General features: G+C 37.0%; 3 protein-coding genes and 1 non-coding gene across 15 annotated transcripts; all 4 read left to right on the forward strand.

Moving 5' to 3' along the window:
* The first annotated feature begins 19723 nt into the window (after positions 1–19723).
* Positions 19724–40258, forward strand: LOC110628088. Of its 10 annotated transcripts, none has more exons than XM_021774557.2 (5): positions 19724–19881; positions 20412–21441; positions 24751–24895; positions 31839–31913; positions 39976–40258. In XM_021774557.2, the coding sequence occupies exons 2-5, from the start codon at positions 20539–20541 to the stop codon at positions 40146–40148; spliced, it is 1296 nt and encodes a 431-aa protein (XP_021630249.1). In that variant the 5' UTR covers positions 19724–19881; positions 20412–20538; the 3' UTR covers positions 40149–40258. The 10 variants fall into 10 exon arrangements, with proteins under 10 accessions (XP_021630249.1, XP_021630252.1, XP_021630256.1 ...); XM_021774560.2 differs by lacking the exon at positions 39976–40258 and adding an exon at positions 38210–38746; XM_021774559.2 differs by having other exon boundaries at positions 19730–19864.
* A 6749-nt stretch (positions 40259–47007) lies between these two features.
* LOC110628462 lies at positions 47008–77185 on the forward strand. The gene is made up of 12 exons (XR_006348041.1): positions 47008–47484; positions 47961–48277; positions 48396–48488; positions 48588–48678; positions 52136–52226; positions 64793–64890; positions 65193–65262; positions 66849–66952; positions 75884–76000; positions 76196–76272; positions 76367–76411; positions 76551–77185. It is a non-coding gene; the product is annotated as a protein PSK SIMULATOR 1 (transcript).
* Positions 77186–82715: 5530 nt separating this feature from the next.
* LOC110627291 (CBS domain-containing protein CBSCBSPB3) lies at positions 82716–113030 on the forward strand. 3 transcript variants are annotated; one of them, XR_002489866.2, is made up of 15 exons: positions 82716–83070; positions 83283–83451; positions 83537–83669; positions 84040–84210; positions 88665–88743; positions 88888–89001; positions 89142–89208; positions 90794–90899; positions 90974–91032; positions 97588–97694; positions 97779–97909; positions 111429–111505; positions 111577–111666; positions 111747–112220; positions 112332–112471. XR_002489866.2 is itself a non-coding variant. In XM_021773553.2 (14 exons), the coding sequence occupies exons 1-14, from the start codon at positions 82922–82924 to the stop codon at positions 112336–112338; spliced, it is 1479 nt and encodes a 492-aa protein (XP_021629245.1). In that variant the 5' UTR covers positions 82716–82921; the 3' UTR covers positions 112339–112491. The 3 variants fall into 3 exon arrangements, 2 of the variants coding, with proteins under 2 accessions (XP_021629245.1, XP_021629244.1); XM_021773553.2 differs by lacking the exon at positions 111747–112220 and having other exon boundaries at positions 111577–111686; positions 112332–112491; XM_021773552.2 differs by lacking the exon at positions 111747–112220 and having other exon boundaries at positions 82717–83070; positions 112332–113030.
* Positions 113031–114351: 1321 nt separating this feature from the next.
* On the forward strand, positions 114352–116241 carry LOC110628045 (cytochrome b561 and DOMON domain-containing protein At5g35735). The gene is made up of 3 exons (XM_021774491.2): positions 114352–115354; positions 115452–115706; positions 115844–116241. Exons 1-3 carry the CDS (start codon positions 114743–114745, stop codon positions 116102–116104), a joined length of 1128 nt encoding a protein of 375 aa, XP_021630183.1. The 5' UTR covers positions 114352–114742; the 3' UTR covers positions 116105–116241.
* Positions 116242–144179: the final 27938 nt, after the last annotated feature.

Consider the following 144179-nt stretch of genomic DNA (forward strand, 5'->3'; position numbering starts at 1 on the left):
ATATGGCTCGGAGGATGGAGGCTAGTGCAATCATCGAAGGGAAAGTTAAGCAGTCAGTGGCACAGCCTTCTGGTTCCAAGACCCCAGGTGGGGGGAGGTTAGACCCTTCTTCTCTGAGTTCAGGTAGTAAGAGGTGGAGCGGCACCACCAAGAAGCCAAAGAAGAACAAGTTCTTGAACAAGATCAAGTCTGGTCTGGGATTAGGGAGTGGCTCGAGCTCAGGTGCAAATAATGCAGCATGTAGGAAATGTGGGAGGCCGCACAAGGGTGTATGTCTGGTTGGGACGACGGCCTGCTTCAGATGTGGGCAGGAGGGACACATGGCTCGGGAGTGTCCTAGAGCAGCTTTTGGGGCACAGTCTCAGCAGACAGCTTCTGGTAGTGTGGCTCAGCCAGTAGCTCTAGCCGCGACTCAGGCTAATGGCAGAGGTAGAGGGAGAGGGGCTGCCTCTTCGTCAGCGGGTTTCAAGGGTGAAGGTCCATCAGCCCCAGCACGGATCTTCACCATGACACATCAGGAGGCAAATGCATCGAACACCGTGGTGGCAGGTAATCTCATCATTGGTTGCTCGGATGTTTATGCCTTAATGGACCCTGGTGCATCTCATTCTTTCATTGCTCCGAGGGCCGTCGAGAGGTTGGGATTGATGGTCTCTGGGTTAGAGTGTCCCCTATGGGTCAGTGGACCCAAGTGCGACCCATCAGTGGCAGAGTCAGTCTGCCAGTATAGTCCAGTTTTTGTAGAGGGAAGATGCCTTTTTGCCGACCTTGTGGTTCTAGATTTGACAGATTTTGACGTCATTCTAGGGATGGATTGGCTATCTACCCATGGTGCTACCTTGGATTGCAGAGACAAGGTAGTCAGGTTCAGATGTCAGGATGGGTCAGAGGTTGTCTTCAGTGGAGACAGGGGGAGTGCACCTAGAGGTTTGATATCAGCCCTACAGGCTCGTAGGCTACTCAGGAGGGGTTGTCAGGGTTTTCTAGCTCATGTGAGAGAGCTGGATAGTCATGTCAGAGAGCTCGCCTCAGTGCCCGTGGTCAGTGAGTTCTTAGATGTTTTCCCAGACGAGCTGCCAGGTTTACCGCCTGCTAGGGAGATAGAGTTCGAAATTGAGTTGATGCCTGGAACTAGACCGATCTCTATCCCTCCCTACAGGATGGCAACAGCAGAATTGAAGGAGCTTAAGGAGCAGTTGCAAGAGTTGGTAGATAGAGGTTTCATCCGACCGAGTACCTCACCTTGGGGTGCTCCAGTGCTATTTGTGAAAAAGAAGGATGGGTCCCTCAGACTTTGTATCGACTACAGGCAGTTAAACAAGGTCACTACCAAGAATAAGTACCCGTTGCCAAGGATCGACGATCTATTTGACCAGCTAGCCGGAGCAGGTTGTTTCTCCAAGATAGATCTGAGATCGGGGTACCATCAGCTGAGGATAAGGGAATAGGATGTGCCGAAGACAGCATTCAGGACCAGATATTGGCACTATGAGTTCCTTGTGATGCCGTTCGGGTTAACCAATGCCCCTGCAACATTCATAGATCTCATGAACAGAGTATTTAGCCAGTACCTGGATCACTTTGTTATTGTCTTCATAGATGATATCTTAGTGTATTCCAGGAATGCAGAGGAGCATGCCCATCATCTGAGGTTAGTTCTGCAAATCTTGAGGGAACACAGCTTGTATGCCAAGTTCTCTAAGTGTGAGTTCTGGTTGAGGAGCATTTCATTCTTGGGGCACGTTGTGTCAGAAAATGGAATCAAGGTAGACCCCAAGAAAGTGGAAGCTGTAGCTAACTGGCCTAGACCCACTACGGTGATCGAGATTAAAAGCTTCTTGGGTTTGGCAGGTTACTATAGGAGGTTCGTCCAGGACTTCTCTAAGATTGCAGCTCCTATGACCAGACTGACTAAAAAGAACCAAAGGTTTGTGTGGACCGACCAGTGTGAAGAAAGCTTTAAGGAGCTCAAGAAGTGGTTGACTTCAGCACCAGTGTTAGCTCTGCCAACTAGTAATGAAGACTTCACGGTTTTCTGTGATGCGTCCCGTGTGGGACTGGGTTGTGTGCTAATGCAGAATGAAAGGGTGATTGCTTATGCTTCTAGGCAGCTGAAGAAGCACGAGTTGAATTACCCTACACACGATCTAGAGATGGCAGCTGTAATCTTTGCACTCAAGATGTGGAGGCATTACCTTTATGGGGTAAAATGTGAGATCTTCACAGATCATAAAAGCCTGCAGTACATCCTGAGTCAGAGAGAGCTTAATTTGAGGCAGAGAAGATGGGTAGAACCGCTCAGTGACTATGATTGCAAGATCCAGTACCATCCGGGTAAGGCGAATGTTGTAGCAGACGCCTTAAGCCGAAAATCACTTGGCAGTTTGTCCCATGTTTCAGCAGAAAGAAGACCAGTAGTGAGGGAGTTCTTCGAGCTCATCAATGAAGGTTTACAGTTGGAGTTGTCTGGTATAGGTGCTTTGGTAGCCCAGATGAGAGTAACACCTGTGTTTCTGGAGTAGGTGGCTCAGAAACAGCATGAGGACCCAGAGTTAGTGAAGATTGCCAGGACTGTTCAGTCAGGCAAGAATGAAGAGTTCAGGTTTGACAGTAAGGAGATCCTCTGCTATGGGAATAGATTATGTGTACCAGATGACATGGGTCTGAAGGGAGACATTATGAGAGAGGCTCATAATGCCAGATACAGTGTTCACCTTGGAGCCACCAAAATGTATCAAGATCTGAAGAGAGTTTATTGGTGGCCAGCTATGAAGAGAGAAGTGGCACAGTTTGTGTCAGCCTGCGAAATATGTCAGAGGGTGAAGCTGGAACATCAGAAGCCGGCTAGAATGCTTAACCCACTACCTATTCCAGAGTGGAAATAGGAGAATATTGCTATGGACTTCATGGTGGGGCTACCGGCGGCGTCCAACAGATTGGACTCCATATGGGTGATTGTGGACAGACTGACCAAATCTGCTCACTTCATCCCTGTCAGGAGTGGCTATTCTGTGGACAAGTTAGCGCAGGTGTATGTAGATGAGGTTGTCAGGCTGTATGGGGTTCCTGTTTCAATAGTGTCTAATAGAGGATCCCAGTTCACCTCCAGGTTTTGGCGGAGTCTACAGAACGCCATGGGTACCAGGTTGGATTTTAGCACTGCTTTCCATCCTCAAACGGATGGACAATCAGAGAGGACCATCCAGACAATAGAGGATATGCTCAGAATGTGTGTGCTGGATTTTGGCGGTTCTTGGAGGCAGCATCTACCTCTGGTGGAGTTTGCCTACAATAACAGCCATCATGCTAGCATAGGGATGGCTCCATCTGAAGCTTTGTATGGAAGGAAGTGCAGATCACCGGTTTGCTGGGAAGAAGTTGGAGAAAGGGCCTTGGCAGGGCCTGAATTAGTAGAGATCACCAGCAGAGTGGTGCCCATAATCAGAGAAAGGATCAAGACTGCTGTGAGCAGGCAAAAGAGTTATGCAGATGTCCGTAGAAGGCAAGTAGAGTTTCAGGAGGGGGATTTGGTATTGCTCAAGGTGTCTCCGATGAAAGGGGTGATTCGGTTCGAGAAGAAAGGTAAGCTAGCTCCACGGTACATCGGACCCTTTGAAATCTTGCAAAGGATCGGGAATGTATCGTATAAGCTGGATTTACCTGCTTCAATGGAAAGAATCCATCCGGTTTTCCATGTTTCCATGTTAAGAAAGTTTGTGTCAGATCCGAGCAAGGTTCTTAGTGAGCCTGATGTGGAGGTCCAAGAAGATCTGACCTATGTTGAGCAGCCAGTGCGGATCATAGACACCCAGATCAGAAAGTTGAGAAACAAGGAAATCCCGATGGTGAAAGTCCTTTGAAATCACCACAACATTGAAGAGTGTACCTGGGAGACACGGGAGTCCATGCTCCAGCAATATCCTCATCTCTTCTAAGGTGAGTGTTAGATGTCTTTGTTATGTGTTATGTATGTATGTAGTGTGCTTTGTGTGTATGTTCATGTTTTATGCCATGCCATGTTGTTTGGTGAACATTCGAAGACGAATGTTCTTAAAGGGGGAAGAATGTAATACCCGGCTAGACTCCGGTATCGAAATTCCTACCATCCGATGGAATCTCGGATGTCAGAAACCTCTAGAAGGGTAAAACCATGTTTTCATAAGATATTTTAATGTGTTTTATGGTTTTAAATAAGAAAGGAAATGAGTTTTGTATGAAAATAACCTTGGAGGAAGATTCAGGTTCGGCCGCCGAACCTCAAGTTCGGCCGCCGAACGTGCATGCATTTCGGGAGTGCTTTAGGCCCCCGAAGGCATAAGTGAGGGAAGTCCAGGTTCGGCCGCCAAACCTTATGTTCGTCAGCCGAACATGGCATGCATGCGGAGGCACATTAGGCCCCCGAAAGTGGCCTGGCCAGCCACCTATAAAGGGGTCCCCATGTCCGAACGGGTGAGCTTTTCTCCCCATTTTCGGCCAAGGTGAGTTCTCCGTCGTCCCTCATCAATTTTGAGCTTCTTCCTTCGAATCTTCATGATTTTCTTATGAGTTTTCACTTGGTTTGAAGATATTTGAGCAAAAGTGCAAGTTTTGGGAGCTTGGAGACCAAGAGTTGATTTCTCCCCATCTCCAAGCTAGGATCGTCTTTCCTCTCGATCTTCAAGAGGTAAGCTTAGATCCAACCTTCCTTGTATGTTTTAAACAAGTTTATGAAGATCTATGAGGTAGAAATGCATGTTTAGGTTGTTGTTGAGTTTATGGGTTTATGTTATGTTTATGAACAATGTGGGTTGTTTGATGTGTTTTGGTTAGGGTTTAAGTTAGTTTGAGACCCCTATGTGCTTGTTGGCTTGAGTTTGCATGTTGTAGACTAGGTAAATGCATGATTGAATGAGTTGGAAGGCGTTTGTGCATGTTGAGGCTGAGTTTCTGCCCTTTGGGAGAACTCAGATTCGGCAGCCGAAGGAACTTTCGGCCGCCGAACCTGCCTGTGGAGGCCAACTTTTGGCTGCCGAACCCTGCCCCCGAAAGTGGACTTTCGGCTCTGGAAGGGAGTTTCGGCCGCCGAAGGTGCCGCCGAACATGCATGATTTTCGGCTCTGGAGGGACTTTCGGCCGCCGAACCTGCCGCCGAAAGTGCCCTGTTCAGCCTTCCTTTGCATGTTCTATGTGATTGTTTTAAGGTGTTTTAGGGGGTTTTTGGGGAGTATTTTAGAGTCATGTTCATGGATGTTTGGTCCCTCATTTGAGTCCACCTGTGTAGGTTCGGACCCGAGGAACCGAGGACCTCAGCAGTGAGATAGCTGCTTCAGAGTCATTAGAGCTTCAGCCAGAGGTGAGTGGAATACCTTATTACATTTCAAAGCAAAGAAATAAATTTTGAGCATGATACATGCATCACGTATGCCATGAGATATAGTAGGTTGTTTGCATTAGAATTCACGAATATGTTGCATTGCATAACTTGATAATGATGTGGATGGATGTAGAATGATCCTTTAGTCCTCGTATGTTATGATATGATGATGATACGGTACGGAAAGACCAGTGAGGCCCATTCTACGCCCCTGGCACCATGATAAGAGAAAGACTAGTGAGGCCCATTCTACGCCCCTGGCACTATGGAATGTTATGCTATGTTATGCTGTGTAAGAGAAAGACCAGTGAGGCCCATTCTACGCCCTTGGCACAGTTGGACTATGTAGAGGACTATTGGTGACAAGTCCATCCTTGATGTGATTTGTTTGTGATGTGTTGCATTTCATGAAAGCATGAAAATTAAATTGAATGTTTTATTATTCTGGTCACTCGGCTTTATAGCTCACCCCTCTCGCTTAACCCCCAGGTTTGCAGGTGCAAGGTAGACCAGGAGGTCAGTAGGAGTAGAGTCATGTTTTATGTAATAGCTAGATGTGGACATGATTATGATGAAATGTAAAAGTATAGTATAGAAATGTAATGTATTGATGATTATGGGAGTTTAGAGTTGTGCTTGACCATAGTATGTTGTTAATCCCTTTTTAGTACATGATCTTAAATGTTTAATGATGATTATGTAAACTAAGCTTAACGTATGTTATGATACCCCATTGGAGTATTTGATGAGGACTCCAGTGAGAGGTTTTATGTTATGATTTGTGCATGCACAGGTTAAGCTTGGTGAATGAATGAATGAACGAATGAACGAACGTATGAATAAATGAGAAAGTTTTAATTTTTATGTAATTGTTGATCATGTATGGGATTAAACAAGTACACAGGATGTATGTTTAGCTTGCTACGGGTCCCGGCGGCCTTAAGCCGATCTGGATCCTAGCGCCGATATCGGTCCGGTTTCCGGGTCGTTACAAAGACCTAGGGTTGAGAGTAGGGGTGAGCATTCGGTCGGTTCGGTTCAAAACCGAACCGAACCGAATAAACCGAAAACCAAAATTTTAGTGTTTATGAAAACCGAACCAAACCGATTTTGGTCAGAAACCGAATCGAACCGAACCGGTCTCATTCGGTTCGGTTTGTTCGGTTTTGATTTTTAACAATTTTTTTATTTTTTACACTTTATTTTTAGTATTTTAAAATTTAATTAAAATTTTTTAATCTTAATATGATTTAATTTCTCTATATTATTAAAAAAACATATTATTATCACTGATCGGTTCGGTTCGGTTTTTTTGGTTTTTTCTGATCAAAATCGAACCGAATCGAAATAACCAAAATTTCTAAAATTAAAAACCGAACCGAAATATATAAAAAACCGAACCAAATTTTCAAATCGGTTCGGTTCGGTCGTTTTTTTCGGTTTGAACCGAATACTGCTCACCCCTTGTTGAGAGCCTGAAAGATGACGGGGAGCAAAAAAGCTCAGACTATGGTTCAGGGCAAAAAGCCCGGAAGACGCATAGGAGTAAAAATGCTCGAAAGTAGACTTAGGGCTAAGAGCCTAGAAGAAACCTAAGGGAAAAATGCTCAGAAAAAGACTCAAGTCTTAAAGCCTAGAAGACGTTCAAAAGAAAAATGATTGGAAGAAGACGCAAGGCTTAAACCTTAGAAGGCAGTCAAAAGGCAAAATGCTCGGACTAAGGTCTAGGGCTAAAGAGCTCGAAAGTTGACCAGAAGCCAAAAGAGCTTGGATGGCGAATCAAGGCTAAGAGGTCGGAACATGACAAAAGCAAAAATATTCGGAAAAAGAATAAGGACTAAAGAGCCCGAAAGCTTACCAGTAGCTAAATGAGCTCGGACGAAGAGTTAGGGTTAAAAGAGGTCGATAAAGAGCTTAAATGCTTGTAAATAAAGAATTAGGCTAAAGAGCCTGGAAAACCATAAGGAGCCTAAGAGCTTGAACGAAATATCAAGACTAAAAGAGCCCGGTAAAGAGCTCAAATGCTCATAAAAAAGAATCAGGACTGAAGAGCTTGGAAAACCATAAGGAGCATGAGAGCTCAAATGAAAGATTAGAACTAAAAAAGTCTGATAAAGAGCTTAAAAGCTCGTAAAAAAATCAGGGTTGAAGAGCCAAGGAGCTTGATGGAAAAATTAGGGCTACAGAGGCCGGAATAATACAGAGAGCCAAAGAGCTCAGACAAAGAATCAAGGCTAAAGAGCCTAGAATATGCAGAGAGTCAAAATTCAGGCGTAAAAATAATTAGGGCTAAAAAGCCCAGTAAAGAGTTGAAATGCTCATAACAATAATAAGGGCTAAAGAGTCCAATAAAGATATGAAATGCTTATGAAAAGTGATCAAGGCTAAAAAGCCTGATAAAGAGCTAAAATGCTCTTAAAATAATAAAGGCTGAAGAGCCCGAAAAAAAGTGGAAACACTCATAAACAACATTCAAGGCTTAAGAACCATGAAGATGATAAAAGAGCTAAAATAGCTCAAAAAAACAATTCAAGTCTTGAAAACCTAGAAGGTCCTTTCTGAAAGAAGTACAAATCAATAACACGAAAAGAAAAAGTGAAGTATATCACGACCCTTCGAAATTTTTATCAAAGATTCTATACAAAAACTTATGATAGCTTTTGTTATAATCTTTATCAAATAGTTTGTTTGTTACTCTTTTCGTTTATATGAATCCTAGGTATCGTTATTCCAACATCCTATCAGGGCTAAAATTATAAATGACCTGCTGACTTAATGAGACATTAAGATCTCATATAAACGACGGGGCTGATTATGCCCAATAAGAAAATAAAGTGCAACAGAAAGACAAAAAATGAATATTAACATTGAATAGAAACCAGGAAACAAAAGCAATTTCATTAATAGAAAGATATGTGTTACAAAAAGCTAAATACTGACAAGGGCAAGGCAAGAACATGTCTGCTATGTATTTACAAATAAGAAAATACTCTTAAACTTTCTCAGAAGAAGCAAGTTCACTAGCCAGGTCGGGCTTAACCCTGAAGATGATAGGAGTAGCACGAATAGCCTCGACAGTCGGTTATGCAAAAATAACATGTCTTAGGAGAGAAACTTGGGCATCTATAGCCTCTGGAGTAGTAGGATTGACAAGCATTTGACCGGCTGGATCACTATCCTTCCCTAAGGCACCACGGGAAGAGGTGGTAGGGGCTTTGGAAGTAGAGGTCTTTGAGACAGGGGTCTTGGAAGGCTTTTTAATTGGCAAGTCGTCAAGGCCATACTGCACGCCCTCACCATCAAAATTACACTCAGCCAGTTGAAGAGAACTAAGAAGCTTGCTCAGCTCGTCGTGACTGGCCTTTAGCCCCAAATTATAGCCATTAGCATAAAAGCGCATAGCAAAATTGAGAATTTTGTACTTATGCTCATCAGACTGCAGGTATTTTCAATACATGGTCCTAACGACACCCTCAATTTTCTTGCGCATATCCACTATGGCTACCTCATATTCCTTATAACGAGCAGAGAGCTCAATTACCTCTAGTTTATACTAATTCTTCATAACTTCACTGGTGCGAGCATCCTCTCGAGACTTTTTCAAGTGATGATAAGATTGCTTCAAGTATTAAGACACCTTCAAAAGTTCATCCTTGAGTTGGAAAGTTCGCGAGAGAAAGCCCTTAACCTTTACCTCTGCATTAGCTTGGACCAGGGACAACCGAGCTGCCGCTTCAGATCGTTCTTTAATTAATTGACTCTCCAATTGGGCAACTCGATCACTTTGAAGATGGATCTGCTCAAGTAACTCATTCAATCTCCTCACCTCAGCCTCATGTTTCCCTTTTAAGGTGATAACACGAGCAACCTTTTCTTGCTTAACTCTCTCAATTTCAGAATGAGCAACCCCTGGGAACCCTTCATCTTCTCTTCCAACACAACAAGGGCACTGAGAACCTGTGAACACAAACAGACAATTAGCATGATGAAGAAATCAAAAGTTAGTAGAACAAATAAAGAAGATAGCAGAAGTCAGTAAAACAAATAAATAAAGAAGATACTAGAAGGACTCGTCTTTTAGAGTCAGCAAAAAGCTCTTCAACAGGAAGCTCTTCAACAGGCTTCGAGCTGCTAGACTCTGACTGTGCATTAAACTTAGCAAAGTGACAAAAGGTCCCCGAGAACTGAGCATCACTGATATCAGGAGAGGACCCAAAAACATGGTTATGGAGAAGTTCCGCAATAGAAGTAGGGGTCAACTCCTAGTTCAGAGTATAAGTAATCCCCGATTCATGGGGAATCAGGGCCTGAGCTCTGTGCTGATGTCGATAAACAGACTCCCCTAATCTCCTCTTACCGTGTCAGGGGTGCTTCTGGTGCGACCGCCTAAGGAGACTCCCCTACTCGGAGACTTAGGCAGCTGAGATTCTTTAACTAGCCTCTTTTTCTTCTTTTGAGGCTGGGGAGGGTCAGACCTTTAAGAAGCAGTCTGAGAATTCTTCCTCACCAGGCCACCTAAAGCCTTATCCTCCCCTTTTGAGGAGTGGTCAGATGAGAGGACATGGATAGTAGGGGTATCGAGAGGGCCGCAAGAGTTATCTCCTTTGTGAGACGTTTTGTAACAGCCCGGACGTGATCCCCGGCACTGTTACCGCTCACGGCCCAGGGCTATCCCTCGCATGGCCCTCTCGCCACCTCGGGCTTTCCACTGGCGTCGTGAGCAGCTCTTAACATCCCTTCACCCTCACAGGTTCCAGGCAGGATTTGTCCCTCGGGGGAGCCATTACGGCCCGCCCTAGCCCGAGTGGATTTGGCCCAATTCCTTCCTCTGGGAATTAGGTCGCCTCCCCCACTGCTCGAACCCTTGACCTCCCACTTTAAGGGAATAGTCTGGTGAGAGTGAGTACCAATTGTTCCATTGGCACAATTGGTACTCACTCTCACCAGACTATTCCCTTAAAGTGGGAGGTCAAGGGTTCGAGCAGTGGGGGAGGCGACCTAATTCCCAGAGGAAGGAATTGGGCCAAATCCACTCGGGCTAGGGCGGGCCGTAATGGCTCCCCCGAGGGACAAATCCTGCCTGGAACCTGTGAGGGTGAAGGGATGTTAAGAGCTGCTCACGACGCCAGTGGAAAGCCCGAGGTGGCAAGAGGCCAGGCGAGGGATAGCCCTGGGCCGTGAGCGGTAACAGTGCCGGGGATCACGTCCGGGCTGTTACATAAAAAAGGCGCCTTTTTTATGTAACAGCCCGGACGTGATCCCCGGCACTGTTACCGCTCACGGCCCAGGGCTATCCCTCGCCTGGCCTCTTGCCACCTCGGGCTTTCCACTGGCGTCGTGAGCAGCTCTTAACATCCCTTCACCCTCACGGGTTCCAGGCAGGATTTGTCCCCTTGGGTTCTCGTCAAACGCATCCTTCCCCAAGTGGATTTGGCCCAAATTTCCCTTGGGAAATTAGGTCGCCTCCCCCACTGCTCGAACCCTTGACCTCCCACTTTAAGGGAATAGTCTGGTGAGAGTGAGTACCAGTTGTTCCAAACGTGAACCCCGGCACTGTTACCGCTCACAGCCCGTGACCTTCCTCTGGGCCCAGCCACTGTGAGCAGCTCTTAACATCCCTTCACCCTCACGGGTTCCGGGCAGGATTTGTCCCTCGGGGGAGCCATTACGGCCCGCCCTAGCCCGAGTGGATTTGGCCCAATTCCTTCCTCTGGGAATTAGGTCGCCTCCCCCACTGCTCGAACCCTTGACCTCCCACTTTAAGGGAATAGTCTGGTGAGAGTGAGTACCAATTGTGCCATTGGAACAATTGGTACTCACTCTCACCAGACTATTCCCTTAAAGTGGGAGGTCAAGGGTTCGAGCAGTGGGGGAGGCGACCTAATTCCCAGAGGAAGGAATTGGGCCAAATCCACTCGGGCTAGGGCGGGCCGTAATGGCTCCCCCGAGGGACAAATCCTGCCCGGAACCCGTGAGGGTGAAGGGATGTTAAGAGCTGCTCACAGTGGCTGGGCCCAGAGGAAGGTCACGGGCTGTGAGCGGTAACAGTGCCGGGGTTCACGTCCGGGCTGTTACACGTTTGTTGCATAGCCCCCACTTCAACTATTTTCCCAGTGCCTATTTTCTCCACAATCTACACCACATACTCCTTAGTGGTTGTATTTGAGTGAGGTCCATGATTTTCACAGGTCATGCATTCTCCTCTTGATGAGCATCAAGACCAAAGGCATCGTGAACAACCTCCATAGTCTTTTGGGTAGTGAACTGCTCAATAGCCTGCTTGATGAAATCCTTGGACAATGTGAAATTTCAGGGAATTGTGGTCTCACCAATTGGAATCTCAGAAGCTACAAACCATAAAAATGAAAGTTTTAGTCAAGGAAGGAAAAAGTAAAAAAAAAAAAAAAAAGAAAAAGAAATCAGTTAATGTGTACCAACGGCGTAACAATCACCCCTGAGAGGAAGTTGTAGACATTTAAAAATGTTGTACTTATAAAGGAAAGAGGTCATATGAGCAAAATACAATTGCTCCCACTTAGACAAGTAGGGGAAAATATTACACTCAGAATCAATATCCTCCCAAGTTATGTTAAAGCTCCAACTTCATTCTCCTCTTAAACAAACAACAACAAAGCTTTTAACCTAGTGACGGATAGAATCCTTATGGCTTGTGAAAATAGACAAACCCATGCGACCACTAAAGTTCCAAAACCCATTATTTGACTTGAGGATCCTAAAGAGAGACCTAAAGAAGTTCACAGATGGTCTGAATCCCTATCTCCAGCACACCGCCTCAAAGGCATGCATGAATAAAATAGAGTTAGAGTCAACATCCGGGGAGACACTTGGTAGAATTGGAAGACCTCAACAAAGAAGCAACAAAGAGGAAAAGATAGATGATAGAGCATAATTTAGTCCATATTTTCATGATCTTATTGATGTTTATTTGCACCTATTCTACCTAATTTTGTGGTTTTAATCATGTTTTGCAAGTATTAGGTGTGAAGAAACAATTTGGAGAAAATGCTCTTAAAAGTGCCAAAAGAAGCCAAAATTAGAGAAGCAACCTTCGGAGGCAACTTTCGAAAGCCAAAACTCAGTCACCTTCGGCAGCAACTTCGGCCACCGAACCATGCAGACAGAGACGAAAGTCCACTACCTTCGGCCGCCGAATCTCCACTTTTGGCCGCCGAACCTTCAGAACATAGACGAAAATCCAGCCTCCGAAACTCAACTTAGGCAGCCGAAAATGCGCTCTATTGCACTCCTTCCTCATTCAAGAAGCCATATCCCAAGTTACCATATTTGAGGAGCCAAATAAGGGAAGTATCTTGAGATCCAAATCTTCAAGATTCACATTTAATTATTGGATTTCAAGATCAAGCTTATTAAGGAAGCCAAATCCCAAGATCACATGTTTCCCACTTCACTCAAGTTTCCAAAGAAGGCTCCACCTTCCTCATTAGTGCATGGGCAATCTCTTGGACTTAATGTACAGCATCTTGAGGATCTTGGACAGCTATGAAAAGACCAAAGTGCCCTCACTTGCCTTCTATCACATGTGACTCGTTTTTGCCTTCACTCATGCACAAACAAGGCACATGCAACACCAAGGACACTTTGGACAGCCTCTAAAAGTCTCCTGGACTTCCATGAAACCCTAGGCATCCTCTCAAGACATATTTAAAGGCTTCAAGAAGACAAGAAGACAGATTTTGAATCTCTCAACCTCTCCAAGGTTCGGCCGCCGCTCCTCCACCTTGTGCCACCACCGGTTCTTCATCTTTTGTTCTTTTCTTTTATTTTCTGTTTTGGTTCAGCCATGAGTGGCTGAAACCCTTCTTTCTAGTTGAAGTTTGGTTGAAACTAAGGTTGTTTAAAGGGTTGTGAGATCTGAACAGAAACTTTTGTCTTTGATTTTATTCAATATTCATGCAATTGTGCTTTGATTCCAAGATTGCTTTGTTGTTTTGATCAAATTGGCCACTTGATTCTTGATTGCAAAGTTAATTGATTGTTGATTAGGATATTTGTTAGTCCGTAATTGCTGGAAATATTCTGATCTAAAAACACTTGGTGTAAAAACCCAAGAAATTGCATGATCTAACATCATCTCATGCGTTTGAGTAGTTAGGGTTTGGATCTTTCTTGTTCTTCATGCAATTGGCGATTGTTTTGATGCCTATGGCCCAAGGACGTTCCTTGGCAATTTGTTGATTAGTAATTGGTTAGAGGATGTTCCCTAATCAGTTTGTTTATAAGGAAAGACATGGTGGTGAGAAGCGTCTTCCACCCCCATAACCAACCTATTGAATCAATCAAGATAACCATGTTTCAATGATCAACCCAAACAACCAAAGTGGATCCATATCTTCAACTAGACTTTTCTCTTATTGATTTCCCTCTTATTTTAGATTACTTGCTGTTTTATTTGCTTTCATTAGTTGTTAATCAAATCATCTCAAAACCCCCCTTTTTACTTTCCTTGCATTATACTTTTGTTCTATTTGCAATTGCTTACTTTTCATTGTGTTTTCAATTAGTTCTATTGGTCTTGATTGAGATAAATAAACAGGTAATCAATTCTCTGTGGATACGATCCTTCACCACTGTCTACAGTTGTAAATTGTAGGTAACTAAGAAGGTTATTTTTGACCAGTTTCGACAACCGCTCCTGTCAATAGACCTTAGTCGAACTACTTTAAGTAGAAGACTAATGTAGAAAGGTAATCTTTATTATCTATTACAATAGAGATTACAACATATTTATACATAAGAGACTGTATCTAGAAAGGAAAAGAAATCAAGCCTATGATCATGCAATCCCTGAGATTAAGAAACTAACACATCTATCAATATTTACTTTCTATATTAACATATTTACTTTCTATAACCTATAACACTCCCTCTCAAGTTGGAGCATAGATGCTAATCATTCCCAACTTGTTACATATATAATCAACTCGAGTCCTATTTAGAGCCTTAGTGAAGATATCTCCTAGTCATTCTCCAGTTTGAATATGTCCTATTGAGATTATCTTTTGTTGGACCTTCTCACGAACAAAGTGAGAGGCAATCTGTATGTGTTTACTCCTCTCATGAAATACTGGATTAGAGGCAATGTGGATAGCTGCTTGATTATCATACCACAACTTAGCAGGCAACGAATTTGTGAATGCAACCTCTTCCAACAATTGACGCACCCACAATACTTCAAATACGACTTATGCCATGACTCGATATTCAGATTCAGCACTAGAACAAGAGACCACATTTTGCTTCTTACTTTTCTATGAGACTAGGTTACCTCCCACAAAAATACAATATCCAGTAGTTAACCTCCTATCGATCTTTGAGCCTGCCCAATCAATATCAGAAAAGCATTCAATATTTGAGTGCCCATGGTTACCATAGAAGAGGCCTCGTCCTGGGGCCCGTTTCAAGTAGCAAAGAATATGTCCTAGAGCATCCCACTGAGCAACAGTAGGAAAGGACATAAACTAACTTACCACACTCACTGAATATGCAATATCAAGATGAGTCACCATCAAATAATTTAACTTGCCAACTAATCTTCTATATATTCAGGATCTATAAATGGCTCACTGTCTTCTATAGTAAGTTGAAGGTTAGGGGGTCATTGGAGCACTACAAGGCTTAGCACCCAATTTTTCTATTTCTGCCAATAAATCAAGAACATATTTTCTTTAAGAAATTCTTTTAGGGATGTGATGCCAGCAGCGTCACTTCCTGTGATAACGATATCATCCACATATACTACGAGCAGAATTACTCTACTATTAGAATTTCTATAAAACACTGAGTAATCATACTTACTCATTTTCATTCCAAACTGTTGGACAACCTCACTAAACTTGCCAAACTATGCTCGAGGACTCTGTTTCAAGCATAGAGGGATTTTTGAAGTCTATAAACCTTGCCTAACCCCCCTTGAGCAACAAAACCAGGTGGTTGCTTAATATAAACCTCCTCCTGAAGATCACCATGGAGAAAATCATTTTTAACATCTAGTTAATGGAAAGGCCAATCATGTGTAGCTGCTAAGGAAATAAATAGTCGAACAGATGCGAGCTTGGCAACTGAAGAGAATGTATCATAATAGTCAACTCCATAAGTTTGAGCATAACCTTTAGCCACTAAATGGGCATTGAGGTGAGCAATAGATCCATTAGGGTTTACTTTTAGTGCAAACACCCATTTACACCCAATAGCCCATTTTTCTGGAGGCAAAGAAATCAACTTCCAAGTACCATTAGCGTCTAGGGCTATCATTTTCTCTTCCATTGCAGCACGCCAACTAGGATGGGATAAAGCCTCAATAACAATTTTGGGGACTGAAATAGAATCTAAAGCAATGGTAAAATAACGAGAAGAAGAGGATATTTGACCATAAGAGACAAAAGACGAAATAGGATGAGTGCAAGTATGTTTACCTTTACGAATAACAATGGGCAAATCCAAATCAGATGGTGAAGGATCAGTGGGAGCCAGATCTATCAATGAAGAAGCGGGTAGCAAAGCGAAGTCAGAGTCCTCTAAGCGTCTAGAATAAACATGAAAGATGGGAGGGTGACTTGTCACATGAGCAGAAAGTGTAGGAATATTCTAAGGAGACAAAGAGCAAACAATGCATAACAAGAGGTCATCTTCCTCCCCCTGAGTGTCATAAACAGATGATGGCAGAAAAAATGGAGTGGACTCAAAAAATGTTACATCAGCAGACACAAGATACCGATTAAGATCAGGAGAAAAACAACGATACCCTTTTTGACGTCAAGAGTAGATAAGAAAGACACATTTGAGTGATTTGGGATTCAATTTAGTAACTTTTGGATGAATATCACGAACAAAACAAGTACAACCAAAGATACGTGGCTCAATAGGAAACAAAGATTTAGTGCGAAACAACATGTTATAAGGGATATCACCATGAATAACGGAGGAGGGCATGCAATTGATCAAAAAACAAGCAGTGATACAGCATCAGCCCAAAAGCATTTAGGTACTTTCATTCGGAATAAGAGGGTTCTGGCTACTTTAAGAAGATGTCGATTTTTTCTTTCGACAACTCCATTCTGTGAAGGAGTGTTAAAACAAGAAGACTGATGAAGAATCCTTTTTGTAACAAATAAGATTGGAATTCCCCAGAAAGATACTCTTTAGTATTATCATTTTGCAATATTCGAATGGAAATATTGAATTGAGTTTGGATTTCAACATTAAAGGCATAAAAGATAGAGAATAATTTTGAACGACTCTTCATTAAAAATAATCAAGTAGTGCGAGAGAAATCATCAATAAAAGTAACAAAGTACTTAAAGCCAAACTTAGACACAATAGGACAAGGACCTCAAACATCGGAATGTACTAACTCAAAGGGGGACGAAGCCCATTTATTGACTAGAGTCACTGTAGGTAAATGGTAATGTTTGGCAAATTGACAAGAATCACAATCTAAAACAGATAAAGAGTGAAACTATGGACATAACTTCTTCAAAGCTGAGAGAGAAGGATGCCCCAAACGACAATGAACATCAAAAGATATTAAATGCGTGAAACGTGCAAGAGATTTAGGTAGTTGATGATCCAAGACATAAAGACCCTATGACTCACGCCCTCTACCAATAATCTGCTTCATTGAAAGATTCTGAAAAACACAATGATCAGGAAAGAATGAGACAAAATAATTTAGTGCACGAGTGAGGTTACTAATGGAGAGAAAATTAAAGGCAAACTTAGGAAGACATGACACAGAGGATACAGAAAGGGAAGGGGTTAAGTTGACATGTCCAGAATCCATGATAGAAAATTTAGTGCCATCAGTAAGAGTAACATAAGAAGACGATGCATGAGACTTAAGATTAGACAAAATGGTAGAATTACCTAATATATGATCGGTAGCACTAGAATCAATAACCCATTTGGAGGATGAAGACACAAGACATATAGTAGAGTTACCTGACTCGGTAATTGCAATGATAGAGAAGTTAGAGGATCTTAGAGATACCTGGTATTGGGTGAATTGGGTATACTCATCTGCAGATATCAAAATTTCCTTATCAGAAGAAGTCTCAACTGCCATATGCACCATTTGTGAGCGCTGATTCTTATTCTAAAATTTCTGGCATGTCTTCTTTGTATGTCCAGGTTTACGACAGTAATAACAAATTATTAATCAGAGTCAGAAGTAGGAACTGCTTCCTCAGGACGCTGAGATCCTCTACCACCATTAAAACCTCCCTTGTGTCCACCTCTGTTATGCTGTCTGCTACTATTATTGCGACTAACAAGAGCACTAGGGGTGTGTGAAGGACTTGGAGACTCCATACGCAATACCCTAGTGAACACATCATGTAACGATGATATTTCAGAATCAGAAAGGATCTGAAATTTAGCTGTCTGAAACTCTGGAGGAAGACTTACAAGAAAGCTCATAAAAGAATAGAAGCCCTAAATCTCCAAAAAAAAATATTTAAAACTCGACAAGAGAGAAAAAAAATCTCTACAGGAATGGCTCTGATACCATGTAGAAAGGTAATCTTTATTATCTATTACAATAGAGATTACTACATATTTATACATGAGAGACTGTATCTAGAAAGGAAAGAAAATCAAGCCTATGATCATGCACCTCCTAAGATTAAGCAACTGACACATCTATCAATATTTACTTTATATATTAACATATTTACTTCCTATAACCTATAACAATTAGTTTTTTTGTTGTATTGAGCATCGACTAGCCTAGAAGGAGAAGGAGAAGACAATAGAGCAATCCTCTAAAAGGAGTATGGAGGCCTGATCTAATAGGACTCTGTGCGAAACAACTCTTCAGGAATAGCTCTTCGAAGGTTATTTGGAGTGACGTTAGACTACAACCCCTCTACGGGGTAAAATTCTAAGGGAGTCATGAAAAAGGAAAACGTACTTGAATGAGGAAAATTCTCAAAGAAAGAGCTGAAGAAGGAGGGAGTTCGAAGCAGGAAGAAAAGGATTCAAAAATGCCAAAATGGTTTAAAGCGTCCAAAGGAAGGATATTATAGGCTAGAGAATTCAAAATTCAAAATTCCAAAAAAGGATATCAGGTAACGATTCTTTGAAAACCCCTCAATAATTATTGTCTTCATTTAATAACGCCTGTTTGAGATCCGATAATGATGAGGGCGTGTTTCTCAGAAGAAAACGCGTTGAAAACTGTCCACAACAGCTCGATAAAAATAAATTCGCTCCTCCAACCATCATAAATAACCTTCAAAAAAGTGAAAGGGCATTTGATAACATAATAATAACATGGCCTGTTGAGATCGTGACTCGTGTACACAGGATTAAAAAGGGTTCTATGAACCTTTACATTGGTATGGCCATGTAGTAGAGAGTATGACCTATGGGGTATAAGCACCCTTGACCTTACCAAGGCCCAAACACAGACAAGTTGACCTCTTCAGAGCCAAATCTCTTCACAGCTCGCGCAACTGACTTTAGTAACTGAGAGAATCCCATCTCGATATGAACTAGGTGAGCCGAGCACAATTTAATAAGACTAGGGAAGAGAGTTGGCCTCCCACGTATCAATCATCACCTCGGTACATCTCTAGAGTTATGATTGCATGTGCGGTAGGCTTACTGATATGATGTACACAATGGATAGGGTATGGGCTAACCGACTCAGCATTTATTAGTCGACTGTCCACTATTAATGAGTATATCTGTCACCACACATCATTATCCAATTTGATGGGATGTTAGACAGAATACACCCAAACGATTCGAGTATAAATATCCCTGAACTAACTATATTCAAGGACAGATTTTTCAACTTCACCCAGACGTTACTTTCTCAGATCCTTCTTCAATCCTTAATCTACAAGAACCAATATCCAGCCCCACCCATACAGTTCTATTAACTTCTCAATAAAATTAAACATTTGATCTACACATACACATCTAATTGATTCTGCCGGATCTTAAATTATCATAGAAGAAAAAACACTCTTAAATATACATTATCGGGCAAAAATATCTACATCCCTCTAAAAAAAATCATAGAAGCAAAAAAGGCATCCTTTACTCGAGAACAGAGGAGCCGAAGTTAATAGTATTTATCCTTTTGTCTCACTCGTCTTTCTCCCCATATAAATAAATGACCATGAGTAAAATAATATAAGATAAAGCTTTTATATATAATTTTTGTCTTAAGAAAATAATACGTGCAGCATAGGGTCGTTATTAAAGGTAAAAACTAGGTTGAAAAACTAAGACACATTGTGCATAATTTAAAAAGGTTCTCATTCGACTGTTGAGCCCAGACTTCTGGGCTTTTGGCCCTTTTCCCATTGGCTGCTTGCATTGCTGACTCGAGGGAAGTCTACTTCAAGTCTTCAACAGTCCACGGTAACTGCTTTAGCAAAACCTCTGTTTTTATAGCACTTACCCATCTCAAGCTCTGTAATTATTGCTCGCGACACTCGTTTCAAGCCGTAGCCGAGAGAGGTTGTGTTTCTTTTCCAGTGAGTGCTTAAACGACCTTTCTTTTTTCCTTATATATATAGATTCTTACTCTCTTCGATGTTTTAATTTTTAAATTTCTCAACTTATGGCGTTCCTTTTTCTCGCTTGGATATTTTTAATTTAAAGAAAAAAAAATATTACTAGGTGTTATTTGGTTATTTTAATTTTCGAATTATCTTGTATTCTTTGATTTTCCCATTTTTGGGGATGTATAATTTTTGTTTTATATTCTAAAATGTTCGATTTCTTTTGGTAGTATTCTTCTTGTATATGCAATTCGGGTAATAACGATCGTTCTTGCTGTTTGGCTACTGGTAATTATATATATGTATCTGATGTTGTTCTTTCCTCATCATACCGTAACTGATGCTTTTAAAGATTTCCTAATTCTGTAAAGGTGAGTTCCTAGCATTTAATATTGCTATATGTTAGGTGATTCTTTTCTTTTCCTTTTTTTTCAGTCACCCAATAGTATATTTTTGCATTTTTTTCAAGTTTTCATATTTCTTGATTAGAAATTTTTGTGCAGTTTCAATGATAGAGTGATGTTAAAAGTGAAACCTTCAGGAAGAGGTAAAGGAAGTTTTCTGTTATGCACTTGGAAACTTCAGATCTGCTAAGTGAAGCTGTTGAATTCATAACTTCAACATGCTGTGATGGGTAAGGAAGACTTATCACAATCCATCAATTGTGAAGTTGGTGGTGCAAGTCACTCACTTTCTAAGAGTCAAGACTCGGGGGATTATACACGTTATAGTCTAGACAAAGAGACAGGTGCAGCAACTTGTCGGGTGTGCCAATGTACGGAATCTGACAAAAGTGGAGATGCTGTTTTGGGATTTTTGGGCATCATTATTCCATTGAAAGAGTCTTGTGAAAGTGGTGGAGCAATAAAGCTGCAAAGCAAAGAAGTGTCCATACACTCTGAAAACAATGAGTTCCATAGCAAACACGCGGGAAGAGAATTTGGATACGTGGAGTTTGTTAGCCCACAGGGAGAGGTTTTCATTTGTCGTACAGATCTGGAAATGGGTTCGTGTCACCAGCAAGACTCATTAATTGAACTTGGTTGCTCTTGCAAAAATGATCTTGCTCTTGTACACTATGCTTGCGCGCTAAAATGGTTTGTTAATCATGGATCCACTATTTGTGAAATCTGTGGATGTGTAGCAAAAAATATCAGAATGGTGGATTTTAAAAAGGTTTTGGTTTCATTGAAGGAATATGAAGCATTAAGGGAAAGGACTGCCACTGGTGATCCCAATCCTGCTCGAGTGCAGACAAGTTTAGGTGTGGATCCTGATGCTGTTGCTGCTATTAGGAGGCAACAGCTAAGTGAGATTTCAATGTGGTTTAGCCCACACAATAATAGTGATCACAATAATTCTAGTTTAGTTTCACAGGTTGTTTCTGAACAACCTTTGAATACTGTTATCGAAGATACTGTCCCTCCTGAGAATCTTGCAACCAAATGGGCTGTGGAAGGTACTGGGATTTTGCTTGCTACTGGGCTGCTTACTGTTACTTTAGCATGGCTCATTGCTCCCCGCGTAGGAAAGGTATGCTGGTGTCACTACTGCTGCTTTTATTGTTGATGTACATCTTCAATTGTTGATAAAAAATTCTTAAGTTCCATTTTCAGTTCAATCTGCATTTGCTTTGATCAAGAAAATTGCGTAAAGGGCCTAGTGCCGATTTTTCCATCAACATGAGAAGCAATAAAAGTGATAATAATTGCAACACAAGGCCCCTTAACTTTTATAAAAGCAACTTGCATGCATTGGGTTGCTTGTAAGTAACAGCTATGTTACTAGCAATTTTCTTCTTTATAGTCTATTGTTGTAGACTTTTTTCTAATATTTGACTTATTTTAGGATTAGATGGCTAAGTATTTGATTTATTTTTGGATTAGATTGTTTTATCCTTTTTTTTAAGATTAGATTGCTTTATTTTTTATCTCTTTGTTTTCTTATTCCTTAGGACTTCTATTTCGGTAGAAAACACAATTCCCTATATATATATGTATATAATACTGGAAGATCAAAAATAAAATAAATAGAATTTTGTTGTCTATTGAGATTGAGAGTTCTCTCACAAATCAAAACGCTGAGGCTATAAGATTCCTTCCAACGAATCTTCATCCTTTCATCACCATAGGTTCTTATTGAAAGGGAAAGAATACTAACAAAGGAAAATCTTCCATTATAGGGGGGATTATTATATTCTTAGACATTTGACAAGATCCTTTTTTCGGGAATATAACAAAATTGGTAAAGCAAGACATCATGAGAGATCAAAATAATCTAAAATCCTATATCAAACTCTCTGAAGAACGTTACCAACAATAATGTCAGGAATAGAAAGAGATTCAAGGATTTCTTAAGGCCATAGCTAAGCAATTAACTTTGGCTCAAAAGGTTGCACAGAGGTACAACCAAGAGCCTAAAATGGGAACAAGTAGTAGCAGCCAATCAAATTTTCCAAAGAAAATTGAAGATTGGGTTGATGCTAGACCTGTAACTAACTACAGTAGTACGCTCTATACTAAGCTGGACTTTCCTACTTATGGTAGCACAAAGGACCCATTGGGGTGGTTGAACAGTTGTGATCAGTTTTTCCATAATCAAGGAATAGCAAAGGTCGACAAAGTCTCACGACATTTCATTTGATTGGAGAGGCTCAATTATGGATTTTCAAACTAGAATAGGAAGAACCAGGAATAACTTAGGACACTTTTAAAAATTATAGGCTTAATTGAATTACACAAATTTTAGGCTTTGTTAGCAAGAGTACACTCAATTGCAGGAGCACAACAAGTGGAGATATTCATAGCTGGATTAACTGAATTAATCAGAATGAATGTGAAACTTCAAAATCCACCCAATCTTGCAACGGCCATGAGCTTAGCAAGAACCTTCAAAAAAAGACAGACTTTGATGCAAAATGGAGTTGTAGGAAATTTTTCACCATCTTGGGTGGGGAATAAACAGTATGCACCTTTATTATCCACTTTACTACAAAACCAAAGCACCAATACTATAGCAGTGTCCATAGTTAGTCACAACAATAGCACTCAGGGCTCTATGGTAAAGAGATTGACTAAAGGCAAAATGACAGGTAGACGTGCGAAGGGGCTGTGTTACAACTGTGGTGAAAGTTATACTGCGGGTCATCAATGTAAGATGCTATTTTGGTTACAAGTTGATGATTGGGGTGATCCAAGTGAAAGTACACTGTGACTAAAGAAGCAATTGAGGGGTTTTAATTCAATGGATCTTTGAGCTTGAGGACAAGCTCTTTGTCCAGAGGGGGAGTGATATTATGGAATGTTTTTTAGTATTTGATTTTTTTTAGGATTCGGTCGCTAAGTATTTGATTTATTTTAGGATTAGGTTGCTTTATCCTTTATTTTAGGATTAGATTGCTTTATCTTATCTTTTTGTTTTCTTATTCCTTAGGACTCCTATCTGAGTAGAATTGTGTTAAAACAGTAACACTATTCCCTATATATATTGCTGGAAAATCAGAGATAAAATAGGCAGATTAATTTCAATTAAATTGAGATTTGAACACTCTCTTAAACGAGTTCAAAAAGTCAGAGCTCCTTTCATTGAGCTCACAACAATAACAATTGGGCAAGGGAAGAATCAAGGAAAATCAATGGCTTCCTTAGACACTGACTTGCGACTCGATCCGTATCTAGGGGATATAACAATATCCTTTCCTAATTCAAGGCAATCTCTTATCTTAGAAAAGCAAGAAGTAGAATGGCATAATAGATTAATTATAGGACTGAAATACTGTTCTATGGCTTTAGTTATGTTGACCAATATAGAAGATTCCTAATTAGGAGGATTCAGGTCTTTCATATTCTAATTAGGCTTAATTATAGGAATTTTATTATTATTATAAATATTTTTAATTTAGGTTGATTCTTTGTGTATAATACTCAAATCTTGTAAATATCAATTCAATTGGAACAGAATAAAAAAATTCCTTCAAAATTCTTCATGGCATCAGAATCTTCCCATGTTGGGCCTTATGTAAATGTGTCACGCTCCAGTATAGTCCTGAGCATGAGGGGGTGTTTTGAATCCTACATCGGTTTGGGATAGGAGTAATGTGCTCCTTATAAGGGCCTTACCTTCCCCTTGAGTTAGCTTTTGGAGGCGAGTTAGGCCTAACCCAAATTTAACATGGTATCAGAGCTTTGCCGACATTATTTGGTATAAGGTCAATTGACATTGCCCATATCAGGAGAATACCCATTGGATTTTCGGCCTTTTCCCAGCGACGTGTCTCCGTTCTGACCATGCGCGTGATCTCATGTGCCACCACAGTCTCGGCGTCATTTTCACGCTCCGGCACGTAGGTCCTTCTTTGGTGCCCTTTTTCGGAACCTCCCCTTCACGTTGCGCCTTTGACCAGTACAGTCCCATGCCTTTTCACCTCCGCCTCTCCAGTGAACAGTAGTTCTTTACCTGTTTTGAAAAAAAAGGGTTTTTTCTTGTTCTTAAAAGGGCAGACAAGAAAGTGACTAATATGGAAAATGTAAGGGCTTTTGATAATGCTTTCGTTTCTTCTATTGATTTTGCTCCACGGATTATTGATTTTAGCGCAAATAGACATATGACAGGCTCCTCTAAAGGTTTTCTTAATTATTTTTCATGTCTACAAAAGGATACTATCAAAATAGCCGAGGGTTCCTTCACTCCTGTCTCTAGAACCGGTTCTATTGTTTGTACTCCAAATATCAAACTATCATCTGTTCTTCATGTTTCTTGTTTCCCTCTTAATCTTTTATCTATTAGTGCTCTCACCAAAGGATTTATAAAATTGAATATTTTCTTAAGCATTGTGTTATTCAGGACCTTCAAACTGGAAAGAGGATTGGCAATGGTAGACTGCACGACGGCTTATATTTGTTGGAGGAGAATCTGAGTTTGAATTCACTCCAACTCTTTTTGGAAGAAATCGGGATGTCAACCAGAAAATCATATTGTGGCATTGACGGTTAGGATACCCATCCTTCTTTGTTTTATAGAAACTTTATCATAATTTATTTTCCAAGACTCACTGTGGTTTTTTAGTTTGTGAGTATGCTAAGCATATGAGAACAATAGGAGTACAATCCCTTTTGTGACCATCCTTTCTGACGTTTGGAGACCTACTCAAATGGTGTCACCATCTAGTAATTGTTAGTTTGTTACTTTTATTGATTGTTGCACTCGCATGACTTAAGTTTATCTGATAAAGGCAAAGAGTAATGTGGTTTCTTGGTTTCTTGCTTTCAATCTTTTTACAAGATGATTTATACTCAATTTGATACCAAGAGAAAAGTTTTGAGAACTGATAATGGTACAGAGTACATGGATGGTCGTTTTTCTGCTTATCTGGAGTCTAATGATATTTTGCATCAAACTAGTTGTCCTTACACTAGTGCTTAAAATAATGTTGCTGAAAGAAAAAATAGGCACCGTTGGAAGTGGCCCGATCTCTCCTTTTCACTATGAACCTTCCAAAAACCTATTGGGAAGATGCAGTCTTAGTCGCAGCTTATCTATTTAATAGAATGCCTCTCAAAGTTCTTGCCTTTAAAAGCCCTTTAGAGGTACTACAAAGGAAAAATGTTTATACTTTTTCACCAAAACTGTTTAGATGCACGTGTTTTATTCATACTAGAACAGGTGGGAAGCTCCATCCGAGGGCTCTTAAATGTGTGTTTGTTGGGTACTCTTTCACAGAGAAGGGTTACAAATATTACCACCCTCCATCTAAAAAATATTTTGTCAGTATGGATGTTACATTTAGAGAGATTGAACCTTATTTAATACTACTTCATCACCTCTTCAGGAGAGAAGAATGATAGAGAAGAGATGATTCCTAGTCCTATAACTCTATAGCGTTTTACTCTAGAGGAGACTATTATATAGCGGAGACTATTGGTGATCATAAAAAGATTTGGATAGACCAGATTTAAGGAGTTACTCAAAAAGAGATGCAACAGAAGCAGAAAAAGCCATTGCCTACTTAGCATCATGAATCTTCCTCTTCTCTTCTCTTCTCCATTTGGTGAGTCATTTCTAAACTTTGAGTCCATTGATGATATAAATAAACCAATTGCTCAAAAAAAGGAGTTAGGTCTTGCACAAAGTACTCTATTTCTAATTTGCTCTCATGATTTTTTGTTTCTATCCTATAGAGCCTTTGCCCTGTCTATTTCGTCTGTGTCTATTCCACAGGATTGGAAGAAAACTCTCAAAGATTCTAATTGGAAGGGAGCAATGACTGAAGAAATGAAAGCCTTAGCTAAAAATGAGACCTCAGAGTTGATATCTCTTCCACTTGGAAAAAAATCAGGTGGCTGCAAATGGATGTGCACTGTGAAACACAAAACTGATGGATCAATTGAAAGATTCCAGGTCAGATTAGTTGCTAAGGGCTACATAGATTCACCAGGAGACATTTGCCCTCTGTTGCCAAAATAAATTCAATCAGAGTATTGTTATCTTGCGCTGTCAATCTTGATTGGGACCTATAATAATTTGATGTGAAGAATGCATTCATCCACGGAGACTTAGAGGAGGAAGTGTATATGGAAATCCCTTCTGGATTTACTTATGAAAAAACACAAGAAAAGGTGTGTAGGCTAAAGAAGGTTTTGTATGAGTGGAAGCAGTTACCCAGAGCTTGGTTCGATTGATTTAGTAGAGCTATGATTTTTTTTAGCTATCAAGAGAGTAATGCTGACCATACCCTATTTATTAATCGCAAGGGTAAAATTATTCTTCTCATAGTCTATGTTGATGACATAGTAATGACAGTGGATGACATTGAAGAGATGACTCGGCCAAAGAAACTTTTGGTTCAGGAGTTTGAAATTAAAGATCTAGGAAAACTTTAATATTTCTTTGGCATCGAGGTTGCCAAATCAAAGAAGGGAATATTTATTTCTCAGAGAAAATACATTCTTGATCTTTTGGAAGAAACTGATATGTTAGGCTGCAAAACAACAAAAACTCCAATTGAGAGCAATCACAAGCTACAAGTTGTGAGTCGTGAATCAGTGGATTTGGCAGATATCAAAGGTTGGTAGGCAGACTGATTTATCTTTCGCATACTCAACTAGACATAGCATATGCAGTCAGTTTAGTCCGTGAGTTTATGCATGATCATTGTGAGTCTCACATGCAAGCTGTTTTTCGCATTTTGCAATACTTGAAGTTTGCTTCTGAAAAAGGTCTCCTATTCTCTAAACAAGATCATCTCTGTATACATGCATTTATGGATGCAGATTGGATTGGATTCCTTGATAATAGGAGGTCGACTAGTGATTATTGCACACTTGTGGGAGGAAACCTTATCACTTGGAGAATATAGAGTGATGACATAAGGTATTTGTGAACTCCTATGGTTGCAGAGATTGTTGAAGGAATTGAAATTGTTTGAGAGGGACAAACTCCTCTTGTACTGTGACAACAAAGCTGCCATCAGTATAGGTCACAATCTGGTTCAACATGACCGAACAAAGTATATAGAGATTGATCTGACATTTCATTAAAGAGAAGTTAATAAATGGTATCTTGAGATTAGATTATGTAACTTCCGATAAACAGCTAGCTGATTTGTTTATCAAAGGGCTAGTAACAAGGCCTATCACACTTTGGTTTGCAAGTTGGGCATGCGTGATATCTGTGCGCCAATTTGAGGGGGAGTATTGACCAATATAGAAGGTTCTTAATTAGGAGGATTCAGGTCTTTAGGATTTTAATTAGACTTGATTACAAGACTTGATTATAGGGATTTTATTCTTATTGTAAATATTCCTAATTTAGGTTGATTTTTTGTGTATAAATACTCAAATCTTGTAAAGATCAATTCAATTGGAATGGAATAAAAAATTCCTCCCAAAATTTTTCAAGTTAATTGTTAACTTTAATGTATAAAACAACTTTTTTCCAGAGTTGAGATAATAAATGAAGTTGGTTTGTTGACATGGTGCTTTTGAGACTCCAAAACGAGAAAACTAGCAAAGGAAAGACAATAGGAGCAAAAACTTATGGAACTTGGCACAACTCATGCCCTAGGGTGTATTACAGTAGATTAACACACGCCCACAGGCATATCTTAAGCAACTGATGGAGTTTAGGGAGAAACCAGGGCATGATGTGAAATAGGGAGTGTTTCTCTTGGGACAACAATTTCAACAACTCCAAAAACATGCTAAACAAATCTCCAAGTGGCTCCCTTGAAGTCTGAATGTAATCTAGCTTCTTTTCGAAGAGTTTGACTTTTAGTTTCCAAATTAGTTTCTCTTGCTTTCCTATCTCACTTGGATTTGTCCTTTAAGAATAGATTGGCCAATTGTGGCAATGGTTCTACAACTACCTTTTAGGAGCCACTCCCACAGTTTGATCCTCTTAAAGGGATAGTGACCCCAGATAGGACTAAGAGGGTGTTTGGCCAAGCTTATAAGTTGGTCAAACCAGCTTATAACTCTAAAACTTAGTTGATCTGATTGATTATGATTTCCTTTGGCTTTCAATAGAGCAATGATGATCATACTCTATTTATTAGACATCACAAGAGTAAAATTACTCTTATCATAGTCTATGTTGATGACATAGTAATGATAGGGGATAACACTGAAAAGATAACTCAGCTGAAAAAGCTTTTGGTTCAAGAGTTCGAAATTTAAGATCTAGGAAAACTTTAATATTTCCTAGAAATTGAGATTGATAGATCAAAAAAGGGAATTTTTATTTCTCAGAAGAAATACATTCTAGATTTTTTGAAAGAAACTGGTATGTTAGGCTGCAAACCAGTAGAAAATTCCATTGAGAGCAATCATAAGTTACAAGTAGGGATTGGTGAATCAGTGGATATTGGTAGATATTAGAGGTTGCCTTGGTAGGCAGATTGATTTATCTTTTGCATACTCTATCAAACATAGCATATGCAGTTAGATTAGTTAGTCAGTTTATGCATGATCCTCGCGAGTCTTCTATTCTCTAAACACGGTTATCTCCGCATATACGCATTCACAGATGCAGATTGAGCTAGATCTCTTGATGATAGGAGGTCGACTAATGGTTATTGCATCCTTGTGGGAGGAAACCTTATCATTTAGAGAAGCAAAAAGCAAAGTGTTGCTCGATCAAGTGCTGAAGCGAAAAATAGAGATGGCACAAGGTGTTTGTGAACTCCTATGGTTGCAGAGATTGTTCGAGGAATTAAAATTGTTGGAGAGGGATAAACTGCTCTTGTATTGTAATAACAAAGTTGCCATCAGTCTAGCTCACAATCTAGTTCAACACGACCGAACAAAGCACATAGAGATTGATCGATACTTTACTAGAGAGAAGTTAATAAATGGTGTCTTGAGATTAGATCATGTGACTTCCAATGAACAGTTAGTTGATGTGTTTATCAAAGGCTCAGCAACAAGACTTATTTCATCTTGGTTTGTAATTTGGGCATGTGTAATATCTATGCACTAACTTGAGAGGGAGTGTTGAGTAACATAAAAGGTTTCAATTAGGATAATTGAGATATTTGAGATCCTAATTAGGCTTGATTATTAGGGATTTTATTTTTATTATAAATATTTCTAAATTAGGTTGATTCTTTGTGTGTATTTTCTCAAAATTTATAAAAATCAATTCAATTGGAATAAAATTAAAAATTTTTTCCAAAATTCTTCAGAAGGTAGACCTGCAAGGAAACTCGGTGATTACAACCATTTACTCTTGTTGAGCCTATTCAGTTTTATATCTGGGTTAAATGGCATCAAAACATGAAGCTTTTCATAAGCCTTTTTAAAATCCATAAAGTAGTGAGGGTCCTATCATGTTTTTCAGCCCAATGAAATGTTTTTTACACCTTATAAATGCGAGAAATATTCCTTTTACCTGAATAAAAAAACTCTAAATAATCCATCAATTCCTTATTAAATTCACAGTGATTAGGAATAATCAGACATCATCCCTCATCCAAGCTTGTCTTGTATTATTAGTTGGAAGATCCTTGGTGGGATGATCATCTATTTTGATACTCTGTAAATATATCCGAACTATCTTATTCCAATCCAAATAATTAGAGCCATCCAATTTGTGATCTGTAATTTTAGTTATCATAGTAATCACATTGGCTACCACATTCTTACTTTCAGCCATTCTTTAAAATTACCCAAATGAGTAAACTTAAGTAAAAAAGTTAGCTAAACACAAGTAGATCAAGGAGAGAACGAAAACTAGAATAGCAAACAGTAACACATTTTACTACTAAATAGTAACAGGTTAGGACCCATCATCCAATATCAAATCACCTCCACAAATCACCCAAAATGTAATACAAACCACAGAAATGGAGAGAAGACTTTGAGGCAATGCCGGCTGGAGGAGCAACAACAACAGTTGGACACACGTCCACGTGCTCGCGAGTGGTTCAGTGGCAAAAACTAGATCTGGCGTGTCAGGCACACTCGCTGCTCAGATGGTGACCAAACTTTCAGGGCAATATTGTGGTACCTCCAACATTGTTCCTAGGTGGGCAGTAAGATCCAAATGTCATTCTATAAGGGTGACCCAAAATCACAATGACAAAAGGTGCCCTAAGTCTCCAAAAGGAAAAAGAAAAAAAACATATTTTCTTTTCTACAAGGCTCTAATACTATGTAGAGCATGTAATTCCGATGTATTTCAAATATAAAGAGCATTACATCTTTATATATAAAAGTTACAATAGAAAAAGGAAAGAGAATTCTTAAAATCAAGTCTAAGATTGGGTCTAGAATCAAGCCTAATGAATATATAATATCTACTATATCTATGCATATTCTATTTCCTATAACAACTAGCAATCCCAACACTTTGCTCCTTTGGCCTTTATAAATCTTTGAGTGTTTTTAACTCTTCCTAAGCCAGATCCCAGGCTCCTTACCATCAAAAAGCACAAGATCAATGTTAGGCAAAGGCGTGGAGTTATTCCTATTAGCTATTGAAGAAAAGACAGTTACCTGTTCCTTCTATGGCACACTTGGGAATTCTTTTGGAGTGGCAGAATCCTTGTGTTTCCATTCCCTTCTTGAGAACCAGAAGCTTCATCATTCTCCTCACAACCTCCTTTGCATTTCTTCGTCAAGAATCCATTTATTAGGAATCGCACCTCATCAAGGAGGAGCTTTCTATTATCCTCCATTTTCTGCCTCACCTTAGATCTAATTTACGATATGATTTCTCCCATTGCCCTGTCAATGTAACCTTGGAAATTTGGACTCTGCTCCTTAATTTATCCACTCAAATAGTTCTTGACTCACTACCACACTCGTCATATGTGACACCTACTAGAAAGAATGGATGCAAAGCCCACCAAATGAAAGAGCTTTTATACCAATATGTTAGTAGTAGCCGCCCTTGGACTAGGGTTCGTACTAAAGAGTAAAAGGGATTAATAGAAGGAGAGAGAATAATCTAGATGAGAAAGGGAGAGAGAGAATAGAAGAGAATGTTGAGACAAAATAGTTGATTTGCTATTAGAATTCTTGAATGCCTTTGCTGTTACAGGTATTCTTTACTTATAGAATTCCGATACAATAACTGTTATCTCAAACAGGTCTACATCTTCAGCTGCTAACTTCTTCCCCTTCAATTACTATCTTCTAGATCCAACATCTCTGCTTTTCCACGTCTTCTACTGACATATTTTAAACGGAGTAATGCTAATGTTCCACTGTGGGATAAAATTGTGACATGCAAGTCTTACATCTGCTCTTCTTATTTCATTGCAAGGTGAAGCAATAAAGTGAGATCCCAAGATGCGACTCTTAGTAATTTTGTTAAAGGTTAATTTGTTTGTTTGTTTTAAGTTGCTTTTTTATGACTGTGTACAACATGCTACTCAACTTATTTACTTGCACTTGTATGTTTTATTTGTCTGTTTTCATTTTTGTGTTCAGAAAACTGCAAAAAGTGGCCTTCACATTCTCCTTGGAGGCATTTGTGCTTTAACAGTTGTGATCTTCTTTCGATTTGTAAGTAATTTTATTCACCTCTTAAGTTGTCTTGTATATGTTAAATCAATTCAAATGCATGCAAATGCTTAGTTGTGTTAAATCAAAATACCTTAGGATCATGGTTTTAAATTGTGCCCGCGTTTGCGATCGCGAGTAATAGAAACAGGCCTGTAACAGTTGTAATGTAACGGTTGGCGCTAAACAAATTTTTCAAAACAATTTACAAAGTTCATAAATGAAATGATATTGATTAGATTTAATTCAGAACAATGTATACAAATGCATAATAAACATAAATACATCAAGGGAAAATTACTTTTTAGTCCCTGAGGTATAGCGTAATTAACATATTCGTCCCTCTATTTTTAGAACCCAACGCTTTCGTCCCTGAGGTTTAATTCCGTCAAAATTAGAGGTCCCTCCGTCAAAAATGCCGTTAGTGATAGGAAAAATGACCGAATTACCCTTTCTAGAACTCAATACTTTAGTCCCTGAAATTTAATTCCTACAAATTTATAGGTCCCTCTCTCAAAGAATTGAAGGAAAAAATACATTTTTGTCCCTAATATATTACATAATTAACATATTTGTCCCTCTATTTTTTTGAATTCAACATTTTAGTCCCTAAAGTTTAATTTCGTCAAAATTCAAGGAAGAAAATCTCAAACTCAATCTCCATAAACAAATAAAAATTTTAATAAATTTAAGATTCAAATTCAGCAAAAATAATAAAAATCAAAATATATAAAATTTAAATTATTAAAAATAAAAAGTTAAAACTCAATATAAATATTTTTTGTGATGCTGTTCGTCATCGATCACTGCTCGTCATTTTAAAAATTCATTAAAATGTCTCTGATATTTTAAAAAATTTACTAGTTAGTCTTTCCGTTAATTTTAGTCGTTAAGTGTTATAAAAAAAAATCTAAAATTTCCATGATATGGAGTGACTAATTAGTAAATTTTTTAATAATTTGAGGGACTAATTAATTTTTTTTTCTAAACTATAGGGACTAAATAGTAAAATATTTAGCGATAAAATTAACTTTTTAAAATGTTAGGGACATTTTAATATATTTTTCAAAATTGAAGGACTAAGTAGCGAGTTTTTCCATACTATAGGGACTAAATAGTATTTTTTTCATTTTATTATTGATAAGGGTATTTTTGGGATTATATTTATTCTCTTTCCTTTGACCAGGTGAAAATTATTGACTTAACAGAAATTTTTAACGGAGGGACCTTAAATTTTGACGGAATTAAACCTCAGGGACGAAAGTGTTGGGTTCTAAAAATAGAGGGACGAATCCGTTAATTACGCTATACCTCAGGGACTAAAAAGTAATTTTCCCATACATCAAATATAGATTATTTAACTTAATTTCAACATCATATAATTTAAAATAAGAAAAATCAACATAATCTTTATAGATCGAGTAAACTAATAGCTCAAAGTACAATTTTAATTCAAAACTAACACTTTAATCCACAAAAATTTAAAAAAAAAAAAGCGAAAAGACAACATAAAATATATAAATTTAACCAACTTTTTAGAATAAAGAACCTTGGAAATACATTAGTTTATGATGGATCTAAGTTTATATGAGAAATATGCAGGGAAAATTGAAATTTGAAAGAGAAATGTAAGAGAAAACTTAAAAAATATTGCCTTTAAAGCTGCTGAAAAGTGTAGAAACCAATGAAAATGAGAATAGAGGGCAAAAGAGAAAGGATATAAAAGAATTTCAGTTACTGGTAATGGCCGTTACGGTTACTTTAGGTCAGTAACGGCCTTTACGCCTGCAAATTAGGGGGGGCCATTGTATAACAGGGTAACAGGTAACGGCCTCCCAAAACCCATTACATAACGGTTGCTACGTAACATGTTGGCCGTTTTTGAAAACCATGCTTAGGATATGTGCGATAGAAAATTTAGCACTTTTGAAGATAGTGAGCATATTGTCATTGTTTGATGTAAGAGACTTGCACTAGAAGTGGAAGTGGTATAAAGGAAATCGGAATGTTGGTTGATTAAGTCATTTGACAAATTCAGAGGCACGGGGGGAGAGGTATAATTCATGCTGTTATTATAACAAGAAAGGTAGTGATTCCTTATTTACAAGAAAATAGCTGAACCAAAAGAATGATATGGTAATTTGATGTGATTGACTTATCAAGAGCGCTCTTTCTAAAATGGCTTATGGTATACCAATTTTGGCTGATATAATGCCATCTATCCTTGAAAAGGCACAATTTCTCTTTTACTACTGAATCATCTAGGTGGTCCATTACATATTCTGTTGGTCAATATGAATAGATCACTAAAAGACCAATTTGATATTTTCTAGTACAGTTTATGTGTTCTAGTTGTCATTGTGGAACGCGGTTGGAACAACTGTTACAACTTGTTTTAATAAAGGTGTATTAGTCGAAATAGCTAGCCAAAGAGGGGGAAAGAAAAAGAATGGGAAAGGAGGAGCATCAGAGTATGTTGATAGCCAAAGTAAAACTTAGTTAATCACCGCTAACCTGTAAAATCTAGGTAACGTTGTGTTCATTGAGGCATATAGGTCACAAGGAAATACTTGTTTCGTTAAAGAAATGTGTATCTATAGGTTAAATAGATTTTTCTAGCATCGTAATGAGCTTACTTTTTTTAGGGATTTAACAGTGTTTTCAGTTGAGATTCAGATTGATTTGATGGATTAATTAATTTATTTCCCTCTTTCTTATTATCTTGAAGACATTGTAGTTAAAGAATTTTGAGAATGCTGAGCATTATTGCTTTACTCTATAATTTATAGACAATATACTATCCAATTTATACGCATAGAATTGAATCTAATTTGGAAGGTTTATACAAAAGGCAATAAATCAATTATATACAATTTAGGAGCTAGTAATTTGCTTAATTAGTTAATGTTCCCTCTCAAATTGGTATATAGAATGACACATGCCTAACTTACAAACCAAGGTGTGACAAGTCCTCTTATTAAACCTTTTAGAAAACACCTTAGCCATTTACTTATCAGAAGTTACATGAGCTAAGTTTAAGGCACCATTTATTAACTTTTCTTTAATGAAGTGCCGATTAATTTCTATATTCTTTGTTCGATCATGTTGAATTGGATTTTAAGTTATAGTAACTTTGTTATCACAGTACAAGAGCACTTTGTCATTTCCTAACAATTTTAGTTCCTTCAATAATCTTTGCATCTACAAAAGTTTATAGACTCCTTGAGCCATAGCTCTATACTTAGCTTCGACATCAGATCGAACAACACTTTACTTCTTGCTTCTCTTGCTTCTCTAAGTGACAAAATTTCCTCAAGTTCAGTATCTAAAGGTTGACCTGCTATCATTTGTACCTTTAGCCTAATCTGCACCTATAAAGGCAAAATTCTGTTTGGAGGTGACAATGTTAGGAGAGGAGAATGTTTTCTGGGTCAAGCTTTAGACATCACAAGATTGCAAAAAATAGCTTCCATGTGAGGCTCATGGAATCATGCATCAACTGATTACATATGCAATGTTTGGTCTAATGTGTGTGAGATAAATTAGTCTCCCTATCAAATAAAGAATCAATGGTCAATTATGTGCTCCAAAAAGGTGATTTGTCCTGACTTACTATTTCTTGCTTATAGCTTGTAATTGTTCTCAATAGAAGATTCTGTTAATGTGCAATCCAACATACCAAACTCTTTCAAAAGATTCAGAATATATTTCCTCTAAAAAAAAAGATTCCCTTATTTATTTGGCAATCCCAATTTTTCAAGAAATACTAAAGATTTTCTAGATCTTTGATCTCAAATTTATGAGCTAGAAACTTCTTCAATTGTGCTTTCTCTTCTTTGTCATCCTTCTTTGTCATCTCTCGTCATTACAATATTGTCAACATAAACTTTAAGAAGAGTGATCTTACTCATATGATGTTTGATATATAAGATACGAGTAGAATTGCTCTGTTGATTGCAAAAAAGGTAAAAAAAAAAGAGAGATTTTGCTAAATCTATTGAACCATACTTTGAGAGACTGTTTTAGTCCATATAGGACCATTTTTAGTCTACACACTTTCTTATATTTTTTTCATAAGCAAATTTAGGAGAAATCTCCATATACACACCTTTAAATCTCTTGTTAATCCAATCTGGCCTTAATCTTTCAATTAAACTATCAGCTTGGTATTTCATAGTAAACAACTTTTTGCAACCTATTAGTTTCTTTCCAAGTGGAAGAAAGACTAGCTCCTAGGTTATTTTTAACCAAAACTTTTATTTTTTCAATCATTACTCCTTTTCACTTATAATAACTAAAACCTTCTCTTCAATCCTGTAGAATAGAAATAAAAGAAATGGACAAGGTAAAGACTCTTAAGGAAGGAGACAAGAAATTATAAGAGACAAGAAACTATAAGAGACAAAGTCAGAAATGAATTGTTTAGTACAAAATTTGACACCTTACATTTATCTAAATCATCAGTGGGCTCAAGTGTTAAAAGAAAACTCAACAAAAGAGTAATATTCTTAACACTGAGTAGGTTACACAGTAGCTTTTTTATGTCCTGTCTCTTCTTGAGTATCTCTTTAAATTCGGTTTATCCAACCGCCAACTTTCTCCTGTTGATCAACATGATTGTTAAAGGCTCAAGGTGCACAAAAGGGTCCTGGAGCCTAGGCCCAAAGCGTAGGTACGTGCCTGAGCGAAACAAGGCACAAAAATAATAAATAATAAAGAAATAAATATGAATAATTATTAAAATTAAAGAAATACAAGATAATTATTTAAGTTTATCTGCTTTCATAATTATGGAATTTTCAACTTTGATGATATAATAAAATTTGTAATTACAAATTGTATTTATTTACATGTAATTTTTCTTTAATATTTATAAATATTATAATAATAATTTAAATTCAACAAGAAATTATATAAATTTAATACTGTATAATAGTATGCAATTTCATTTGATAAGATAATGGCATCAACAAGGAATTTTTTTTGTATAAAAGTAATTCCAAATACCTAAAGTTTTTATCACATTAAAAAAATGAATTATACTCAATTTTTAATATTAAAGAAAAGCATGAAATAAAAACATGCACGAGGATTTGAGATTTCCACTAGATGAAAAAGCAATTGGCCTGTAGGAGAACACAAAGTAAGTACATGTTTTTTTTCCTCCTTTATTCTTCACGTTTGCTCCTCCTTCCTCTTTCTTCTTTTCCTTCTTTTCTTTACTGGGCCTGGGAGTGGCTATATCTGCATTTAGAGTGGGGAAAAAGCCAGCCATCTCTAAATAGAGTACTTGGATTGCCAAGGCAAGCCTAGGCGCAAGGGGCAATTGCGTGTGCCTTGATATGCCTTTGAATCAGAGCCCGCCTGGGGACGCCTTGACCTTTGAGCCTCGTGTGCCTGGAGCCTTAGGCGCGCCTTTAACAACTACGCTGATAAAAAATTTTCCCCTATCTATTAGAACTCTCCTCCAGAGTAAATCTTGAGTTAACATTAGCTTGGTATCACTCTTATCTCTTATTGTTCTTCCATCGAAGAGGTGATTAGCAACATGTTTAGATATAGGGAAAGTTGGAGGAAAATAACTTTGAAATGAGATTTTCCTTTATTTGGGAAGTGAAGGAAAATAAGGGAGGGAGGGAGGGAAAATAAAACTTATTTTACTTTGGTTATTTTCTCTCCAAAATTCAATTTGGAAAGAAAATAAAGGGAAAACATCATTTCAATTTAAAGTTACATTCATACCCTGTAATTTTTTTAATTTTATATAGAAATAAAGGATAGATTAGTAATTTCAATAAAACAATATTTTTTTTCACTCCTTTTTTCTTTTTGAACAAGGGAAAATAAGCTTATTTTTCTTTTCCCTCCTTTTATTTTCTATCTATCCAAACATGAAGAAGGAAAATAAAGAATAGAAAATAAAAACTAGTTTCCTCCTATTATTTTCCTTCCTCCCCTTTAAATTATCCAAACATAGTATATGTGGTATTGAAGTAAAAGTTCAGTTTCTTTAAAGATAACATTCATACCGTCAATATTTCTTAGATGGAGGATGAGAACATCTATGACCCGTCTGCTTAGGAGAATATCCAACAAACACATTAAGAGCTGTTGGATCTAGTTTTCTAGCAGTTTTAATATGAACAAAACAAACACACCTAAACATATTTGATGGAAATAAGTATTGTTTTGTTGTAGAACTTCTAATGGACTTTTAAAGTTTGAGAGTTTTCAATGTCATCTTATTAATAAGACATTGACCAAATAAGATAATTTTACGCATCGAGATTGATATGCAGTGAAGAATTGTTAGAACTAGTGGTGGAAACAAGGAAACGGTACAACAGAAACAATGGTTGCTCTAACCAAACACCAAATGGAGCACAAAACAAAGACAGCAGGTGGAAAAAGAGCTAGCGCATCTAACAATGGTGACAAAATAAGCAAACTCTGACAAAAAATGATGTCATTGTGGGACAAGGTGAGGCACGTGTGATGTATGTGCTCGGAGAATGATCACTGGAGTTGGAGGAAGGGCCAGAGAGGTGACTGCAACACTTTTGAGGGTGGCGATGGGAAAAAATAAAGGCCCTAGGTGGGGGAGTACCAAAACAGAAAGCCTAGAGTTTTAAGAATTTAAAAGTTAAATTGGAACCCTAAATCTGACTGTAGCTCTAATACTATGAAGAATTTTGAGAATAGTAAGCTTTATTGCTGTACTCTATAATTTATAGACAATGTACTATCCAATTCATACACAAAGAATTGAATCTAGTTTGGAAGGTTTATACAAAAGGCAATAAATGAATTCCCTACTATTTAAGGGTTAGAAATCAGCCTCCTAGAAATATGCTTAATTGGAACCCTAAATCTGACTGTAGCTCTAATACTATGAAGGTTTATGCTTAATTACTATCTAGTTAGGAAGGTTTTTTGCACCATGCTCTTTAAACGATGGAGTGATACTTCGCTTTGGATTCTCTTTATGCTTTTACTTGCATTGATTAAAGACCAAAAGTTTACAATATCATAGCTTTTAATTTTTGCAATTTTTATTCGAACTACCAAAGGTAGTTGCAAATTTTATCTATTTTTTCCTAACCAATTCTTCAACTCCATTGTTTGATTGATCTACGGTTAGTCACAATGATCCAACCACTCCACTAGCGTCAATATTTCGAAACATTATTTTGACATTTGTGGTACCTCAAAATTCTTATCCATTTGGCTAGATTTGGTTGTTTTGTTCACTCACTATGTCTCCTCATCACTGTTAAATCATGCAACTATTTTGATGTCTCCTGAATATTACAATGAAATTTTGGAGGTGCTAGTGCCTAGTGGTAATTAGTTGGACGGGTGAACCTCATGGGTGATGATCATAAACAGGTTAAAAAATGGAATTGAAGTTCTGTTTGGCAAAAAATTGAATACATGTTCAACGATTTTTTGTAATTTGGACAAAGTTGTCAAAATTACACTACAAGAAAACAAAAAAACAGCGATAGAAATTTACTGGTCTTTTTTTTTTTTGTAAATAGGATAGAGAACACCTATCAAATTATTGAAAAATGGGTTGCTACTATAAATTACTGACCACTTGAAATATCGATGATAAAATTATTGATCATCTATCGATGAAGGTTGTAGTTATATTTTGGTTTTATTGTAATGTTAGAAGTTACGGGTTAAATTGACTAAAGAGAAAATATGTGGTGAATAGTTTTGGTCTTTAGGCCTTCTTTTTATATATATCATTGTTTCCTTTGAAGTGAACCAAAATTTTACAAAGGGTTGAAAATGTGGGTTGGTCTTGCCTCACTCTTGTGACATGTTATGTTTTCACTCTGTATTCACAAGGGAGACAGTTGCGTCAGTTTTTGAATTGAGGGCTTGAGCGCTAGCCCTATAGGTGCCTGTAGTAGTAGGGGCCCCCTAGCCCGATTGTTGAAAACACTCTGCTTCAAAACCATGCACAATTCTCTCCTCCTGCAATTAGGCTCCGATTATTGATCCTCGAATATATGATTTTTTTTTTTTTTCTAATTATTTTATAACACTGCAGATTGTGCTGACTCGAATCAGATATGGACCTGCACGCTACTGGGCTATCTTATTTGTGTTCTGGTTTCTGGTATTTGGTATATGGGCTTCGCGAACCCATGGTGCCCATACAACCTAATTACTTTACTTTGTACATCATTATGTTATGTAAACTTAAGCTTGTGGTTTTTGTAGAGGAACAATATTCGGAACAAATTGTTTCTTTAAGGTTAACATTATTTTTTAGTTATTTGGCTCATTTGTTATCGGAAATCTCTACTGTTATGGTAATTTTTTTTTTCTCTGATTGTCAACTAGTTAAATTTGATAGAAATTATTTTTCACAGGTGACAAGCGACAAGAAGAAGACAGCTAACTGTGATTGTATTTTTAATTTAGTTCATTTTAATTTTTTTAAATTATTTCTAAGATATATATATATATATAAAGTGAAAAAGAGTAAACCTTGACATTGCTTAAAAATATCTTAGTTATAAAATTATTTTTATTTTATTTTAATTTAATTAAATAATTATACTGGTATTTTATAAGTATTTTTTATTAATAATTTTTAGCAATTAACATTTTTTTATAACTTAATTTTATTTTCTAATATTATTGTGTTATTATGTTGAAATAATTTTAGCATTTTAATTTTATTTATAATAACTAAAATTATATTAAAATGCAAATAAACAACTATTAACATTTTTTAATAAGAGTAAAATTTTGCAAATAATATTTTTATATTATATTAAAAACAAAATAATTATAAATAAAATAATTAAAAACAAAAATATTTACCAACTTTCGAATTATAAATATCTAAATTTAAAATTAATAATTTATTGACAATAAAAATATAAATTTATTAGTTTTATAATTTTATTATTTTAAAATAAATGGTTTACCTATAATCTAATTTATAATTATACTATAATAATTTTTTAAAAAATATATATACTTAATATCTTAATTATTTACTATATAAGAAGTGTTATTATATAATAAAATTTTTTATGTAATATTTTATTTAAAATAATAAATTGACTAAAATAATATATTTTTTTAATTTTATATTGTGATAATCTTTTTAATTTAACTTTGATTAGATATAATCTCGTTAGTTTGGTATTATGATAATAAAATATCAAATTTAACTTTTAATGAATAAATTTAAAAATCAATAATTTAATGGAAAATAAAAATAAGATTTTTAATTTTAATTTTTTTATTTATTAAATTTTATGTAACGTTTTAATATATTTTTTAAAATCGAGAAACTAATTAGTAAATTTTTTAATATCATAAAAATTAAGTAGTAATTCTCTCATTTATCAATAAATTTAAATTATTTAATTTAATTAATTAAAATATTTAAAAATGTGAATTAAATAAATATTTTAAAATTAGTAATACATTGTGGATACAAATATAAATTAATGTAATTATATAACAAAATATTTTCAAGGTTAATATAGATTTCATTATAAGTGAGATTTAAAAATAATTACAGTGAAATATAAATATTTAAGTTTAAATGTGATAAAATTTTATAAAAAATAAAAATAAATTATTTAAAAAATTCCCATTAAGAATATATTCAAACAATTTTTTTTAAAAAAAAGTAATTTACATATATATATATAGCATAGCAATCACCTAAAGTAGGATATGAATTGGCACTAGAAGATAGGCCACATTGTAAGGGTATAATGAGATGATATTTGGTCCTATGGATAGAAAAGAATATTCGGGCACTATAAGTCTAAACTCTTCATCAAAACTCGCATTCTCAACTACAGAGTAAAAATTCATGAGAAATTATCGTTAGAGAATAAAATTCAGTAGATCCCTGTTACACCTATAATCATGGAATCCCTTATCCACTAGCCGGTACTAGTCAGATCTTTAAGAGATGTGATAACTAACTCTACTGTCTTACAATATAAAAACTAATGATTACAGAGTTCAAGGTACACAACTACACTTGAGTTTAAAAATTACATTACACTTGTCATTCTCTTCAAGTTTATTAACTTGAGCGTCAAAATGACTACTGTAGGCGCCAACCACCTTTACATTCTCTTTCTTGCAAGTTGACTAATCGCAGCACAATTTCATTTCAGCTACATCATTTAGTTTCGTTGCCGAGAAATTTCATTGAATTTTCTCTGTTCAATTGGAGTATAAACCAACCTTTCATTCATTTTCCTCTTAAAAAGAAACATTTTCCTCTTTTATACTCTAAAATAATTGATAATTCATGAGCTACTCCCAACAAGAGCGTAATCATTTCCTCCACTCTTCATAGTGAGCCTATAGGGAGCTATATATATAATTGCAAGGGGAACCCAGTGATGGCAAGGGAAAAGAAATAAGCGCATCACAGAAAACATCTTGTCAGTGGAGCAGGAACCATGAGCCAAGCAAAAAGTAAGGTTTAGACTTGTAGACAAGGCAATAGATTTCTTTCAAAATAACCCACTGGTTATCAACATCCGTTTAAACAGGTGTGACGTGAGGTGAGTCTTGGTGGATACAAATAGTTCTGTTAATCTCCTCACCTTAGATGTCTTTAATAAGATATGCTTAGATAAAAATAATCTTGTTAAAATCTCATATACGTTAATGGGATTAGGAGACAAGACTGTGGCAGTACTGGGTACCATCAATCTCCCCCTTGTGCTAGGTGATGAAAAGCACAAGCGGGAGCTGTATACGGAGTTCGCGGTGGTAGATATTCTACTCGCATACAACGTGATATTAGGTCGCCCAATCATAAACTACCAAAGTGTAGTTATTAACATATGTGTTATGTGTTTTAAGCTACCAACTCCAAAAGGATTGGCGGTTATTCGAGATAGCTAGAAGTCAGCCCAAGAATACTATAGACACTCTACAAAAAGCCTCAGAAAAGCGACGATACCCATCGACTTGCTGGAGAAACCTGATTCTTACATAAAGTCAAAACCAGCACCACGAAATCTCAAGAAACCCTGAAGAAATGCAGTTCAAACTAGATCAAGTCGAGTTTTTATGTGAACAGGCTGCAATTAGAATGGCGATTTATAGAAACAAGATGTCTAAAATATTCAACAGTAGAGTCAGATCATGTGTCTTTAATGTAGAGATTTAGTTCTTAAAAGAATAGATGTAACACGAGGTAGTGTTGAGTCTGGTAAGTAAGCCGAAAACTGAAAAAAACCATTTAGAGTCTCGAAGGTTATTCATCCAAGGTCTTATAAGCTGGCCAAATTAGATGGCCGAGTCATTCACCACTCCTGGAATATTTGTAATCTGAAAAAAATTTATCAATAACAATTAATGATGTATATTTTCATGTGTTGTGTTATTTAGTGACAAGGAATGAGGGGGTTGCATTCTTCAAAAAGATTAAAAAGCACTCATTAAAAGCCACAAGGTGGGTATCCACTAGGCTCATAATCCTAATATTAATCTCGCTGGCTAAGACATTTTATGCCAAGGCCAAGGCGAGTATCCGCCAGGCTTATAATCCGAGTGTTAGTCCCACTAGCTAAGACATTTTATGCCAAGACCACAAAGTAGGTATCCGCCAAGCCCATAATCCAAGTGTTAGTCCCACTAAATAAGGCATTTTATGTCAAGACCACAAGGCGGGTGTTAGTCTCGCTGCTTAAGGCATTTTATACTAAGGCCATAAGGTGAGTATCTGCCAGGCTCATAATTTAGGTATTAATCCCACCAACTAAGACATTTTATGTCACGACCACAATGCGGATATCCGCAAGGCCTTAGTTTCGATTAATAAAAATTGCTAAGGCATTCTATTCCCAGGCCATAAAGCGGGTAACCGCCAAGCCCGTGATCGGGTGTTAGTTCCTATTAATAAAATTTCTAAGGCATTCTATGTCCAATTCACAAGGCGGATAACCGCCAAGCTCGTGATCGGGTGTTAGTCCCGATTAATAAAAATTGCCAAGGCATTCTATGTCCAGGCCACAGGGCGATTAACCGCCAGACCCGTGACCAGATGTTAGTCCCGATTAATAAAAATTGCTAAGGCATTTTATGCCCATACCACAAGGCGGGTAACCACCAGGCCCATGATCGGGTATTAATAAAAATTGTCAAGGCATTCTATGCCCATGCCACAAGGCGAATAACCGTCAGGCCCATGACTGGGTATTAATAAAAATTGCCAAGACATTCTATGCCTAGACCATAAGACGGATAACTGTCAGGCCCATGACCAGGTGTTAATCTCAATTAATAAAATTATCAAGGCATTCTATACCTAGGACACAAAGCGAGTCTTCGAATTTTAGTCCTGTTAACTAAGATTAATAACTAAGTCTTGCATGTATATTTGAGACTTTGAGTTGTTGATTATTCTAATTTGGGGATTGTGAAGAAGTTAATTTAGGGTTCTATGAATAATATTGATGTATGTTCTTCAATCCCAATTTGGAATTGGGATAACTACTGTTAATTTTGATTTTTATTAAACCGAACCGATTTATATAGATTCGGTTACACTTATAACATTGGTTTAGTTCAGTCTAGAATTTTAAGTGATTTGATTTTTTGTTTTTGAAATTTCATGAACTGAACCGAACAAATGGACACTTTTAGATGTGTGACTTCTGATATAGCGCAACAATCATTCATAGCGCAACAACCATTCAAAGCAAAGTAGGCCATATTAGGGCCGCATGATACTTATCCCATGGGCAGAAAAAAGATCCGAACACCGTAGGTTTAAACTCTTTATCAAGATTCGACTCCATGGGAAGTTACCACTATAAAATACAATCCAGTAGATGTTCATTATACCTATAATTAGATTCTTATCCACCGGCTGATATTATTCGAATTTTGAGGAGATGCGATAACCAACTCCATCTTTTACAGTATAAAAATTAATGATAACATAGATTAAGACATGCTTTTCTAACACAACTATTCTTGAATTCAAAACATTACATTACACTCGTTTTTCCAACGATTAATGATCACATAGATCAAGATATGCTTTTCTAACTAACTCTTTATCAAAACTTAAGTATTGAAGCGGCTACTATAAACGCTAACCATCTCCACCTTACATTCTCTTTGTTGTAGGTAGACTGTCATAATATAAATTCATTTCAGTCGCATTATATATATAATTTAAGGTATATAATTTTTTCAATTGCTTGAAACAATGAAATTTAAATTGCTTTAATGAATAACAAAATAATACTATATTTTAAAGTATGTATTAAAATGTAACTAATTTATATAAACATTAAATAAAATATTTTTAATTTGTTGTCTCAAAAACAAACTACTAAACAAAATAAATGATTTTAAATTAAACTAATACAAATTAGATTAAAGTCAATTTAATTATAATAAAAATAAAATTTAAATTATAATTAAAAGTATTATATTAAATAAATAAAAATATATATTAGTATGCCCCTAAGCATGGGTATTCATCTGGATCTTTCATAAAGTTACACTTTTTACTTTTAAAAGTCCAATTTTAAAAAAGTCCATTTTATATAGATATGCTCGTTTGATTTATCGAGCATTTTAAGCTTATGTCAAAAGTTTTTTGAACACTTTTTTAAAGTGATTTAATTTCGAATTATTTATCACATTATTATTTTTACTTTTAAATACAAACGTTTTTTTAGTTGAATTTTCTGTAATTCACTTATTGAAAATTAAAAATATAAAAAATTTATTATTTATTACTTATTATTTTAATTTTATTTCAATATATTTAATAGTAAATAAAACTCTAAATATAACTTTTAACGCCATATGTATGGAAAAATCATATATTAAATAGTTCAAAATAAATTAATATTTTTATTAAATAGCTCAAATAAATTACCATTTTTTTAAAAAAAATTTAATTCTAATCTAATAGTATTACTATCTATAAATATAAATTTCGAAATGTGATAAACTTAAAATAATTTATTTCTTTCAGTTATTTTAATTTAATTACCGCTTACCCTAACTCATTGGTGAATTTGAAGGCATCTAGAAGTTGTAAAAGAAAACCAAGGAAAAAAAAAAAAAAAAAAGGAGACAAAGTCAATGGCAAAGTAAGAAAAGTTGACCACTTCTTCGGTTGAAGACGGTAGGTTTTATTTTTATTTCTATTTGTTATCTTTTATCTTCTATCTGAGAATCGAAGACGGTAGTTGGAGCGCAGACGTCTCCTGCTCTCCACCGTCCCCTTTTCTTTTTTTTTTTTTGTTTGTTGAAAGCACCGTCCCCTTTTCTTTCTCGTTGAGTAATTATTTATTATTATTAAAATATTTGTTTACCAAAAAAATTAAATATTAAATAATACAATATTTATAATTAAATATTAAATCAAATCAAATTAATTTAATGTTTGAAAGGAAATAATACGATTAGATTCATTATCAATTATTAATCTTTAAACTTTTTTAAGTGTCAGTTATATTGATATAATTAATTTTAAGTTTAATTAAAATAATAAAATATTAATTAACATACAAATTATATAATTTAACCAATACCACATAATTTATAACTATTATTTTCATAATTTTTATTAATAATTTTGAAAATAATAATTCTTTTACTAAAATAAATCATATTCATTTTTATAAATAAATATATTTTATTAAACATTTTATACTAATCTTTTCATTAATTAAAGTATAATCAATAATCATCAGATTTTTGTAAAATTTTAATTTTTCTTAGTTTTATTAATATTTTAAAAGTAACATCAAAAAGAAGTTAATCAAACATTTTCCATATAATTACCTAAATTACCATAATGCTTTATTTGAATTGAGAAAAATAAAGAGAAGAGAATTAGATTTCTCACAATTCTTCGATTTGAATATTAAATAACAGAGAGAAATGAAGAGGAAGATTTAATTTTTTATATTTAGCCTAAAATATTAATATTTAAATTAGTGAAAAATAAAAAAATAATTAATTATATATATTTTTAAATAAAAATTAAATTTCTGTGCATTTCACTTTCACAGCTAAGCTAAGGGTAATGGTCAAACACGAAGAAAGAAACGTTTGATTCATTTAGCATTATTGCTTAGAATAAATAAATGTTCACATGGCTTTGAGCGGGACGCCCATTGGCCATCGTCCTTCTTTTGCTGGTAGTAAAGCTATAATTTTTGCAGTTGGTTGTTGTTGACTAGAATTGTTCGGAGATAGTTAGGGAGCCATGGGAGGTCTCTGCTCCAAGGATTTGGATGCCAAAAACAGACCTTATGGTGGAAATTTGGGTGGGGATGTTGACTATTATAGTAGCAACCGCAAAAACAAGAGCAAACATTTGCAAGAAGACCAGCCAAATGCCCAGGGCAGTAATTTGGATAGGCCACCGGAGGTTCTGGCTGGGGAAAGCATGGACAAGCCGTCTCAAGACCTCAAGCCCAAGCAATCACAAGAACCCTTTTCCTTGGATGATTTTTATGATGGAATTCCTCGCTATCCATCTCTTAAATCAAGATCCTTGCGGTCTGGGCAGTCTGCGGTTGCCAAGGTAATTTCGCTCCCATTCTCCTCTAATTAATAGTTTCTATTGAATGTTAGCTTTAACTTGCGAGAGTTACAGCTATCAGTTTTGGCTTGCTGGTATTGCAGTTGCCGGCTCTGAGTTTGGGAGTTTACACCCAAGTTCAAGTCCAAGTAAAAGAGAAAAAAAAGGAAAATTTGTTATGGACCGGAATGGATAGCATGTTTATGTGAAACACCTCTGGTTGCTATCGATCACCTCTGGTTGCTATAAATAGTTACCAAGGATATTGGCATAAACAATCATGTTTCTTTCCCCCTCTAAAATTTTTCAATGTTGTAAAGCTGATTTGAATAAAGCTCCTCTGAAAGGAATATATGTGGCTCTCTATATGTTATATCATCAACATACAATGCCTGCTTGATGAAGAAGCTCTGTGAAAGTCACGTTGATTAGGTGCAATTTTATTAGAAATCCTGATTAGAGAATGTCTTGGTCCGCAGGTTTCAGAGGTTAGTTCACGCCTGGGTTCTCTTGGGCTAGTCAAAGCAGTAGAGGTCTTGGACACACTTGGGAGTAGCATGACAAATTTAAACTCCAATAACGGGTTTGCATCTGCTGTAGCAACAAAGGGGAATGAACTTGCAATATTAGCTTTTGAGGTGGCGAACACAATTGTTAAAGGTTCCAGCCTTATGCATTCCCTTTCGGATAGAAATATAAGACATTTGAAAGAAATAGTGCTTCCTTCAGAAGGAGTGCAAAATCTAATATCAAATGATATGGATGAACTCTTGAAGATCTTTGCAGCTGACAAGAGGTAACTGCATATGTTAAATGGTTAGGTTGATCAATCAATTGATGGATCTTCTTTGAATTAGTTTAGTATATTGATTCGCTTTCCCAAAAGTATCTTGAATTATGAACTATGTTTACAGGGAGGAGTTGAAAATTTTCTCAGGAGAAGTTGTTCGTTTTGGAAATCGATGTAAAGATAGTCAATGGCACAGCTTGGACCGTTATTTTGAGAAGTAACTGACTAGAACTTATCTGGTTTCACCATTGCATTTATGACATAAGTTTATCATATTTTACTTATTGAATTAATGAATTGTAACTGTGATTTCCAGAATTAGCAGAGATCATACTCCTCAAAAGCAATTGCAGGAAGAGGCAGAGTCTGTAATACAGCTTCTGATGACCCTAGTTCATCATACAGCAGTAAGTTCCTTATTATTGCTTCAATATTAGGGAACTCCAAATGGTGAAAAAATGGCCCCCTTAAACTAGACATAAGGTTTATGACGTAAATAAATTAGTCTAGAAACTTTACACTAGCATGCATCTAACATGAAGTGAACAAGGTTATTAAGCACAATTACATTTTACTCGTGTGGCTAGTCACATCTTCTCTTTGTTACCTAGTGCTTATCAGTGGCTTCCCATATGTCATTTCCTTAATAACCCCACAAGCACAAAAATTTGGATGGCTGGATTTATTTTTGATAATGATTGATGGATGTGGAGTCTGGTAAATGAAAAACAAACATTTAGACTAACTTATTTCCTTTCCTTTTCCTCAATTAACATGCTGATACTCTTGTTTTGGATTTTTTTTTTTAGCGATAGGTGTGGCAAGAATTAGAAACATGAGCTAAAACTATTTAAGATATATGACTACACATTAGCAGTGCAAGTAAAATGCAAAATGCTCATAATTAGTTCCAAAAGAGGTTAACTTTTCTTGTTGGAGAGACATGACTTTGCGTTATCTTGAAACTGTTGGTGTGTATGTATTCAGTTATGTGCATGTTTTTCTTTCCCTAAATCTTTGTAAACAAAAATCCAATTAACCAGAAAATAAGTTTGATTGATATTGGAATATAAAATTATACAATTATTTTATTACTCTTGCTTTTTGGGTGAAGGATCTTACTTTTGTTGCTATGACATGGAAAGTATTAAATAACCCAAGGTTCAACTTGATAAGTAGTCATGAAATAGGACAGCTTAACTGACAAGCCTACTAATGACTTATGGTAGACAAATCTCAGGCAATGACTGAATTTCAGGATTTGGATTCAAGAAAGAATGAGTGTAGGATAGAATCAGAAAATTAAACGATAGATAATTAAGGGAAGGAAAAAAATTGGAGTCTGTTTGTTGATGTGAACAGCACCTAAGGTACCTAGGCTAGCACAGAGGAAAGTAGGAAAAGAAACAAACCAGGGAAGAGAAAACTAGTCGTACAGATTTTCCAAACCGAATCAATATGCTCAAGTTTCATTATTAAAACCCCAAGAAAATAACTAAAGTAGAAATTATATGGCACTTGTTGAAAATTTTACTTGCTATTTAGTGTATAAATTTTTCAAATTTAAACCATTATTTTAAAAATAATATTAACATATTAACTAAAAAAATTGATGTGGAATCCAGAAGTAACTTGAGTTCAAGAATTCCGTTACACGCCAATGGCATAAAGCACACTGTAATGAATTGAAGGATAGATTTTTTTTTACTACACCCTTAATTAATTTGTAACTAAGAATGTAGATAACGAAGAAGAAAATAAGAATTGAATTCGCCACGAAGTACTAACCTCGATAAGAAGATAACTTCTTGATGCAACACAATGGAAGAATAATATTCCTCACTTTATTAAGAAATCATTCAAATAATATTGATGACAAGATATCTTAGTCTATCCCTTGTGCAAAGGTATTTATAGCTAAAAGTAATCTTAGGTTCTATGCAGAATAGGATTACAAAAAAATCTTAGTTGAAATAGGAAAATATAAGATAATACTATTTTAATAAGGAACACAACTCTGATCTTAATTAATCTAGTAGAAATAATTATGAGCTGATCCAACATAACCCTAATGGGCCTAAATAAATCTTAAATAAGTCTAAAATAACACATTCTAGATGAGTCCAAAATAATAATTAAACAAATTACAGATTGGCCAATTATTATGCAACAAATTATAGATTGGCCCCTTGTTCCTTTTGCGCTTCGTTATTTCTATTATTTGTGCTTCCTCCTTTGCTTGTCTCTTAGCTCTCACATCATGATACTTCCTTGGAATGCTGTCTTTCATGATAACACTTTAATTTTCTATGTCTTGGAATACCATGATTTGTACCTTCGAAACTTGCTAAGGTTTCCTTGCACGAATTAATATTTAGATTTCTTTCCCATCATGTGCTCACATCAAAAACGATTTTGCAAAAATCTACTAGACTATTTTTAAGAAATAGACTTTGATACTGTTGTTTTAATTATACTTAAAAGTTTTCTATAAAAATTTCTATATTTAAGTTTAACTATTTCATGCAGAAGTATTGTATTGTGAAGATGATCTAATTTTATTTTCACATGGAATAACTGAATTTAGCTGTATTTTTTTTGTATTTTTTTAAAAAAATCATAAATACAAATGTAAAACAATTACTAAATAAATGAAAACGGACTGCTAAGTACTAGTAAAAAAAACAAATAAAATGTTAATAGTTTTATAAGTATTTCTAAAATTTTGAGAAAATAATAGAAAGAGTACTGTTCAATTTGCTTCTTCCAAGAAATAATGTGAAGTCAAATATTAATGATAAAATAAACTTTCAACTATTTTTAATTAAAATATCATATATTAGCTATTTTAAGATTTATTGAACAATCTTTTTATATATTAATTCATAAATTAATAAAAATATAAAATATATGTAAAAAATTCTCATGGCGTTGCTATAGTGTAGGAAATTAATATAAAACATTTCTAAAAAAATTAACCATATAAAGCCAAAAGCAAAAAGACTAAAATCTTTCAACTCTATCATTGTGTGTATGTGTATGTGTATGTGTTGTGTAACTACTACTAGATCCTTGAGATAAGAAAAATAAATTCAAAATTATACTAAACTCCTAAATATTCTAAACAAGAAATTTCTAAGAAAGAAGGGTATGAAATTCATACCTGAGAACTAAATCAAAATAATCTTTCAGTTTGGTTTCCTTCAGTAAAACAAGGTATTATTTATGCAAAACCAAAAGCTATTACAAGAAAGCATCAGGTGACAGAACAATGTTAAGTGAAGATTTTTGCATATTTTATAGTAGACATCTCTCAACTTTAGAAGTTGTTATATTTTAGCTCCTTATCTTTAATTTATTATTTATTGTAAAGTCCTTTATCTTTAAAAATGTTACATAACAATCCCCAAGCACTCAATTCATTTGTCTTGCAGAACTGATATATGATAGTATCATAGTGTAAACATAAGAAATTTGAAAAAAGTCACATAAAATATTAATAACATTCTCTCTCTTCACATACTTTTGATTTTTAAAATTTTTTTACACTGTAGCCCTACCATGTATCTGTTCTGCCAAATAAATGAACATAAAACAGCATGAATATGAGGGATTTTTATGTGACTTTTTAAAGATGAGGATTTTATGTAACGATTTTAAAAAATGAGAATATGGTAATAAATTAAAGACAAAGAACTAAAGTGTAACAACTTCCAAAGTTAAAGAATAGTTTATGTAAATTACCTAATATTTTGTATTGTTATTCTCTCTCTTTTTTTTTTGTTAGCTCGAACTATATATTTGTGGATTCAAAGTATAATATAGTTTGAAGAAAATTATAAATATATATTATTTGGATTGTAGGAGCTATACCAAGAATTGCAAATTTTGGATAGAATTGATCAAGAATATCAACGTAGATGCCAAGAAGATCATGCACTTGCTGGTCAAAAAGGTAAATTCTCTCTAACTCGTGTATAAAATTTTCAAACGCTGCTCTTGATTTAAACTATATATATATATATATTCAAATTTCACAGAAGATTGGTGTATGATTAGAAACGTAAAATCGTGAAGAACCCAAGACAAATGTTGCATATGGCATTATTTTGAGAAGTGACTTTAGTTGTTATTGTTTTTCCATAAATACACAAGTTCCTTGAAATTTTAAACAATAAAACATTAATAGAAATATTAATTGTAGTTGTTAAAGGCATACCTTAGGCACAATGGGCAAGGGGTACGAGTGCGATCCTAAGCCCTAGGCATAGCTTTGACAACATTAAATAGATATTTCAACAGGATCCTCTCAATTATCTCTTCATGAAGAATTTTAGGAAAATTTAGAGTATTATTGTATTTCACTCTTATCTTTACAATTGGTCTACATGACTATTTATACACAAAGAATTATATTTAAACAGGAAGCAAATAATCAAATAATAATTACAGAGATAATTAAGGATCTAATCAAATCAAATTATATCCCTAGAATCAGCTAGGATCAGTAAATAAATCAACACTTCGAAATGCCTTATGGATGTCAATACATACAAAAAGAAAATTACATATACTAAAGAAATCTATACAACTTGGAGTTCATTATAAAGAAAGATGCTAAAGTATATTTGTTAACATAAAACAAAATTCCTTTGACTTTAGAATGAGATTTTAATTCCTAAACTCTTGTTAATATAATAAGATTTTTCTATTTTAAATTTGGGAGAATAGCAAAAAAAGAACTTTCACATTTTAACTAACATATCCCAAACAAAAAATTTTAACTAATATACTTTATATTAACCATCTAAATCTATTTATACCCTATCGTTAATTTGAAATATTAAATATAATAGCCCTGTTATGTCATCATTTTAGTAAAGACTCTAAATTAATATTTTTAATATAATCCAAAAGGATAATTGTTAAAAATAAAAACTAAAGTTTTATTATTTTTAACAATTATACTCTAAATTTTTTTCTTAACAATATATTACAAAATCAATTTTTCAGTTCGGTTTGGTTTTGTACTTCAATTTTATTCACTAATAACTTCGGATGATACATTTCTAAAAGTCGATAACTCATTTCCCGACACTTTTTTTGCATTTGTAGATGTAATTAGGTTATAAGTGTTATAGAGATACTACCCCTAGAAAATCAAGAATCATGATTTACCTACTTGGAAAATTAATTATAATTATTATATCCATTCTAATAGAGCTAAAAGTCAATAATCAGTCTAATAAACTCAAAATGACTAAAATTATTTACAAGAGATAAATAACAGTTAAAAATTAGACTGAACTTAGTCATTTTTTATTAATTAGACTGATTTTGACTTTCAGCTCCGTTAAAGTGGATATAATAAATATGATTAATTTTTCTTGATTACCTAAAGGTAATGTCGATCTATGACGGTGTAAAAAATTTTACTTACTGGCAAAAAGATTATTTGGTAATGAGTTAGCGATTCGTAGAAGCATGTTTTTTGAAGTTATAAGTAAGCTGAATCGAGTAGAAAAATCAAACCGAATTGAAAATCTAACTTATTTGTTAAGAAAAAAAGTTTAGGGTGTAATTGTTGAAACTAATAAAGTTTAGAGGTTTTCTATAATTATCCCTTTTGAGTTATATTAAAATATTAATTTAGAGTGCTGACTAGGACGATGATGTGATAAGTCTATTACATTTAACGGTTAAAATTAATCTTAGAGTAGAGATAAATTTAGGCGGTTCATATAGGGTATATATGTTAAAATTTTTTTGTTTAGAATATACTGTTAAAACGTGAAAAGTTCATTTTTTTGCCATTATCCCTTTAAATTTCATATGACCTATTTGTTATGAGTTATATTACTATTTGAAATTTCTCATTAATGTGTTAATTCCTAAACTCTTGTTAATATAATAAGATTTTCCTATTTTTAATTTCATAAGACATATTTGTTATGAGTTATGTTAAATTTGGGACAGGCCTAACTCACTCCAAAAACTAGCTCAAGGGGAGGAGTATCTAAGGCCTTATAAGGGCATATAACCTCTATCTCAAATCAATGTGGGATTCAACACAACCCCCTTCACGTCCAGGACTACACTAGAGCGTGAAATATTTACGGAAAACCCAATATCGGTAGGGAGACTTTGATATCATGTTAAATTTGAGTCAGACCTAACTCACCCCAAAAGCTAGCTTAAGGGGGAGGAGTACCTACTTATAAAGGGCATGTAACTTCTATTCCAAACCGATGTGAAATTCAACAAGTTATATTTTCATTTGGAAGTTTCTTATTAATGACTATCCCTTTTCCATTTTTTCCGATTTTGTGAGATTCACCTACCTGCTTGGATGCGAGACATGTCCCACATCGGCGGATTACGACAAATTGAAATTGTATATAATAGCTAGCATGAAACTACTAAATTACTTGGGTTAACCATTTTGGGCAAAGTAGAAAGTGGGTCCAAAAGTTATTTGGGTCAGTTTGAGTTGGACTGTTTCAATTGGTATCAGAGCCATCCTGGGTCAGAAAAATTGTGCAGAGCTAGTGGGCATGCGAGAAAAGGGCTACCCGTGTGAGATGAGGTGGAGCCGTCCGAGGTACTAGCGAACCACAATACCTAAGGGTTCGGTCTTGGTTTAGCAATTGTATTCAATTTAGTTGCGATGAGGACGTTGCAAATTTAGCAGGAGAGAGTGTGAAATTCACCTGCCTGCTTGGATGCGGGACACATTCCACATCGGCAGATTACGGCAAATTGAAATTGTATATAATAGCTAGCACGAAACTACTAAATAACTTGGGTTAACCATTTTGGGCCAAGTAGAAAGTGGGTCCAAAAGTTATTTGGGTCAGTTTGGGCCAGGCTGTTTCAGATTTCATCCCTTTTTCCTCAAATATAATGAAACTTTATGTTCAATGTCTTGTTTCCTCATTTTCTCGCTTGTCTTCTCCTCTTCCCTTTTGTATATGCCTCTTTGTTCCTTTTTGTTGTCTATGTGCTTCTAATCTTTTGGATGTTTTATATTCCTTTATTTGCTTAACTTTTATATATCATTTTTATTCAGAGAATACAATACACATAATTTCTATTTCCCCAATCTGTTCTATTACATGGTATGAGAGCCTTAATTCTTTGAGACTTGGGCACTCTTCATCCGTAGCATTCGTCGACACTGTTCATGGTTCTGTTCATCGTTATTATTCATGAGCACTATTCATTGATACTGTTTATGGGTATTGTTCACACCTGTGTTTGTGTTCGATTGGTGTGCTTTGTTCAATTCTATGAGTTGTTTTGTGTTGATGTTTTCTTGTTGGTATTGTCTTTGGAGATGGATTTTGTGTTGATGTTTTCTTGCTGGCATTGTCTTTGGAGAGGGAAGTGCAATTCTAAGAATTGTTTTGCATTTTGGTACTTTGTGTGGGTGTCTTCATGCGAGTGTTTTTAAATATGCTCAATTGCTGGTTGTGAGCTGTTACGAGGAAGTTTTTAGCTTCTATTTAGAATCTCATTAAGGAGTGTCAGTATTGATGAGATTTCATGCTACAATTAAGGAAAAGTGCTATGGAAATTGAAGAATTTGGGAGGAATTTTTTATTCTATTCCAATTGAATTGATTTTTACAGGGTTTAAGTATTTATACACAAATAATCAACTTAATTTAGGACTATTTATAGCACAGCTATTTAGGAATATCTACAATAAAGGTAGAAAATAAAATCCCTATAATCAAGCATAATTAGGATCTCAAAGATTTGAATCCTCTTAATTAGAAACCTTCTGTGTTGGTCAACACTTCCCCTCATGTTGGTGTATAGATATCACACATGCCCATCTTTCAAACCAAGGTATGATAGGTCTTGTTGCTTGCTGAGCTCTTTGGTAAACACATCAGCTAGCTGTTCATCGGAAATCACATGATCTAATCTCAAGACACCATTTATTAACTTCTTTTAATGAAGTAACGATCAATCTCTATGTGTTTTGTTCGGTCATATTAAACCGGATTGTAAGCTATACTGATGTACTTTATTGTCACACTAAAAAAATAAGTTTGTCCCTTTCCAGTAGTTTCAATTTCTCTAATAATTTTTGCAACCATAGGAGGCCACAAACACCTTGTGCTATCGCTCTATATTCCACTTTAGCACTTGATCAAACAATAACACTTTGCTTCTTGCTTCTCCAGTGACAAAGTTGACTCTTACAAGTGTGCAGTAACCACTAGTTGACCTTCTATTATTAAGGGATCCAGCCCGATCTGCATTTGTGAATGCGTTTATTCGCAGATGGTCGTGTTTGGAAAAATAGAAGGCCTTTTCCAGAGGTAGACTTCAAGTATAGCGAAATACAAAAGATAGCTTAAATGTGGGGTTCACAAGGATCATGCATAAATTGACTGACTAGGCTGTCTGTATATGCTATATTTGGTCGAGTATGTGAGAGATAAATTAATCTGTCTACCAATCTCTGATATCTGCCAATATCTATTGGTTCACTAGTCCCTACTTGCAATTTGGTGATTGCTCTCAATAGGAGTTTCTATTGATTGCAACCTAACATACTAGTTTCTTCCAAGAGATTCATAATGTATTTCCTCTGAAAGATAAAATTCACTTCTTCGATCTAGCAACCTCAATTTGCAGAAAATAATGAAGTTTTCCTAGATCTTTAATTTTGAATTCCTAAGCCAGAAGCTTCTTCAATTGAGCCATTTCTTCTTTGTTATTGTTATAAGTTATAGAAAGTAAATATGTTAATATAGGAAGTAAATATAGATAGATAGATTAGTTGCTTAATCTTAGGGATTGCATAATCATAGGCTTGATTTTCCTTCCTGTTTAGATACCGTCTCTCATGTATAAATAGGTTGTAATCTCTATTGTGAGACAATATAACAAATATTATATTTCTACAGTTATCTCCTGTCATTGTGTTATTAACATAAACAATGAGAAGAGTAATTTTACCTCTATGGTGTTTGATAAATAAGGTATGATCAATATTGCTTTGTTGATAGCCATAAGAAACTATGGCTCCGCTGAATTGGTCAAATCAAGCTCTAAGTGACTGTTTTAATCCAAACATTTTTTCATTAGCAAATCTAGGAAGGATGTCCATGTATACTTCCTCCTCTAAGTCTCTATGAAGGAATGCATTTTTCATATCAAATTGCTGCAGGTCCCAGTCAAGATTGGCAACGCAAGATAGCAAAATTTTGATTGAACTCATTTTTGCAACATGGGCAAATGTCTCTTAGTAATCTACTCCATAGTATTGAGTGCATTTCTGGCAACTAGTCTAGTCTTGAATCATTCAATTGATCCATCTAAATACCCATTTATAGCCAACTGGTTTTTTTCCAGGTGGAAGAGACACCAACTCTCAAGTCTTATTTTTAGCGAAGATTTTTATTTTTTCAATCTTTGCTCCCTTTCAATTACAGTATTTGAGAATTTCCTTTCAATCCTGTAGAATAGAGATAGAGGACATTGACAAGGCAAAAACTTTATAGGATGGAGACAAAATTATAAGAAAGAAAGTTAAAAATAGAGTGTTTTGTGCAAGACCTAACTCATTTTCTTTGAACAATTAGTTTATCTAGATCATCAATGAGTTCAAGGTTTAGAGTTGACTCACCAGATGGAGAAGGGAAGATTCATGACACTGAGTAGGCTGCACAATGGCTTTTTCTGCTTTTGTTTTATCTCTTCTTGTGTATCTCCTTAAACTTGGTTTATCCAAACGTCAATTATTTTTTCCTGATCACCAATAGTCTCCCTCTATATAATAGTCTTTTCTTGAGTAAAATGCTCTAGAATTATAAGACCAGGAATCTATCTCTTCTCTCGTTGTTCTCTCTCTGAAGAGGTGATAGGGCAGTATTGAAGTAAGATTAAGTTTCTCTAAACGTAACATCCATATTGACAAAGTATTTTCTAGATGGAGAGTGGTAACACTTGTAACCCTTCTGTGTGGAAGAATACCCAACAAACACATATTTAAGAGCCAAACACCTTTGGTCGAATAATATAAATATTTTTTTTCTTTTGGCACCTCTAAAAGACTTTTAAAGGCAAGAGTTTTGAGTGGCATTCTATTAATGAGATAAGTTGCAGCTAAAACTGCATCTCCCCAATAGGTTTTTGGAAGATTCATAGTGAAAAGGAGAGATCTGGCTACTTGCAGCAGGTGCCTATTTTTCCTTTTAGCAATACCATTTTGGACACTACTGTAAGGACAACTAATTTGATGTAGCATCTCATTAGACTCCAGATAAGTAAAAAAGCGACCATCCATGTACTATGTGCCATTATCACTTCTCAAAACTTTTATCATAGTATCAAATTGAGTACAAATCATCTTGTAAAAGGATTAAAAGCAAGAAAACTCATCACTTTTTGCCTTTATTAAATAAATCCAAGTCATGCGAGTGCAGCAATCAATAAAAGTAACAAACCAATGATTACCTGATAGTGAGACTATTTGAGTAGGTCCCCAAATGTCAGAATGGATGGTCATAAAAGGGATATTACTCCTATTGTTACTTGAGCGATGAGAGGTTCTTGTACGCTTAGTATACTCACAAGCATCACAAACTAAATAACAACATTGAGCCTTGAAAAATAAATCTAGATAAAATTTCTCTAAAACAAAAAAGGATCGGTGTCCTAACCGTTGATGCCACTGTATGATTTCCTGGTTGACATCCTAATTTCTTCCAAAAAGAGTCGGAAGTGAATTCAAACTCAAATTTCCTTCTAATATATATAAGCCATCCTACAGTCTACAATTGCCAATCCTCTTTTCAGTTTAAAGGTCCTGAATAACACAATGGTTAGGAAAAAATTCAATTTTACAGTTAAGTGTTTTGGTGAGAGCATTAATAGATAAAAAGATTAACTTGGAAACAAAGAACATGAAAAACAGAGGATAGTTTGATATTTGGAGTACAAACAATAGAACCGGTTCCAGAGATAAAGTGAAAGAACCATATGCAATTCTGACAGTGTCTTTTTGTAGACATGGAAGATAATTAAGTAAGTCTTTAGAGGAACCCGTCATGTGTCTATTTGCACCAGAATCAATAATCCATGGGGTATTAATAAGATATGAAGCATTATGAGACTGGTTACTTTCATGGTTGCTATGCTCAAGCTAGAAAACAACAATGAAATAACAGATCTAACCCGATAGTAAAATAACCCAATAGAAGTTGCAAACGCCAAGAAGATCTAACCCAAAGTCAAGAGGACCAAGAAGCAGTGGGAAATGGCTAGAAAAATCACCGACAAAGCCTAGAAAGAAAAATCCGACGAAACTAGAAGCTCACACGTTGACATACTGGCGTGTGAGGCTCACGCACTCGAAGATCTGATGTTGGAATCTAGGAATAGGCCGGCGACACTCTGGCAACCCTGTTGGTGGTGGCGGTGAGGCAAGGGGAGGCCTCTAGGTGTGGCAATACAAATTCAAGGATTTAGGGTTTCAAAAATCCTAAAATTAAAATCGATTCGAATTGAAACCCTACAATCAGGTTTAGGTTTAGGGCTCTGATACCATGATGAATTTTAAGAGGAATTTTTTATTCTATTCCAATTGAATTGATCTTTATAAGATTTGAATTTTGTAAACAGAATCAACCTAATTTAGGAATACTTACAACACACCTAATTAGGAATATCTACAATAAAGGTAGAAAATAAAATCTCCATAAATCAAGCATAATTAAGATGACAATAAACCGAATGCTCCTAATTAAAAACTTTCTATGTTGGTCAACAGAAAGTTATTCCTATTTAATATAGGATTTGTATTCTTAAATAGAATAATATATGTTTATATATTCCTAAAATAAGGGAATTTGATATATTCTTATTATAGTTGGTGAATCCCTTAATTTATGGTATGGTATCATACTATATATGTTTTGGAACCTCCATTATAAATAGGAAAGCTTTTGTATTGTGAGAATATAATCTAATTCAATAAAGATGTACCCTTGAAGGTTTTTGTGTCTGTAGATATAGGCTCTCATAGCTGAACCTCGTAAATCTTTTTGTGTTATTTTATTATCTCTTTTATTATTCTAACTTTAACATGATATCAGAGCCATTTGGGTTTTGGCCGCTGCCATTTGGGTTTTTGGCTTCTGCCAATTTTGGATCACCAATTTCAGTGATTGTTGGGCCTCACCACCATTGGAGAGAGGAGCACACCTCTGTTTTCAGTCACCCTATAGAATTCGGTGACCATCCGGGCTGAGCGTGGGCTTCACTCGCCTAGTTTTTGTTTTAGCCTCCCCTTCACGCCGCAGTGCGTGCAGGCGTGTGGGACATCCGACGAGCCACTGCCTCGTCATTTACAGCCACTTTCCTGTGCCGCCCTCGTCACTCGACACTGCTAGAGTGAGTTTCTAGTTTTTTGCCTACATTTTGGGTACTATTACCATTGCACTCTTGCCCCTTTAAAGGATATTTTTGGCTTCTTTTGGTTTTAGACTCTTGGTTTCTTTATGTGACAATTTATTTGCATTGGGAGATATCTACTAGTTGGATTTTTTAGTGTGGGTACAAATAGTAAGTCCTACGCTACTGGTAATTTTGTTTGCCATTAATATAAGGAGTTTGATATAGAGAGATGTAAGAAGTTACAAAATAAAAACTGGAGGACTCCTATTGTTAATGTTGTATATCCAGCTCTTCTGTGAGAATTGTCACTATATCAGTAGATGAATATGGTCACTGTTAGAACCTACTGAAAGGGTCATTACTATTGTTAAGACAGGTAAAACATGCCTCATATTTTCGTCAAATAAATGAGTCAGTGATTCGGGTGCCATGGATCATATGACAGGTAATCCCCATACGTTCTCTAGTTTTCGATCACTCACAATATAATATTAAGGGTTCTTGAATAACTTTATCATAAATGCAAATTTACCCAAGCTTCCCTTCAATTTAATTTCTGTGAGTAAAATTACTAAAGGTCTAGATTGTTGTGTCTCTTTTCTCCCTAATCATTATATTTTTAGGATTTTGTGACAAAGAAGATTATTGGTAGAGGACATGTATCTAATAGTCTCTATATTTTAGATACTTGTGTGCCTCGGTCAATTGCTTGTGCTAGTATCATCTCTCCATTTGAAGCACATTATCGATTGGGACATCCTTATCTGCCAACTTTGAAGAAGTTATGCCCCCAGTTTCACTTCAGTAGAATGTGAGTCTTGTCATTTTGTATCTCGCTAAGTCCTAGAATCAATAAACAAGCTAGATATGCTTTTGAACTAGATTATTTAGATATTTGGGGACCTTGTGGGTCAAAAATAGGGTTGAGATATTTCGTTACTTTTGTGGATGATTTTTCTTGAATGATTTGAATTTATTTTATGAAAATCGTTCTGAGGTGCTCATTCACTTTTGTATCTTTTGTGCTGAAATTAAGACTTAGTTTAATATTTATGTATGCATATTGAGGAGTGATAATGCTAAGGAACAAATGTTAGAACCATTTAAGGCTTAAATGACTCAACATGGTATCCTTTATCAATTTTCATGTGTTGATACACCATTTCAAAATGGAGAGGCTAAAAGGAAGAATAGACATCTTCTTGAAACTACTCATGCCTTGTTGTTCAAGATGAAAGTTCCTAAGCAATTCTGTGCTGATGCTATCTCTACAACATGCTTTCTTATTAATCGCATCCCACCTACAGTCGTCCATGGTAACATTCCCTACAATATTCTTTTTCATAACGAGTTATTATTTCCATTAGAGCTACGAGTATTTGGTTGTACTTGTTATATTCGTAATGTCCGACCTCATACTACCAAATTGGATCCCAAAGCCTTGAAGTGTCTTTTGGGGTACTCTCACCTTTAGATGGGGTATCATTGTATTCTTCTAAGTTTAACAGATATGTAGTCTCGACAGATGTGGCCTTTTTCGATTGAGAACCATTCTTTTCTGCAATATCCACCTCTATAAGTCAGAAAGAGGAAGATGAATGACTCATTTACAAACTCACATCAGATAGTGGGATTTCCTCTAGTGTCTCTTCTCCTGCTCAATCCGATGATGGTGGACCTACCGGTGCTCAGGTTTTTGCCTCAGTCAATTAGCCAATTATTCAAGTTTATTCTAGAAGACAAGCATCTGCTGATATATGTCTTGCACTAGCATCTTCTTTGTCGTTGGATCCACCACTAACGCTAAGTGACCTTGACCTCCCCATCAGTCTTTGTAAAGGTAAACGTCAATGTAAGTCCGCTTACTCTATGGCCAATTTCATTTCATATTATCATTTGTCTCTCTCATCTAGTTCTTTCATTATCTCCCTAGATTCCATTTTCCTGCCTAAGACAGTCAAAGAGACCCTGTCTCATTCTGGTTGGGATAATGCAATGCTTGAGGAGATACAAGCTCTAGATGAAAATCATACATGGGATCTAGTGGATCTATCTCCAGGCAAGAAAGTTGTGGGATGTAAATGAGTTTTTGCAATCAAAGTTAATTCAGATGGTTCGATGGCTTAGCTTAAGGCCCGACTTATAGTTAAAGGATTTGCACAAGACTTATGGAGTAGACTACTCAAAACACTTCCTCTCCTGTGGCCAAATTGACTTTTGTTCGTCTCTTTATATCCATAGCTTCTTCTCAACATTGGCCCTTACATCAGCTGAATATCAAGAATGCATTCCTTCATGGTGATCTTCAAGAGGAGGTGTATATGGAGTAACCATCTGGTTTTGTTGCTCAGTATAAGAAAGTTTGTTGTTTAAAAAAAATCTTTATATAGTTTGAAGCAAAGTCCACGTGCTTAGTTTGGTAAGTTCAGTGAGGTAGTTCAAAAGTTTGGATTGAAAATGAGCAAGTGTGATCATTCTATCGATAATCAGAAGGTGGCATTATTCTCCTTATTGCATATGTGGATGATATTGTCATTACAGGAAGTGATTATGTAGGAATATCTTCTCTCAAGGCTTTCTTGGATACGAATTTCCACACTAAAGACTTAGGGCAGATGAAGTACTGTTTTGGGAGTAGAAGTTTTAAGAAGTAAAAAAGGAATTTTTCTATCTTAGGGAAAATATGTTCTTGACCTGCATGCAGAAACTAAGAAGTTGGAAGCTAAGTCCTATAGTACAATAATGGTTCCTAATGAATATCTCACAAAAGATGATGGTGCCCCTTTGATTATTCGAAGAGGTACAAAAAGTTAGTTAGAAAACTAAACTAGATCAGATATTGCTTTTGCAGTAAGTGTTGTGAGTCAGTTCATGTCTGCACCCATAATCAAACATTGGGCAGCTTTAGAATAGATTTTATGTTACTTAAAGGGAACTCTTGGACTAGGTATGCTTAATACTCGCATTGAGTGTTTTTCAGATGTAGATTGAGTTGGATTCAAAAGTGATAGAAGATCTACTACAAGTTACTAGGTGTTTGTTAGAGAAAATCCAGTGTTTTGGAAGAGTAAGGAACATAATGTTGTATCCAGATCAAGTGCAGAATCTGAATATGGAGCAATGACTCAATCCACTTGTGAAATTGTGTGGATAAAACATCTATTATCAGAAATTGGTTTGAGTCTTTCTTCACCAACAAAGCTTTGGTGTAATAATCAAGTAGCTCTTCATATTGCCTCAAATCCTGTGTACCATGAGCGAACTATGCATATTGAAATAGATTGCCACTTTATCTGTGAGAAAATATAAGAAAATGTAATTTCTACCTGACATGTGAAGACATAAGAGCAATTAGGTGATTTATTCACCAAAACATCAAATGGGCCTCAAGTAGGATATTTTTGTATGAGCTACACATGATTAATATTTATGCTCCAGTTTGAGGGAAGTGTTATGGTATATAATCTGTAAATAGCACAATTATAGGCACAATTATAGGCTTAATCATGTAGGTGATTGATTTAGCTTCCATGTTAATACTTTGTAATCTATATATTTATCATTTGATTCAAAGAATATAATGCACATAATTTCTATTCCCCAATTTGTTCTATTAGAGATATAATAAATTTTCAATTATGGGAATAAAAAAGATTAGACTGGTAACATACATCTTTCTGTCACAATGATAAAGATTAAAATACTCTTGATGATTGAGTATTTTCTTTCTGGGAATCATTGTTATTATTAATTATTTTTTTTATTATGTTTTAAGAGTGTTAAAAATCTTTTAGTTTTATTTTTATTTGAATTTCAAAAGCATTGGTAGTAAAGTCCTAAATGAGTTATTAATATGAGTTAAATGTATAGGATTAGTCATCTAATTTTTATTTCTATTGTTGCCTCTTGTCAGCATTTTGTATCTTTAGTAACTATACAGATAAAGTGCAGCTTATATTCTCACTTGTGCCTACGTAAGGGTAAAAATGTGCCTATTTACTTTTTACCATGTGTAATCTCATAATGGTTCATCTTTTACTCTAGAACTTGGTAAAGAGATTCCTTGTTATATTCAAGTGAGTTTGTTTTGTTCTTTGCAATGCAGTTGATAGCCTTGCAACCATAAGAGCGGAGCTCAAAAGCCAAAAGAAAAAAGTTCGAAACCTAAAGAAAAAGTCACTCTGGGCTAGAAGCTTGGAAGAGGTATCTAAACTGCTGCTATTTGTTGCTTTTCATAGGAGACTTTAAATGGCAATAATGTTTCAATTTACAATTATAGCTCTTCTTTCGGGTCTCTGAAAGCATAACCTGTCTCCGGCTTTTTATGTGTGTTCACTTAGTATAAGTCTCTTTGACAACACTACATCTCACTGCTCTTTATTACTTCAGTTTATGTTATTGGTTAGTTAACGAGTTAGTTATAACTAAATATGAATTCATTATTTGATACCTTTGGAAATTATGTATAAGCAAACTTTTTTCTTGCTTTTGTTTTTTCATTATAGGTGATGGAGAAGCTTGTAGATATTGTCCACTTTTTACTCTTGAAAATCCATAACATCTTTGGTAGTGAAGGTAATTGTTTTGTTTAATTTCTTAAATACCTATTTGGTAAAATACTAAAAAGCTGTCGAGGCTTGCCATGTCATTTTAGTCATATATATAGAGCACTTATTTATTGTACTATAGTTAAAGACAAAAGATTTTACAATTACTATAGTTAAAGACGAAAAAAATAAATAAATAAATAAATATAAATAAAAATAAAAAAATTCAGAAAATCAAGTGTAATTAAATCCTAAATTTTATGGCTAAAGTGTGGTGCAATTTAAAATTGTCAAGAGCTATAGTCTAGGCTAAATTGTTATGACAGGACTAAAGTATAAAGTCTTTAGTGTACTTTTGGGATTGAAATAACTAATTTTTTCTATCAGTAGGGACCAATGTGGGCTTATGAGCAATAAAATCTCATCTTGCAATTATGCAAATACATTTAGAGCATCAAACTAAGTTCCATGTTGGGAAAAAAAAACAAATTGTAGTAATTTATGAACAATATTTCATCACTTTTATTTGTAGGGCCTGTTTTTGGATAGAGAAACCACAAAATTCTAATCTATATTATAAATGGAAGTATTGATGAAGAAAGCTTTGGAAAGGAGTCACTACTTCCTACAAATTCTGCATAATATCCGAAAATTGTAAATATGTTGATATTTTCCCTTTATTTAAGTCTCTATCTCTCTCCCTCTCTCTCTCCTAAGTCCTTCCAACGCTAACTTATCATAGCTCCACTTTTGGAGCGTTCGATGCTCTATGTTGGGCATAACCAAATTACCTTAATTGACTCTTACTGAATCCTCAATATGTGATACTGAATATGGTCATTTCTTATTTTTATTTATTGTTGAGGCACCGACCATATGATTATCCACTAAGACAACGTCATTTGTAAATAACATGTAATAAATTGGTTATCTCATCCATAACTAAGTTAAAAAGGTACGAAATCTAAGATGATTCCTGATGTAAACTCACTATTATGGGAAATTTGTCTGTATCCCTTTCATTGTTCTTGCACTTGTGATTGCCCCTTCATACATTATCATTAATAACAGTTGCCCCTTCATACATTGACATTAATAACATTTACATGTATGATAAGGATTCCTTTTTTCTCCAGCACCCATCAAAGAACTTCCTGTGATACTTTTTCCTTATGCCTTTGCTAGGTCATAGATACTATTTTGAGATCTTTCATCCTCTTCCATAACTTCATTGATCTTCTTAACAAAAAAGATATGATCTGTTGTTGATACACCAGACGTAGAGTCAAACTTATTCTCCAATACCTTATATTGAAACAGTGATTACAATTTCAATAGCAGTTATGACAATACTATATATACAAATTAAAGTAACACAGAGAATCACATGCTAGACAAATGACAAAGAATTGAGATATATTGTTGAGCTTTGAAAGGTGTCCAGACCTTGCTCATTTAGTGAAAAATAAAATAATAGGAAAACAAAAGTAGGCCATCTCAAGTTCGAAAATTAATATCTTTGAATATTGGCATGCCATCTTTAATCTTGAGCCTCTTCAATGCTTGATGTTCACTAACTAAAATGTTCTAGCTTGATATACTTCTATCCTGCAGATGTTAATGTACCAGTCAAAGTATCTAATAACAATAACCAGAGCTTGGGACCTGTTGGCCTTTCTTTGCATTATGCAAATATAGTCATGCAAATTGATACCCTTGTGAGTGTTCCTCTTTTGTAACTAGTGCTTTATCTGATTTTGCATTTTCTTATTCCATTTTTTCAAAAAAGTTTGGTAATTATGTCTTTACTATCTGATGTTGGTGTTGAATTTGGAGAATTTCTGAGTGTATATTTGTATTTATCTCTTAATATTTACAAATAGTTTACATGTCTATATATACACAAAGAATTGCACCCAAAAAGGAAGAAAATAATTACAAGATAATTCTCACAACAAAGGACCCTAATTTATGCAAACAAATCAGCATCAAATCAATCAATCATCTTGTGAAAAGATTGAAAGTAAGAAAACACTTCACTTTTTGTGTTTATCTAATAAATGCAAATCATTCGAGTGTTACAATCAATAAAAATAACAAACCAATAATTACCAAATAGTGAGACAGTATGAGTAGGTGTTCAAACATCAAAATGGATAGTCACAAAAGGGATCGTACTCTTATTGTTACTTGAGGGATAAGAGGTTCGTGTATGCTTAGCATACTCGCAAGTATCATAAAGTAAAGAACAAAATCGAGTCTTGAAAAATAAGTCAGGATAAAGTTTTTCTAAAGTATAAAAAGATAGATCATGGATGTCCTAACCGTCTATGCCATTGTATGATTTTTTGGTTGACATTCATATTTTCTCCAAAAAAGGCTTGAGATGAACTAGAACTCGGATTCCATTCTAATATATACAAGCCATCATGCAGTTTATCATTGCCAATCATTTTCCCAACTCCCGGTTTGAAGATCCTGAATAACAGAATGATTAGAAAAAAATTCAATTTTACAATTAAGGATCTTGGTTAGGAGTAGAAGAGTCATTGGCTATTCTGACAGTATCATTGTTTAGACATAGAAGGTAATTAAGGAAACTTTTAGAAAATCCCGTCATGTGTCTATTTGCGTCGGAATCAATCGTCCATGGAGCATTACCAAGAGAAGAAGCATTATGAGAAGCACTTGCATTACCCTTACTAGTCGCTTTCATGTTTGCTATGTTCAGGCTAGGAAACAACAATAAAACAACAGATCTAAGCAAAGGAGGAGGCTGTCCAAATAAAGAACATGTAAAATAACCCAATAAAAGTTGCAACCACCGATAAGACCTAACCCAACACCAAGACGACCAAGAAGCAATAGGAAGTGGCCGAAAATAGGCGGGGAAAACATTGATGATGCTTGAGGAGAAAGATCCAGCGGAAACAAAAGCTCACGCGCCACTGTGCTGGCTCGTGAGGCTCACACGCTCGAAGATCCGGTGCCGGAAGTTGAGGATAGGTAGACAACACTCCGGCGACCATGCTGGTGTTGGCGGTGAGGCAAGAGGAGGCCCCTAGATGCGGTAGTACCAATTTAGGGAGTTCTAAAACCCTAAAGTTGAAATTGACCCAAATTAAAACCCTAAAAACAGGTTTAAGGCTCTGATACCATAAAGATTTTTGAGAGAAATTTTTTATTCTATTCTAATTGAATTAATCTTACAAGGTTTGACTATTTATACACAGAATCAACCTAATTAAGGATATTTACAATAAAGGTAGAAAATAAAATCCCTATAATCAAACATAATTATAGGGTCTTCTACGTTGGTCAACACAAATAAACAGAGAACCTACGATCCATATATTCTGTACCATTATCAGTTCTTGAAATTTTTAGCTGAGCATCAAATTTGGTACAAAGTATCTTGTGAAAAAGTTGAAAGCAACAAAATATATCGTTTTTAGCTTTTATCAATATACCCAAGTCATCTGAGTATGACAATCAATAAAAGTAATAAACCATCAATTACCAAACAATGATACAGCCTGAGTAGGCTCTCAAATATCAGAATGTGTTGACTTATTTGCTGATCTTGATTCTAGAGATATGATTTGATTAGGATTCTTAATTATCTCTGTAATTATTATTTGATTATTTGCTTCCTGTTTAGATATAATTCTTTGTGTATAAATAGTCATGTAAACCAATTGTAAAGATTAAGAGTGAAATACAAGAATACTCTAAATTTTCCCAACATTCTTCATGGTATCAGAGCCACCCTGGGTCAGAAAAATTGTACAGAGCTAGTGGGCCTGCGAGGAAAGGGCTACCCGTGAGAGACGAGGTGGAGTCGCCCGAGGTACTAGCAAACCACAATACTTGAGGATTCGGTCCTAGCTTAGCAATTGTATTCGATTCAGTTGCGACAAGGACGTTGGAAATTTAGCAGGGGAGAGTGTGAGATTCAGTTGACTACTAAATAACTTGGGTTAACCATTTTGGGCCAAGTGGAAGGCGGGTCCAAAAGTTATTTGGGTCAGTTTGGGCCCAACTGTTTTAATTGGTATCAGAGGCTTTTCCTGATTTTAGAGCTCAAATTTAATTTTTCCTTTTTAGGTTTTTAAAATGCTAGATCTACCTTTTTTGGTACTAATCCATCTAGGAGCCTTTTCTCCTCTCACCACTGACACCAGGAGAATCGCCGGACTGTCGCCTGCCGATTGCCCAGCTCTGACGCCGGAAATACCCCCGCGTGAGGCCCACGCGCCTCCCTTTCCCGACACTTGACCCATCGCTTCCCAGCACGTGACCCATCGCCTAACGCTGCTTCACCACTCTAATCACTCCATCACCACTCTGATCACTCCATCAACGATTCTGACCATCTTTCTAGCCTTCCCATGCTGCTACCCAGTCTTTTGGTAAATCGATTAGGTTCTTTTATGTGTACAACCTTGGGTACTTCCTATTCTTTCACGGTTCATAAATCTTTACCATGGCAGAAGGTAAAAGAGTCTCGATGGCAGAAGGTAAAAGAATCTCGATTCCTAACTCTGATTACTCATCCTCCAGTGCCACATCTAATTTTGTAAAGTCAGGTAATGCTTTCTCTCTTAATAATGTCCCATGGATTATCAATTCTGGTGCGAATAGACACATGACAGGCTCTTCTAAAGGCTTTCTCAATTATTTTCCTTCTCTAACCAAAGATAGTATCAAAATTGTTGATGGCTCTTTTACTCCCATATCCAGAACAAGTTCTATTATTTGCACATCCAATATTAAATTATCATCTGGCATCCATGTTTCCCACTTTCCTGTCAACCTTTTATCTGTCAGTGCTATCACCAATGCCAAAAAACTGTAAAATTGAATTCTTTCCTAATCATTGTGTTATTCAGGATCTTCGCATAGACAAGAGGATTGGCAATGGTAGGCTGCATGATGGCTTATACATGTTGGAGGGTGATCCAGGTTCTTCGATACCTCAAGCCTGTTTTGAAGAAAATAGGGATGTCAATCAGGAAATAATACAGTGGCACAGGCGGTTAGGGCATCCATCTTTTTTTGCTTTAGAAAAATTTTATCGTAATTTATTTGCTAGAACTCAGTTTGGTTCTCTATTTTGTGATGCTTGTGAGGATGCTAAACACATTAGAACATTCTATCTTTTGAGTCATAATAAAAGTCAAATTCCTTTTGCAACTATTCATTCTGATGTTTGGGGGCCTACTCAAACTATCTCCTTATCTAGTAATCGATGGTTTGTCACATTTATTGATTGTTGCACTTGAATGACTTAGATCTATTTGATTAAAGCTAAAAGTGATGTCTTTTCGTGTTTTCAATCCTTTCATAAGATGGTTTGTACTCAATTTAATACTAAGGTGAAAATTTGGAGAACTAACAATGGAATAGAATACATGGATAGTAACTTTTCTGCTTATTTAAAGAGTAATGGAATAGTACACCAGACTAGTTGTCCTTATACTAGTGCTCAAAATGGCATTGCTGAGAGGAAAAATAGGCATCTATTGGAGGTAGCTCGATCTCTTATGTTCACCATGAATCTACCCAAAGCATATTGGGGAGATGCAATCCTTGTATGTGTTTATCTTATCAATAGAATGCCTCTCAAGACCCTTAACTTTATGAGTCCTTTGGCAGTTCTACAAGGGAAGAATTCATACGTTGTTCACCAAAAATATTTGGTTGTGTTTGCTTTGTCCATACTAGGACGGCAAGGAAATTGGATCCCAAGGCCCTTAAATGTGTGTTTGTTGGGTATTCTCCGACACAGAAAAGATATAAGTGTTATCACCCACCCTCTAGGAAATACTTAGTCAGTATGGATGTTACCTTCCGAGAAACTGAATCTTACTTCAGTACCACCCACTCACCTCTTCAGAGGTAGAATAATGAGCAAGAAGAGGTGATCCCGAATTCTGTGATTCTGGATGATATGATTCAACTAGAGAGTTTGAGTTCTAGTAGACAGGGAGCGATGTCCAATTAGGGAGAGAGAATTGGTCATTTGGACAAGCCAGATTTAAGAAGGTATTCGAGGAGAGACAAGGCAGAAGAAGCCATTATGCAGTCTACTCAGAGTCAATAATCTTCTTCTGGTGAGTTACTCAACCAAGAATCTTCGTTTGGTGAGTTACCACAGCTCCTGAATGCTTCAATGACTTAGATAAACCTATTGCACAAAGAAAAGGGGTCAGATGTTGTACTAAACACTCTATTTCTAACTTTATTTCTTATGAATCCTTGTCTCCTTCCTATAGATTCTTTGCCTTGTCTATTTCCTCTCTGTCGATTCCACAGGATTGGAAAAAAGCTCTTACAGATCCTAAATGGAAGAAGGCAATGATTGAAGAGATAAAAGCATTGGCTAAAAATGAGACTTGGGAGCTTGTCACTCTCCCACCTGGAAAGAAACTCGTTGGCTGTAAATAGGTGTTCACAATGAAACACAAAGCTGATGGCACAATTGAACGGTTTAAGGCCAAATTGGTTGCTAAAGGATTCACCCAAACCTATGGAGTGGATTACCAAGAGACATTTGTCCCAGTTGCAAAAATGAACTCAATCAGAGTTCTGTTATCTTATGTAGCCAACTTAGACTGGGACTTGCAACAGTTTGATGTGAAGAATGCTTTCCTTCATGGAAATTTAGAGGAAGAAGTGTTTATGGAAATTCTTGCTGGGTTCGCTGATGAGAAGACACAAGTAAAGGTGTGCAGATTAAAAAAGGCTTTGTATGAGCTAAAACAATCTCTCAGAGCTTGGTTTGACAGGTTTAACAAAGTCATGATGTCCTTTGGTTACCAACAAAGCAATGTTGATCACACTGTTTATTAAACATCACAAGAGTAAGATCACCCTTCTTATTGTGTATGTTGATAATATAGTGGTGACAGGTGATGACAAAGAGGAAATGACTCAACTAAAGAGGTTGTTGGCTCAGGAATTTGACACTAAAGATCTAGGAAAACTGCAATATTTCCTAGGTATCGAGGTGGCTAGATCAGAAAAAAGAATTTTCATCTCCTAAAGAAAGTACATTCTAGATCTTTTGGAAGAAACTGGTATGATGGGGTGTAGACCAGCAGAAAGTAATCACAAGCTGAAAGCAGGAACTGGTGAGTCCGTGGATATTGGAAGATGCTAGAGATTGGTAGAAAGGTTGATTTATCTCTTACACACTCGACCGAATATAGCCTATGCTGTTAGCTTAATTAGTCAATTCATGCATGACCCTCGCGAGACTCATATGCAGGCTGTACTTCGCATTTTGAGATACCTAAAGTCTGTGCCAGGGAAAGGGCTTCTTTACTCCAAACATGGTCACCTCCGAGTTGAAGCTTTTACAGATGCAGATTGGGCAGGATCTCCCAATGTCAGGAGATCCACCTCTGGCTACTACACAGTTGTGGGAGGGAATCTTGTCACCTGGAGGAACAAAAAACAAAGTGTTGTTGCTCGGTCAAGTGCTAAAGCAGAATACAGAGCAATGGCCCAAAGTGTGTGTGAACTCTTATGATTGCAGAAGTTATTGGAGGAGTTGAGGTTGCCCGAGAGAGACAAGATAACTTTGTATTGTGACAATAAAGCTGTTATAAGTATAGTACAAAATCTAGTCCAACATGACCGGATGAAACACATTAAAATTGATTGGCACTTTATTAAAGAAAAATTAACAGACGGTGTTTTGAGCCTAGTTCATGCGACTTCTATTGGGCAACTTGCAGATGTGTTTACCAAAGGGGCTCAACAACAGGATCTACCATAATCTGATTTGCAAGTTGGGCATGTGCGATATCTTTGCACCAACTTGAGTGGGAGTGTTGACTTATTTGCTGATCCTGATTCTAGGGATATGATTTGATTTGATTTTATTATGATTCTTAATTATCTCTGTAATTATTATTTGATTATTTGCTTCCTGTTTAGATATAATTCTTTGTGTATAAATAGTCATTTAAACCAATTGTAGAGATTAAGAGTGAAATACAAGAATACTCTAAATTTTTCCAACATTCTTCAAAATGAATAGTCACAAAAGGGATTTATATTTTTTATTATAACTCAAATGATAAGGGTTTCAAGTGTGCTTAGCATACTCACAAATATCACAAAATAAAGATTCAAACTGAGTTCTAGCAAATCAATTAAAATAAAGTATTTCTAGGACAAAAAAAGATGGATACCCTAATCGCCTATGCCACTGTATTGTTTCTTGATTGATATCTTTATTCTCTCCAAAATAACAAAATAGGCTTGAGATACTGTAGAACTTGGACTCCCTTCTAACATATATAACCATCATGCTGTCTACCATTACCAATCCTCTTTTCTGTGTTAAGGTCCTAAATAATACAATGATCAGGAAAAAATTTAATTTTACGGTTTAGAATATTGATGATAGTTCTGATAGATAAAAGGTTGATAGAAAAATGATAAACATGAAAAACAAATGATAATTTAACACATGTTCTGGATATAGGAGTAAAAGAGTTATCAACAATTCTGGCATTATCTTTGGTTAGGGAAGAAAAATAATTAAGAAAGTCTTTAGAGATGCCTGTTATGCGTTTATTTGCTCCAAAATCAATAATCTATGGAACAATATCAGAAGGAATCATTACCTGACTTTACAAAGTTGAATGTGGAACTAGAAGAGTTGGTGTCAAGATGAGACAGGAGACGCTTTCTCTCTGAATTTCATGAGAGAAAAGGAACTCGGTAGTAGTAGTTTCCTTAGGAGGCTTTTCCACAGTTTCTGATAAATTAAGTTGAACTCTTGTAGTGTCTCGTTTCCCACTGCTACCTCTAGTAGGGCATCCATGTAACTTTCAACGAGTAGTTTTCCACAAGAATCACAATGCAAATCATCCTTCTCCGTGTTTGGGATCTTTGGTGAGACCGAACTAGCAGCCAACTCAGCATTTTCAACTGGTGCAGTGTAGAATATAACATTCCTTCGACTTTCCTCTTATTGAACATGGACATAGGCATGCTCTAGTGAAGGAAAAGGATCCTTACCCAAAACTTGGATTCTAATTGGATCATATTCATTATTCAACCTTGCAAGAAAAAATCATAGACTCACTCCTTCTTAATCATTTTCTGGAATTTGACTGTATCCCAATATAGTATGCCTAGAAGTGTTGGTAGTAATCAAGTTCCTGCATAGCTCAGAATAAAGTTGGAAAATTGTTATCTCTCCTTACTTAGTACTATGAATCTTGTTCCGAATATCATAAATCTAAGTATCATTCCCAATCTTGGAATAAGTTAAAGAAAAAGCCCGCCATATGTTTGCAGCAGTATCGAGCAACAAATAAGACTTAGAGATCTGGGGTTGCATATAATTGAGTAACCAAAACATAAGCAGCTGTGAAGGGTTGTTATTACTTGAAACATGGGCTTTCTTTTCTGTTGACGTGAGAAGTAGGAAAGAAAAAAGGATGGAAAAATTACCGTGAACACCAAGTTGACTCCTTACCCACACTAAATGAATCCAAATACAGTAGAAGGACGCTAGAAAACTGAGGGGATGCTAGAAAACTGAGGGGATGTCGACAATGATTGGAAAGCGAAACGCCGCCGCAAAGGGCTACCACGCGCCGACAGAAGTGGTGCATGTGATGCACACGCTAGGATCTGTGCTTCCGGAGTGGACGGATCGACCAGCGAGGAGGCTCCGACAGCTAGCTGTCACTGTGGGTGGAAGAAGGGTATAGGTGGGAGAGTACCAAAATGGATGACTTAGGGTTTCTTGTGAGAAATTGCCAAAATTGGCAGAAATTGGGCACCAAATCAGGATCAATGATATGATACCATGTTGAATTTGGAGAATTTGTGAGTATATATTTGTATTTTTCTCTTAATTTTAACAAATAGTTTATATGTCTATTTATACATAAAGAATCACATCCAAAAAGGAATAAATAATTACAAGTTAATTTCCACAATTTAAGGATCTTAATTTATGCAAACAAATCAGCCTCAAATCAATCAACCAAATATGCCAACGGTTGGCTTTTCTGATGCATCATGTGATACTTACATGTAGGCAGGGAGTTTGTAAGTGTAAGAGAAGAAGAAAGACTAATAAGGAAACATTGGGAAGCTTGTATTCTTCCCTTTGGCATGGGGGAATATATATACTGACTTACAAAGGATTGGAATTTCTTTAGTATTAACTCCTAAATTTACTAATGATTTCTCATAGTTTCTACCTAATTTACATAGCATACATTTTTTGCTTATTTATACACAATTATTTATCATCTTAAAGCTCCCTTTTGAGCTAGATCATACATATCATACATTCCCAACTCGTTACAAATGTATTTAGTTGGAGATCCTTTGAGGGATTTAATGAGGATGTCCACTACCAGATCATTTGAAATCACTAAATTAGTAATAAAACATCCCAACTCAACTTTCTGTCTAATGAAATTACAACCTACCTCTATATGATTCGTCTTTTCATGAAAAACAGTTTGAGGTGATCTGAAATGCTGCCTGATTATCACTGATCAACATCATTTGTTGATGTTGCCACTTCTCAATTCTTATAGATTTTTTTTTTCTCTTAAATTTATTGTTGCAAGGCTTTTCTTGTGATAACATATAAATTCTCTCAGGTGGCACGATCAAGTTCTATGCCTCCTAATACAAGGGATTCATTATACCAGAACTTGCCACCCAACATAAAATCAGCTATACATTCCAAATTACAATCTTTCCAAGTTAAAGAAGAGGTATGCGTGGTTTGATAATATATCTTTTGTATTTTCAAATAGAAAGATTTTTTCATGCCTTTTAAGTGAAAGGAAAGATAACTTGGGCACTATTTAAGCAAGGGATGCTTCCTTTGCTCAACAATATTTGAAGAAATCCTTAGCTAGAGTAAACTTTCCTACTTATTTATTTCAAACTGTAAATTCTCTGTGCAGCTCACTGTTGCTCAAATTAAAGATGAGATGGAAAAGACTTTACAGTGGCTTGTTCCAATGTCCACTAACACAGCTAAGTAAGAGATACCAATTTTCTCTACATTGTTTCTAATTTTGTTGATTTTCTCTTGCCTCATCATAATTTTGTTTTTTTTCATCAATCTGAAATAGAGCTCATCATGGTTTTGGTTGGGTTGGAGAGTGGGCAAGTACTGGGTGAGTAACATTCCATAGGTTTTCAATTACTAATTTTCTTTTTAAAAAAATTATATATTTTTTCTATATCAAAAATATAGTTGGTCAAGAAGATTTGTGAGAATGACAGTAAAGGAAAACATGGGTTTCATGCCTTTAGGTCTGAATCAAATCGGAAGTCTACTGCCAGTGCAGCTGATATAATTCGAGTTGAGACACTCCACCATGCAGATAAGGAGACAACAGAAGCTTATATTCTTGAACTAGTATTATGGCTTCATCATCTGGTCAATAAATCCAAGGCTGGTGCAACTGGTGGTAAAAAGTTATCCAGAAAATCTCCTAGTTCCACACCAGTTGAAAAGTTGAATGAGCAACCAAAAGATGAGGGTTACAGCACGCTATCATTAACTATTGAAGATCAGGTAATGTTGGAGGGTGCAAGTAAGAAGAAACGGATGCCAGGTATTAGTAAGAGTCAGGACTTTGACTCTGGGAAGACTGGATTAAGAAAGCACGATAGACTAAGTAAGAGCAGCAACTATTCTTGTACAAAAGAAAGCAAGGACTTGATCATTGTTAAACAACTCCATTGTGTGATTCCCATTGTTGGGTTGGGAGAAAGCATGGGATGTGATTGACAGCGTTGGTGTGGTTATCTAACTTAAAAAATGATATATTAGACAGTTAATGATTGGGATGACGAGCAAAAGACTTCTGGGTGCATAAATTGTGTACATAAAAGGCCATATTACATATGAAATATCACAATAAAATTTCTTTTGTTGTTGTTGATAAGCATTGCAGAGGCAATTGATACTAAAACAATGCTGTGCAGGAAAATGCATTTTGTTTATTGGTTTATCTGCTAAATTGGATTGCTAAAATTGCATGCTCGTGGGTTTATTATTAAAATAATTTAATTTATAATTTTAATGTGATTTATAAAATTAGTGTTTACTTATGAAAACGACAGTTAAGGTGGCGTTTTCATAAAAATTTAATTATTCTTGAAAATATTATTTTAATTGATATTTTTAGAGTTGATGTATTAGAAAATAAAATATTTATTATTGAGAACGTTAATTAAAATGACGTTTTTAAAAATAATTAAATTCTTTTGAAAATACCACTTTGATTGATTTTTAAATGAAAATTTTCCCATTATATAATGAAAACGCCAATAACATTAACTTTTTAATGGCAAAAGAAAAATTAATTAAAATGCTTTAAAAATGCTTGTGTTATTGGCGTTTTTAGTGACAAAATGATTTACGTATTAAGCAAACTCCAGCTGTATTTTACAAATCCAAGAAGATGTTCATTCCACTCAAGCTTATTTTAGCACTCACCAACCAATCAAGAATAAACTAACTTACACAACTCCTCATGAGAACTTCAATTACTTAATTATTAAATAATTAATCTCTTAATTGATTTGTTAATTAATACAGCTAAAAAGTGTTCAAGCGTTACCATGACTTATAAATGGGTACACTGTGAAGAAATTTTCTTTACTGCAAAAAAATTTTATTTTCTTTAAACATATGCATTCTTATATAATTACTCTTAAATTCTAAGCAATTCTTTACTTTCGTTCTTTACTTCAATTTACTGACTTAAGTATCGGAGTAGCCGCCATAGATATTATTCACCTCACGTTCTTTTTATTATAGGATAACCAATCGTAACATAATTTTTCTCTTTATTGCAAAATAATCAATCGTAACACAATTTCATTTTGACCCTATCAATATTATATATAAAAGTTTGAGAGAGAAAATATCAGAATTTTTTAAAATGCTCTTAACCCTTTAAATTATTTATAATATTATTTAATTTAAAAATAATGAATAATTTTATCATTTAAAAATTAATTTTTAAAATATATAATAATTTTGTTTTTTAAATTATTTTTAAGTCGTTTAGAAAAATCTTAAACAATATATAAAAAATAAAGATATTTTAAATTACATGAAAATCTAAAATTAAATTTTAAGATAAAAATTATTAAAATAGATAACATTTCTTGTGACTAATTGGATAAAAATAGCATTTGATAACATTTTTTTTATTACTTATCTTATCATCATACACATATAGATATTAAATTTAATTTGTTGGTAAATTTATTTATTTTACTCACAGGTTTAATCTGGTGGTAAGTGTATCTAAGTAAATCTGAGAGATATAATGTACTACTCTCTCGATTTTCATTTCAAAAAAAATAATAATATTGATTAAATTCTAAACAATATTTTGATAAATATAAAATTATTAAATTACGTGTTGTTGCGTTAATTATTATAAATATATTTAAATTTAATGTAAAAAATAATTTTATTATTTAAATTAATTTAAAGTTAATAAATAAATATGTGAATTTTATGATATATATCAATACTAAAAATCCAAATTTCAATTAAGATTATTAAGATAAAATCTATAACAAGTTAAATTTATAAAAAATAATTATTAGGATAATAATGATAATATAGTTCACATAACGGCAACTCAATTTTAATTAAGAATATTAACATATCAAAATAATTGTGATAATATTAAATTATTAGATAATTTTAAATTTGTATAATTAAAATTATAAGATAATAAATTGATTATCATAATTTTAAGAATAACATAATTTTAAAAAGTTAACAACTATATGTGGAAAACAGTTAGCTATCTTAATATTATCTAAAAACTATTATGTGTATATAGATAATTATAAAAAAAAATTATAATTTTGATAATATAATATAAAAAATCAAAAGTTTTATATAAAATTATCCAAATAACGCATTTACATATTAATTTTCAAAAATAATAAAAAAATAACTTATATTTAGAAAATAAAAGCTTTAAATCATCAAAGTGATAGATTATAGCGTTAATAATCTACTTTTAAATGGTAACAATTTTTATATTTTTTGAAAATTAATTATATATAGAGAGATAATTATAAAAAATTAATAATTTTAATAATGACATATTATAAAGATATTAGCATAAAAAAGCCAAACTTCAAAGAGTTTTGATATTTTAATTTAATTATTTATTTCTTGATATAATAAGCCAAGATCTGAAACATTTTGAGAATTTTATTCAAATTTGATTTTTGAATGGAAGAGAATGTGTCAGATAATAAAATTTATATTTTTTGAAAATATTTAATATATTTTATTTTTTTATTTTAAAATTATTTTAATAAAATAATTTTATTTTTTTTTTTGAAATAGTGCCGAATAGCTGATGCAGGGCTGTACCCTGCATGCATGCATGCAGGGGCATGCATGTGGCCCTGCATGCACGAAGTTTTGATATTTGAGCATGTTCGCCACCTTGGGTGGCGAATGGCTAACAATTCTTTCCGCCAAGCTGGCTTGCCATGGGAGCAGATTGCACTGCTCCCGTGGCTCGGACGAGCTTGTTTCGCCACTGGGTGTCGAACAAGCGTGTTCGCCAGTATGACTGGCGAACACGCTACGTTGACACACAAAATTCGAAAATATTTTCGAATCCTGCATGTTTTTGAAAATATTTCTCCATTTTTTCAAATCCCTCAAGGCTTTGTCCAACTCCTTAGCGAGGTATATGGATAAGACGTTTTCCATGTTTGAATGGATTGCATTGTCATATAGTTTGTCAGTTTTAATCGCCCCCAGCTGTTGACGGTCACTAGCTCACATCTCGTTCTTCACGATCAAGAGAGAAAGACGCAACTCCTTGAGGAGGGAATCCACCCAGGTCAAGGCAAATGCCTGGTTTTGAATGCTGCGGGGCCAGGGGCCCCCCGTACCTGCCTCCTCACAATTAGGAGGGAGAAAGCGCATGGGCAAGGGAGGAGGAGTGGTCCCCTGTACTTAATCCTCGGGCTGAGAGTTAAAAGGCCTAGTAGCAGCTGGCGATGTTGTCATCATGAGGGATTGATGGGGAGGCACTACAATGAGCTCCTTCTAGCAGCGAGCCCGTTTTGATAGTGGGGTATAGATTCTAGTAGCAGCAACCTTTCCTTTGCATGCAACACGAGCTGCCTCAGCAAACCTTCCCTTACCTTTGCTAACTATATCTGCACAGAAAAAGGAGTAAGTATACTAGATTAAAGTTAGAGGTTTCAAAGATAAGTACCCTATTTTGAGGATGGAGGTAAGAGTGTCCGCGGGGCCTAGTGGGCAATTGACTGAGGTAACCAGGCCTGCTTAGCTTGAAACTGACTTTGCCAGGAGAGTGTGGCATTCCTCACGACCATATTTATGTCCGTCTTACGTGCCATGGTCATTTTTTGAAGAAAGTCCAAGGCTTCCTTTTCCTCTCTGCGTGGCCTGACCCTATCATTCCAAAGCTCCACATATAGGTTTTAGTTTGTTCGGAGGTTCTCAAAACCCTCAGAAACTCGGTGGGCGGAGAATAAAAAATTTATTTTTCCATTGTTTAAGGGATGAGGGAAGTCGGTAAAAAAATAGCATAACGCTTCTTACTACTGAAGAATCAGCTCATTGACTCGGGTGCCCAACTAGTATATTGGAAGAAGAGAGCAATGCTTGGCTTAATGTTATTGTTAAAACAAAATAACTGAAATGCTACGAGGATGCACCGGGTGCAGTGGACATCAGAATAAAATGGGTCAATAGAAAATCTAAGACCTGCCTTTAGTTGCTCCTTGTATACAATAGCAGTGTCTTCAGCTTGGACATGGTCATCAGCACGAACGTTAGTCGAAGAGCATAAACTTGGAAAGTATCTCACAGGATATGGTAGGTATTGTACAAGTGATCCACATTCCTCTCCAGTAACACTGACGGGATATTATTTACAAGCAAGGATTCATTGTCGTGGATAGCAGCTGTAAGAGCACTATAGGGGCTAAGTACAATGTGGCCATAAGAGGAAGAGCTGGAAAAGTAGTTATCCTTAGAAGAGAAAGAAGAAGATAATTTATTCATTTTCAAATAAGGTAAGAAAAACAAAGTAGGAATTACCTTTGTAAAAAAGCATGAAGAAGAGCATTGCTAGAGATGAATAAGATTTCTGAAAAATGAGGAGTATGTGAGCAAAAGTGCTAATAGTGTAAAGAAAAGAGGATTTATGGGGTTGATATGGTGCCTACCATTAATGGGTCTTGAGAAAAGAAGCGTCTTAGATAGGTGAAGAGACATGGGACACGAGGCTAATCCAATTGCACCACGTGTCCAAGCAGTGAGTGCTAATTGTGGAAATTCAAATTTGAAGAATCGAAGACATGTAGGGGGACTTCTTATATGACTTAGTACTCACCTAATATGTATTATATGATGATGACTTTCTATTGATTCAAGTGCTGACATGTTTGTAATTAAGAAACTCAAACATCTAGGCTTGAGCACCCGAGACGTGGAGATGGAGAGTCTCATGACTGGGTTATTTGATTATAACAAAGACTCGCCCTAATGCATCAGCAGAGTCTTCATGGATCTTGCTTCTTACCGTTGAGATTGTTACAAAACAATCTTTAGAATCCTAATTATCACGATATTCTCTATCCATTCGTCGCAACAGTCCATGTTCTCATAAAAAATTATTAACCAACTTACTTTTCTTATATTATAAAAGCAATTCAAGACATAAATTCAAAATATGCATTTTATTGCTATTGATGACCACTTCTAATTTGAGTGTCGGAATGATTATTTCTATACACCAATCACCTCGCTTCCTTATTTTTTATAGGTTGTCAGAACATATAAAGAATATTTTTTTTTAAATTTCAAAATAATAAAATTTTATAATCTTATCGTATAAAAAATAATATACGATATGATTCAATTGATCTAATTGATTGAATTATTAAAATTTTATTTTTAAAATAGAGTAATTTTTAATGTATTTAAAAAAAATAATTATAACAACTCATATTAATTATATAATCGATTGAATTACTAAAATTTTATTTTTAAAATAGAATAGTTTTTAATGTATTTTAAAGAAAATAATTGTAGCAACTCATATTAATTATATAATGGGTTGAATTAATAAATCTTTTAATTTTATAAATAGAGTAATTATTATTTTTAAAGAAAATAATTGTGATAATTGATATTAACTTACAAATTAATTAAAAATTAAAATAGTTGAAAACTATTAAATTTAATTTAATTAGGAAAAATTTAAATGAAAAATAATTTAATAATAATGAATTATATTTTTCGTGGATAGCACTAGTATTATCCTAGTTATTAACTAAATATATGTAAATTTGTAGTAGAGATTGAAGAGCACGCGCGACGCGCTGCTTCGGCTGCTGTCCCTTTACGATTATTAGAGGTGTGAATATTGAAATTCAAAATTTTAATGAAGAAAAGAAGATTTTGATTTTGAAGCCTGACCTCAGGTGGCAAAGATTTTTCATTTTTCAATCTCATGAACCTGAGCCAAAGGAAAGGAGGAGAGAGAGTCAAGACACTAATCTCTCTCTTTCTCTCTCCTTTTGCCTCCCGAGCTTCCAAACCCTAATTCAGTAATTGTATTTGACCTCAGTCCACAGAATATTCAAGGATGAGCAGCCAGATGGCTCCTCCTCCAGGTCTCAAGAGGAACAGTTTGACTCAGAAACGAGGTCCATCGTCGTCCAGGAAACCCTTATCGTCGGAGAATGGCGCCTCCCATGGAACAGTATCCAATTCATCCTCTCTTTCTGCCCAATCGTATGTTTCTATTATTCGTTTCTCTTCATCTTCTTATATCAGTATTTATTTATTCTTAGGAATGAAATTTGTATTGAGAAACTGTTCTTGATTGCCTAGACACATTTGGATTGGACTTTTTGACTTAAATTGTTATAACTGATCAAAAGATGAAAAAAGTTATCAATGACTTTTGTCGAATTGCGCTTGATTTTCATTTCGAAATCTTGGAGGTCGGTTGTCGGAGAGCGCACAGTGAAGAATTTGAGGTTGTCTAAAGCTCTCACCATTCCTGAGGGCACCACTGTATCTGACGCTTGTAGGAGGATGGCAGCTCGACGTGTGAATGCTGTTTTATTAACTGATTCTAATGCTTTGCTTTCTGGGATTGTTACTGACAAGGTTTTAGGGCTTCTCCTTGTGGCTTTTTTTTTGCTGCTTCGCTTCTATTATTCTATTTTACCCATTTGTGCTATGTTATGATTAGGACATTGCCGCTAGAGTAATAGCGGAGGGTTTGAGACCAGAGCAGACCATAGTATCAAAGATTATGACAAGGAATCCTATTTTTGTCACCTCGGATTCATTAGCCATTGAAGCTCTTCAGAAGATGGTCCAGGGTTAGCTTTTCTTCGAATGCATGGTTAATTTTTTGAGGGGCATGCATGGGCAATCTCTTGTATCTTTAATTATTGTTTGCTGTTAGGTTGTGTATTCAATTTAGAGACATTTACAGAAATTGCATGTGTTTTTTTAATATGTTCATAATTGATATTTCTATTCTCATTAATATTTGGGTGAAAATTGAATTGCAGCCTAATTGGAGAAATTGTATAGTCTAGGGGTTCAATTGGCACAAAAAAGAAGGCTATATTGACTTTTGGCTAGACTTAGGGGGTCAAATTGATCCTTTGGTAGGCCAAGATACTGCATTCAAATTTAAATATATTTATTCAGTAGCATTTCAGATGATGCTGTTCTGGTCAACAGGCAAATTCAGGCACCTCCCTGTTGTGGAAAATGGTGAGGTTATTGCATTGCTGGATATAACAAAGTGTCTTTATGATGCTATATCTAGAATGGAGAAGGCTGCTGAGCAGGGCAGCGCCATTGCTGCTGCTGTTGAAGGTGTGGAACGTCAATGGGGAAGCAACTTTTCTGGTAGGCTTAATTTCTTTGTCTTCTGAAATAAAACGTATGGAACTGCTTGAACGCACCCTGCACATGCTTGTACAAAAATTTGTTGCTGGCATGCTTGTTTTGGAAATTCAGATTATTATACATAACAAATCGGTTTAATCTTTTGTGGGCAAGCTAGCAAAACAAAAAAAAAAAAGAAATCCATAAGTAAAGAGAAATAGATAAATAGTTGAAACATTTATAGCTATTTTTTGCTATTAGTATTTTTGTTTTGTCTTTTTTTTGTAACAATCCAATATTTCAACTCTTTCGTATAAAAAAAAGGATTTAAAATTAGCTTCGTGAACTTTTAGCCCAAGTGTTGATTTCATAATTTAAGTTTAGTTGTAGCTTAATTCTCATAATATGTTTTGAGAAAAGGAGAAGGAAAACAGAAGACTAGTTTTGTTGTTAGACTTGTGTGTTTGATAATTTAGCATACCAAGCATGACCAAACAGATGTTTCTTAGTGAATAGTTGTTTTAGAGGGTGACTCTATTGTATAGTCAATTGACAATGTATTATGAATTTGAGTTTTTTTTTTTACTTTTATTTTTTGGTGCTTTGCTGCTCTTTAAAGAAAGAATTGCAATATGGCCAGATTTTACTATTGCACCTTGACAGCAGACTGGTTCAACTGAAAGTTGGAGCCTGGTCCTGTTTGGTTTAACCACCAGACCTTGTTTGACAATTTAGCATATCAAGCATGGCTAAAATGATTTTTCTCAGTGAATAGTTGTTTTAGAGGTTGAGTGTATTGTATAGTCAATTGAAAATGTGTTAAACTTATGAATTTGAGTGTTTTCTTTTTTTTGTGCTTTGCTGCTCTTTAAGGAAAGAATTGCAATATGGCCAGATGTTACTATTGCAGTTTGACCGCAGACTGGTTTAACTGAAAGTTGGAGCCTGGTCCTGTTTGGTTTAACCACCAGACCTTGTTTTTGGGAAACCAGAGTGGACCAGTTTGAACGGCAAACTGAATATCCAGCGGGGGTTTTAACAATATCCAAGCTACTCAATTAAAAAAATAGAATGAACATGCTAGTTGTTGAACCTGGATTGGAAAGTCCTTTAGGTGCCAATCAACCATTTGCGCTGCACTATATTGTGCAATTCTCTTACAATCATTGTATATGTAGTCACCTGTTTGCTAATAAATTATATACTAATTTAAGCTATAAAATTGAAAAATGATTAAATTCGTCACTTATGATTACATAATTAATAATATTAATCATTTATTATTTTAATATGTTAATATAAATTTTTGAATCATCTCTTTATATTATTATTATTATTATTATAAATAATTTTTCTATTTATTGTATTATTCAACATTTATTTTCCATTATTATGAGTAAACTTAAGTAATTAAAAATTATTATTTAAAGTTTAATTAAAAATTAAATTGTTTATAAAATATATTTACATATTAAAGTATAGTTAAACTTATTTGAATAATAATTTATAAAAACATGTAAAAGTATTAACTATATAAGTCATTATTACTAATTTGATAATATTGGATACCATTTAAACCTCGGTTAAACCCCAATTAAACTTTAAACCTTATATCTTTTCCTTCATCAGTTCAATGAATAGGCCGGGTTTGATAATATTGGTTGTGCCTTTAGTAGTTTAGTGAAAGTGATAGGGCTTAGCTTCTTATTTCTCATTGTTTTATTTTATTTGAAATTTAGTTTCTTTCATTGCCATTAACACTCAAGAAATGAGGCATAACACATGTTATTTCACCTTATATGAGTTTACCTTGGTAATTGAGGATGTAGATGTGTGTAATATGTATAAATGGTACACAATTGCATGCATAAGAATTGCAACTGATTACATATAGATTGTTGATTGATTTGATTTACAATTGGCAACAATATGTCGAGTATATTTTATTTTAATAAATATTAGTTTTTATCCACTATCTATTTGGGGATTTTTTGTGTGTTGCTTTGCCTTGATCATCTATTGATTGTTCAAAAGAAAACATTCAGCATTGAAATTCAAGGGAAAATGAATGATTTCTACTTGTTTGTTTCTTAGGATATATGATTTACTTCTATAAAGATATTGTGGGAATTTTATGGGCATTTGGCATTGGTTATAGGTTAGTTATATTGGCGGAGCCTTCTTGTTTGTATTCTAGAGTAGTCTTGCTGTAAGTATCTCCGAACAAGGTAAGCATAGCGTACATGTCACTTGTTTGGATATCTTTTACTCCTATTCCTTTAGAATGTCTATACATGCATATTCATTTATGTAAATTATGCATAAGACTTTTTTAATGTGTATGTCAAATATTAAAAATAGAGAGAAATGTATTTACATGTAAGATATATTGTTGGTTAAAATGCTACAAACAAGTGGGTAATATCCTTGTAATCTTCATGATAATGATGATTTGAACTTGTTGACTAACAAAAAATGATCTTCAACAATGCAGCTGCTAATAATGAATAATAGTTGCCAATTGCTAATTGAAGCCACTAATATATATTTTTTTTGTGTGTGTGTGTGAATTTTTTTTATTCTACCTATTATATGTATGTTTATCAAAGGTCTTCCCTTTTTTGCTTATATTTAGTAATCTATCATGTCTATTGCTTCCTGAGGTATTTATTACTTATTAAAAGAAAGATATGTATAATTAGTTCCTATTGATACAATTTAATAATAGTTTGTGTTGAATCCCACATCGGTTGTGGAAAGGGGTAATGTGCCCCTTATATGGGCCATAGACAATCCCCCTTGAGCTACCTTTTGGGGTGAGTTAGGCCTGACCCAAATTTAATATGGTATCAGAGTCATCCTGGGTTAGAAAAATTGTGCAAAGTTAGTGGGACTGCAAGGAAATGGCTACTCGTGTGATACGAGGTGGAGCCGCCTGAGGTACTAGAGAACCACAATACCCGAGGGTTCGGTCCTGGCTTAGCAATTGTATCTGATTCAGTTGTGACGAGGGCGTCGCAAATTTAGCGGGGGAGAGTGTGAGAGTCAGCTGCTTGGGATGTAACTACTAAATAATTTGGGTTAACCATTTTGGGCAAAGTGGAAAATGGGTCCAAAAATTATTTGGGTCAGTTTGGCCTGGGCCTTTTTAATTGGTATAAAAGGCTCCCCATCCGATGTTGGGCTTCCCATAAATATATCACGCACCAGTAAAATTCTGGGCGTGAGAGGTGTGTTGAATCCCACATCGGTTGTGGAAAGGGGTAATGTGCTCCGTATATGGGCTATATGCACTCCCCTTGAGCTAGCTTTTAGGGTGAATTAGGCCTGGCCCAAATTTAACAGTTTGTTTGGAGAATGTGTGAAATTAACTAAATATAAATCTAAACATTTAAATTATTAATTATTACTATTAATATAAAAAATTACCGAAAGACCCTATCTCTTTTATACAATATAAACTAAATAGTCTAAGAGTTTAAAGAGAATTATATAAAGTTGACATTTACATACATGTGAATATTTGATTTCCTGTAGTGTATCATGTGATTATTAATCTATCATATTGTATCATGTGATTAGTGTTTATATTAAAAGGATCCATATCATGAGAGATGACTGAATTTTGCATTTGTTGTTAACCTATCACAACCCTCCTCTTTTTTTGAGCTTTAGACCAGATATGTTTTTTGCTAAGTTTACATGGGCAGAGTTTTGGTGGCATTCATGATTCATTTGAATCAAGTTTTGGTGTCTAAATGCAATCAATTCAAATATTTAGGTTCTATCATATAGAAGAACGAAGTTGTAGATAAGGATGTAATCCATAGGACTAATAGAGGATGGATAAAATCGAGGAGTGTGATTGGTGTATTATGCTATCTTAAGCTCCACAACAAAGTTAGAGGTAAATTTTATAGGTTCAGATCAGCTTTGTTGTATGGGAGGGAGTGATGGAATCTAAGATACAAGATGGGTGTGCCAAAAGTGCGGATTTCAGATGGATGTCTGGTGACACAATAATAAATAAGATTAGGAACAACCACATATATGATATATCAAAGAACACATGTAGTATATATTAGAGATAAGATGAGAGAGGGTGAATGGCGAAAAAGGATCCATTTAGCCGACCTGAACTGGATTGGTATTAAGACTTGGTTGTTGCTTTGATTATTATTTGTAATAAATGTTAAAATTTTTTATTAAAGTAAATATATTCACAAGTTGAAAAACACAAAGTATCCCGTGCAATGAACGTTTCAGAATTGAGATGTCTGGTAAATATAAAAATGGCTTGCTTGTGAAAGTAACTATACTTTCTTATTTGTTGTTGTTTCTTTCTTTCTCTCTCTCTAGATTACTGTGAGCCATTCTTTTTAATCACATTGATTCATATTGTTTTATTGCTTCGTTTGTGATTATCTAACAGTAATTCATAATGTTGCGTTGCTTGTTTTTAATTTTTCATTCAGCTCCATATGCGTTCATAGAAACACTGAGGGATCGAATGTTCAAACCTGCGTTGTCTACTATCATTGGTGAACAGGCCAAGTAACTTCTAATCTTTTGATTGATGTAGAGTAACCACATCTACCATCATTGCTTATTTTTAGTAGAGTAGAATTGTTTTTATCTGTACGTTGTGAGTAGTTGTATTCGCAATACCAATTATTTTGTAGCTCCACATGTTTTTAGGGTTGCAATTGCTTCACTATCAGATCCTGTCTGTGTTGCTGCAAAGAAGATGAGTGAATTGCGAGTTAATTCCATTATCATTGCGACGGGGAATAAAATTCAGGGGATACTCACGTACTATTCTTTCATTGGCTTGCTTTTTTTCAAGTCTATTTTTTTTTTATAAATATTTTAAGTACTACATATCTTCAAAATGAGATGCACTGTTGCTTTTGATTGATGTTCATTCAGTTATTGATGTTTCTGCTTCGCAGTTCGAAGGATATTCTTATGCGAGTTGTGGCACAAAATCTTTCTCCTGAGTTGACTCTGGTGGAAAAGGTTCATTTTGAAAAATAAAAGAAATTGTGCTGATTTTATTTTGGCCTGGTGTTTTATGGTTTTAGCTCTTCAATTGTGCAATTGGGTTGTATTTTACTGATTGAAGAATTTTAGGAGAGAAATTTTTGACTTGTATTTCTCAATAATGTTACAGAGCTAACATCCCTATTTATACAAGAGCAATAAACCTAACTAGGAAGATTTACAAGAAAGACAACAAATAAAATATCTGTACAATTAAGGCTAAGATCACTACACAATCACAGAAAATAAAATCTGAATCTGTCAACACAAAGAATCACATCTGTTGACCACTGATATCTACCTCTATTGCCCAAGTGCAGTTACTAGATAAACAATAGGGATGGAATTCTTCCCTTCTGATACACACATAGTAAACTGTGCCAGACTCTTTTAAAACCATATGAGGGTAATTATTTACCTGGCACAATATGCAAGTGAAGTGAACATTTCATTTTTGTATTGTCTCATAAAGTGATGATGCTGCATTAGAAAATTAATTTAGTGACTTACTGGTATATTTTTACCCTTGAGAAGTTGTCTTTTGACTCTTCTGTATATAATGGTTTGTTTGCTTGTTGATCCATCATTCTAGTTACCATTAGTAGGACATTGGTAGCTTATGTTCAGATTGACTTGACATTGCTATATGGCAATGTGAATGTAATTTTTTCATTTATGCTGAGATGAATAAGGAATTTGGAATCCAAATATTAAATTGTGGTTTTAGTTGCTTATAGTTCAAATTAATTTAGTGACTTACTGGTATATTTTTACCCTTGAGAAGTTGTCTTTTGACTCCTGTATATAATGGTTTGTTTGCTTGTTGATCCATCATTCTAGTTACCATTAGTAGGACATTGGTAGCTTATGTTCAGATTGACTTGACATTGCTATATGGCAATGTGAATGTAATTTTCCATTTATGCTTGAGATGAATAAGGAATTTGGAATCCAAATATTTAAATTGTGGTTTTAGTTGCTTATAGTTCAAATCTCATGGATGATGGAACAAGAATGTAACTTCTGAAGGAGTATAAATAAAACTATATTCCAACCAGTTCTTGAGTATATTTGTGCCTCTATAGGTTCTTTAAGTTCATTCTTGGTCAAGTTTGTCTCGATTTTTGTGTCTAATATTCATCCATTAATTCAATTAATAGAGAAAAAAGTGAAATTTAAATCCACTAGTGTAAAGTTTGATTGAAGTGAAAAGTGGAATCCAAATCCCTCCTTTCAAAATCCACTGTTGAATTTTTTGTTGATTTGACAAATTTCTTTGTCGCTTTCCCACTTTTGTCCTAAAAAGGTTAACATTGTTTGTGTAGGTTTTTTCCTTAATCCTCTACCTTCTTAATTTATTATAGGCCATACACTGTTTAATATGATCAGAATGGGGGTAATATTATTGTTATGGTGGCTTTAATGTGAGTTGAAGGTCAAACCCACATGCCATCTTTTGGCAATGAAGCAGTCCGTTAATATGGCATATGCTCATTAGAGCATCTGTGCCTTTTGAGTCATTATGCTTTTCGTGTTCTTAGGTTTGTTTTCCTAATCCCAGGTAATGACACCAAACCCTGAATGTGCAACATTGGAGACGCCAATCCTTGATGCATTGCATATAATGCATGATGGGAAGTTTTTACATCTTCCTGTCATGGATAAGGGTGAGCATCTCTCACTTTAAAGCCTAAGGAAACCAATCTTTGTATCAATTTATTTACTTTATTCTGTTCTGCAGATGGATCTATTGCTGCCTGTGTAGACGTTCTGCAAATAACTCATGCTGCAATTTCCATGGTAAACTCTATTTCTAATACTGCAGCATATGAAAATGATGTGTATTTCTTACAATGGATCAAAGGTAAGGATTTAAGTCCAATTAAAATCAAAATTTTTTGGGCATAAGCAGATTTTTCCTTGGATCAATGGATCTGAAATATGTCTTTGTTATGACTAAGGAATAAAGTAGTGGATTAATCTCTGCAGTCAGTTTTAACCGTATCCATACCATTCATTCGTCCCTAGCTAGTAACTTTCCTCGATGTAATAACAGATCTTCTACCATTGAAAGGTTTAGATTTTATGGACTTCTGTGATCTTCAACAGTCCACTTGTCTATGTCAAACAGATGCCTTGCTTTGTTCTAGGCTACTGTGGATTAAAACATAGATAGCTAATGGACAAACTTATAGTGGGACTAAATGTGCGAGGACAAGTTGTCATTCCCATGACAGATATATGGTTAGAAATGCTCATTTGGGTCTACCAGTTTGCCTTATATCAAACCTATAAGATTTAAATTTCGTGGGATGGCATCATTTCTAAAGAAAAAATAAAAAAAAATATTAAAAAAAGCAACTTACCAGTAAAAGTAGTGAGGATAATCTCGTACTCTTGTCCAAGCTTAACTTTAGAAAGTGGAACTGGCTCATCTTCTACGAAGTCATCAATGGCTGGACTGCAATCTTGATTCTGCCTGTGAAGTGGCATGAACTCAAAATAAGAAAAAGTGGGTATTGCTGCGAAGGTAACATTCTCTGGAGACAAAGATGGATCCATATTAACCCCAATCCAACTCTCTGTGGATCCATAGTCAGCGCTAACTAATGGTAAATCCCCAGCATAATGCCTTAATTTTTTCACGTAAGGTTGCATGGACCCTGTCATTATGGAATATACATACTTGGCATTAGGCCACAGCTTAGGAATCAAACCAAACCAATCCAGATTTTCTAGCTTGTTGCAGCTTTCTTCAATTCTTGAAGCTAATAACATTGGGTTTGGAGATGCGATGATATTCAACACAGCTTTCCTCATTTCAGGCGAGGTGATTCTTGAACTTAAAGTGCCTTCTTTAATGTCATTGCATATCTCTCGCCATATCTCTTCAAATGCTGCAAAGGCTTGTACTATGCTATAGGCAAAAGTGGAGGTTATGAATTCTACTTGATCATAAAAGAAGAGGCCAAGCAGAAGATGGCAATAAGTGGACTGCTTATAGTCTCCAGCAGAAATGACTTCTGGTGGGCTACATGTGAAGGACTTAGTTTTTTCTTGCTTGATCCTGGTAGTTATGGGATCCAAAATAGTATAAATAGGAACTTACTTGTAAAAAGAAAGATGTCTAAGATCATTAGCTATCAAAGATAAACTCTTTCTCTCTATTTCTTCTCTCTCCTCTTCTCTAATTCTCTCTATTACTTCTCCCCTTTCTATTTCTTGTCTCAACCCAATCTACTTCTCTCTCTTTCTCTCCCTATTTCTTTGTTTCAAAGGGAATTACAGGTCTGTCACATAACAGTCTCTCCTTGCATAAGGTGCTTTATCGAGAGTAATATATACTACTTTACAACTTCAATTTAATTTGGGCCTGTTTGGTTGTCGTTGGCGTTGCTGTTGTGAAAAAATCTAAATATACTGATTAAATGAAAATAAAAATTTAGTTTAACTTATACTGGAATTTTTGGGTCATAAAAACGCCAAAACAGTTGAAGAGCAATTTCTAGGTACTTCATCAACAGCATCATGTGTTTTTTGAACAAGTAGTTTTTAATGTCAATGCCATACATACTGCCCATCTAAAGCCTATGAGATTTGTGGCTCTCTTTAGGTAGAATGGCATGCATCTACTCTTAAGTTTTAGCACTTTAAGCGCTAAGAAACCTGGACAAATCTGGACCGTATTTGTTAAAGTCTCAAGGCACACCAAGGCTCTAAGAGGTCCTGGAGCCTAGGCCAGTGACATATCCAGAAATTTTAGGGGCCAATGGTCAATGAAAATAAAACACGTAAAATAAATATATATTCAAAAAATTTATAAAATATTATAATTAAATTACAATTATCTATTTTTTTATTGATTAAAATAGATTAATAACAAGTGAGCTTCACGCGCCGCAACAAGGTTCTGCCGCCGTCCCACTCGCCAGCACGTGGAGGCATATCTCTTCTCCAGCGCTGCTCCTGTCATCCTTGCCGGAGTCGCCTCACAGCTCCCTCATTAGATTTGTGGTTCGTTTTACCGTTTGGGTGTTGGTTGGAGGCATTTTTGGTACTGTTCATGTCCGGGCACTGTTCGCGTCTTGTGTTTTGATTCTGTGTTTCTTTTGTTGCTATTGCTTTGGGTTGGTTGTTCTCATGGCTGAAGTTAAAAACACCGTAGCTGAGGTAATTCTTAAGATTGACTAAAATCACGGAACACATTAAATAGATCTAATTTTTTAGATTGGAGTAAGACTATCCGTATTTATTTACGAAGTATCGGAATGGATGATCATCTTATCAAGGATCCTCCAATTGATAAAACTAAGAGAGATTAGATGAGGGACGATGCTTGATTATTTTTGCAGATCCGAAATTCTATTCATAATTAGGTAATCAGCTTTATTAATCACTGTGAATTTGTTAAAGAATTAATGGATTATTTAGAGTTTTTATATTCTGGCAAAGGGAATATTTCTCATATTTATGATGTGTGTAAAACATTTTATCAAGCGGAGAAAAATGATAGAACTCTGACCTCTTATTCCATGGATTTAAAAAGAGTGTACGAGGAATTTAATGTCATGGGTTCTGGATATTTCAACTTAAATCCTTCTCTTTCTATATCCTCTATGTTATGTTTTCCTAAGTTCTTTAATTTACTTCCCATTAGTAAACTCACTTGTGCATTGAATTGTTGTGTCTCATTCTTTCCTGATCATTGTGTTTTTTAGGATCTTTCGACAAAACAGATTATTGGTAGAGGGCGTGAGTCAGGGGGTCTTTACGTCTTGGATCAACAACTACCTAGATCTCTTGCATGTTTCACGAGTTTAACGCCTTTTGATGTTTATTATCATTTGAGGCATTCTTCTCACTCGGCTTTGAAGTTATGTCCACAGTTTCACTCTTTGTCTGTTTTAGATCGTGAGTCTTGTCAATTTGCCAAACATTACCGTTTACCTACAGTGTCTCGAGTCAATAAATGGGCTTCGTCCCCCTTTGAGTTAGTACATTCCGATGTTTGGGGTCCTTGTCCTGTTATGTCTAAGTCTGACTTTAAGTACTTTGTTACTTTCGTTGATGATTTCTCTCGCACTACTTGGTTATTTTTAATGAAGAGTCATTCAGAATTATTCTCTATTTTTTTGCTTTTTATGCGGAAATTCAAACTCAATTCAATATTTCCATTCAAATATTGCAAAGGGATAATGTTAAAGAGTATCTTTCTGGGGAATTTCAATCTTATTTGTTAGAAAAAGGGATTCTTCATCAACCTTTCTGTGTTGATACTCTTTCACAGAATGGAGTTGTCAGAAGAGAAAATCGACATCTTTTTGAAGTAGCCAGAGCCCTCTTATTCTGAATGAAAGTATCTAAATGCTTTTGAGTTGATGCTGTATTCACTGCTTGTTTTTTGATTGATCACATGCCCTCCTTCGTCCTTCATGGTGATATCCCTTATAACATTTTGTTTATCACTAAAGCTTTATTTCCTATTGAGCCACATATCTTTGGTTGTACTTAGTTTTATTCGTGATGTTCGTCTTGGATCCTAAATCACTCAAATTTGTATTGCTTGGCTACTCTCGACTTCAAAAAGGGTATTTTTGTTTTTCTCTTGATCTTAATCGGTACCTTGTGTCTGCTGATGTAACATTCTTCGAGTCCACTCTGTTCTTTTCGCCATCATCTGTTTATGACACCCAGAGGAAGGAAGATGATCTCTTGTTATACATTGTTTGCTCTCTGTCTCCTCAGATTCTTCCTGCACCTTTCGCTCATGTGCCAGGTCGCCCTCCCATTTTTCATATTTATTCTAGACGCGTAGAGGACTCTGACTCCGCTCAACTGCCAGCTTCTTCATCGACAGACCCTGCTCCTATCGATCCTTCACCGTCTGATTTAGATTTGCCCATTGCTCTCGCAAAGGTAAACGTACTTGCACTCATCCTATTTCGGCTTTATTCTCATTGTTTTGCCACTGCTTTAGATTTTATTTTAGTCCCCAAAACTGTTAATGAGGCTTTATTCCATCCTGGTTGGCGTGCTGCAATGCAAGAGAAAATGATGGCCTTAGACATTAATGGTACTTCGGAGTTGATGTCCTTGCCCCCAGGAAAGCAGGCTATTGGGTATAAATGGGTGTTTGCAGTGAAAGTAAACTTTGATGGATCTGTTGCTCGTCTCAAGACCCGTTTAGTGGCCAAAGGTTATGCTCAAATTTATAGAGTTGACTATTCTGATACATTCTCTCCAGTTGCCAAGCTTGCATCTGTTTGATTGTTTATTTCCTTGGCAGCTACATATGATTGGCCTTTGCATCAATTGGTATTAAAAATGCTTTTTTCTATGGTGATCTTGAGGAGGAGGTTTATATTGAGCAATCACTTGGTTTTGTTGCTCAGAAGGAGTTAGGCAAGGTTTGTAGACTTCAAAAATCCCTTTATGGCTTGAAACAACGTTCTCAGGCATGGTTTGGCAGGTTTAGTGAGGTAGTCCAACAGTTTGGATTGAAGATGAGTAAGTGTGATCACTTAGTGTTTTATAAAAATTTTGATTGTGGAGTAATTATGCTTGTAGTATATGTGGATGATGTTGTTATCGTAGGAAATGACATTGCTGGCATTACATCCCTAAAAAAATTTCTTAAAACACAGTTTCATACAAAGGATTTAGGCTTCTTGAGATATTTTTTGGGAATCGAAGTTATGCGGTGTAAGAAAGACATTTTCTTATCTCAAAGAAATTATATTTTTGATTTGATGGCAGAAATAGGAAAATTGGGTGCTAAGCAGTGCACCAATGACCTTTAATATTCAACTTACCACAGAAGACAATGAGCCATTTGTAGATCCTGAAATGTATAGAAAATTAGTTGGTAAGTTGAATTATTTGACGGTGACTCGTTTTGATATTGCATATTCAGTGAATGTTGTAAGTCAATATATGTCCTCTCCTACTGTTGCTCAGTGGAATGATCTGGGACATATTCTTTGCTACTTGAAAAGGGGCTCCAGGACGAGGCCTCTTCTATGGTAACTATGGGTACTCAAATATTGAATTCTTTTCTGATGCTGATTGGGCAGGCTCGAAGGTTGATAGGAGGTCAACCACTGCATATTGTGTTTTTGTAGGAGGTAACCTGGTCTCATGGCAAAGCAAGAAACAAAATATCGTCTCTCGTTCTAGTGCTAAATCTGAATATCGAGTTATGACACAAGCTGTATGTGAAGTCTTGTGGGTGCGTCAACTGTTGGAAGAGATTGGGTTCACAAATTCGGTGCCTGCTAAGTTGTGGTGTGATAATCAAGCAGCCATCCACATTGCCTTTATGAGAGGACTAAACACATCCAGATTAACTGTCATTTTTTTTGTGAGAAGGTGTCTAACAAAAGATAATCTCAACATGATATGTCCGAACTGGAGAACAATTAGGAGATATATTCACTAAAGCTCTAAACGAGACTTGAGTTGATTATATATGTAACAAGTTGGGTATGATTAACATCTATGCTCCAACTTGAGAGGAGTGTTATAGTTTATAGGAAGTAAATATTGATAGATGTGTGAGTCCCTTAATTTTAGTGATTGCATGATCATAGACTTGATTTCCTTTCTTTTCTAGATACGGCCTCTCATGTATAAATATGTTGTAATCTCTATTGTAATGGATAACAAATATTACCTTTCTACGTTCAGGAAATTTTGTGATGTAGAACGAGGAAGATTAGATGATCTAGAGAAACTAATTCTCGAGAACAAGGAGGTTAGAGAAACAAATTCTGAAATGAAGAAGAGAAACAAATTCTCAAATTTTTATTCATTCTCAAATAATAATCAGAACAATAACTACCAAATAATAGACAATATTGCCCTATTTATAGAGTTTGAAATCCCAATCACATTAGGATTAGAAACCCTATTTTAGGAATCTATGTTGAGGTAAACTTTCTAAACTGCTAAATATTAAATCTAAAAGAATTCTTGAATAATAGTACTCCTAACTTTAATAATACTACATTGAATGTAACTCCTAAATCTGATCTTCAACCAATACTGCATTTTTACTTAGTTTATATGTAGTTGGTTCATTCTTATGCATTTGACATGGATTCTGAACATCTTTCAGTGTCTTAGTTAAATCCGTACAAGTGCTAGTTGTGTCAATCAATTCACGTCCTATTGAAACTAAATAAATTTTAAGAGAATGGTTGATTAATGAGGAAAGTGAGTGCAGTTCTCATAACTCTTTATTATCATCGTTCACTTCCATTATTTTTTCACTAATCATTGTTTCCATTAATTTTTTTCTATTTTATTTTAATTATAGTTTCAGAAATTTAACTTAGGTGTTTTGAACCTTTCAAGGTTGAAAATAGCTCTGGAGCAGTTAATGATGTAGCAAACACAATGATGCAAAAGTTTTGGGATTCTGCTTTAGCTTTAGAGCCACCTGATGATTATGATACTCAGAGGTTGTTGCTGTTACAAAATGATTTTAACTTGTGACCTGTTTAGTTCTGTAACTAATGCTTTACGATGCTGGATGCGGATTTCAGTGAAATGTCAGCCATAATGACATCAGATGGGACTGATCTTGCTAAGAATGCTTATCCGTCCCTCGGTCTTGGAAATTCATTTGCCTTCAAATTTGTTGATCCCAAGGGTCGAGTACATCGTTTCAACTGTGGTATGTTTATGCAATTCAAGGCAATATTTTGAGTGGCAATACTTTTAGTCTCATATTCCTGTACATATTATGACAATAGTTTTGGGTCTGCATGTACACGTCATCAACTCATGGTTTATTATGTTTGCCTAAAATTCCAAAAGAAAAGGAGAAAAATATATGAATTTTCATATTTTAAACAAGTAACATGGATATTTAAAAGGAAAACAACTTTAAAGTGAATAACTTGTGACCTTTTCACTTTGTGTCTCTTATGATGAAGCCTTGATGACTTCATATGGAATAAATCATATGCAAGAAAAGAATTTTTTTAACAGAAAGTAGATAAATTCAAATCTCACAAATGATACTATTTTTTGCATGATTGCTATTTCTTTCAAAGCGAATTCTTTTTTTTTTTATTAAAGTTAAAATGTCACTTATTATTTTTTCTAGCATGAGAATTAATTAAAAAAAGTCAATTGAATTGAAAATTGGAAATTTCTAGTTTCTAGATAGGGGATAAGTATAGCATTACTCACTATCAGTTCTGAAAATGAATCACCATTAAATCTTTGATAGTCATTGCCGTATGTACATTTTTATGTCCTTTCCCCCCACATAATCGAGTAGTTCTAAAATGGTGGATTTTTTCCCCTCTTCTCTAATCTTATTGTTTAATTTGAGGTGAACCACCCTAATAGTCCACCAAATCCAAAGCCTCATGACTGCAATTTCATGTTGAGTATTGACCTAGTTGAATATGGATTAACCAACAGATCCAATGTTATTAAGGCGATTGACAACATGTATCCTATGGTCTTAGGTGCATGGTTTAAGTTACGATGACAGCCGCAATTAGAGTAGCAGAAACAAGCCTTTACGGTCATAATGTAACAGTAATGACTTGCTGTTAGGCAAATTTTTACGAAAAATTTATAAAGTTCATAAAATAAAGAGATGTTTAAAGATACTATCAAAACTAAGATATACAATTAGATAATAATTATAAACATATCAAATAGGGACATTGAAGCTGTCATTCTTAGAAACCATTTTAATAATTTAAATTAGGTTTAAACATAAAATTTAATTTATGAAAAGTAATATCAAGAGTTATTTATTTATTTTTTAAATTTTATCTTGCAAATGCTTAAATTTAAATTAAAGGCTAAAACATTGAAAATTTTTGGGAAAATTTATGAGATAATTGTATCGCTTTAAAACTTTACAAACAATGTACGTATCAATCTGTACAAAAAGAATCCCAACAAAAGGAAACAAATAAATACAAATAATATTTCTCTTCAATTAAGGACCTAAATTTTTGCCTAGAATCTGCGTAATTAGTCAATGGTCTCCCTCAAGTTTGTGCATAAATATTGTACATGCTCAACTTACAAACCAAGATACGATAGTTTATGTTGTTGTGCTCTTTAGTGAACATATCAGCTAGCTGCTTATTAGAAGTCATGTGCACTAAGTTCAAGGTGCATCTATTAGTTTTCTTTAATAAAGTGCAAATCAATCTCTATGTCACAGTGCAAGAGTAATTTGTCTTTCTACCAATTTCGGTTTCTCCAATAACCTTTGCAACCATAGAAGTTTAGAAATCTTTGTTCTATATTCAGTTTTAGCACTTGATCGAGCAAAATAATTTGCTTCTTGCTTCTCAAATTAATAAGGTTTCCTTCTACAATTGTGTAGTAACCAGAAGTTGACCTAGTATCATCAAGAGATCCAGCTCAATCTATATCTATAGTGGCTTATAATTGGAAAATAAAAGACCTTTTCCTAGAGCAAATTTCAAATATTATAGGATATGGAAGACAACTTGCATGTGAGGTTGGCAGATATCTTGCATAAACTGACTGACCGAATTAACTGCATATGCAATGTTTAGTCGGTTGTGTGTTAGAGACTGAAGAATTTTTGGAGAGAATTTTTGACTTATATTTCTCGATAATGTTACAGTACTAACATCCCTATTTATACAAGAGGAATAAGCCTAACTAGGAAGATTTATAAGAAAGGCTACAAATGAAAAATCTCCAGAATTAAGGCTAAAATCTCTGTACAATCACATAAAATCAAATCTAATTCTGTCAACATAAAGAATCAAATCTGTCAACAAAGATAAATCAGTCTCCTTACGAATATCTGGTATCTACCATTTTCCACTGACTCATTAGTTCCTATTTGTAGCTTGTGATTGCCCTCAATAGAAGATTTTGATGATTTATAACCCAACATATCAATCTATTCTATTCTTTGAGAAATGAAGATTCCCTTTTCTGATCAGGCAACCTCAATTTCTAGGGCGATCAACCTCAATTTTTGGGCAAGACTAAAGTTTTCGTAGATTTTTTATTTTAAATTTCTAAGCCAAAAGCCTTTTCGATTAAGCCATGTTTTCTTTGTCATCTCTTGTAATTACTATGATCAACATAATTTATAAAAAGAGTGATTTTATTCTTTTGATGCTGTATAAAGAGTATGATTAACATTATTCTGTTGGTAGTCAAAAGCAACTACGGCTTTACTAAATCTGTGGAATCAACCTCTGGAGTGTTTTAGCCTATACAAGGCCATCTTTAGTCTGCACATCTTCCTTGTCTCTTTTCATCATCAAATTTAGGAGTTTCCATATACTTCTTCCTCTAAGTTTCCATTGAGGAATGCATTTAAAAGTTCCGGTCAAGATTGGACGCACAAGATAGCAAGACTCTGATTGAGTTCATTTTAGCTTTGAGAGCAAATGTCTCTGGTTAATCTACTCCATAAGTTCGTTTGAGTATATTAGCAATAAATCTGGTATTGAACCTTTCAATTGAACTATCAATTTTGTGTTTCATAGTGAATACCCATTTTTCTTTTTAGATGGAGGACAAACCTGCTTCCAGGTTTGATTTTAAGCCAATTCCTTCATGTCTTCAATTGCTCTTTTCCACATAGGATTTCTAAAAGCTTTCTGCCACTCTTATGAAATAGACAAAAGTGAACAAGACAAAGGCTCAATAGGAGGGAGACAAAGAATTATAAGAGATAAAGTTCTTTTTCCTCATCTTCTCTCCTTTCTCTTTCTCCTTCTCCTTTTCTTTCTTCTTCATGATTGCTGGACCTGAGGGCCTGTTGTGCCTTTCTCTTTCTTCATCACCTATGTTTGTTGGCACTTGAGAGCTTGTTGCGCCTAGAACACAGAGGCACACTTTGAGAGCGCCTTGTGTTTGGTGTGCCTTGCCACCTACCTGAAAGGCTTTCAAGTGTTTTCCTTTGAGCCCAACTTGCCTTGCACTTGAGGTGCGCTTTTCACAACTATGCAATCACCAAAAGAATCTCTTGAAACTCATGAGCATCCTCTGTCAAACACCAAAAGAATCTCTAAAAAAGCAAAAGCGATGTCCATGTGGTTAGGAAAGCATCTCCTCCACAAGTCCATGGTATCTACCTCCTAAGACCACAATATTGAAAATCTCCATTGCCTTTAAATTGAGATGCCCTTCTCTAGCTGAGGGCATCGCCTGTTATCACCTCATTTTTTAGAATCATTTTAGGAGTGAAATTTTCCTCTTAATTCCCTCTTCCACCTTAAACATTGTATCGGATTTATTGCAAGCCCGTAATCCTTGAAAGCCTTGTAATTGTCTCTATAAGTTATATTTTTAAAATTTATGATCGTATTACTTATAAGTTTTTTTTTTTTTTTTTGTAAAAGCCAATATTAATTTATATTTGATCTTTTGTTATTAAATACTCCTATATTTTATGTTTTTATTATATCTTATAATCTGTTATTAGTAATTTTCTGCATATTATATATTTGATATTGTTGTGTATATATATGTCCACTATGTAGATATTGTATATTTTCTTCCTAATTAGTTAGCATAATTAGAAGAATATATATTCCTATTTAGTTAGCTCAATTATAGGCACAATTGTGTAATTGTATTAGAGAAAAGATGATGAACAAGAGAAAAAGAGTAAGAAGAACCTTAAATTTAGCTCTTCAACTAGTGATCTCAAATGGACACCATGTGATGCGTGCACAAGGAGGCTAATGATTTTCAACAATTCGAAGTGCATGAGAGCTATTATAATCTTTAAGATTCAATTTGAGAAGCTCTAAACCATTAGAAATCAAGCTATCCTAGATTAATTCAAGTTTTACAAGATAGAAAATTATATTTGGAAAGTATGGGAGCTTGAATAGAAATATGTTCATGGCAAGTTGAACACAAAACAAGCAAAATAACAATTTACACGGAGCAACCTTATTTACATGGGTCAACCCATGTAATTACCCTCACCCTATATAATTTCCAAGAAGGTGCATAGAAGGAAGCTCAACCATTTGACACGGGTTTATCTTCAATAACATTGGGTCAACCGGTGCAATAAGCATCAAGACCGTGTAATTTTGTATTAGATGATTTTACAATAAGGGTGTGGACCGGAAGATAGAAACAAGACCCAAAAGGAAAAATGGAAAATTTATTCGAGAAGGCCAAAAAAGATGGGAGTTGACATGGATGAGTCTATTAGAGAAGATCATGAGTAGCATGTGAGGGAAAGGGTTTAAAGAAAGGGAGTATGGACTGGCGGAGGGCATGTTTTTGTGAGAATTAAGTTTTTGAGATATTTTAGCCAACCTTGTGTTTGGGAGAGAATAGCTTGAGAGTGTTTTCTTGTTTGGGCATTCTCGGTAAAGAATAGTTTGTAGGTTTCCATTTTTGTGAGTTGAATGAAATTGACCATTAGTGGCCTTCTTGAATTATTGTTTGTCTTCCCATCCCTGTGTGTAAATTCTTAACTCTACCAATTTGGTTTGAGTTGTTGCTTGAATGTCTCACACTAGACTGGAATCTAGAGTTGAATCGGTGGAGAAGAATTTGGTCCTTATCAATGATATTGTCTCTAAGCTTCGCTTAGAAAATGAACAACTCTAAAGTAAGTTGTCATCCATCGAGGAGCTGCTTACTACCATTGCTCGAGGTAAAAGCATCATTGATAATTTTGGTCCATCTTCCCTATTCGTACCTCCAACTCCGCATTCCCAAACTTCCCTCCTTAACGCTTCTACCATTATTCTCGATCCTTTGAATAAACTCTTAGCCAAACAAGTTGAGCTTCCTGTTTTTTATGGATTTGATGCCTTGGGCTGGTTAGCGAGAGCTAATCAATATTTTGAAATTCATCAAACACAGCCAGACATGAAGGTTCCCCTTGCACCCTTCTGTATGGAAGGCGGGGCTCCGCATCGGCTCCCCTATGTACGTCTTTGGACCCTAGCGATCAATTGGGAACAACTTTCTGCTGAGTTGATTGTTCATTACAGTAGTGATTCTCTCATCAATCCGACTGAAAGCTTAGCGGTCGCTAAGCAGATGGGGTCTATGGATGAATTTATTAATGTGTTTGTCGCTGCAGCTACTCAAGCACTGAGTCTCCCAGAACCACAGTACTTGGGTTATTTTCTGAATGGTCTTCAAGAAACCATTTGTATTAGGCTACGTCATTACCAAACTGTCAATCTACACCACACTGCAATTGGCAAGAGAGATTGAACAAGAACTCATATTTTCCGGAGTCATCAAGCCCAATAGCCCATCAGAGGCAACTAAGGCCCTTTCTCATGGCCTTGGGCTGCCCATCTTACCTTATATTAGACCTTTAGCACGAGGCCCACTCACTACGGCCCAGCCACTATTCCCAAACGCAACACCAAACTTGCCTTACCATATCTCCCAATTCCAATCGACTTTCCCCTTTCATTGCCTTTCCCAAAACTCCAAATGCTTCCGACCCTTCCCCCAAACCTCAGCCAATCCGCCCATATTCTCATCAGGAATATCAAGACGTTTGAGCAAAAGGCCTGTGTTTCTGCTGCAATCAGCCCTATTCCCCCCTTCATGATTGTACCCTGAAAACCTTTTGAGCCCTTATCACAGTAAAGGATGATTCATCTCCTCCACTTGTTGAGTCTGAAATTGATACCACCCTTTTGCCACCATCACCGGAAGCCCTCTAGTTCTCCAACTTGGAATTGCCTTTTTACTCTGTGGGGGGCATATCTCACTCTCGTACTCTCAAGCTGCAAGGCCACTTGCTCAATCAACCTATTGCTCTCATAGTGGACAGTGGTACTAGCCACTGGTTTGTTTTGCATACTTTGGTTTCTCGTTTGGACCTTCTGGTATGTCCAACCAATTCGTTTGTTATCAAGGCGATGGGCATTTTGCTTCCTCTTTGGGGGATTGTAAGAGCCTGGAAATTGATTTGGGGGTCGTGACTATTAACCCAGACTGATTTGTCTTTCTGTTGGCAGGGATTAATGTGGTGTTGGGTGTTTCTTGGCTCTCCACGTTGGGTGACATCAAGTTAAATTGGTGCAATCTCTCTTTGTCCCTCTTTTATAACAATCAGTTGATCAGCCTCACTAGCCCTCCTCCTTTACAACGGTGTCCTGTTTCTCTGCAATCCAATTTGAAAACTTCTGATGTCTGGGATTATTTTGAGTTGTCAATGGATGATAATCCACATCCCCATCTTTCACCGGCTCTATTGCAGCAATTGAATGCTCTTATACAAAAATTCCAAGTTGTTTTCCAGGATGCTGCTACACTTCCGCCCACACGATCTTCTGATCATGCTATTCCTGTCAAACTAGGGCCAAGCATTCAGTTGGTTCGGTTTTAAACTGAATCGAATTGAAAAATTTGAAAACCAAAATTATATTTAAAATTAAAACCGAACCAAACTATATGTCCAAGTTGTTTTCCAGGATGCTGCTACACTTCCGCCCACACGATCTTCTGATCATGCTATTCCTGTCAAACTAGGGCCAAGCATTCAGTTGGTTCGGTTTTAAACTGAATCGAATTGAAAAATTTGAAAACCAAAATTATATTTAAAATTAAAACCGAACCGAACTATATGTTCAACTGAACCCATTCAAACCAAAATAAATTGGTTTGGTTCGATTTATATATTCGGTTTTTTCAATTTCTCGGTCATTGAATACATTAAAAATTAATAAGATAGTGCTATAAATTCAAATAAATATTGAAAATAAAATATATAAATGATATCCATTAATTGATTCAACTTAAAACCACAATTTTTTCAAAGAAACTCAAAATCACAGGTAAATACACAAGATCAACATCATATATGACAACAAATAAAATTAAAAATAAAGGAAAAAATGGCTGAAGAAGTGAGGAAGCGGCGCTCCATGCTGCATGTTGGACTTAGATGTTACAAAGATGTGTGGGCCACGGCCGGTACGTAGAAAATGAGAAGGCATTACAATGGGTTAAAATTGCATGCATATTCACAATAAATAATAAGGAAAGAAAAAGAAAAATAAAAGAGAGAAAGAAATCAAGAAGACGTCTAAAATAAACCAGTAGATCTAGGTGAAAAGGAAGTAAAAATGAGAGATGGGAAGAAGAAAATAAACAGAAAAAAAAAGAGAAATAGAGAAAGCAGGAGGTGGAAGGCGTGGACTGAAGAGTTGATGAGGGATAGGTTTCGTGAAAAGAGTGTTCATATATGAGAATTTGAATGGGTTGGATTATTTCAAGATGGATGGTTAGGATTGATTGAGATTGAATGAAAATCAGTAAAATATAAACACTTGGAAGTTACAAGTTTCAAACCTAAGACCTTAGAGGACTTTTAATTCACATTACCATCGAGCCACACAAAAAGAATTGGTGTAATTATATATGTATATAATTTAAGATTTGGTTTGGTTTAGCCACATTCCATCTCACAAAATCAAACCAAACTAATTGAAATATGTAAAAATCAAAACCAAATCGAACTAACCTAAATATATAAAAATCAAAACTGAATCGAACTGAATTTTTAAAAAAATCGAATCAAAATTTTAAATTAATTCGGTTCGGTTAATTTTTTCGATTTGGATTGAATGGTGCCCAACCCTATCTCAAACCAAATTGTGGTCCTATGAATGCCAGACCATTCCAGTGTGGACATCATCGAAAAGATCAGATTAAATCCGTGGTTTTAGACGTGTTGGCGGTTGGTATCATACGCCCCATTAACGGTCCCTTCTCCAGCCGGTGTTATTAGTTCACATAAAGGATAACAGTTAGCGTTTTTGCGTTAATAATCGGGTGCTCAATAAATTCACCATACCGGACAAGTACCCCAATCCAGTCATTCAAGAGTTACTCGATGAACCACATGGTGCAACTTACTTATTTGAATGGGATTTGAAGGCAAGATATCATCAAATGTACATAAAACTGCTTTCTGAACTCACTCCGGCCCCTTTGAGTTCATGGTCATGTGGTTCCGCTTTAGTAACGCTCCAACGATATTCCAATCCAGCATGAACGACATTTTCCAGCCTTGTTTGCATCAGTTCATTCTTGTTTTCTTTTTTAATGATATTTTGGTTTACATTTGCAAACAACCCTTTCTATTCCCCAACATCAATCTACAGCAAATCCTAAGAAATGCACATTCGACAGAACTTCTGTAGTCTATCTTGGGCACGTTATTTCTCGTTCCGGAGTTTAGATGGACGCTTCCAAGGTCTCCACAGTCCTTCAGTGGCCTATTTCGAGATCTCCTAGAGCTGTCTGGGCTTTTTTGGGATTAATTGGGTATTATCGCAAATTTATTGCTAATTATAGGACCTTGGCTAGATCACTGATGTAGTTACTTTCCAAAGAAGCTCCGCCTCAATTTCAATGGACTAATGCTGCCCAGAATGCTTTCTCTTAATTACAACAAGTATTAGTCTTTGCACTTATATTGTCCTTGCTCGACTTAAAGAAATTTGTCATTGAATCTGATGCTTCGGGATGAGGACTTGATGCTGTGCTTCTCCAAGAGAATAAACCTATTGCTTATTTTAGCAAAGTTCTTTTGGACAAAACACTGGCTTGTTCTACGTACGAGGAGTTAGTGGTTGTGGTTCTCGCCATTCTACATTAGCGACCTTATTTTATGGCAAAAAGTTTACTATGCAGACTGATCATTGCAGCTTGCGTCATTTACTTGAGCATCATGTCATTCAACCCAATCAGCAGTGCGGGCATCCAAAATCTTGGGTTATGACCTCGATATTTTATATAAGCAAGTCTAATAAAGTCGCTGATGGGCTATCTTGGAGGGATAACATAGACACTCTTAAATTGGGTGCTTTGTCTTGGCCGTATATGATTGATTTTGATTCTTTAGCAATTGACATCCGACAAGACTATGTTCTGTGTCAAATTGCTCATGCCTTGCAGTTGAATCCCACTTCCAGACCTCATTACTCACTAATCAACAATCTTTATTACAAAGGGCATTTGGTACTGTCAGCCAATTCCCCTTGGATTCCTAAACTGTTGCATGAATTTCATTTGACTCCCATAGGTGGCCGCTTCGGCTTTCATGCAACAGTGGATATCATACCAGATCAATACAGAGAACATGAGGCGGTTGCTGGTGTGCGGGCAAGTCAAATCCGTCGGGATAGAAGGGGACGCGTCGGCATAGGTGGCGTGTGAGGGCCACACGCTCAGAGGATGGCTGTTGGAACGTGAGTGCTGGCTGGCGATGGTGCAACGACACTGCTAGTACTGACAGTGAGAAGAAAGGAGGCTCCTAGGTATAGTTGTACCAATTCTAAGGGTCAGGGTTCTTGAAACCCTAAAATTGAAATTCTTTGAAATGAAACTCTAAAATCAGGTGTAGAGAATAAAATAAAGGTAGAAAATAAAATCCCTATAATCAAGCATAATTATTTGGATCCTCTGTGTTAGTCAACAACATCTTCCCAAGCAGCTACCAAGATGACTCTATTTCAGATTGTTTATGGTAGGCCTCATACTATCTTTCAGTTCTTACCTGTGTGAAACTAAAGTTGAAGCTGTCTCTTAGGCTTTCCTTGTCTGAGATTTCGTGCTTTGTCAGCTTAAAAGTAATTTACTTATTGCTCGAGCCCAAATGTCTGCCTAGGCCAATAAACATAGGCAGACATTGAATTTAAGGTGGGGGATTTAGTCTTAGTTAAGTTTCAGCCTTACCGCTAACACTCGGTAGCTTCTCCTTAGAATAAAAAATTGGCTCCGTGGTGTTTTGGACCATTCCTTATCACTCAATGGCTTGGTTCCGTGGCCTACTGTTTGCAATTGCCTCCTAAATCTTTTATACATCCTGTCTTCCATGTTTTACAACTCCAGCAGTATCGCGGCCAGCCCTTTGACAGTGCCACCATTCCACCAGAATTGAATTCTTCTGATTTTCATATACTACAAGCTGTTTTGCTTGTTTTGCATTGAAATTTTGACTCTCGCAACGGGCTCGTAGTCCCTCGTGTTTTAGTCCAATTGACAGTTAAACCTATTGAGGAGGCTACATGGATGGATGAGTAAGATTTCATTGGCCAATTTCCGAATTTCAACTTTAAGGACAAGGTTGATCCTCCATCGGGCCGACAATGATAAGGGGGTGAACCAGAAGACAAAAACAAGGACCAAAAAGAAAACATGGAAAGTTTATTCAAGAAAGCCAAAGAATAAGGGAGCTGACATTGATGAATCTGTTAGAGAAGATCATGAGTAGTATGTGCGAGAAAGGGTATAAAGGAGGGGATTATGTGTAGGCGAACGACATGTTTTTGTGAGAATTAAGCTTCTGAGATATTTTAGCCAACCTTGTGTCTGGGGGAGAATAGCTTGAGAGTATTTTTTTGTTTGGGAATTCTCGATAAAGAATAGTTGTTTGTAGCTTTTCATTTTTCTGAGTTGAATGAAATTGGCAATTAGTGGCCTTCTTCAATTATTGTTTGTCTTTCCATCTCTGTGTTTAAATTCTTAACTCTACCAATTTGGTTGACTTGCTGCTTGAATGCCTCACTCTAGAATGGAATCCAAAGTTGAATCGGTGGAGAAGAATTCGGCCCTTATTGATGAACAACTCCACAATAAGTTGTCGTCCATTGAGGAGCTGCTCACTACCATTGCTCGCAGTAAAACCATTATTGATAATTCTGGTCCATCTTCCCCATTCGTACCTCCATCTTCTCTCTCCCAAACTTCCCTCCCTAACACTTCTACCATTATTCTCAATCCTTCGAATAAACACTCAGCCAAACAAGTTGAGCTTCCTGTTTTTTGTGGAACTGACGCCTTGGGCTGGTTAGCGGGAGCTAATCAATATTTTGAAATTCATCAAACACGACCAGACGTGAAGGTTCCTCTCGCACTTGTCTGTATGGAAGGCAGGGCTCTGCATGGGCTGGGTATGCCTTCACAACCTAATGATCAATTGGGAACAACTTTCTGCTGAGTTGATTGTTCATTACGGTAGTGATTCTCTCATCAATCCGTTTGAAAGCTTAGTGACTGTTAAGCAGATGGAGTCTGTGGATGAATTTATTAATGTGTTTGTTGCCGCAAGAAAATTGTTGTTGATTAAGTTTTCCAAACGAAAAATGATAACAAAGTAAAATGTTTTTTTTTCCTTTTCTTTTAATAGGAATTGAAAATTTTAATTTGGCAGTGACTAGTTCATTGATTATGAAGAAAAAGGTTTATTTTATTCATCACAAAGAGATTTTTATAGTTGTATATACAACTATTTCCTATATTCTGTTCATTAGGTTTTACTAATTAGGAATTTAATTATGAATACACTAAATAGGAATACACATATTTATAGAGATTAGAAATAGTTAACTTTTCATAACAAACTAAAAACAATTTGATTAAAACTTTATTTTAGGAATAGCCTTAAGTAGGGTGAGTGCTATTTGGATTACTGAATTATTGAATCATAACCAAGATAGAACGAATAACAATCTGCAAAATTTTGGTCAACAAGCTAATGAGAGGACAAAAGGACATGTGGTGTGTTAATATGCCAAGCTCGATTTTCCCTTATTTGATGGCACATATGACCACCCATTGTTATTGTACATTTCAGGATCTAAAAGAGTGTAGACGGTAAATCATTGTTTAAAAGGAGGTGATTTAGTTTTGAGTGAAATCCAAATATGCTTACAACAAGCACATGCATACACGAAAGAGTTATGATAAGGGGCTCATAGATGTTGTCTTTGAACCTGTTACATGGGTTGGTAAGTATTAGTCAGTTGGCAAACTATCCTGGATCCCAAGCTACATGAGTCTCTATCAATCATTTAAAAGTTGCATATTCTATCTTTGCGCTTGAGGTCAAGCTCCTTCTCCAAGAGAGGAGTAATATTGTGGATAACAGATAGGCCAAATTCATTGCTTAATAGAGTTCAAACATTAAAGAAGACTATCAGCTATAGCAAATTATATTTTATTAGCAACAGACTATTTATTTAGTAGCTTCTCATTAGATTTCTATTACTTTTATCTCAGTAGCTTATCTAATAATTACTCATGTTAGACTTCTACTTTAATAAACAATAATATAATTTTACAAATCTCTATTATATAAGGAGGTTTCTCTTTATTCACTAAAATTAAGCAGATTAATTGCAAATACATTTTAATTTAAGGGTCTGCATGACATTGCTGTTGGAGTTGATGTTAAGAAGCAATTTCTTAAATCTATTAATTAAAAAATATTAAAAATTAATTTAAAATTGTTTTTGACATAATTTAGTTATAAGAATAACAAAAAACAAAATACCTTTTTTCAAACTGCATTTCTCAACATCTAAAATGATACTTTTCTAGAAAAGTGTGTTTTTAGCTTTCAGACTCAATGCCAAACATGCTCTAAGACTATCTTGTTAACGAGGTTGAGGTGTTAAAGAACTCACTCCATCGACCTCCTTTTTCGGTCAATTGTCTTGTGACGAGATCCATGACCTGGGAACTTAACAAAAAGTTCTGGTATCTACTTATTTAGGATTAATGAAGTTGTTCCCAAGTTCAATAGCCTGCATGAGCTGATATATGTAGTCAGCTAACTATTGACATGATACAATTCATTTGATTTGATGCAAACACAAAATAACATGATTATATGTTCAGCTATCCTTATTTTACTTCCTTTTTTCAGTTAATTTTTTAAATGTGGCGTTGTTTAAGCATTACTAAACAAAATTGCTTTTGTGGAAGTGTTATAATTGGTATCTGATACAATGTAATTGAGGTAAATGTGCAAACAATCGACTCTGAATTAGTTGTAGTTGGCATGTCAACCTGTAATGAGACTTGTTGACCTGATTATGATTTGAAATGTTTAAGGTAAACCTAAGCCCTGTTATTATGTTGAGTAAGACTGTAAAAGATGGCCTTTATTTTTCGTGCTCAATACTGCCAGTTTTAGGATTTCTTGGTGCATCTTTTTTCTCCATACATGCTATGATCATATTTTTTAGCATTATGTGAATTGACAAATTGACGTGAAAGGTTAAAAAAAGTTGTAATAAATTAATGGAAATTGGCATATTGCTGTAATATCAGATTTAAAAAGGCATTTTATTCTCAGGCTGTGGAATGGATACTAAGAAAAAGCTATCCAATCAATTACAAAATGAAATTTTACTTAGCAGTTGGCATTTTTTCAGGCACTGAAAATTTAGATGAGCTTACACATGCTGTGTGGCAAAGGATTGGTGTTGGTCAAGATCATCCTCAACTTTTGGTCAGATACTGTGGTTTGTTTTCTGTATTACTTCTACTTTGGATCATATTTAACCTTTTAACATTTTGCAGTACGAGGATGATGAAGGTGACAAAGTTTTACTTGCAACTGATGGTGATCTGATTGGTGCTATTAACCATGCTAGAACAACAGGATTGAAGGTAGTATTTTCTTTATCTGGGTATGGTGCTCTGTCTCACTCAATGCTTTTGGAAATCTAATAATCTGTGCGCTGCCCCAGTTTGACTAGGCGTAGCTAAAGAAACCAAGATCGAGTTTTGGATTAAGGTTGACCTTATTCTGATAGTACAATGAGTCCGTAAAAGAGAGCAAACCTGACTCTGCAAGAGTGATTCTGCCATAAGTTGTATGTGAAATTTTGTAACCCAAATTTGCTGCTGCTACTGTAGGTGCTATTTATGAAAATTCTGTTTGGACAAAAAATTGGTCAAATGGCCTTTAATTACTGGAGAAATTCTCTGATATAGAATCCTGGAAAGATAAGGAACCCAGGAGAGGAAGGTCTTAAATGGAGGTCAAAATAAGAACATTTGCTGAAAGAAGTCTGTATAAACTCTTACTAGAGTTTATCCATGATCTAAGTGATAACTTGAAGTCTTCGTTTATATATCTCCTTTGATGCATTGGCCTGAGAATTCACATTTCCACATAGGCGATCAGTTGTCCGACTCAGTCTGAGCTTAAGCTGATACATGTAGTTCTCATTGATGATTTTTTTTTTGTATAAATTTTATACTTTGCACCTTATTTTAATCTCTTTTTCTCTCTATTTCTCTCTCTCCCTCTCTCCCACGCACATACACAGGTTTTAAGGCTACATCTGGACTTTTCTGATTCAAGTAATCAAACGCGATCACAGCCGGACACAGTGACCGCCCAAAGGACGGGATGGAGGTCTTTCCACTCTTCTATTTTGGCAAGTGCTGTTGTTTTAACGGGAATTGGTGTGCTGGTCTACCTAAAGCGTTCGAGACACTGACAATGCAATAGTAGTGAGAAAGTTGATGATTTGAGGATTCCACCAACCTATTGGGCTGAGCATCGAGAATATATCAGCTTTAGATAAAGTGCCTTTTTGGTGATATCAAATAAATGCAAGGTAAAGAGAATATCAACATGATCAGAAAATACTGATTCTGTTGCCTACAAGAATGATTAAAGCTAATCGCCAATACATTTAAAATGCAAGATGGATTGCATCTTTGGCAGAACGATCTGTTTGACTGATAACAAGATAGACAAGACTCATTTCTTTTTTTCTCTCAAAGACAAGACTCATTTCAAATAGTTGGTGTGGTATGCGAATTGTTACCAAAACTAGGTGTCTTTTTATCAGTCATTCTGGGCTGCATGTTTACCCACAATTTTCAAGGGAGATTTTGTTTTACATTAAAGAAACTCTCTTTTGGCATGAAACTTGTGTAGCCATTGTCAAATTTTAAGAGAAATCAATATTACGTCTGCAATGTTGAGATACTTGTGAATCTCAAAGACATTTAGAGCATGCTTTGAATCGAGGTTTATCTATTTCCTTTTTGACAGTTTTTCTTTTGGACGTGTCGAAATTATTTTGAAATTGTTTTATTTTAAAAATTTTCTATTACAAACATATGTTAAATAATTTTAAGTAATTGTAATTAAATAATTAATCAAATATATAAGTTGAATTTGATATTGACCCAAATAATGGAACTTGCCAAGAAAGTGAATGACAGAATTTTGTCAATAAATGAATTACTGGCCATGAATTGTTAAAGCCTAAAGTTCATGATTTATAAATATGTACACACTTTAAAGTTGCAAATCTAGTTAATCGAGACAAATATGAGAGCTGATGAGGTTGTCCCTGATGGGTGTTGAATTTCACTTTTGGTGTGGAAAAATGGTGATGTGTTTTTTATATGGATTATAGATACTTGTTTTTTCTTTTTAAGTTAACTTTTGAAATTAAAATTTTAAATTTAACATGTTATTAGAATATCTTTACCGATATTGGACATTCCATGAATATATTATATTTCAGTATGATTCAGAGTTTCTCTACTCATGTTAGGCTTTCAATGTGATTTTGATCGATATTGATATTGGATTTCCAATGTAATTCTGAATATGCTCCAAGTGTAATTTAGAGTTTTTCAATTGATATTGGATTTCCGGTATGATTCTGAGTGTGAGGGAGTGTGTTGAATTCCATATAAGTTAATGAAAAGGAAAATGTGCCTTTATATGAAATATAGACACTCCTTAAATTAGTTTTGAGAGATAAGTTAGACCTGATTCAGATTTAATAAAAAGAAAAAAAAAATATTTAAATTAAGATCTTACTAAGACTTAATTATAAAAAACATCTTAATTTTATTTTTTATCATAAATTTTTAATTTTAGCAATTTAGATAAATTTTTAATTTTTGCAATTTTTTAAGAAAAACAAAGAGACATTACTATAAAAAAAATCATAATATCAAAAAAAAAAAAAAAAAAAAAATCTACCCAACCTGATGCGTCGACATGCTTACAAATGAAACAAAACACATTTGGAAGCTCATGCAATTGAACTTTAATATCTGAAACAAGAGAACCAACATAAGAAACATCCAGCACGAAAGGAAATCTCTTTCAAGCTGAACCTGACCATACATGGACCAAAAAAGCTGTCCCAACTAAAACTGCATATAAACAGTAACAAACACACCAACACGGTCCCAAAGAGCCCAACCAAAACTAGTCCCCTGAGCAGTATATGCTACTGCCGTATCAACATTGCACTTCAACAAACCAAGGAGGCAGCCGTTTATAAATTGGCAATTTTTACCTACAGTCGATGAAATCCGTGTCATTTCCATCACTAAATTTTAATTTATTTTAATGAAATTATTTAAAATACATCTCAAGTTTCTTGCCTGCTTGGCTGCTTCCACAGGAAACCACACAGCTTTATCTGCGATTTCCTTTTCCTTTTCGAATACTGATACACGCTTAAACTGATATAATTTCTCCATGTTCCAGGCGGAATTGGTCACAGAAACCTGATTTCCTAGAAGCGTGTTTTCCCTTTTCAACTGCTACTAGGAGACTCCTCTATTTATACAATACATCTCAAGTTTCTGGATTCGCACTCTCATACCAAACATCAAGCATCAATTTTAGCACATACCCACGACTCAATCCATCGAGATATCTCTGCAATTGATATCTTCTTTTTCCATCTCTACAGCCATGGATAAATCTTGGAGAACTGTTTTCTTCTCTTGTGTTCTGCTTCTCTACTTATGTGTTCCACCATCTTTGGCTCAAACTTGCCGGGGCCATACTTTCTCTAGCAATCAAATATTCACTGCTTGCAGTGATCTTCCTGTGTTGAGTTCCTTCCTCTATTGGAATTACTATCCATCAAACCTCACTGCTGATATTGCTTTTCGCAAAGCTGGAGCATCCACCACCACTTGGGTTGCATGGGCTCTCAATCCTAGTGGCCAACAGATGGTGGGGTCACAGGCTATTCTGGCTTTTCATAACTCCAGCGGTGTCCCGACCGCTTATACCACGCCAATAACCAGCTTCTCCCCATCGATGCAACCGGGGAACTTGAGTTTTCAGGTCTTCAATCTTAAAGCAGAGTATTCAAATGGCGATATGATACTCTTTGCTACTCTGCACCTTACGAGTAGCTTGATATCGACCAACCAAGTGTGGCAGGAAGGTACCATGAGCGGAACTAGTTTTAATTCTCATGCCATGGATTCAGAAAACAGCGCATCAGTAGGGACTATAAATTTTGAGACTGGAGCAACAGTTGCAGGATCTGTCGGAACAAGCACTAAGAAGAATGTAAGTGATCAAAGTCAATTATCAATTTCATTATAACTAACAGATAAACATCTAAACCATGGATTGTGAAGGTGGTTTTATATTGAAAAACTTTCAGGTTCATGGAGCACTAAACGCAGTGAGCTGGGGAGTTCTGATGCCAATGGGAATAATGATGGCCAGATACTTGAAGGTGTTCAAGGTAGCAAAGCCAGCTTGGTTTTATCTGCATGCAGCTTGCCAATCATCTGCATATATCATTGGGGTTGCTGGATGGGGAACTGGTCTTAAATTGGGCAGTGATTCTCCTGGAATCAAGTACATCAAACACAGAAACATTGGCATAACCCTCTTTTGCTTTGCAACCCTTCAGGTAATAATATATTGCCTAAAAAGTCGTTCGTTTTGTCTTGTTAAGTTCTTTCTTTTATTTGCTAGATATAATGAAAATTACTCCAACTGAAACATAGATAGACATATCTTCTAACAGAGGAATTGAATGCTGTGCAGGTGTTTGCTTTGCTGTTTAGGCCAAAGCCAGATCACAAGTACAGACTGTATTGGAACATCTACCACCATTCCATTGGATATGCAACCATCATTCTGAGCATCATAAACATCTACGAGGGATTTGACATTTTAGATCCTGAGAAGAAATGGAAAAAGATTTACACTGGAATTATCATATTCTTAGGTGCCCTTGCAGCTCTATTAGAGGTTATCACTTGGATCATTGTCCTCAGAAGGAAGAAAGCAGTCACCTCCAACTAGCATGTCAATGGGAGTGCTTAGATTACAGCTGACACTTTAGGTTATTATTTTTTGTAGAGGTTATTATTTGTGTTATGGGTACTTTGGGTTGATTTACGAGTACATTGGCATTTGTTTCCATCTTTTACATTTGTTTTCATTCTCTATCAATATTGTTTCCATTCATTTAATTAATTGATTGAATTTCAATTAAGATCTCATAACAAAAATTCATAATCATGAAAAATATTTTTCAATTAATTACTAATTTACAGATTTCTTAACATGAACTATAGAGGCTTAATAACATTCTAATATCCTGCACTAAAAAATCAAAATATAAGCAACCCGACATAGGTGAAGATATGGCATGAACAAGCGTTAAAGCATCTGTCTCCATAACATCATGCTGCACATAATGAAATTTCAACAAGTTAAGAGCTTTCCGTGCCGTCAATGCTTCTGCCACAAGTGGAAAAACAGTTCGTTCACGTATGAAACATCATCGTGGCATGAAGAAAATGACCACACTCACCCTTTAAACCCCATCCAAACCCATAACCCTATCCATGTGCAGGTGTGGCTGCATCAAAATTACATTTAGTCTTATCAGAAGAAAGGGAGACCATGTGAGAGTTGGACTCTCAGTACTTCCGCAAGATTGAGTGGAAAGGATTGTTGATGAACGTTGTGCCAGAGACCATTCCGAATAGAAGGTATTAACAAATTGAATCAACTCAACCGAAGGCCAAAGGACATGTAAAGAAAAGATGAGATGTAGACTCACCATGCATTTTACAGACTGGACAATGAGTAGAAATATCAACAGTCTTTTCACAAAACCTCAGATGAGCAGGAACTACATCTTGACACAAATTCCAAACAAACAGTCTTTTCTCATAAACTCAGATGAAAGGATCCGACCATAGCCGAGTGTCAGAACCATCCCCTATACTGCATCACACACCCATCTAAAGTAGGGATTTGGCATCATAAATACTACGCCAAACATAGTTCGGATTAGCACATACATCAATTTCAAGAAAAGAAGTAGTGGAGAAATATTTAGGCTTCAAAACTCTAGCCATTAAAGATGAAGGATTGGTGAGCAAACGTCATTCCAGTTTGGCCAACAAGGCTAGATTAAATTCATGCACTTTTCGAAAACCCAATCCACCTTCATTCTTTTGGAACACATGCTCTCCCATTTCAATCAGTGAATACCCTTACCATCTATACCATTACACCACCGATACTGATTCATCAACCTCTCAATTTTAGTGCAAATATCATTTGGTAAAAGAAAAATAGATATAACATAAAAAGGAATTATCTAAGTAACAGACTTCAATAAATAAATAAATTAAAAAAAGAAATAAAATCTAGTAATTTTGTAATATTTTTGTCAAAGCAGAGATTCACCATTTTTTCTCTTTTTGGTATTGTTAGAGTGTGGACATAATTTATACATAATTAAAAGAAATTACGTAACCATAGACTAATTGATTGACATATGATTCTTAGGAGTGCCTTAAAAAGACCCTGTAATCTGTATATAAACACACTTCAATAGAGAATACACACAAAAATTGTCCAATTGTTCCTTATTTTGTTATATGGCATCAGAGCATTTGAGATAATTTTGAGTGTTTGTTTTCTTTGGGTTTCTCAGGTTGAGAAACTAGTTATTGGGTCATTAAGTTTAGGTGTCTGTTTGGTCTCACCGCCGGCACAGGGAGAACTGCAACATCATTTCTTGGTCGTTCCTCAGAAAACGATGACCGAAGCTTCCACGCGTGGTGCTCACGTGCCGATCCAAGTTTCAACCCCAATTTCACGCGACAGCGTGTGGAAGCACGTGTGGCATCCGTTTATCCTCCAGTTTCTTTTGCGACGATTGCTTGGTCATTTCCAGCATGTCTCCAGTGGAACTCCAGTCATTTGACGTTGACTAAGAAGTGTTCTTCAGTGGCAGCATACTGTTTACTAGGTTAGGTTATGTTATCTTCCTTTAATTCATTTGGAGGAGTATAAGATTTTGGTTCAAATGGTTTCTGACAGTAAGACCCATATAATTAAATTCCAACGTCTCCAGTAGCGGTTGAGATAGGTAAAACTTGTCTTATTTTCTCTTCATATAAATGGGTCATTGATTATGGTACCACGGATCACATAACAGGTAATCCTTATATTTTTATCAGTTTTCGATCTCATAAAGTACATTCTCCTGTTACTATAGCCGATAGGTCAACCTATAATATTGAGGATTTTGGGACTGTTAAACCTACTCCTTCTATTACCCTATGATTTGTGCTCAGTTTACCTAATCTTGCCTTTAATTTAATCTCTGTGAGTAAAATTACCAAAGACCTAAATTTTTATGTTTCTTTTTTCTTGATCATTGCCTCATTCAGGATCTTGTGACGAAACAGATTATTGGTAAAGGACATCTACCTGGAGATCTCTACATTTTGGATGCATAGGTGCCTCGGTCTGTTGTCTGCTCATATGTCGTGTCTTCGCTTGAAGCATATTATCGGTTAGGACATCCTTCTTTACCAGTTTGGAAGAAGTTATGCCCTCATTTTCATGAGGTATCTTTACTGGAATGTGAGTTATGTCATTTTGCAAAACATCATCGAAACTCTTTAAGTTCTAGAGTTAATAAACAAACTGAGTCTACTTTTAAATTAGTTTATTAAGATGTTTGGTGCCCATGTTCGGTTGGATCTAAGACTTGATTCAAGGATTTTTATCACTTTTATGGATGATTACTCTAGAATGACTTGAATTTATTTTATAAAGTATTGTTCGAAAGTGTTTTCTCATTTTTCTGTCTTTTGTCCTGAAATCAAGACTCAATTTAATATTTCAATGTAAATTTTGCAAAGCAACAATACTAAAGAATATATGTAAGAATCATTTCAGGCTTATATGACTCAATATGGTATTATCTATCAATCGTCATGTGTTGATACACCCGCTCAAGATGGGGTAGCTAAAAGGAAGAATGGACATCTCCTTGAGACTGATCAAGCTCTATTATTTCAAATGTAAGTTCCTAAGCAATTTTGGGTCGATTCTGTCTCTACTGCATACTTCTTCATTACTCGCATGCCCTCCATAGTACTAAACGGTAATACTTGTAATACCCGGCTAGACTCCGGTATCAGAATTCCTACCGTTCGGTGGAATCTCAGATGTCGGAAGCCTCTAGTAGGGTAGAAACATGTTTTCATAAAATGTTTTGATGTATTTCATGGTTTTAAGTAAAAAGGAAATGAGTTTTTGCATGAAAACAACCTTGGAGGAAAACTCAGGTTCGGCCGCTGAACATGCATGGGCTTCGGGTGTGCCTTAGGCCCCTGAAAGCATAAGAGAGGGAAGTCCAGGTTCGGCCGCCGAACATGGCATGCATGCGGAGGCACTTTCGGCTCCCGAACGTGGCCTGGCCAGTCACCTATAAAGGGGTCCCTTAGTCGAAAACGGGCGAGCTTTTCTCCCCATTTTCGGCCAAGGTGAGCTCTCCGCCGCCCCTCACCGATCTTGAGTTCTTTCCTTCCAATCTTTCACGATTTTCATTAGTTTTACCCTTGTTTTGAAGATTTTGAGCATTTGAGCAAGTTTTGGAGCTTGGAGGTTCAAGGAACTATCTCTCTCCCATTTTCCGAGCTAGGGTCGTTTACCTCTCGATCTTCAAGAGGTAAGGGCCGATCTTGAGCTTATGGCATGTTTTAAGTAAGTTTTGAGTAGATCTATGGAGTAGAATGCATGTTTAGCTTATGGTTAGGTTTATGGGTATAATGTGTGTTTTTGAGCAATGTTGGTATGTTAATGTGTTGTAGTTGGGGTTTAAGCTAGTTGGAAGCCCCTAGGAACTTGTATGCTTGAGTATGTATGTTGTAGATTAAGAAAATGCACGTTTAGTTGGATTTGGGAGGCGAAAATGCATGAGGAACCAAGTTTCTGCCCTTTGGCAGAAACTAGGTTCGGCAGCCGAAGGACTTTCGGCCGCCGAACCTGCCTGGGAGGCAAGCCTTTCGGCTGCCGAAGCCTGCCCCTGAAAGAGGACTTTCATCTCTGGAGGGCAGTTTCGGCCGCCGAAAGTGCCGCCGAACATGCATGAGTTTCGTCTCTGTCTGGGAGTTTCGGCCGCCGAAGGTGCCGCCGAACCTGCCTGACTTTCGGCTCTGGAGGGACTTTCGGCCGCCGAACCTGCCGCCGAAAGTGCTCTGTCCAGCCTTCCTTTGCATGTTTTTCTATGATTGTTTCATGATTTTTTAGGGGGTTTTTGGGGAGTAGTTTAGAGTTATGTTCTTATATGTTTGGTCCCTCATTTGAGTCCACCTGTGTAGGTTTGGACCCGAGGAACCGAGGACCCCAGCAGTGAGTCAGTTGCCCCAGTGTCTGGTTAGAGCTATCCAAAGGTGAGTGGAATAACTCTTATACTTTAAAATAAATAAACCAGTCTTAGCATGATTCACGCATCATGAATGCCATGAGATATATTAGGTTGTTGCATTAGAATTCACGAATATGTTGCATTGCACACTCTACTGTTGTTGTTGTGGATGGATGTTGGATGATCCATAGCCCTCGATCTATGATGTGACGATGTGATATGTACGGTACGGAATGTAAGACCAGTGGGACCCATTCTACGTTCGCTGGCACTATGTAAGAGAAAGACCAGGACCCATTCTACGTTCTGGCACAGTTGGACTGTTATGTTATGACATGTAAGGGAAAGACCAGGACCCATTCTACGCTCTGGCACAGTTGGACCATCTAGAGGGCTATTGGTGACAACTTCATCCTTGATGTGATTAGCTGTGATGTGATGCATTCCATGTTATCATATGTTTTAAATGTTTTATTATTCTGCTCACTGGGCTCTAGTAGCTCACCCCTCTCCCTAATCCCCCAGGTGTGCAGGTATAGGGTAGACCAGGAGGTCAGCAAGAGTATTGAAGTCGTGTCTATGTAATAGATAGTGTGGGCATGATAAATGGTAAAATGATGTAAAGTTATGAATAGTAATGTATGTAATGATATTGAGGATTAGAGATTTGTGCTTGACCCAATGTGTAAGGTATCCCTTTTTATACTTGATCTTAGATGTTATGCGATGCTTATGTAAACCAACTCAACGTATGTTACATCGCCCATTGGGGCATTGATGAGATCCCACAGAGGGGTTAATGCTTATGATTATAACTATGTTCAGTGCATGCATAGGTTGAGTTTGGTGTATGAGAGAATGTATGAAAGAAAAGTTTTAATTTTTATGTATATTCTTGATCATGTATGGGATTAAACAGGTTTACAGGTTGTATGTCAGGCTTGCTACGGGTCCTGGCGGCCTTAAGCGGACCTGGATCCTAGCGCCGGTAGCGGTCCGATTTTCGGGTCGTTACAGAATGGTATCAGAGCCCTAGGTTCATAGGATTGGACCTAGAGTGTCGGGCTCATAGATGTTCTAGAAGGTCAAGCACAATAGGAAGATCATGTCCACTAGGATAGGATGTTGAGTCCTGTCTTGTATGATGATGTGAAATGCCATGATTATATACATGTGCATTAATGCTATGATATGAATGATATGTATGTGATGCGGGTTCATGTGTTCCCACATGAACCATATGATGCTAATGTTTGTGTGATGTGTACTGTTTTTCAGAAAACAAGATGAGAGGAACCCGTCGATCTGCAAGATTGATTAGAGTACCACCTGAGGATGAGGGCATGAGCGCCCGTCCTCCTGCATTGCCTAGGGCAATGTCATGTAGATCGAGCAGAGAAAGAGTGTCAAGGGACCCTAGAAGGTCTTTCGATGCTAGTAGAAGGGGGGCAGATAGAGGAGGAAGTTCTTCAGATGTGAGGGAGGTTATGGAAGAGGATTATAGGAGGGATGGGAATCTGGATGTCAGCATGGAGGAAGAAGGGACAGGGGAGTCACAGGGAGGCGCTCAGGCCTCGGGGTATGGATTTCCACCCCATTATCCACCCTTTCCACAGGGTTCAGGGTATCCGATGGGAGGCACATCGGATTACTCCAGTTTTAACCCCTACCCTACCTACATGCCTTTGTAACGACCCGAAAATCGGACCGCTACCGGCGCTAGGATCCAGATCGGCTTAAGGCCGCCGGGACCCGTAGCAAGCCTGACATAGAACCTGTAAACCTGTTCAATCCCATACATGATCAACATTCATACATAAAAATTTAAAACTTTTCTTTCATTCATTCCTCATACACCAAACTCAACCTGTGCATGCACTAACATAATCATAACTTGACCCCTCAGTGGGATCTCATCAATGCCCCAATGGGCGATACATCATAAGTTGAGTTGGTTAAACATAAACATCAATAGACATTAAGATCATGTATCAACAAGGGATTACAATACTCATAGGGTCAAGCACAACTATAACCTCAATATTCCTCATTACATAACATACTATAATCTCTTACATTACATCATAGTACAATTGTCATGTCCACATCTAACTATTACATAAACATACTTCAAAACTCTGGCTAACCTCCTGGTCTACCCTGTACCTGCACATCTGGGGTTAGGGGAGAGGGGTGAGCTACAAAGCCCAGTGAGCAGAATAGTAAAATAATTTAAAACATATGATAACATGGAATGCATCACAATACAGCTAATCACATCAAGGATGAATTTGTCACCAATAGTCCCCTACATGGACCAACTGTGCCAGGGGCGTAGAATGGGCCTCACTGGTCTTTCTCTTACATAGTGCCAGTGGCATAGAATGGGCCTCACTGGTCTTCCGTACCGTATCATCATCATCATAGCATAGGGGGACTAATGGATCATTCAACATCCATCCACATCATCAAACGTAATATGCAATGCAACATATTCATGAGTCTAATGCAACACCCTATTATCTCATGGCATTCATGATGTGTGAATCATGCTAAAACTGATTTATTTATTTAAAAGCATAAGAGTTATTCCACTCACTTCTGGCTGAAGCTCTACTGACTCTGAAGTGACTGACTCACTGCTGGGGTCCTCGGTTCCTCGGGTCCGAACCTACACAGGTGGACTCAAATGAGGGACCAAACATACATGAACATAACTCTAAAACATCCCCCAAAAACCCCCTAAAATACCTCAAAACAATCATGCAAAAAACATGCAAAGGAAGGCTGGACAGGGCAGGTTCGGCGGCACCTTCGGCGGCCGAAAGTCCCTCCAGAGCCGAAAGTCAGGCAGTTTCGGCGGCACCTTCGGCGGCCGAAAGTCCCAGACAGAGACAAAAGTCTCTTTTCGGGGGCAAGCTTCGGCAGCCGAATGCTGCCTCCACAAGGGGGTTCGGCGGCCGAAAGTTCCTTCGGCTGCCGAACCTGGTTTCTCCCAAATGGGCAGAAACTTGGTTCAAATGAACCTCTTGCCTCCCAAAACCTCAAATCATGCATAAACTTGTTCTAAAACATGCATACAAATCATACATCACACCTAGGGGTCTCAAACTATCAAATACCCCAACTACAACACTTCAAACATGCCACATTGCTCAAAAACACAACATTAACCCATAAACTCAACATATAACCTAACATGCATTTCTACCCAAAGAACTCATGAAAACTTACTTAAAACACATAAGGAGCTTAAGATCAGCTCTTACCTCTTGAAGATCGAGAGAGAGATGACCTAAACTTGGAGATCCAAGAAAATGAGCTCCTGAGTTCCCAAAGCTCCAAAACTTGTTTCAAAAGTTCAAAACCTTCAATGCAAGCTTAAAACTCAAGAAAAATGGTGGGGATTTGGAGGAAAAACACAAGATCTGGGGAGAGGGAGGTCGGAAGCTAGCTGTGGCCGAAAATGGGAGAAAGCTCGCCCATTTCGGCTAAGTGACCCTTTTATAGGTGGCTGGCCAGGCCACGTTCGGGGGCCGAAAGTGCTTCCGCATGCATGCCATGTTCGGCGGCCGAACTTGACTTTCGGCGGCCGAACCTGGACTTCCCTCACTCATGCTTTCGGGGGCCTAACGTGCCTCCAAAACGCATGCATGTTCGGCGGCCGAACTTGACCTTCGGCGGCCGAACCTGGGTTTTCCTCCAAGGACTTTTCATGCAAAAACTCATTTAATTTTTATACTTAAAACATTAAAATTCATGAAAACATTTTATAAAAACACGTTTTTACCCTTCTAGAGGTTCCCGACATCCGAAATTCCACCAGACGGTAGGAATTCCGACACCGGAGTCTAGCCGGGTATTACATTTATCCACCTTTCTATCCACCTTACACTCAGTACCCGACTTATCCACCCTCACCCTTCTATCCTAACCCGGCAAACCCCACCTCGGGGAATGCTGCACCCCCACCTTCACCACCTACAGAACCAGCAGCCCCAGTTACTCAACCTCCTAGACCTAGCTCAGCCGGTGGGAGCAAAGTGAAGATGACAGATTACCTTAAGCTGGATGCTCCCAAATACAAGTCAGGGGATGATCCCTTTGAGTACCTGAGAGTAGTGAAGACGATAACTGATGAGCTAGTGGCAAATGACAGCAGGGCCATTCAGATGGCAGGGTTCACTTTAAAGTGCAAAAAGGCACAGGAATGGTTCAAGTGTTATGTGGACCCAAGACTAGACGGTATGACATGGGAGGAATTTGCAAATGAGTTTGCTGGATGGGCTTTTCCAGACAGTTCTATAGAACTAAAGATGATTGAGTTTGAGCAGCTGAGGCAGACAGAGCACATGAGTATAGAGGAGTACACGGATAAATTCTTGGAGCTATTGCCTTTTTCGGGGCAAGCTCTAGATACAGACTCGAAGAAAGCCAAGAGATATGTTATGAAACTGCATTCTAGGTACTCCTCTTTGATTCAGTCAGTTGAGAGGGAAAGTTTCCACACTATAGTGGATATGGCACGAAGGATGGAGGCGAGTGCTATAGTTGAGGGGTCAGTGAAGCAGTCAGTGACCCAGTCTTCAGGGGTTAAGACCCCAGGCAGAGGAGGGCCAGGTCCCTCTTCTCAGAGCTCAGGTAGCAATAGGTGGAATAACACCACCAAGAAGCTGAAGAAGAACAAGTTTTGGAATAAGTTGAAATCCGGTCTGGGATTAGGCGGTGGCTCGAGCTCGGGCTCAGATGGTACAGAATGCCTAAGGTGTGGGAGGCCACACAAGGGAGTGTTTCGGGCTGGGACTAATGCATGTTTCAGATGTGGACAGGAGGGACACATGGCTCGGGAGTGTCCTAGAGCACCTTTTATGGGCCAGCCCCAGCAGACAGTTTCTGGTAGTGTGGCACAGCCAGCAGCTCCAGCCACAACTCAGGGCAGTGGTAGAGGTAGAGGGAGAGGGGTAGCCTCTTCTTCTAGTTCCCGAGGTGAAGGTCCATCAGCTCCAGCCAGGATCTTCACCATAACTCAGCAGGAGGCTAACACATCCAACACCATGGTGTCAGGTAATCTCATCATTGGGTGTTCTGATGTGTATGCATTAATGGACCCGGGTGCATCTCATTCTTTTATTGCTCCGATAGCCGTTGAGAGGTTGGGTCTGATAGTCTCTGGGTTAGAGTGTCCCCTATGGGTCAGTGGACCCAAGTGTGACCCGTCAGTGGCAGAGTCCGTCTACCAGTACAGTCCAGTTTTTGTTGAGGGAAGATGCCTCTCCGCCGACCTTGTGGTTCTAGATTTGATAGACTTTGACGTCATTCTAGGGATGGATTGGTTATCTACCCATGGTGCTACCTTGGACTGCGGACACAAGGTAGTCAGGTTCAGAGATCAGAACAGGTCAGAGGTCATCTTCAGAGGAGACAAGAGGGGTACACCTAGAGGTCTGATATAAGCTCTTCAGGCTCGTAGGTTGCTTAGGAAGGGATGTCAGGGGTATTTGGCTCATGTGAGAGAGCTTAGCAGTCAGGTTAGGGAGCCAGCCTCAGTGCCAGTTGTCAGAGAGTTTCAGGATGTTTTTCCAGACGAGCTTCCAGGTTTACCACCTCCTAGGGAGATAGAGTTCGATGATGCCTGGAACTAGACCAATCTCTATCCCTCCCTACAGGATGGCCCCAGCCGAGTTGAAGGAATTGAAAGAGTAGTTACAAGAACTGGTAGACAAGGGTTTCATCCGATCGAGTACCTCACCGTGGGGTGCTCCAATGCTGTTCGTGAGGAAGAAGGATGGATCCCTTAGACTTTGTATCGACTATAGGCAGTTGAACAAAGTCACTACCAAGAACAAGTACCCGTTGCCAAGGATCGACGATCTATTCGACCAGCTAGCCGGAGCAGGTTGTTTCTCCAAAATAGATCTGAGATCGGGGTACCATCAGCTGAGCATAAGAGAGGAATATGTGCCAAAGACAGCTTTCAGGACTAGATATGGGCATTTTGAGTTCCTTGTAATGCCGTTCGGGTTAACCAATGCCCCTGCAGCATTCATGGATCTCATGAACAGAGTGTTTAGCCAATACCTGGATCACTTTGTTATTGTCTTCATAGATGATATCTTAGTGTATTCCAGGAACGCAGAGGAGCATGCCCATCATCTGAGGTTAGTCCTGCAGACCTTGAGGGAACATGGCTTGTATGCCAAGTTCTCTAAGTGTGAGTTCTGGCTGAGGAGCATTTCGTTCTTGGGGCATGTAGTGTCAGAAAATGGGATAGAGGTAGACCCCAAGAAGGTAGAAGCTGTGGCTAACTGGCCTAGACCCACTTCAGTGACAGAGATTAGAAGTTTCTTGGGTTTGGCAGGTTACTACAGGAGGTTCGTCCAGGACTTCTCAAAGATTGCAGCTCCTCTGACCAGATTGACCAGGAAGAACCAAAGGTTTGTGTGGACCGACCAGTGTGAAGAGAGCTTTGAGGAGCTCAAGAAGAGGTTGACTTCAGTACCAGTGCTAGCCCTGCCATCTAGCAATGAAGACTTCTCAGTGTATTGTGATGCGTCCCGTGTGGGACTGGGTTGTGTGTTAATGCAGAATGAAAGGGTGATTGCTTATGCTTCTAGACAGCTAAAGAAGCATGAGTTGAATTACCCCACACATGACCTGGAGATGGCAGCAGTAATCTTTGCACTCAAGATGTGGAGGCACTACCTCTATGGGGTTAAATGTGAGATCTTCACAGAACATAAGAGCCTGCAGTACATCTTGAGTCAGAGGGATCTGAATCTGAGACAGAGAAGATGGGTGGAGCTGCTGAGTGACTATGATTGCAAGATTCAGTACCATCCGGGTAAGGCGAATGTTGTGGCAGACTCCTTAAGCCGGAAATCACTCGACAGTTTATCCCACATATCGGCAGAGAGGAGGCCAGTGGTGAAGGAGTTTTACAAGCTCGTTGATGAAGGTCTTCAGTTGGAGTTGTCTGGTACAGGTGCTTTAGTTGCCCAGATGAGAGTGGCACCCGTGTTTCTGGAGCAGGTGGCTCAGAAACAGCATGAGGACCCAGAATTAGTGAAGATTGCCAGGACAGTTCAGTCAGGCAAGGATAGTGAGTTCAGATTCGACAGCAAGGGGATCCTCCGCTATAGGAGCAGATTGTGTGTACCAGATGACATAGGGCTAAAAGGAGACATTATGAGAGAGGCTCATAATGCAAGATACAGCGTTCACCCCGGAGCCACCAAGATGTATCAAGATCTGAAGAAGGTTTATTGGTGGCCAGCTATGAAGAAAGAAGTGGCACAGTTTGTGTCAGCCTGCGAAGTGTGTCAGAGGGTGAAGCTAGAACATCAGAAGCCGGCTGGAATGCTTAACCCGCTACCTATTCCAGAGTGGAAATTGGAGAATATAGCTATGGACTTCATAGTGGGGTTACCGGCGACGTCCAACAGATTGGACTCCATATGGGTGATTGTGGACAGACTCACCAAATCTGCTCACTTCATCCCTGTCAGGAGTGGCTATTCTGTGGACAAGTTGGCGCAGGTGTATGTTGATGAGATCGTCAGGCTGCATGGGGTTCCTGTTTCAATAGTGTCCGACAGAGGGCCCCAGTTCACCTCCAGGTTTTGGCGGAGTCTGCAGAACGCCATGGGTACCAGGTTGGATTTCAGCACTGTTTTCATCCACAAACGGACGGACAATCAGAGAGGACCATCCAGACGATAGAGGATATGCTTAGAATGTGTGTGCTGGATTTTGGCGGTTCTTGGAGGCAGCATCTACCCTTGGTAGAGTTTGCCTACAATAACAGCCATCATGCTAGCATCGAGATGGCTCCATATGAAGCTTTATATGGAAGGAAGTGCAGGTCACCTGTTTGCTGGGAGGAAGTTAGAGAGAAGGCCTTGGCAGGGCCTGAGCTAGTAGAGATCACCAGCAAGGTGGTACCCATAATTAGAGAAAGAATCAAGACTGCTGCAAGTAGACAGAAGAGTTATGCAGACATCCGCAGAAGGCAAGTAGAGTTTCAGGAGAGGGATCTGGTATTGCTCAAGGTGTCTCCTATGAAAGGAGTGGTTCGCTTTGGGAAGAAAGGTAAACTAGCCCCACGATACATCGGACCCTTTGAAATCTTGCAAAAGATTGGGAATGTGTCGTACAAGCTGGATTTACCTGCTTCAATGGAAAGAATCCATCCGGTTTTCCATGTTTCAATGTTGAGGAAGTTTGTGTCAGATCCGGGCAAGGTTCTCAGTGAGCCTGATGTGGAGGTCCAAGAGGATCTCACCTATGTTGAACAACCAGTACGGATCATAGACACCCAGATCAGAAAGCTAAGGAACAAGGAAATCCCGATGGTGAAAGTCCTTTGGAACCACCACAATATGGAAGAATGCACTTGGGAGACACGGAAGTCTATGCTCCAGCAGTACCCTCATCTCTTTTAAGGTTAGATCTCTATGTGTTTATGTGCTATGTATGTATGTTATATTGATTGCTATGCTTGTGCTAGTTAAGAAACATTCGGGGACGAATGTTCTTAAGGGGGGGAGAATGTAATACCCGGCTAGACTCCGGTATAAGAATTCCTACCGTCCGGTGGAATCTCGGAGGTCGGAAGCCTCTAGTAGGGTAGAAACATGTTTTCATAAAATGTTTTGATGTATTTCATGGTTTTAAGTAAAAAGGAAATGAGTTTTTGCATGAAAACAACCTTGGAGGAAAACTCAGGTTCGGCAGCCGAACCTCAAGTTCGGCAGCCGAACCTCAAGTTCGGCAGCCGAACCTCAAGTTCGGCCGCCGAACATGCATGCGCTTCGGGTGTGCCTTAGGCCCCCGAAAGCATAAGAGAGGGAAGTCCAGGTTCGGCCGCCGAACCTTATGTTCGGCCACCGAACATGGCATGCATGCGGAGGCACTTTCGGCTCCCGAACGTGGCCTGGCCAGCCACCTATAAAGGGGTCCCTTAGCCGAAAATGGGCGAGCTTTTCTCCCCATTTTCGGCCAAGGTGAGCTCTCTGCCGCCCCTCACCGATCTTGAGTTCTTTCCTTCCAATCTTTCACGATTTTCATTAGTTTTACCCTTATTTTGAAGATTTTGAGCATTTGAGCAAGTTTTGGAGCTTGGAGGTTCAAGGAACTCTCTCTCTCCTATTTTCCGAGCTAGGGTCGTTCACCTTTCGATCTTCAAGAGGTAAGGGCCGATCTTGAGCTTATGGCATGTTTTAAGTAAGTTTTGAGTAGATCTATGGAGTAGAATGCATGTTTAGCTTATGGTTAGGTTTATGGGTATAATGTGTGTTTTTGAGCAATGTTGGTATGTTGATGTGTTGTAGTTGGGGTTTAAGCTAGTTGGAAGCCCCTAGGAACTTGTATGCTTGAGTATGTATGTTGTAGATTAAGAAAATTCACGTTTGGTTGGATTTGGGAGGCGAAAATGCATGAGGAACCAAGTTTCTGCCCTTTGGCAGAAACCAGGTTCGGCAGCCGAACCTGCCTGGGAGGCAAGCCTTTCGGCTGCCGAAGCCTGCCCTCGAAAAAGGACTTTCGTCTCTGGCGGGCAATTTCGGCCTCCGAAAGTGCCGCCGAACATGCATGAGTTTCGTCTCTGTCTGGGAGTTTCGGCCGCCGAAGGTGCCGCCGAACCTGCCTGTAACAGCCCGGACGTGATCCCCGGCACTGTTACCGTTCACGGCCCAGGGCTATCCCTCGCCTGGCCTCTTTGCCACCTCGGGCTTTCCGCTGGCGTCGTGAACAGCTCTTAACATCCATTCACCCTCACGGGCTCCTGGCAGGATTTGTCCCCTTGGGTTCTTGCATCGAGTGCATCCTTCCCCAAGTGGATTTGGCCCAAATTTCCCTTTGGAAATTAGGTCGCCTCCCTCACTACTCGAACCCTTGACATCCCACTTTAAGGGAATAGTCTGGTGAGAGTGAGTACCAGTTGTTCCATCCCTTAAAGTGGGAGGTCAAGGGTTCGAGTAGTGAGGGAGGCGACCTAATTTCCAAAGGGAAATTTGGGCCAAATCCACTAGGGGAAGGATGCACTCGATGCAAGAACCCAAGGGGACAAATCCTGCCAGGAGCCTGTGAGGGTGAATGGATGTTAAGAGCTGTTCACGACGCCAGCGGAAAGCCCGAGGTGGCAAAGAGGCAAGGCGAGGGATAGCCCTGGGCCGTGAACGGTAACAGTGCCGGGGATCACGTCCGGGCTGTTACACTGCCTGACTTTCGGCTCTGGAGGGACTTTCGGCCGCCGAACCTGCCGCCGAAAGTGCCCTGTCCAGCCTTCCTTTGCATGTTTTTCTATGATTGTTTCATGATTTTTTAGGGGGTTTTTGGGGAGTAGTTTAGAGTTATGTTCTTATATGTTTGGTCCCTCATTTGAGTCCACCTGTGTAGGTTCGGACCCGAGGAACCGAGGACCCCAGCAGTGAGTCAGTTGCCCCAGTGTCTGGTCAGAGCTATCCAAAGGTGAGTGGAATAACTCTTATGCTTTAAAATAAATAAACCAGTCTTAGCATGATTCACGCATCATGAATGCCATGAGATATATTAGGTTGTTGCATTAGAATTCACGAATATGTTGCATTGCACACTCTACTGTTGTTGTTGTGGATGGATGTTGGATGATCCATAGCCCTCGATCTATGATGTGACGATGTGATATGTACGGTACGGAATGTAAGACCAGTGGGACCCATTCTACGTTCGCTGGCACTATGTAAGAGAAAGACCAGGACCCATTCTACGTTCTGGCACAGTTGGACTGTTATGTTATGACATGTAAGGGAAAGACCAGGACCCATTCTACGTTCTGGCACAGTTGGACCATGTAGAGGGCTATTGGTGACAACTTCATCCTTGATGTGATTAGCTGTGATGTGATGCATTCCATGTTATCATATGTTTTAAATGTTTTATTATTCTGCTCACTGGGCTCTAGTAGCTCACCCCTCTCCCTAATCCCCCAGGTGTGCAGGTACAGGGTAGACCAGGAGGTCAGCAAGAGTATTGAAGTCGTGTCTATGTAATAGATAGTGTGGGCATGATAAATTATAAAATGATGTAAAGTTATGAATAGTAATGTATGTAATGATATTGAGGATTAGAGATTTGTGCTTGACCCAATGTGTAAGGTATCCCTTTTTATACATGATCTTAGATGTTATGCGATGCTTATGTAAACCAACTCAATGTATGTTACATCGCCCATTGGGGCATTGATGAGATCCCACAGAGGGGTTAATGCTTATGATTATAACTATGTTCAGTGTATGCACAGGTTGAGTTTGGTGTATGAGAGAATGTATGAAAGAAAAGTTTTAATTTTTATGTATATTCTTGATCATGTATGGGATTAAACAGGTTTACAGGTTGTATGTCAGGCTTGCTACGGGTCCTGGCGGCCTTAAGCCGACCTGGATCCTAGCGCCGGTAGCGGTCCGATTTTCGGGTCGTTACAATACTTCTTATAATGTCCTTTTTTTAAGAAGCTATTATTTATTCTGGAACCATGACTTTTTGGCAGCACTTACTATGTTTGAGATGTCAGACCTTATGTGACTAAACTCGATCCTAAAGCTTTAAACTGTGTTTTTTTGGGATATTCTCGCCTTCAAAAGGGGTATTAGTGTTACTCCCCAGACCTCAATAAATATCTGGTTGCAATAGATATAGCCTTTTTCGAGCAAATTTATTTTTATTCTATTGCACAAACCTCTACTGGTCAAGAGGAGGATAATGAGTGCCTCATCTATAGAATCATATCTGATGGTGGAAACTCTTCCAGTATGCCTTCTATTACACAATCTGATGGTAACATTCCTCCTAGTACTCAACCTTTTGTTCAACTGTCAGTTGTTCAAGTTTACTCTCGGAGACTAGTACCTGATGATACATGTGCTGCACCAGAATTTTCTTCGCCATCAAATCCACCACCGATTGACCTTGACCTTCTCATTAGTCTTCTAAAGATAAATGATAGTGTAAGTCTACCTATTTTGTTGGTAACTTTTTATCTTATGATCACCTGTCTCCTTTTTCTACCTCCTCAATTGTCTCTCTAGATTCCATTTCTTTGCCTAAAATAATTATAGAGGCCCTGGCCCATTCTGGATGGCGTGATGCAATGTTTAAGGAGTTCAAGAATTTAAATAAAAATCAAACATAGAAACTAGTTGATTTACCCTCTAGTAAGAAGGTTGTGGGCTGTAAATGAGTTTTTACCATCAAAGTCAATCCAGATGGTTCCATAGCGAGGCTTAAGGCCCATTTTGTCGCAAAAGGCTATGCACAAACCTATGGCATTGACCATTCTGACACTTTTTCTCCTGTGGCGAAAATGATCTTGATTCGCTTGTTCATCTCCCTAGTTGCTTTCAACATTGGCCTTTACACCAGTTAGATATCAAGAATGCATTTTTATATGGTGACCTCCAAGAGAAGATGTATATGGAGCAACCACTAGCGTTTGTTGCTTAGGAGGTGTATGGAAAAGTCTGCCGTTCAAAGAAATCTTTGTATGGTTTGAAGCAGAGTCCCTGTGCATGATTTGACAAGTTTAGTGAAATTGTTCAAGAATTTGGGTTGAAAAAAAGCAAGTGAGACCATTCAGTCTTCTATAGAAATTCAGATACCGGTATTATTCTCCTTGTTGTGTATGTTGATGACATTGTCATTACGGGGAATGATAGTACAAGATCTTTTCTCTCAAAAACTACTTATATGCGAGTTTTCATACCAAAAACTTGGGTCAGCTTAAGTATTTCTTCGGAGTTGAAGTTTTGAGGAGCAAAAAGAAAATTTTTCTCACTCAAAGGAAGTATATCCTTAACTTACTTGCAGAAACTAGGAATATGGGAGCTAAACAATGCGACACTCCAATGATTCCTAATATATGTCTCACAAAAGATGAAGGAGACCCTTATGATGATCTAGAGAGGTACAGGAGGTTAGTTGGAAAGTTGAACTACTTTATGGAGATGACTCGGCTAGATATTGCTTTTGCAGTAAACATTATAAGCCAGTTCATGTCTGTACCTACGGTGAAATATTGGACTACTCTTGTAACAGCCCGCTTACCGGACCATCACCGGCACTAGGATCCAGATCGGCTTAAGGCCGCCGGGACCTGTAGTAAGCCTACTGTCAACTCTGTGTACCTGATAAATCCCACACATGATCATACTTAAGCTTAAAACTGTTACTTACTCTTCTTTTTTTTTTTTTTTTTTTTTTTTGCTTGACTATCTTTTCTTTCTGTACAACTGCCACTAAGCCTGGACTATGCATGCTCTGTCTGTATGCACTCGAAGAGTGATACCTGCTATGGTACCATACAGTGACTACAGAGATAGAAAGACTACCATGCACCACGCTTAGCTCATCATATAAAACATAAAAGGATCATGTGCAAAGGGATAACAAGCACTAGGGCCAAGCACAATTCTATAACTCACTATATAGCTTGCTATTACATCATTTCTATACATTACATAAACGATATTATTACATATGCCTTTTACCCTTGCTATCTCTTTCTCTTTCTCTTCTCTGAGGCCCTGAAAAATGGGGTTAGGGAGAGGGATGAGCTGCTAAAGCCCAGTGAGCAGAATCTATAAAAATCACATTTAAAACATGCTCTCATATGATGCATCACTGCACAAACATTTCACATCTCGAATTGGACATGATCCCAAAACTCCCTCTGTCAGTGCCCGGCCCCCAAAGGAGCTCACACAGGTCTTTCACTAACTACTCATGGTGCCCGACCCTATAAGGGCTCTCACAGGACTCATCCAAGGTAAATGCCCGGCCCCAAAGGAGCTCACACAGGACATACAATAATGACAGACTTATGGGCTATTGAGATCGCCTCGGTCCAATCCACATATACAAGTAATAATGCAATGCCTCAACTTGATGAATACTAATGCAAAGCATCCTATATAAACATGGCATTAATGATGCATGAATCATGCTAAAACAGTTCTTCACTTTTAAAATAAAGTTCTGTTCCACTCACCTCTGTCAACGACTAAGCAGTCTCTGTAACTCTAACTCTGTGGGCCTCCTTGGTCTCTCGGGTCCGTACCTACACAGGTGGACTCAAATGAGGACCAAACTTACTTAAACATAACTCCTACTATCTCCCCAAAACCCCTCTAAAACATCATAAGCATGCATGGAAAAATGGGCAAAAGAAGGCTGGACTGGGCACTTTCGGCGGCCGAAACCCCTCTCCAGAGACGAAACTCATGCATGTTCGGCGGCACCTTCGGCGGCCGAAAGTCTCGTCCAGAGACGAACCTCATGCACTTTCGGCGGCCGAACTCCCTCTTTCGGCGGCCGAAAGCCCCTTTCTCACCCAAAAGTCTAGCTTTCGGGGGCAAGGTTTGGCAGCCGAAACTGCCTCCACAAGGGGTTCGGCGGCCGAACCTTGCTTCGGCGGCCGAACCTGGATTCTCCAGAAAGGCAGAATCCGAGCACAACTCCTCAACATATACCTGCGCTAGCTTGTCCACAGAGTAGCCACTCCTGACAGGAATGAAGTGAGCAGATTTAGTCAGTCTATCCACAATCACCCATATGGAGTCTAGTCTGTTGGACGTCGCCGGTAACCCCACTACAAAATCCATGGCTATATTCTCCCATTTCCATTCTGGAATCGGCAGTGGGTTAAGCATTCCAGCCGGCTTCTGATGCTCTAGCTTCACCCTTTGACATATCTCGCAGGCTGACACAAACTGTGCCACTTCTCTCTTCATTGCTGGCCACCAATACACTCTCTTCAGATCTTGATACATCTTGGTGGCTCCCGGGTGAATGCTATATCTCGCATTATGAGCTTCTCTCATAATGTCTCCTTTCAAACTGATGTCGTCTGGTACACATAGTCTATGCCCGTAGCGGAGAATCCCTTGGTTGTCGAATATGAACTCTTCGCTCTTGCCTGCCTGAACAGTCCTGGCAATCTTGATCAGCTCTGGATCCTCATGTTGTTTCTGAGCCACCTGCTCCAGAAACACGGGTGTAATTTTCATCCGTGCAATCAAAGCACCTGTACCAGTTAACTCTAACTGTAGCCCTTCCTCAACTAACCTGTAGAAGTCCTTCACCACCGGCCTCCTTTCTGCTGTAATGTGGGATAAACTGCCTAATGATTTCCGGCTCAAGGCATCGGCTACAACATTTGCCTTTCCCGGATGATACTGGATCTTGCAATCATAATCACTAAGCAATTCCACCCACCGTCTCTGCCTCAAATTTAACTCCCTCTGACTCAGGATGTGCTGTAGGCTCTTATGATCTGTAAAGATCTCACATTTCACCCCATAGAGGTAATGCCTCCACATCTTGAGTGCAAAGATAACAGCTGCCATCTCAAGATCTTGTGTTGGATAGTTCAGCTCGTGCTTCTTCAGCTGTCTAGAAGCATAAGCTATTACTCTGTCATTCTGCATTAACACACAACCTAATCCCACTCGGGACGCATCACAGAACACTGTGAAGTCGTCATCACTAATAGGCAGAGCTAACACCGGTGCTGAAGTTAATCTTCTCTTTAACTCTTCAAAGCTCGCTTCACATGGGTCCGACCATGTGAATCTCTGGTTCTTTCTGGTTAATCTGGTCATAGGAGCCGCTATCTTGGAGAAGTCCTGAACGAACCTCCTGTAGTAGCCTGCCAAACCCAAGAAACTCTTGACCTCTGTCACTGTGGTGGGTCTAGGCCAATTGGCTACAGCTTCTATCTTCTTGGGGTCCACTGCTATACCTTGATCTGACACTACATGCCCCAAGAATGAAATGCTCCTTAGCCAGAACTCACACTTGGAGAACTTGGCATATAAACCATGCTCTCTCAAGGTCTGCAGGACTATCCTCAGATGATGGGCATGCTCCTCTGCATTCCTGGAATACACCAAGATATCATCTATGAAGACAATAACAAAGTGATCCAGGTACTCTCTGAAAACTCGGTTCATGAGATCCATGAATGCTGCAGGGGCGTTAGTCAACCCGAACGGCATCACTAAGAACTCATAATGCCCATATCTGGTCCTGAAAGCTGTCTTAGGTACATCCTCTTCCCTGATTCTCAGCTGATGATAGCCCGATCTCAGATCTATCTTAGAAAAACAACCTGCTCCTGCTAGCTGGTCGAATAGATCATCGATCCTGGGGAGAGGATACTTATTCTTGGTAGTGACTTTGTTCAACTGCCTGTAGTCGATACAAAGTCTAAGGGATCCATCCTTTTTCTTGACAAACAACACTGGAGCACCCCAGGGTGAGGTACTTGGACGGATGAAACTCTTATCTACCAACTCCTGTAGCTGCTCTTTCAACTCTTTTAGCTCTGCTGGTGCCATCCTGTAGGGAGGAATAGAGATCGGTCTGGTACCAGGCACTAACTCTATCTCGAACTCTATTTCCCTATCAGGTGGTAGTCCTGGAAGCTCATCTGGAAACACATCTGGGAACTCTCTGACTACGGGCACTGAACTGGGGTCCCTAACCTGACTGTCTAGCTCTCTCACATGTGCTAGATATCCCTGACATCCCCTCCTGAGCAACCTACGAGCCTGTAGGGCTGATATCAGACCTCTAGGCGTGCCCCTCCTGTCTCCTCTGAAGACAAACTCAGATCCATCCTCATCTCTGAACTTAACTACCTTGTCTCTGCAGTCCAAGGTAGCACCATATGCAGATAGCCAATCCATCCCTAGAATGACGTCAAAATCTGTCAACTCTAGAACCACAAGGTCAGCTGGAAGGCATCTACCATCTAAAAACACTGGACTATGTCGACAGACTGTCTCTGCCAACGATGGATCACACTTAGGGCCACTGACCCATAGGGGACACTCTAACCCAGACGTCATCAAACCCACTCTCTCTATGGCTCTGGGAGCAACAAAGGAATGTGAAGCACCAGGGTCTAACAAAGCATACACCTCAGAACACCCAATGAGAAGATTACCTGACACCACGGTGTTCGAAGTGTTTGCCTCCTGCTGTGTCATCGTGAAAATCCGCGCCGGAGCTGACGGACCTCCACCTCGGGGACCCGCAGATGAAGAGGCTGACCCTCTCCCTCTGCCTCTGCCCTGCGTCATACCTGAAACTGGTAGCCGTGGCATGCTAGCTGGAGCTGTCTGCTGGGATGGTGCCGTGAAAGATGCCTGAGGGCACTCACGAGCCATGTGTCCCTCCTGGCCGCACCTGTAACATCCTGTAGTCCCCAAACGACAAACTCCCCTGTGCGCCTTACCGCACCGACCACACACTGGAACCTCTGAGCCTGAACTCATGCCACTGCCTAATCCCAGACCTGCTTTAATCTTATTCCAGAACTTATTCTTCCTCGACTTCTGAGTGGAACCACTCCACTTCTTACCACTGGAAGTTGCTGCACCCTGTGAAGAGGGATCTGACTTACCCCTGCCTGGGGTCTTAGAACCAGAGGACTGTGCCGGCTGCTGTTTCACTGTACCCTGTATAATGGCACTAGCCTCCATCCTCCGTGCTAAATCCACCACGGTGTGGAAACTCTCCCTCTCGGCTGCATGGATCAAAGAGGAATACCTGGAATGAAGTTTCATAGCATACCTCCTAGCCTTTTTCTGTTCCGTATCATAGGCCTGTCCTGCATACCGCAGCAACTCCAGAAACCTGTCAGTAAACTCATCAATACTCATATCCTCTGTCTGCTTGAGCTGCTCAAACTCTATCATCTTTAGCTCTTTCGAACTATTTGGGAATGCCCATCCGGCAAACTCATTAGCAAACTCCTCCCAAGACATGTTATCCAACCTAGGGTCCACATAGACGCCAAACCATTCCTTCGCCTTCTTACATTTTAAAGTGAACCCTGCCATCTGAATGGCTCTGGTATCATCTGCCCCTAGCTCATCTGCTATCATCTTGACTGCTTTAATGTACTCAAACGGATCATCTCCTGATTGATACTTAGGAGCATCTAACTTTAGGTAATCAGTCATCTTTACCTTGCTCCTCACAGATGGGCCAGGTTGAGGTGTTTGGATAATTGAGGCTTCTGGTTGTACCACTGGTGGTGGTGGGGGAGGTGCAGAACTTTCTGGTGTAGAGTATGCTGGGCTGGGGTAAAAAGGTGAGGGTGGATACATGGGATATGGTGGATATGGGGGGTAATACGGTGGATAAGGCATATATGTGGGATATGGGTGAAAACTAGGATAATCCGATGTACCTCCCATCGAATATCCTGGGCCCTGTGGGTAGGGCTGATAGTGGGGTGGATAACCATACCCCGAGGCCTGACCGCCTCCCTGTGATGATCCCACATCCTCCTCTGTAGTGCCAACACCTAACCCTCCATCCCTTCTTGGATCCACATCCATCTCTTCCCTTGTATCACTCGATCTTCTTCTCTGTTCTGTCTCCCTCCTGCTTTCATCAAAAGACCTTCTAGGGTCCCTTGATGATCTTTCTCTGCCTGCCCTTTGGGACATAGCTCTTGGCAAAGCAGGGGGACGCCCTTCCATACCCTTATTCTCGGGCGGAGCTCCAGTCAATCTAGCTGATCGACGGGTTCCTCTCATCTTAGCTTCTGAAAACATAACATGAACTTTAGCATCATAGGAGCCATGTAACAACATGAATCCTCAACTCATAGCATAACATATCATGAAATGCACAGGCATAAAATCATGGCATTACACATCGAGACAGGACTCAACATCCTATCCTAGTGGACATGATCTTCCTATTGTGCTTGCCCTCTAACAACCTCTTTCCGATGTGAGATATCTCTAATCCCTGAGCATCTTAGCTCAGCACACCGTACTCTAGAGGCCCTATGCTCTGATACCAATTTGTAACAGCCCGCTTACCGGACCATCACCGGCACTAGGATCCAGATCGGCTTAAGGCTGCCGGGACCCGTAGTAAGCCTACTGTCAACTCTGTGTACCTGATAAATCCCACACATGATCATACTTAAGCTTAAAACTGTTACTTACTATTCTTTTTTTTTTTTTTTTTTTTTTTGCTTGACTATCTTTTCTTTCTGTACAACTGCCACTAAGCCTGGACTATGCATGCTCTGTCTGTATGCACTCGAAGAGTGATACCTGCTATGGTACCATACAGTGACTACAGAGATAGAAAGACTACCATGCACCACGCTTAGCTCATCATATAAAACATAAAAGGATCATGTGCAAAGGGATAACAAGCACTAAGGCCAAGCACAATTCTATAACTCACTATATAGCTTGCTATTACATCATTTCTATACATTACATAAACGATATTATTACATATGCCTTTTACCCTTGCTATCTCTTTCTCTTTCTCTTCTCTGAGGCCCTGAAAAATGGGGTTAGGGAGAGGGATGAGCTGCTAAAGCCCAGTGAGCAGAATCTATAAAAATCACATTTAAAACATGCTCTCATATGATGCATCACTGCACAAACATTTCACATCTCGGATTGGACATGATCCCAAAACTCCCTCTGTCAGTGCCCGGCCCCCAAAGGAGCTCACACAGGTCTTTCACTAACTACTCATGGTGCCCGACCCTATAAGGGCTCTCACAGGACTCATCCAAGGTAAATGCCCGGCCCCAAAGGAGTTCACACAGGACATACAATAATGACAGACTTATGGGCTATTGAGATCGCCTCGGTCCAATCCACATATACAAGTAATAATGCAATGCCTCAACTTGATGAATACTAATGCAAAGCATCCTATATAAACATGGCATTAATGATGCATGAATCATGCTAAAACAGTTCTTCACTTTTAAAATAAAGTTCTGTTCCACTCACCTCTGTCAACGACTAAGCAGTCTCTGTAACTCTAACTCTGTGGGCCTCCTTGGTCTCTCGGGTCCGTACCTACACAGGTGGACTCAAATGAGGACCAAACTTACTTAAACATAACTCCTACTATCTCCCCAAAACCCCTCTAAAACATCATAAGCATGCATGGAAAAATGGGCAAAAGAAGGTTGGACTGGGCACTTTCGGCGGCACTTTCGGCGGCCGAAACCCCTCTCCAGAGACGAAACTCATGCATGTTCGGCGGCACCTTCGGCGGCCGAAAGTCTCGTCCAGAGACGAACCTCATGCACTTTCGGCGGCCGAACTCCCTCTTTCGGCGGCCGAAAGCCCCTTTCTCACCCAAAAGTCTAGCTTTCGGGGGCAAGGTTTGGCAGCCGAAACTGCCTCCACAAGGGGTTCGGCGGCCGAACCTTGCTTCGGCGGCCGAACCTGGATTCTCCAGAAAGGCAGAATCCGAGCACAACTCATGCTCTCAGCCTCCAAAATCCTATCAAACACCCATAACATGCATACCAACACTTCTGAACTAACATATAACATATCTCATGCATAAAGAGGCCTAAAAACTAGTTCAAGCCCCAAAAACAACAACAAAACGCATATGAGCAACATATGCTCAAACTCATGCTTATACCCCAAAACATGCCATAAACCTCTCCAAAACTTCTAAAACTTGCTTTAAACATAAGGGGAGGTGAGGATCCATGCTTACCTCTTGAAGAACTAGAGGATTGATGATCCAAGCTTGGAGATAGGAGAAAACTCAATCAAACTCTCCAAGTGCTCAACTTTGCTTCCTTTTGCTCAAATCTCTAAACCAAAGCTCAAATCAAGTTAAAACATGCAAGATTTGAGGAAAACATGAGAAATCACACCAAGGAGAGCTTGAACCTACCTTTGACCCAAAAACAGAGTGTTTAACACTCAGGTCTCAGGCAAAGGGGCTTTTGTAGTGGCCAACCGACTCTTCCTTCGGCGGCCTAACGTGCATGCGAAACCATGCAACTTTCGGCGGCCGAACTTCACCTTCGGCGGCCGAACCTGGCTTTTGTCCCCTTGGCCTTTTCATTTCAAAACTCAATTTTCTTAACGCAAAACATGAAAACATGATAAAAACACTTAAAAAAAACATCTTAAAAACCTTTCTTATACCCTTAGGGCAAGCTCCGACATCCTCGAATCCCGACTTCCAACGGAAAATCCGCCGGAACATAGGAATTCCGATACCGGGGTCTAGCCGGGTATTACAACTCTAGAATAAATTATATGTTATCTAAAAAGGACCCCTAGAATCGGTATTCTCTACATTGATCATGGGCATACTGCACTTAAGTGTTTTTCTAATGATGATTGTGCAGGATTCAAAATTGATAGAAGGTTGACTATAGACTACTAGGTATTTGTTGGAGGAAATCTAGTAACTTGGAAAAGTAAGAAGCAAAATGTGATATCCAAATCTAGTGCCGTGTTAGAATACAGGACCATGAATCAATCCACTTGCGAGATTCTGTGGATAAATCATCTACTGAAAGAAGTTGGTATGGATGTTGTGTCACCCGTAAAACTTTGGTGTGATAATCAGACTGCTCTTCACATTATTTCTAATATAGTATACCACGAACGGACTAAGTATATTGAAGTTAATTGTCATTTCATCCGTGAGAAAAATTAAGAAAATTTAATATCCACTAGTTATGTGAAGATAGGAGAGCAACTGGGTGATCTACTTATCAAAACTTTAAATGGGTCTCGAATAGAATATCTTTCTAACTAATTGGGCATGATAAACATCTATACTCCAACTTGAGGGGGAGTGTTAGAATGAATATAATATGTACATAATTAATGGAGATTACATAATCAAGACTAATTGATTGATAGATGATTCTTAGGAGCTGTCTTAATAAGCCTTGGTAATCTGTATATAAATACACTTACTTCAATAGAGAATACACACAGAAATTGCCCAATTATTCCTTGTCTTATTACATGTATAAACCATCCGGTGTAGAGATACACATTTTAGTATGCAAAATACCAAACTTAAATATGCAAATAAATATATTGGTAAAAAAAATTTTAATAATTATAGCTTATATATTTCATACTTTGATAAATTATATTTAACTATTATTGATATATGCAAAAGGATCTATAAAGATGTATATCAATTTATTATATAACTGAAATAAATAAAAAAGGTATCTTTATAAGTTATGTAATAATTAAAACATATATTATTTAAATTTTAAAAGTTCAATGGTCTTATCCTAAATTTTGATTTTATCCAACTTATAATACTTCTATAAAAAATTCTATTAAGTCAATAGCAAATGGGAGATGAACTAGTGCATCATGATGAACGTTAGGATGTACTTCAGGGTAATTCATCCTAAATTTTAATTCCAAAAATACACTCTTTTTCTTAATTTCTCTCCATCAATATCTATATCTATTCTACACTTTTTTAGATGATTGTCAAACTCTTGGCTTAAATATTCGCCACCTCAATCGAATCGAATGTCATTTATACTTTTTCCAAATTAATTTTGCACTTCATTTTTAAAGTCTTTGAATTTTTTAAAAGTCTCAGATTTGTGCTTTATCAGATAGACATAACCATATCGACTAAAGTCATCCGTGAACGTTATGAAATAGCTAAAACCAAATCTAGTAGATGAGCTTAATGGTCCAAATACGTCAGTATGTATTAGGTCTAATAACTCGGTTTTCTTTTCTCCTTTCTTGTTGAATGGTTTTGTAGTCATCTTGCAATGTAGACAAGGTTCGCATGTGTCATATGATTCTAAATCAAATGATTCAAGAATCCCATCTTTATGGAGTCTTGATATGTGTTTCTCATTCACGTGTCCTAAATGACAATGCCAGAAGTAAGTAGGATTTAACTCATTAGTCTTAACCCTTTTCATATTTGTGTTATAGATGGGTCATTAATTGCTTTCTAAGTTTGGGATATAAAGACTATTATACAACATGACATTGCCATAAAATATGTCTTAATGATGAATTGAAATATCATTATTCTAAATAATGAAATGAAATCCATCAATACCCAAACATTAAACTAAAATAATATTCCTACTCATAGCAGGAACAAAATAACAATTATTCAATGAAATAACAAGTTCAGAGGGTAAAGTAATAAGATAGCCTCCTATCTCCAAGGCAGCAACTCTTTCTCCATTTTCCACGCGGAGGTCTACTTCTCCCTTTGCAAGCTCCAATCTATTTCTTAGTCTCTTCATATTTGAACAAATGTGAGAACCACATCCGGTATCCAATACCTATGAGTTAGAAATAAAAAAGTGATTGACTTCTATAACATAAATACATAATGTAATTCCTCAACTCTTCCAAGTATAGAGGACAGTTCCTTTTCCAATACCCAACATTATTACAGTGGAAACATGTTCTTTCTTCTTGCTTGGGCTTGGGCTTGGGTGTCTTTTTCTCCTTGTCTTTAGACTTAAGCCCAACCTTGTTATCCTTAGGCTTATGTGGAACCCTTTCCTTGCTTTTCCCCTTCTTGCTAATGCCCTTTTGAACTATATTTCTTACAGGCTCAACGGGCAATGGGTGATTCAATACATCTAACTTCTTCTCTTGTTTGAGAATAATTCTCAAATTTCGAGACCAGTCAATGAAATTGATTCCATTAAGTTTGTCCTTCTCAAGGACAAATTGCAGTAAAAATGTTTGATTGTTATTGGTATTCATTGTTCAATCTACAAAGTTAATTGAAATAAGATTTAGATAAGGTCTTTAATTATAATCCCACAATTCGAATTAATATCCCATAAATAATTCATTTGTTAGTGATTAAATTGTGGTCAAGATCCAT

Source organism: Manihot esculenta, chromosome 12 (assembly GCF_001659605.2).
Source record: "Manihot esculenta cultivar AM560-2 chromosome 12, M.esculenta_v8, whole genome shotgun sequence".
NCBI classification, from domain to species: domain Eukaryota; kingdom Viridiplantae; phylum Streptophyta; class Magnoliopsida; order Malpighiales; family Euphorbiaceae; genus Manihot; species Manihot esculenta.

Bases quoted from the DNA above. Each gene is read 5' to 3' on its own strand.
- LOC110628088 (XM_021774557.2), top strand. From the start codon at position 20,539: ATGGGTAAGGAAGACTTATCACAATCCATCAATTGTGAAGTTGGTGGT. The intron at 21,442-24,750 runs GTATGCTGGTGT...TGTGTTATTCAG, and splicing joins TTGCTCCCCGCGTAGGAAAG to GACCTTCAAACTGGAAAGAG. The intron at 24,896-31,838 runs GTTAGGATACCC...TTTTGTGTTCAG, and splicing joins ATCATATTGTGGCATTGACG to AAAACTGCAAAAAGTGGCCT.
- LOC110627291 (XM_021773552.2), top strand. From the start codon at position 82,922: ATGAGCAGCCAGATGGCTCCTCCTCCAGGTCTCAAGAGGAACAGTTTG. The intron at 83,452-83,536 runs GTTTTAGGGCTT...TGTTATGATTAG, and splicing joins CTGGGATTGTTACTGACAAG to GACATTGCCGCTAGAGTAAT. The intron at 89,002-89,141 runs GTACTATTCTTT...TCTGCTTCGCAG, and splicing joins AAAATTCAGGGGATACTCAC to TTCGAAGGATATTCTTATGC.
- LOC110628045 (XM_021774491.2), top strand. From the start codon at position 114,743: ATGGATAAATCTTGGAGAACTGTTTTCTTCTCTTGTGTTCTGCTTCTC. The intron at 115,355-115,451 runs GTAAGTGATCAA...AAAAACTTTCAG, and splicing joins GAACAAGCACTAAGAAGAAT to GTTCATGGAGCACTAAACGC. The intron at 115,707-115,843 runs GTAATAATATAT...AATGCTGTGCAG, and splicing joins TTTGCTTTGCAACCCTTCAG to GTGTTTGCTTTGCTGTTTAG.